The sequence below is a fragment of the Cupressus sempervirens genome, chromosome 1 (assembly GCF_028749045.1).
Source record: "Cupressus sempervirens isolate cs-2001-9-10 chromosome 1, ASM2874904v1, whole genome shotgun sequence".
Classification (NCBI taxonomy): Eukaryota; Viridiplantae; Streptophyta; class Pinopsida; order Cupressales; family Cupressaceae; genus Cupressus; species Cupressus sempervirens.
Genome location: NC_143118.1, coordinates 305429293 through 305573471, shown reverse-complemented (window position 1 = coordinate 305573471; position 144179 = coordinate 305429293).

Sequence of the window (144179 nt, the reverse complement as noted above, 5' to 3'; positions counted from 1 at the left end):
TGCCAACTTACAACACTTGTATGTGAGCAACCTTGAAAATATCTTGACCTCTTGGTGGTCTTCAAGATCATCTATCATTAATCATCTTAATTGTTCTTTGGAATTGCAAGTTGGACTTCAATTAGGAGATTGCAAGTTCAAACCTACAAAATCCTCCTAGTCTTCTTAATTTGGTAGTCTCTTAATAGAGACCATATTGGAAAAGTAAGAGACAAGTCGATTTTTTTTTATTCACACATTTTTTGTTAACAATTATCACCTTCGTAGTACACAAAAATTTGCTCATATCAAAGATGAGGTAACCCTCATTGTTACCTATTGGCATCTCTACAAAGGTTTTGTTTTCCTTCAACCATATATACCTTGGTTTTTGTTTGTGGCTACTTAATTCAGCCATATATATTTGATTGTGTGGGGTGTGTGGGGATTTGTGTTCTACCGCAATTATACATCTTTTGCTAGCTAGCTATAGTAGTGAAACTAAGTGATAAATATTCCCCAAGTAAAACCTATATACCTTAGTGCATGAGGTTGTGCACTACATCATACTTTTATACATGTGACATTATTACAATCAACAAAAAAGCTTCAATTTTTCATCAGCAACAGACTACAAAGTTATCGAAAAGCTAGGTTATTATTTTTAATGACGTTGAGAGGAAATTTAGAATTTAATAATAACTATTAAAAATAAATAAGTTAATTATTAAAATAACATAACATAATATATTGATATAATAATAATGAAATTACAAGTATTAAAAAAAAAAATTCCAATAGATAAATAATGAATAATAATAAGTAAGAACTAAGTACTTCATAATAGTCTAGCAATTCACACATTTTTGGTACATAGTTCTAAAATATTTTATCTAATAAATAATTAAACATAAATACTATATTAATGCGATCAGATTTCCACAATCCATTTTAGTTATGTTGATCAGTTTTCTGGATTAGATTGTGTGGAGATTTTTGTGGAGATTGGATTATGATGACAAAAATCTCCACACAATCTAATCCAGAAAACTGATCAACATAAATAAATACTATATTTATTTATTTATTTATTTTGATCATATATTTATATATCATTATTTTATCTTACCATTTATTATAATATAAACATGATCCTGTGTCCTCTTCCCTGGATGCAGAATTTCCTGTTGTGGCCTCTTCCCTGGTCTCAGGGATTTCTGGTGGCTCTAATGTTGCTGATTTTAAGTGGCAGAAGGTTGCGGGTTTGGTGGAGGATGGATGAACTGTAGTAAAAGGTAAAAAAATCAAGCCATCCACAACCTCTTTTGACATGGCATTACGTTCTGACAAGAAGGGATCTAAAGGCAAGGCATGATTTTGGTCTACTATTCTTTTTTGCCCCCAGGATTTTGGAATGTCATTTCTTTGTAGTGCATAATGGTTGGGGATTTCTTCCCCTCTTATCTTTGGGTTTTAGGAGCCTAGTCAAAACTTGTTTTGGTGGCTGTTGTTCTACCACTTTGGTCACCTTTTGTTTGGTGATCTGTTGTACTGGCCTTTTGTTTGGCCTTTGTCCTTTGGCTGGACTTTATCTGCTTATTTTTCAGCCTTTTGTTCTATTTCAAACTTGGGTATCAAGATCCCTGTAAAACTTGTTTATCTAATCAAAAACATGATCACAATATAAAAATATGAATATTTAAATATAAATAACAAACAAGTATAAAACATAGATTTATATAATTTTAAGTTTAAGAAGAGGAACGGTAAATCAATTATAAGAAAGATCGAATAAGAAATGAATAATTAATAGTCATGACTAATGGTCATGATCCTTTCTTGCATGGAATAATTAGTTTAGTTAATATCGAGGAGTAAAGGGAAGGGGGTATGGATGAAGTGGAGAAACGGATAAGGAAGAAAAAAAAAGATGGAAAATGGCTTATGAGGCATACATGATGGACAAAGGCAGAAATAGATTTGTCACTGTCAACGACACATACACAACACTCAAGAGCTACTATAGGAAGAAATATTGAATATGGACTGCAAAAGATTTTATAATAATTAAGAGATCGTCGATGGAAGGAGCATTAAAGTAGTAATGTCTGGCAAAGAGAATTCGTTATAAAAGACTACATCCAAGGCATCAGACTACTTACAAATATATGAACGTTATCAATGAAGGACATTGAAGATTATATGGTATTAAAAAGATAATGTTAGAATCAGGAAGGCTTGGGACAAAGGTAATTACAACCAGCAAGTAAGAAGGATGACACTTATGTATACTCAGCGTTGAAACTTGTAACAAGGTTACCACAAATAGAAAGGAAGATAGCATCAAGAACAGGAAACATTTGATTGGTTGCTTATCATTACTTCCACATTCAGCTTCCTAGTAAAGTCCAACTCAGCAAACAGGAGATCACAGTTTTAAGAGAGAATTATTAATCACTCTTTAAGTACGAACCAAGTGAAGAAGAATTGGCACCATCCAGGAACATATCATTATAGGTATTTAAAAGCTCATTTTTCAAGAGATCGTTAATGGAAGGAGCATTTAAGTAGTAACGTCTGGCAAAGAGAATTCATTATAAAAGACTACATCCAAGGCATTAGACTTCTTACATATATATGAACGTTATCAATGAAGGACATTGAAGGTTATATGGTACTAAAAATATTATTAGAATCAGGAAGGAAGCTTGGGACAAAGGTAATTACAACCAACAAGTAGGAAAGATGACACTTATAAGTTATGCATACTTGGCGTTGAAACTAGTAACAAGGTTACCACAAATAGAAAGGATGATAGCATCAAGAACAAGAAACATTTGATTGGTTGCTTATCATTATACTTCCACATTCAGCTTCCTAGTCAAGTCCAACTCAGCAAACATGAGATCACAGTTTTAAGAGAGAATTATTAATCACTCTATAAATACGAACCAAGTGAAGAAGAATTGGCACTAGCCAAGAACATATCATTATAGGTATTTAAAAGTTCATTTTTTAGGAGATTGTCGATGGGGCGCATTAAAGTAGTAATGTCTGGCAAAGAGAATTCATTATAAAAGACTACATCCAAGGCATCAGACTGCTTACATATATACAAATGTTATAAAAGGACATTGAAGATTATATGGTATTAAAAAGACTATTCGAATCAAGAAGGAAGCTTGGGACAAAGGTAATTACAACCAGCAAGTAGGAAGGACGACACTTATAAGTTATGCATGCTCAACATTGAAACTAGTAACAAGGTTACCACAAATAGAAAGAAAGATAGCATCAAGAACAGGAAACATTTGATTGGTTGCCTATCATTACTTCCACATTCAACTTCCTAGTCAAGTACAACTTACGAAATAGGAGATCACAGTTTTAGAGAGAATTATTAAGCACTCTATAAATATGAACCAAGTGAAGAAGAATTGGCGCCAGGCAAGGATATATCATTATAGATATTTAAAAGTTCATTTTTCAGGAGATCGTCGATGGAAGGAGCATTAAAGTAGTAATGTCTGGCAAAGAGAATTCATTATAAAAGACTACATCCAAGGCATCAGACTGCTTACATATATACGAACATTATCAATGAAGGACATTGAAGATTATATGGTATTAAAAAGACAGTGTTAGAATCAGGAAGGAAGCTTGGGAAAAAGGTAATTACAACCGGCTGTTATAATTCTTTAGAATAACTAAGAGAGGGGGTGAATCAGTTATTCAAGGTCCAATGCCACTTTTTCTCCAAATCCTTAATAGCACATAACTAAAACTATCATGCATGCAATTTGAACATTGAAACAACTATGAAAAGTAAACATGCATCACACTATAACACTAAGAATTTGATAACATAGAAACCCTCCAGGAATAAGAAGGTAAAACTAGAGTGGCGATGATACCCACAAAATAACTGTGCAATTGATTTCAACCACTTCTGATGGTCTACCATGTTAAAAGCCTGCCCTGTTAAAGGCTACAACACATTGTTAAATGTGACCTTGTTAGAGGATTTCACCATACTATTAGGAATGGGCCTGGTCAAAGGACTTTGGAACATTCACTTGGAATGTCACCCTGTTAAAGGATTTACAACATGTCTATTAAACCAACCTAAGTCCATAGGATTTATTCTAACTGTTAAAATTGCTAGAGAGTAACAATAATGGATTTTGATTTGATACAACTTACAACATATCTTGTAGATTACAGATCAATCTTCAGTTCAATCCTTTTGCTTGGCTTTTAATCACTGCAGCTCTATAAGCTTGTCATCTCAAGCTTCGTCACCTTGAGTCTTCTTACTCATCATACCAATGCAATCACATCTATGGTCACCTATTGAAGCAGAGTATTTGTGCTCTCTTCTACCTTAGCACCTTCTTCAGCACTTCATGCTTTTATGCTCGACCACCCACTCTATTTTTGCTTCGTGACCTTATGATTCCTTAAATAGAAATCTGGAATACCTTTCTCGCTCAATTCTCCCTCTCCAACTTTAGGGTTTTCAATAGATTAGGTAAGATACAATGTATCTATCCCATATCTTGCTCTTATCTAGAATCCAATTGTATTTGTCAAAAATGATTTACATAGTGTTCTGTGCCACCAGCTCATCATTCTTATCTTCTATCTGATTCAGAGAATTCTAGATAACTACCATGTCGGCTCAAATCTTGCAAATCTTCAATTTTCAAAATAATGCAGCAACTCGGCATTATTGTTTTACTGATGCTCGGCACCTGAAGAAATTCTGTGAAACTCGGCTCTTGAAATTCACTCGGCACTTCAATATCACTCGGTACTTATATCCTACTCGGCACTTGAAAACTTACTCAGCACCTATTTCTTGCTTGGCACCTGTTTCTTTTCTACTACTCGGCACTTGATCTTCACTCAGCACCTGAAGACTACTCGGCACCTGAAGATCACTTGGCACACACTAAGTTGAACTTTTCTCGACTTCAACTGAGAATCTGTTCGGCACTAACTAGCTTGCTCGGCTCTTGATCTTTGACATGTCTTGGTGTGTCCATCCTCTGTGTCTTAGAGTATGTCATCAATACACTATTTCATCAATGGCTTAGTTGTTCCTTATACTTCATTACAACATCATAACTTCAACCTTTCTCTAGGTACTCTAGTTACATCTTTTGATTGCCACCTCCTTGTCAATCAACTAACTTTTAGTATTTGGATCACTAAAGCAATTGTCATTCCTGCAAGTAGCAAGTTTGACATCAATGACAAAACAATGATTGAAAACATTCTTTACTAGTTCCATTACTCTTCATTCATGAGCTTTTCAATCATTTCCAACAATCTCCCTCTTTGGCATTGATGGCAAACCAAACTGATCACTTGATCAACTTAGTTACCACCAAAATCATATTCATTTTCTGCTACATTCTGCTTCCTTCTTAACTGTTGCATCCTTTATTACTGATCTTATATATCTCCATATATTTACCTTTAAGTTTCTCATAAACCTCCCTTTTTCATATATATCTCCCTCTTACTTTTTATTGATCAGTTTTCTGCATATATCTCCCTCTTCGACATAAATGCCAAAGATGTAGCATTTTTAACATGCGAAATATATGCTTTGCATCTCATGTTTTCTCCCTCTATCACCATGCTTGTGACTGATTTGGAGTTCCTGCTCCTGTTGTCATCCTCTACATCATTCTTCTGATATTTCAATGTTTTGTTCCTATTGATGCGAGGCAACTTTTTTGCTTTTAAACTGCTTTAGTTAGGGGCATTACCCCCAACTTGCCTCTAAGATATTCATAAGCATCCTTGAGCAATGGTTTGGTGAATATATCTGCAGTTTGTTCCTTTGTGTGAATGTACTCCATCTTCACTTGTTTGTCTTCTACCAATTCTCTGACATAGTGATACTTGATTGCAATATGCTTGGTTTTTGCATGCATTACTGGATTCTTGGATATGTTTATAGCACTTGTATTATCACAATACAATATCACAGGTTTGGTTACCTCTTCTTTCATTCCTTTCAATAAATGTGTGAGGCACACAATGTTTGTGCAATTGACTGCTACTACCACATATTTTGATTCTGCAGTGGACTAAGACGTGCATGTTTGCTTCTTGCTAGTCCAAGTAACCAGTGTTTTACCTAAAAAAAATCTCCCTCCACTTGTGCTTTTTCTGTCAACAATGTTGCCTCCCCAATCTACATCTGTGTATGCATTGAGCTCAAACTTTTCATTCTTTTTATAATATAGGCCAAAATCATCAGTTCCTTTGAGATATTATTTTTACTGCTATGAGATGATTCTCTTTAGGATTAGCAAAAAATCTAGCCACTATTCCAACTGCTAGTGCTATGTCTAGTCTACTATGTACAACATATTGTAGTTTTCCAATCATGGATCCGTACATTTTTTGATTAACTTCAGCTGATACATCATTTTTGGATAGCTTATGTCCTATTGCTGACTGGTTTGGAGTCTTCTAATCCAAACTTTTTAAGTATCTCTTTGATGTACTTTGATTGTGTCATAAATATGCCATGTTTTAGTTGATGTACTTGCAAACCAACAAAAAAATTGATTTCTCCAAACATAGACATCTCAAACTCATGTTTCATTTTGTCAACAAAACTTTTGCAAAGCACTTCCTTTCCTCCAAACACTATGTCATCCACAAAGATTTCAGATACAATAATATCCTTACCTTCTTCTGATTTGATGTCCATGTTACTGTTATCATCAGTTCTTTCAAATCCTATTTGCAATAGATACTTGTGAAGTCTCTCATACCATGCTCTAGGTGCTTGTTTCAAACCATAGAGTGCTTTATGTAGTTTACAAACCATATCCCTGTTGTTCTCATTAACAAATCCCTCTAGTTGTTCAATGTAGACTTCTTTTTCCAATATACCATTCAAAAAAGCAGACTTTACATCCATCTGATAGACTTTAAAACCTTTATATGCAGCATATACAAGTAAAGTTCTTACTCCTTCCATTCTCGCAACAGGGGCAAATGTTTCCCCATAGTCTAATCCTTCTTCTTGAGCATAACCCTTACATACCAGTCTAGCTTTGTTTCTAGTAATCTCACCATTTTCATCTAGCTTGTTTTTGAATACCCATTTGGTGTCAATCACATTCTTGTCAACTGGTCTGGGAACCAAACTCCAGGTTTTGTTCTTCTTTATTTGATCAATCTCTTCTTCCATAGCTTTATACCAATCATCGTCTTGCAATGCATCATACACTATCTTAGGTTCAAATTTTCTTAACAGACATGATTCATTTCTTAGTCTATTCCTTGTCATTGGTCTTGCATCTTTGTCTCCAATTATCTGTTCAGCAGGGTGATGCCTCTTCACATATTTGGACAATCTTGGTTTTGTCCTTGTTTCCATGTTTGATCTTTTAGATTCAGGATTACTATGCACTTCGTTGTCAGGTAGTTCTTCATCTCTGTCATGTGTACTGACTTCAGAGTCAGAATGAGCATTCCCTTCATTCTACAACTCAGCTTCTGAATGCAGCTCGACATTCACTGGTTGTGACTCGGCTGAGACTGAAACTTGCTATTGAATCTCAATTTGATTGGTAATATCCTCGTCAAAAGGCATTCCTTCATAACAATACACAAAGGTTCTGTAGTCATCCATTCTCTTTGGTTTTTCAACTTGGACATCTGCATGCTCATCAAAGTTTACATTTGCACTTTCCACAATTTTGTTAGTGTTAGTATTTAAACACTTATATGCTTTACTTCTAGTGGAGTAACCAAGGAATATGCCTTCATCACTTTTTGCATCAAATTTTCCATTTCTAGCATCTTTAAGGATAAAGCATTTGCAACCAAATACTTTGAAATGCTTTACATTCGATGAGTGACCATACCATAATTCAAAAGGTGTTGCATTAGTACCTTTCTTGACTTGTACTTGGTTCAGTGTATGAATAGCCACACTTACAACTTCTCTCCAATATTTTAGAGCAACAGCCTTTTCCATCATTAATGTTCTGGCACAATCAATCAAAGATCTATTTCTTCTCTCAGCAATTTTATTTTGTGGGGAAATTCTAGGAGCTGATGTTTGTCTCTTGATTCCTTTGTCATTGCAAAATATCTCAAATTCATTTGATGTGAATTCACCACCTCTGTCTGATCTCAGACATTTCAAACTCTTTCCTGTTTCTTTTTCAACTCTAGCCACATACCACTTAAACATTTGAAAAGCATCAAATTTTTTCTTTAAGAACATAACAGTCATCATCCTGGAATAGTCATCAACAAACAACATTATATATTTATCTCCTTTGTAGCTTTGTACTTCTATTGGATCACATAAGTCAGTATGGACTAACTCAAGTACTTCTTTAGATGTATAGTTTTTACTCTTGAAACTTGACTTGGTCATCTTTCCTAGTTGACATTGTTTGCACATGATATTTTCAAGCTTCTTCAGTTTAGGTAAATGTCTAACTTTCTTCATTTTACTGATATTGACCAGATTATCAAAGTTGACATGACATAGCCTTCTATGCCATAACAACACATCATCAAATTTTGCAACAAGACAAGAAGTATTTTACATATCAAGATAAAACAAATTACTTCGTGTTTGATCTCCTTTTCCTATCAATTTACCATCAGTATCATAGACTTTTGCAGTTTTATTTTCAAATTCTACTTTGCACCCTACATTGCCTAATTGTGAGACACCTAGCAAATTGTAGTTTAGTCCTTCAACATAATATGCATTATCACATGAAATTTTCTCTATAAGCTTAATGGAACCTTTTCCTTTGATTTGACATGGAGCATCATTACCAAATCTAACACTATTTCCATCATACTAAGTAAAGTTAACAAACTTACTTTTGTCTCATGTCATGTGATGTGAGCATCCGTTGTCTATGATCCATCTGTCATTCTTGTTCATACATGTTACCAATGTTGTATGCTCTTCTTCATCAAATTGGTCCTTCATGTCCACATAAACAACTTCATCATTATTTTCATCAGAATCTTCTTCAACAATATAGCACTTCTTGCCTTTGTTTTTGTAATCTCTCTTATCATCTTCTCTTCTATTTTTGTACTTGTTGCCTTCCTTGTATTCATTTTTCTGTGTACAACTTGCAGCAATATGTCCTACTTCATTGCAATTGAAACAAATGATAGGCAGCTTAGCTTTGAATTTTCCTTTGCCTCTGTGAAATCTTCTAGCTAGTAAAGCTTCCAATTGTTCCACATCTTCCTCATCAGTGCTACTGTCACTGGATTCATATTTCATCTTTCTTCCCTTCTTTGATTTCACCTGATCAGCATCTTTCAGTGATAGCTTGGCCTTGAAAGTAGATTCAACATTCTCAGGTCTATAGTTGTCAAAGTTAGATAACACAAATGCAGTGAGTCTACCCACTATACCTTCAAAACTTAGATTGTTTCCTAGCACACATCTTAGCTCTTGTATAGCTAATACTCTAATAGTATAGATAGGGAGCAAGGTTCTTAGGAACTTACTATTAATAGTATCATCATCTAATTGACCACTTAAGCATCTTATTGCACTTACCACTTCCTTTATTCTAGTGGCATACTGAACACCATTCTCACTTTCTTCTATTTTCATATCATCAAACTTTCCTTTGAGAATTTCTCTTTTTTCTCTTTGGACATTCTGATCTCCTCCATAAATGTCTGATATGGCTTTCCACATTTTGAATGCAATGTCACATCCTTTGATATCATCCAATTCAGCATAGTTCAGTGCAGAAGCAATTTACAGCAATATCTGATTGTGTTCCTGTTTGTTTTTCAAATCTTCTGCAGTAAGAGTACCAATTGGATCAACATGTTCAGTAGCAATTGAATTTTGGGCATAATCTCCTATGGATCCAAGATGTAGCTTCATCAAGCTTTTCCATGCAACAAAGTTGTCTTTGTTGAGTTTGAGAACTTCTCTCTTAGGCATTTTGATCTTTTTTGCTTCTAGTCCCTTTAAACTAAGTCAGCAGCAACGCTCTGATACCAATTGTTATAATTCTTTAGAATAGCTGAGAGGGGGGGTGAATGAATTATTCAAGGTCCAATGCCACTTTTTCTCCAAATCCTTAATAGCACATAACTAAAACTATCATGCATGCAATTTGAACATTGAAACAACTATGAAAAGTAAACATGCATCACACCGTAACACGAAGAATTTGATAACCTAGAAACCCTCCAGGAGTAAGAAGGTAAAATTAGAGTGGGGATGATACCCACAAAATAACTGCGCAATTGATTTCAACCACTTCTGATGGTCTGCCATGTTAAAAGCCTGCCCTATTAAAGGCTACAACACATTGTTAAATGTAACCTTGTTAGAAGATTTCACCATACTTTTAGGAATGTGCATGGTCAAAGGACTTTGGAACATTCACTTGGAATGTCACCATGTTAAAGGATTTACAACATGGCTATTAAACCAACCTAAGTCCATAGGATTTATTCTAACTATTACAATTGCTAGAGAGTAATAATAATGACTTTTGATCTGATACAACTTACAACATATGTTGCAGATTACAGATCACACTTCAGTTCAATCCTTTTGATTGGCTTTTAATCATTGCAGCTCTGTAAGCTTGTCATCTCAAGATTTTTCACCTTGAGTCTTCTTACTCATCATACCAATGCAATCACATCTATGGTCACCTATAGAAGCAGAGTATCTGTGCTCTCTTCCACCTTAACACCTTCTTCAACACTTCAGGTTTTATGCTCAACCACCCACTCTATTTTTGCTTCGTGACCTTATGATTCCTTAAATAGAAATCTGGAAAATACCTTTCTCGCTCGATTCTCCATCTCCAACTTTAGGATTTTCAATAGATTAGGTAAAATACAATGTATCTATCTCATATCTTACTCTTACCTAGAAACTTCATCTAGAATCCAATTGTATTTGTCAAAAATGATTTACATAGTGTTTTGTGCCACCAGCTCATCATTCTTATCTTCTATCTGATTCACAAAATTCTAGATAACTACCATGTCAGCTCAGATCCAAAAATTTGCTTGTCCTTAAGCAAATGCAAGGTCGGATGCTGCAAAATGTGTTCACCTTTCCCAAGTTGCGTTGTCCAACAACAAGTGTTTCCAGTGTACCAAGTATTCCCTCAAGGTACGGTTCCACAAAGTCTTCTCTCGTACATCAATGATCTTGGCGGGTTCTAACACGAGCTTCCCTTCTTCATTAAGTGGTGAAAGATCTATAGTTACTGTGATGTTCTGTCCCATGAATTTCGTCAGGCAAGAAACATGAAAGACGTTATGAATGTAGCTTCCTTCTAGAAGTTCCAGTTCATAGGAAACTTCACTGATGTGGTGAGCTTAACGATTGAAACCATAAAAATGTAGCTTTAATTTTTCTTTCCCTTTTGCCTTCAATGAGGACTGCCTATATGGCTGGAATTTGAGATAGACCAAGTCTCCCACTTCAAAATTCTCTCGATCTGATGCCTGTCGGCGTAGATCTTTTGTTGATTTTGCGCCCTTTGTAAGTTCTCTTTCAAGAATCTCAGGATACCTTGCCCTTCCTGAACCCAATCCCTCGCCCTTGGTGTACGGTTGTCACCTAGTACCATGTCGATAAATGAAAGGGGTTCATACTCGTATAGTGCTTTGAATGGTGTCATCACAATGGACATGTGATAAGTGGTATTGTAACAATTTTCTCCCAAATGCATCCATTGAACCCCTACTCGTTGTTGTGACGAAACGTAGTTCCGAAGATAGTCTTCTAGCCACTTGTCCACAATCTTTGTTTGTCTGTCCATCTAAGGGTGGTAGCTAGTACTTGGCAACAATCTTGTTCCTGCCAACCAAAACAATTCTGTCCAAAAAATACTGAGAAACCGACCATCACTATCACTAACAATGTTTTGGGGTAACCTGTGCAAATGAAAAACTTCTCTGAAAAATAAGTCAGCTACATGTGCAGCCTAGAAATCTAATGAGATGACAAAGAAGTGTGCATACTTCATCAATCTGTCAACCACCACAAAGATACAATCCTTCCTGTTTACCTTAGGAAGTCCGGTGATAAATTCAATAGAGATACTTTCCCACTTCTATTTTGGTATAGGCAAGGGTTGCAGTAACCCGACAGGTAAAGTATATTCGATTTGTTTTGCTGATAGTCTACACATTATTGTATGTACTACAATACATTTTCTTTAAGTCCCTTCCATGAAAACCTCTCCCTGAGCTATCTATAGGTTTTGAGAAACCATGGGTGTCCAAAAAAGAGTGAGGCGTGTATTTCCTTCAGGATTCTCTACTTTAGTTTGGATTCAGGCATTAAGTATACCTGATCCTTGTAGTAAATGACATCATCCACCACCTTGTATTGATCATCCTGAGTGTTGCCATCCATTAGTTTACATGCAAATGTGTTTTTGGAATATTCCACTAATAAGTGTGCTTTCTAGTCAACTAAAATCTGAGACAGTAAGTAGATAACGGGTTTTCTTAACAATGCATCAACAACCACATTGTTTTTTCCCTTCACATATTCAATGTCGAAATCAAAAGCCTAAATTATACTTACCCATTTTTGTTGTCTCTCATTCAAATCTCGTTGCTCCAAAAAATATCTTAAACTATTATGATCAATACAGATGACAAACTTGGCACCTACCACATACTATCAAAACTTCATCAATGTATGCACAATGGCCAACATCTCTGTCATAAATGGACTGTAAACGCTCAGCTTGTGTAAGCTTCTAACTTTCATAAGCTATAGTATGTCTATCTTGCATTAATATAGTGCCAATACCCTCTCCAAATGCGTCACACTATAGAATGAATGTTTGAGTAAAATCAGGTAAGGCAAGAACCGGGCAAGTGCTCACTGCTTCCTTTAACTTATCAAAAGAGTGTTGCACTCTTTCATTTCACTGGAAGGCTTGATTTTTGGGCGAATTTTGTGGAGGATTGATTTTTTTTCTTGCAAAGGGGCTGCGATTTTATATCAGATCTATTCATGGGCAGCGAGTTAGGGTTTTGAGACATGTATTAGCATCTAGGGTTTTCGCACCTCCATTGTGGATTGTTTTGGGCAGCATTTGATTCATTTTCAGATCTAATCCTTTGGCATCAATTCCAGTCTTCATAAGGCAGCAAAATCCATCACATTCGAGCACCTTCATTCTGGGCAATTTGCATGTGCATGTTAGGGTTTTATTGGCGGCAACTTCTAGGGCATTTTGGATAGAATTTGGATAGTGTTTTGGAGGTCTAATTTATATCATTTATGACACATTTGAGCGCCTGATTTGACAAGTTTTATTGCAGCATTTCATGCCCTAGCTGGGTCATAACCAAACTCTAGTAATTTTCATTGACATCTTCTACTATTGGCAACTTTTTTGAATGATATTGAAGGCATATTTGAGGACATTGTTTTGTGCCCTAGATCAAGTATTTCAATGGCAATTTCCAGAATTTGATCAAGTCTGATTTGGACAACATAAGGGCAGATTTTCACACATTTTGGTGCCCTAGACAAGGAGTTTTAATAAGCATTTTCAGTATTTGCATAAGGTGGACAGAATTCCAAGGTCTTATTTCACTTGCCATGACTTCACATTCTTCTTGCTTAGAGGACTAAATTTTCACATGCTAGACAAATTTCCAAAGGTGTTCTTTGTTGGTAGAAGGACAAACTTCATTCCGTGTTTGGAGGCTGCTCTAAGGGCAAGGTTGTCTCTCTCTTGTTCTTGCTTGGTTTTGTTCCTCTTCTCTTGCTTGTACTTCTCATCCACCACTTCATCATCCCATTGATAGGTTGGAGTTGGGAGATATAAGTGTAGTTTTCATGATAGGTCACTTGGAGAGGCAGAAATAAGCTAGACTACCCTAAGTATTGGAGAGGGAGTCATAAGTGTAGTCCATCCTAAGGTGCGAACAGGCAGAAATAAGTGGTAGTTCCACCCCTAGGTTAAAGATTGGAGATTGATAAGTGTAGTGATAGGACTTGGCAAGGCAGAAATAAGTTAGAATCCATCAATAGAAAAAAGGTTGGAGATCAATAAGGGTACTTCATATCACTTAGAACGAAGGGGTAGAAATAAGTGTTTAGGATGGTAGATGTTAGTGCAAGCAAGAACCCAAGAGGAACGTATACCAAAAAAGACAAAGAAGACATGATGTCAAAGACCGCCTTCTTCTCAAAATTGAAGCAAGTCTGTGACACCAACCGTGGCACTATAAACATGATACAGTTGAGAGACAAACGATGGATCAGGCTGCCAAGTTCCACTAGGATAATCAAGATGCCTATTTCACTCCTAAAATAGAATTGGGTACATGAAGACAAGAAGGGAGTCACCAAGGCATCAAGGTTCACCTAATCAGACTTCAAATTAGAGTATGGCGACCTCATTGTGCTGCTCAACTAAGTCATGGGCATCTCACAAGGTATGCAATTCAAGAATTGGATGTATTACTTTATTGATGAAATTGCCAATGGAAAGGGAAAATTTGATTGGGCTAGAATTATAAGTTAAAATCTAGAATTAAAACTTAGGGCAATGCAAAACTAGAAGCAATTCCACATGGGGTCCTAGCCCTTCTATTTGATTGTCAGCCGAAAAAGGTTGAAATGCGAGCTTTGATGAAGAATGAAATCGGGTGAAGCGTGAATTTGATTGAAGATTGAGATTCAAGAAACCTCTCAATTTCAAGAAAGCCGATTAGTAGAAGAGATTTGAAAATATTTGAGGCTAGGCAAGGCTTGGCTATTCGTGCAAGCTAGCTTGGTTGGATTCAAATGGGAAGGTTGGAAGACCTGGAAGGTTAAGGAAGGCAAGGATAATGGGGGAGGTTAAGTTCGATTTCAAGGTAGTGGCCAAGAGCAAGGCTCTCAAGTTACAAAGAAGTTCACATCCAGGGAAGCCATCGAGGCCAAGGCAAGATTACCCCAAGTGCATGAAGAACTCATCCTTTCAGGGTCAAGACATCAAGTACAAGCAAGTTCGAGTGGTGATGAGAAATTTTCTAAGGACAAGCTCAAGCGTCCAAGGCTTCACCTTATCTCAAAGATTGAATAAATTTATAAGATAAGGTTGATGAGGTGGAACTTTCATGTGCATGCAATCAAATCATGCCAAGTGTCCTATGTTCTCATTGGTTGAAAAATTATTGTAATTTTCTCATTGGCCCACAAAGTTGATGCCCTCACATAATTAGTTGAATAATGGTAACCCTAATTAGGGTTTGTAAGATATAATCTTGGCCCTTGATTTTGCCTCTTAATCTCGGCCATTCATTATAATTTGGAGCCTCTATATAAGGCCATTTTGCTCTCATTTGTAAGATAGTTATGTTGGAGAATTGTTGCCAAAATACTATCAAAATTATTCTCTATTCATTGTTGTGGCTTGCATGGTGGATATACATGATCATTTTGGTGTATTGCATGGTTCTTCTCATCTCTCAAATTAAAGTACGATTTCATTTCATGTTTTTAGAGTAGAAGTAGATGGCTAATTGTATGGTGATGTTAGTAAATGTTTGATAGGGACCTATATACTAGGCCACTAGCATCCTAGCGGCTTGTTAAGAAGCCTTGTGTGGTAATCTAGTCCAATCGCTTCTAAGTTCTACTTGCATATCATCTTTTTGCTTGTACTTCAAGTTGGGTTGGAAGATAGGTGTCAGTGTGAAAATCCTAAGAGTATCCCTTAGAATCATCGCACCAATGGAGGTAGCACCGCTGGCAAGCTTTCATTTGGTTAGATCCCAGTTCATTTCCTAATTTTTCCATCCATAGGAGTAGTAGTAGAGCAATAAGCATTTAGTGATAAGAGTAGTTGAAAGTGAAAGTGATCAAGGAGAAAAGAACAAGTCAAACAAGCGAAGTGCCACCAAGTTATCTCTGAATGAATAACGTAAGCCCACCTACGTGATTGACCAACAAATTGTGAAAATGGAAGAAGATGATTAGCATATGCAAATGAGACAATAGAATAAAACTTTAAGTGGATGTATCCCAGAGTATGAAGTGCATGCACAACTGAGAGTCATTTGTCATGGTATGTCACAAATGGGGAATATCGATAAATCTAGTTCAGTTTTAATTCCTCTGTTAATCCAAAAGCTGATTCATAAAAATGGCATCGGAGTGGGTTTGAACTCATCAGTTGGAGATCTTTTTCTTCCTATTTTAGAAATGTACAACACAACTGGCAAAGAATCTATGAATTATACAACATCAGATTTAAAATACATATGTTGCAACTGTTTTGACGAATGCATAAGATGAGGCCACATATTTAGTCTTGAAGAAATGAGAATTGAAAGATGCATCCAAATGATTAAAAATTGTGAGAGAAGTTATTGGGAAAATGCTGGAAGATGATGTGTATGCATAAATGAGACAAAAAAAAAGCCTTTAGTAGAGAGATCTAGCAAGCAAGAGCATGCACAACTAAAACATAATCATTCACAGAAAATATCAAAAAGGGGAAATCTACATAGACCTAGTACACTTTGAAATCCTCTGTGCTAATCTAGGGTAGTTATCATGGTTGATCCACAATAGATGGTGTTTAAGCAAGACACTCAAACTCATCAAATGGAGACTGTCTTCTTCCTGATTGAGAAACATATGGTGTGACTGGCAATGAATTTGTGGATAACTCTACGGAGACAAAGTGGCAGTTGGATCACCATGAAAAAATGAATGAGGAAAACAGGGGAATGAATGTGATGGGCATTCTCGGGATGTTGGTGTAGCATGCAACATTCAGTTGATGAACAATTTTAGTATTATGAACCTCTTTTCTATGAACTCAGAAACTGGATTTGGTGATGCAGCACACAGTCCATAGGTTGACAAACAATGGCAAACTTTTTGATGCGTAATGGGCTATGAGATTTGCTTTAATGCTTCTAAAGGTTTGAATTCAGATTAGTCATGGTCATCCTTCAAAAGACATAACACTAAGGGACAATCACCAGCCCTGTTGGAAACAAAAGATTCCAGCCTTATTAATCTTGTTATGATTCTAAATTACAAACTGGCATCTTAATTATCTTCCAATGTATTGAATGGGATTTTTTTGGCAATTATATGGGAATTTTGACCCTAAATATTTATGAGAGAAGAACATAATTTAAGAACAAAGTATAAATTATTGCAGTTAATAGTCTTTTGATCTGATAAATGGACTACTGAATGATATTTGGCAGGTCAGTTTTCAGTTATTCACAAGTCACATTATTATGGTTTATAAAATCTAAATGAAACACTCGTGCTAATAAAATGGAAATATTTAATGCATTTGAAGGGTTTTAGAAATAAGTACAAACAAAAGCATAAGCATATTATAATTAAATGAAAATCCCAATTGTACACGAGATATTCACAATGTGCATCACCTATTATATTGTTGTTTGGTAACATATATTCTTGGTTCCTACGAATATAATTTGATTTAATTCTAATAGCAGATAAACTTTACAAAATCAAATTATCCTAAAACCAACCTTTAATGTGGTTGCGATGCACTGTAGATTGGGAAGCTTGATAGATGTCAGAGGCACTCATACGTGGGACACAACATTCCTTCGCAAAAGATTGGCCTCAAGAAAGATATGAGTGATGAGGAGTACGCAAATCAACAATCCACTGAATTCTGCAACAAACAATCAATCTAATCTTGTTAGACTGCAATTCCCTTCTTCCTGAACTCAAAATCTGCATTGATTTCAAAAATGTCATTCAAAAGAAAACAAGAGCCAATGAAAAAGGCCTCACTCTAAATGGACGCCCATTTGAGTCCAAAATTACCAGGAAAACAACTATTCCTCTCTTTCTTTCGCCTAAGTTCAATCAAGTCAGAAAACTGCAAAATATAAGGAAAACAATAGTTAAGATTCACAGAATGGCGCATAAGCAAGATCTTTGTTACAGAAGAAATTCAAATTTTACTAGAAGGGTATATAGATGGTGTGCTTGTTACCTGTGTGTCGCCAGTCATCATCCTTCCCGCACATTGTTGGTATTCTGATGCAGGCGCGTGTAGTAATGATTTAAGCTCTCTATAAAAATCCTCCCTCGATTCCTTACAAACCCTACCACCCAGCTTCCCTTCCGAAAGAAATATATTAAAGGAATTAGAGTCTCGAATTGCTCGAAGAAATACTGAGGCTCTATCATTACAATTCTGACGTTCATCTTCTTTTTCTTCTTCCGAGGCTCTCTAGTTGGAATTCCCATCTTAGGGTCTCAAGTTCTGCATCTCTGACACATAAGCTATAATTAAAATCAGTAAAGGCAGAGGAAATCCAAACGAAGCCTCTCAATATGCAAACAAGCGACGAGAAAAAACCCAAGAAACTGTAAGCATGATCGCATTTCCGAAAAAGAAAATATGCTCACCATTTTATAGTGTGAAATCCCCATTTTGTAGCAATTTTCGAGACAAAGTCTCAAATGCCCTGTCAGAGATCTCCTCCAAGAATTTTCTGGTTTACAATCCATTATGCTATGAAGCTACTCTTTTCAATTCATGAAACACAGACGAGAGCTCCTCTGCCAAAAATATCGAAATTGGCCGAATGAAATAGAACTGCCGCTAAATTGCCTAAAAAAAATCATAAATAAAAGCTGAACTACTGTCATTTTCTATAGAGCCGTTGGACTCCGGCGAGAGCCGTTGGTCAAAATTTGAGGGAAAATAAGCATAGACATTTAATTAAAAAAACAGAAATTTTCTAATTAAAATGTATACATAAAAATATATTGAATTTATATAAAATTAGAAAATAAATAGGCCTTTTTTTTTCAAGTAATGCTGAAACTATTGATTTATTAATTAAAATGTAAGATTTCAATATGATGTTTAATTTAAGGCAAGAATTTACAACACAATCTTAACTTGTGAGCCTCTAATGTGGGAGGTCTTGGGTTCGAGTTCACTTAACCCATAAAAGTAATTAATCACAAGAAATAACAATAGCTAATCTAGGCTTAGCTCATTCTGATCAAAACAAATATATATATGATGTTTAATTTAAATAAATTTGTTAGAGCTAAATTTAAAGGGCTAATTAAATAAATTCAAATATAATTGTGGATAACATAATCTAATCTAACTTCATATTGATCCTAATAATTGGGAGGAGTATATTTAATCTTACAATCTAGTATGCATACCCATATGAAAATACTGGAAGAAAAATGGATGTGTGGATGTGATTTGTGGGATTCATTCAATCTCATGGGCAATACAAATTGATTAGGAAAAATATAATATGAGGATGTCAGAGTTGTACGGGCCTCAATATTTAACATTATTAGTAGCATGTGTTGGTAATATGGTTAGTTAGATATCTTTATGGTTGTCATTTATGGCAACATGTATTCAATATTTCATTTATGTATTTACAGTTCGAAAATTGTCTAAGTGCTAGACAGTTTGCAGCAGTAAAGAGAACAAATCTTAAGTGTACGGACAACTCGTTGAGAGTTGACTTATGCACAGTTAAGGAAAGATTCATGAATGTGCATGTGCAAGCATAAGTAAAGATCTTATATTGCACCATTAGTGGAAGTGATGCGAAAATAATGTGAAGTCATGAGATATTGTAATTGTGATGCGAACTACTATGCAAGCCTTATGTGATGTGAGATATAATGTTTGATCAGAGCAAGTGCAACTTACAGCAGGAAAGCAAGTATTGTATGTATACCTATCTTGTGAAGAACTGAATTGTATTATTGCATGTTAGGGAAATGGGCTCTTCTTGCATACATTGTATTTGTTCTACCAACTCCTAATAGGGTTGAGACTTCTAACAACGCCTAGTCTCCTAACAGGGACTCAAGACACTATATGTATTTCATAGACTCCTAACAAGGTCAATATCCTTAATAGGATCTTATTGTTTAGTGAATCATCTAGTGGGTATCATCCCCATCGGGGTTTTCCCTTGGCCAAGGTTTTCCTTGTTAACAAATAATGGTGTTATGAGCTATCTATGTGCATGGTTATATTTATTGTTCATCATTGTTGGTTTACTTTCATATGCAAGTTATAAAGTAAGTAACAATATTCAGTTGTGGGCAAAAGATTGTAGAATACTGATTAGCAATTGGTATCAGAGTATAATTACTTTGAAGAGGCTTAACAACTTAAGTAATATCCCAGTAAATATGGAGTAGTTGAAGAAGAATCTTAAAGAAGCTCTTAAGCAAATTGACCTTCTTACAAAAGAAAGAGACACCTTGAAAGATAGATACAAAGATGCTAAAGTGTGCATTGGCAAAGTGAAAGATGAGATTGATGATCTGAAATCTGGCAAGGAATCAATTGTGCAGACTAGTGACAATGATGAAGAAGGAGATCTTTAGAAGGAAAATGAAATCTTGAAACATGAACTGAAAATAGTTGAGCTTAAGTTAAATCTTAAGAAAAATGGTGGCATTATTGAACTAGGATTGAAAATTGAGAATGCAGATCTTAGATCTCAGTTAAGTCAAGTTATATATAAATTAGATACTATCAAGATTAAACATGCTAAGTTAGAGAAATACAACATTATTGTGAAAGGAGAATTGACACAAGTTAAACAACAATTAGAGAATCTTTATTCTAATAGTGAGATGATAGATCAGTAGATATTCCATCAAAGACCTTCTTATGACAAGACAGGACTTGGATATCTGATTAAAGTGAAATCAGCCAAGAAAGTTGAAATCAGGGGAGAACTAGATCCAGTTATTGAATCCCCTGAGGAATCTGATCTAAGTAAGGTAGAATCTAGCACATCTACAGAAGTATCAGAGGAAGTTGAGTTAATTTATTTGACAGTCAAACTTGATGAACTTAAGAAAACAAAACAAGTTGATAGGCCTAAGCAAGGTGAACCACCCGAGGAAGTAAGACATGAATTCAGGGGTAGATGCTTCATTTGTAATGAGGTTGGACATATGAAGAGAGATTGCACAAGTAAGTCTTTTAAACCCATTACTACTTTTTATTGTTATGATTGTCATGGTTATGAACATAAGGCAATAGAATATAAGAAACCTAAGTTTGATGGTAATAATGCAAATGTAGAATGTCTAGGAATACAAACCTTGCAGGTAATAAAAGAGGGAGATTATAGGACAGATCCAATAATGGAGAGACATCTAATGGAGAAAAGAACCATTTTGTGTGTTACAAGTGTAACAATCCCGGACACATTGCAAGGAATTGCAAAGCACCTAAGAATTAGAAAGGAACCAATCAAAGGAGGAATGCACATATATGTTAGTTATGCAATAACTTTGGACACACAACAAAATTCTATAGAATGGACAAAAGGAACCTTAACAGGAATCCTAATTGCAGAAGGAACAACAACAAAGATAATAGAAGGAATGAGAATGGAAGTAACAATAGTAAAAAAAAGTAGTTAAATACCATGTTGATGAGTTCAAGGAAGCATTTGTGAAAGCTTTTAATTGAAATATTTCACACATAGTATTGGAAGAATAGTACTTTGATGCATCTGATGGAAAGTTGAAGTCACAGATTGTTTGTGACTCATCATACTTGAATTGAGAAATTTTAGTAGAGACGGAGCATCAGTTGGTTAGAACTGATGTTAGAGAGCAAGTTAGAGGTTGTGCAGTTAACAAAAGGTAGAAGACATAGAAAGGAAGCTATGGTCGAGTGCACGAGTCTCAATGTGATCGCAGTAAGAGGAAATCATGAAAACAAGGTTACTGGTAGACAAAGACAGTATTTTGAATTTGTGGTAGATATGCATTTAATGTGCAGTATGATTTGAAATGATTTAAAGATTGTAAGAAAGATTTAGTGTACCATTTGTTCATGTGAAGTGTCTTGAGTGAATTGAAGAGCGATTTGATAGCGAATTGAAGTGCGAAGTAAAGTTTGAGAAGCCAAAAGTTGTAGAAGCCCTAAATCATGAATTTGAGGTATTTTATAGAACATTGAATCTAGTTTACTCCAGTATTTATAGATTACAAAACTATGGCTAGTAAGAGAGTGTATGATGTTAGTAATAGACCAAGGTATGAGTTCAAGAAACACCCTTTTGTTTCTTTATTGGATGATCTGTTAGGTGCATTTTTGTAAGTACTAAAAAATGTGTTGCACGTAGAAGATATCAAAAGTTACATACACTATAAGATTGAGAGCATTGGTGATGATGAAATTCACAAAGATTTAGGTGATATGTATAACAATCACTTATCCCTAAATCTAAGTATGCACACCTGGAGGAGTTGAATTTAGTGAAGTATATGTTCTATACAAAATTCAACAATCATGAATGGACCCGAATCATATTGAGTAGGGTACATGATGACATGTTCTGGTTAGGTGATGTGCCAATTGTCATTGACAATGACCTGATTCACAGGGTCACAGGATTAAGCAATGAAGGTTGTAATCCTATTAATGAGAAGAATGTTAGAAAAATGGTTGAGATGAGCCTAAAAATGAAGTTCAACAGAAGAAATATGAAGGTTGAACCTATTCAAAACAAAGGAGTTAAGTTGTTAACTAAAATATTAGGGTACAAGTTGAACCATGGATCAAGGGTTAACTATGTACCAACTAGATTCTTCATGTGACATATGTGATGGTTGTTAAAGGAAAGAAAATGAATTTGTGTGACATTATCAGATTGCAATTGTTGAACAACATTGCAAAGATCAAGAGAACGAAGAGCATAGTATTTAGATTTGAATCCCTATTGACTCACTTATTCTTCTATGTTACCAAGAAGTTTCTTGGAATGATCAATTGGGATAGCAGTGAGTGCGCAATGAAGTTAGTGACAATATGCTACAGATGAAAGCCTTAAAATGTCAAAGATAATGACGTAGACAAATTGATGAAGAGTTTCCAATCTGAGATGAAATTGAGTTATAGGATACCTCCTTCTATGGTGGAAAAGTATAAGGATGATTTATGCTTCATGGTGGAGACTGATAGCACTTGCATGGAAGCAATCATTCCTAGAGTGAAATTCATTGAGCCTATGGGTTATGAGATGAGCGCAAAGATGATTGAAGGGTATGCGTAGATCATACTCAAATCTAAACAAGATGCAGAATGTCCCAAATGGGGAACCTATAATGAGAGATCAAGAATAGTTTAGTCTGAACTATATAGTAAAGAGATCAAGAAAAGGGTTTAAAATGAGATAGATTCTATTCTCAAAGAATATGGCACGACAAGAGAGGAGTTTGATGAGATTAAAGGAATCGTGCTAGAGATGAAGGCTAGTGGTCAAATTGAAGTGTTGGCAACAACTCCCATTATTGTGGTAGGACCTTTAGAAGGAGTTAATGTGGCTCAACCTTGTGTGCAAGCTCCTATTGCACCTTATGCAATAGTTGTGCAAGTACAACCAGTAAGAGCTACCCATGAACAAACAACGAGACAACCAAAGGTGGAAGCACCTTTTGTGTAGAGGAATTCTGGTAGATTGGTGAAGGTTAAGAAAGAACCTATGCCACAAGAAAAGAAAAGGGTCAAGTAGAGTGCCAGTGGACCTAGAAAGAGGAGAAAGACCATGCAGATAAGTAGTTTTGAAAGTTTATAAGATGATGTTGAAGATAAACTTGTTAAACAAGATGTGCAGGAAGCCAAAATAGTCATAGGCAAGAAAGCATGAAAACCTAAGGTAGAAAATCTGAATATGCAGATTATTAATGATGATAATTTTGTTTAGTTGAATAAATTTTATAGTATGTACAATAATATGAATAGAAGACAATTAGAGAATGTTTTTATAAGAAATATGATTTTGAAGAACAAAATATTTGAGAGTATACAAAATAAGATTCCTAAAGACCTATGTAATAGGTTGGTAAATAGGAAGAAAAGAGTTCTAGAGGAAGATCTGAACATTAGGATCACATATATTAATAGGCTATGCAATGTTGGATCAAAAGAAGAATCAAATAAAGTTTTGAAGAGTATTGATCCCTTGCTAAGGAACAAAACAAGAGAAATTCTTATGATGAGAGCAATTATGAGGATGGTAGGCAAGAGACAGAGGAGGTTATAATAAAATATATGTCCTCAATACCTAAGGTGAGTGCGCAGACCAAAGTTGATAGTCTAGTATATGTGCAAACTAAAGAAGATGTAGAGGAGACACAATAGACACTTTCACCACCTCACATTGTTATGGGTATTGAATCTGTGCAAGTGGATAGTACACACATAACAATAGATGTCAAATCAAAGCCCTTTGCAGCATTTGGCCAGTCTATCATTTTCGACATCACTGTATATAGTAACTCAAATGATGAGGAAAATGAACAAAAGAGGAAAGAAGAAGAGGAAAAGATGAGAAAATTAGAAGAAGAAAAGGAAAGGAAAGAAGAAGAGGAGGAGAAAAAGAAAGCATAAGAGAAGAATAAGAAAGAAGAGGAAGAACAGAAGAAGAAAGAAGCAAATGAAAAGAGGAAGAGAGAAGAGTATGCAAGGAAAGAGGACGAGGAAAAGAAGAAAGTAGAGGAAAGAAAAGATATTGTACCTTCAATAGTATCAGCAGTTGGAACATCAACAACTATACCTATTGCTTTTGAAGATGACGATCAAAAAGAATTGATGGGAACCTTGAGCAAGTTGTTCGAGAAAAATAAATCTATTAATTCTTTGGAGAATACTCTTGCTAAATTCTTGGAGCGAATGCAAAAGACAGTTTCCTCAACTGTAGCAAATCTAGACTTAAAGGTTAAGGAAAAAGAGTTATCGAAGACCTTTGATAAGGAATTCACAACCTTAGCTGAAGTAGCAATAGCGCAAGCACATACACAACATGATGCATTACTATTTGACATAGTATGCACAAATGTTAGGAATGACATGAAAACCTTAGATCTATATATAAAGGAGCTAAGGAAGACCTTATTTGATGGTAAGAAGTTGTATGGACAGTGTGTAGTGTCTTATAATTACCTATCAAATTTTCATGCAAAGATCAAAGGCCATGAGTGAGCTTTAGACACTCACTACTAGAGTGCAACAACTAGAGGTCAGTATTGAAGATTCTAAAATTGAAATTGAGAAGATTCACAATGTTATCAAAGGCATTGAATCTAACAAGGACAAGATAATAAGGAGATTCTATATTCTCAGAGAATATTTGACACCCAAAGTTGTCATTTTGTAGAGGTAGTTGGAGGAATGTTTGGCAGCAAAGAAATCCTATGACAAATTTCCTATACTAACTTAAGTGTAGTTGAAGTGGCATCTTATGCACTTTATGCACACATCAGTATATTAGATATAGTCCAAGGCAACTAGAATAAGGACTTAGATAGGTTGAAGCTTGATTTAGCAGATTGTATATCCAAAATGACAAGTTGATGATCAACATGCAACAAGTTTTGCCATATATCTTTGACACCTTTGTCATTCATGTCAAAGGGGAGTAGTATGTAGAGAAAATTGTATAGATGTAAATGTATATGTAAGGGGGAGCTTATGTATGTATCAATGTAAAGGAGTGATAAGGAATGTATGATCCATCGAAACATGAATAAAATTGTTATGTTTTGAAGGCATTTTTTTGTAGTTACTTTACTTTTGTTTTTGCTATGTATTACATCATTTTGGGACTTAGCCAATTTTCTCAAATGTTTCCATCAATGCCAAATGGGGAGATTGTTGGCAATATGGTCAATTAGATATCTTGTTGGTTGTCATTAATGACAACATGTATTCAGTATTTCATTTATGTATTTAAAGTTAGAAAATTGTCTAAGTGTTAGATAGTTTGCAATAGTACAGAGAACAAATCTTAAGTGTATGGACAACTCGTTGAGAGTAAGCTTATGCATGGTTAAGGAAAGATTTGTGACACTATCATGATGATGTGGTTAAGTGCACAAATGTGCACAGACAATATGGCACAAGATATTATTTATATGCCAATGCAAGTATTTAATAGAGCGGAACATAACATATCAGTAAACAAAGTTGTACGACATGGGGAATTATTTTGGTTACAAAATAATTACTAAGTTATGCTGAGCTAACTTTCTGGATATTAATCCATAAGTTATTTTATATTATGTCAAGCATGTGAACACATGAAGTCCAATTGAGCAGAGTTTTGTGAATGTACAAGGTATAAGTAAAGATCTTATATTGCGCAGTTAGTGGGAGTGATGCAAAAATAATTCGTGAGATATTGTAATTGTGATGCGAACTACTATGCAAGTCTTATATGATGCGAGATTTGATGTTTGTTCAGAGCATGTGCGAGTTACAATAGGAAAGAAAGTATTGTATGTATACTTATCTTGTAAAGAACTGAATTTTATTAATGCATGTTAGGGTAGTGGGCTCTTCTTGCATACATTGTATTTTTTCTACCAACTCCTAATAGGGTTGAGGGTTCTAACAAGGACTTGAGACTCTATATGTATTTTATAGACTCCTAACAGGGTCAATATCCTTAATAGGATCCTATTGTTTAGTGAATCATCTAGTGGGTATCATCCCCACTAGGGTTTTCCCTAGTTAACAAACAATGGTGTTATGAGTTATCTATGTGCATGGTTATATTTACTGTTCAACATTGTTGGTTTACTTTCATATGCAAGTTATAAAGTAAGTAAAAATATTCAATTTTGGGCAAAAGATTGTAGAATACTAATTCACCCCCCTCTCAGTATTATCTATTTCTAGCAACATGGGCCTATACCAAGTGAGCATCATTAATTGGTCCTTTACAATATGAAAGCATGGCACAAATGATTGTTGTACTCATGGAGCATTAATGATAGAGAATCTCCACAATTCATGAATTTACACTATTATGCTTCTAGAAATGATTGAAAACTCACACACAACCATTTATAGAAGCATAACAATTTCATAAAGCATTGTATGACACCTTGAAAACTCACACACAATCATTTTTTCCCCTCGTGTTCTCTTTCTTTCATCCTAATGATGAAGAATGATTCAAATGTCGATGTAAAATAATACTTACATAGCAATGTATAAAATGGTTTATCAATAATGGATAAGACATATTGTCATGATAGGGAGTAATTGAAATGCTACTTGAGGGTTTTCTAGCCATATTAGACATGTGGTAGGTTTTTTCAAATTGAAGACAAAGTTGAACCATGGATATGAACACAATTTAATGATCAATCCAACCAATAGAGAATGTACAATAGGGAAAACGTGGGAGAGGCAAGGTTGGGGAATGAAAATAGTTTAGGGATTAGGGTTTGAAATGAATCACAAAGTGATAATGTGTCAACGTAGAGAGAACTTGATAGGAGATAGGAAGCAAAAATATGAAGAAATATGGGTAAGAGTATAAGTGTGATGGTATTAAGCTTCCTTGATAGAGTATTCCAAATAGAATATGGACTATAGGCCTTGAGGTTTGGGAAGTAACTAGTGAGAAGGCCCAAGATAAATTGTGAAGGAAGGATTGAGTCTTAGGTGGTACATGTTATCAAGGGCATTACTAAGGGAACACCAGCAGTAAAATTAAGATGAATGAGGTTTTAAGATCCTTAAAACTAATATATCAAGTCATGATTTCACCCAAGGGTCAAAACCTAGAGGGGAAGCAAATCAAAGAAAAGGGAAGAGGATTGGTGGGATCAAGAAATTGAGAAAGATAGTGATCTTGTAGCATACTGCCACTGTCTTGGATGTCTTCAATAACCAATGATCTAAAAGAACAATAATAGAGAGCAAGGAGAAGGGGAAGGAACCTAGAGCTTGAGCCTTAAGTTCTGATAAAGGCTCGTAGCTCAAAGAATAACAAAGAACCCAAATGAATATAACTCCCTAGATCTGACAACATTAATTTGATAGTTTAATTCCAATTTGAGAGAAAATGTCTTTGAAGTGAATCAATTTACCTAAAGAATAATAATTCACATACTATAATATGGTTGCAACTTCATAAACTTGTAGCTTGAAAGTAAACAATTATTTAGAGTGGTTTTAGTATCGATTACTAATATTTTGATCGAATATAAGGATTATTGGAGCCTTTGAGATCTTGAATACCATTACAAATACTATATACCTAGAAAATTACAAATTATGTAATCTTTATACTTTAGCGATGTAACTGTTGAGAAAATTGTTCCAATATAAGACAAAACAATGTTATTCAAATGTTGAAGGTTGACATAGAATAGATCTGCATAAATGACAAGAGTATAAATGTATAAAATAAAGATTTTGTGCAAATATTATATCAATAACATTCTTAGGATAATTGCTTCATGATCTAAGTTGGAGATATAAAAACATGCATCTTCTCATTTTAAGTCTGATTGATACTAACAAAGGTAAAATTTCAAATTGGTAACATAGACTTAGGTTATAATATTTTTAAAATGATTGCATAGATATATTCGATGATGTGTTGTAGAGAAGAAAGAGAGAACATTTGTAACACCCACTAGGAAACCCAAGAGAAATTAACCTATAATGTCACTAAGTTTGTTGAACATATTTTTAAGATTAAAACAAACAAGAGATAACATAGTAGAAGCAATAACTCATAAACATACATAAGCAATACAATAATAGTTACATCTCTCAAGGGTTCCATAACATTGAATCACACACATAAGTTTTATTAAGATTAAATCTAATAAGTTAAAAAAAAGTCCATGTCACAGCAAAACCATAGGTACAAAATCACATGAAATAATATACAAGTACATAAGATGCCACATGACATAACCAAAATGCATACTTATCCTCTACACATGTTGTGAGGTATGAAATGCTAAAAGAATATACATCATGATAAGATATAGAATCCCATAGGATTTTAAATAATCAAACTATAATATACCAAAATATGACCATAGAATTTAATCACAAGACAAGAAGAATAGAAAAATTGCACAAGGTACATCTAGCATCAACATCCAATTATTGGATCTCAACGGTATAATAAACACTACTGCCCGACCTCATGGAACCTAAATGACCCACTCCCACTATGTCAAGGAGATAATCCCAAGTCCCAGATGAATAACAATCCAAAAGTCATAACAAGAATCTAGGTCAAGGGATCCTAATAGCAATCTATCTCAAAGGTATCAAGTACACAAGTAACATCTAATCCCAGAGACAACGAAGACATGTAGAAAACCTAATATGCATGTGGGAAAGTGTCATCACATGAGTAAACTCTAAGGTTACCCAGGCAATCTCGCTGGACTTTGGCCCACTAGTGACTCTATGCGGCATCAATATCCTTTCTGACATACAAGGCATACTAATGAGGCAAGGTCATAACCAAACATCTTCTCTACTCTTGTACTAGCACTCGAGGCATGTGTGAAGTAATAGAATGACTCTTGTTAATTCATTTAAACCCCATTAATGAAATGTTATCACTTATTAATGCAACTTACAATTGGTTATCCAGGCAACCTCTTTAGGGCTTTGGCCTCCATTGCAAGCCACTTCCCAGCATACACATAGATAACCTACCCTACGCTCATAAAAAAAATATCTCGTAAAATTACATATTTACCTTAGTCTTGTACAAGAAACTAGAAAGCACCAATAGATAACTGATCAAAACCTCATAGGTTACACCAAGAAAGTCGTAATATTCACCTCAGTCCTATACAAGCACCTAGAAAGAACCAATAGATAACTAATCAAAAACCTCATTGGTTACACCAAGAAAATGACAATACATGAGCTTACAAAGAAGAACTTGATCTCATCGCAAAAATATGCGAATATAGCATCATAAAACCATCACTTCTGAAGCCTCTTGTAAACAATCCTATTTGGTTGAACTACTAGGTTTCCCCAAAAACCCCTCACAAGATAAAACATGCATTTTGAAATACATTTAAAACAAGTGCAATTATTTAGTCATTTAAAAAAAAATATAATTTCATAAATATTGATTTGCATCAAATTTAAGTTTTCATTTCATAATCGTTTCATAGTTAGATAAAGGTTATCAATCATGTAATATTATCATGTTATTAATGTAAATAATCTTAAATCATGAATGATTTAATTAATAACATAAATGTATATTATTAGATTAAATCTTAATATCAATTTCATTTTTAAAATATTAATTTGACTTATATTTAAGTCTAATATTAATATTTACTTTCCATTTAATTCATAATGCAACTCGAGATAACTCAAACTTGAAATTATAATTATAATTAAACTATTTACAATTTCTCTCATAATATTTAAATATTCATAATTAGTTGATTATATAGTTAACTCAATTATAACTCTTCTTAAAATATAGCTACGTCACAAATATATATTTATTAACTTTTAACTCCACTTGCATTAATACATATATAACAAGTTATAACCCACTCAGCGTTTTTAAAAAAGAATCAATATTAAAAACCCACTTATAAGAAAATAAGTAGTGTTTATTTATTTAATTTTTCAAATAAATAAATAACATTTTCTTTTAATAATTTTTTTAATTTTCAAAATTAATGATTAATCATAAAAAAAGTTTTTTAAAAAATAAATTCAAAAATTAAATTATATTTTTATAAAATAAAATAAAACATGCAAATAGTATTTTTGCATGTCTTTTCTCAAATCATGCAACCATTATATACTTAGTTTTCTATATTTAGTATATTTGTTTTCACTTGCATGTATAAGTTCAGCTACAACATGTTTTCCTCTCAAATAATCTTTTGCTCTTCCAATAAATTTTGCAATTAAATTATTTTAGATACAAGAAGAATATTTATCTTTATTTAGAAAATCCATGATACTCACATGACAAATTTAAAGTTCAAACCCTGGCTGTTCAATTTATTGTTTTCTTCCAATTTTCTATAATCAAATTTTTCTTATATTAAAAAGGATGGAGGTTTCTCAAGAGATTTACTAAAATGAATTCTACAGATTCATACCTCAATCTAATGCTACAATCTGACAAAAGATCAATGATTGCAAAAATTTTCATCTCCCATATCCTTTAGAAATATCCCATCTTTCAATCTTCGAAAATTGCTCCTCTACATTTATTATTATTAAATTAAATTAATATAATTACACCAAATTTTGTCTTTTAATTAAATCTTTAAATTTATTTTTCTATTTAATTAATTTTTCAATTAATCAAATATAATAAAATTTGATTTTTCTTTGTAAATTTTTTGTTTAATTAAATTATTTAATAATCTATTTGGTTGATTTAATCATATTAAAAAATCACAACATACCCACCAACTCAATAAGATAAAACTCGACTAAAAAGACAAAGTATGAATCAAACTCAAAGGTTAAAATCTTGAATTCACGTCACATTGATGAATTCATAAAGGTGAAGAACTTAGGTACTTGTCCTTTATTCTTGGACAATTAGGCTCTAGTTTAGGATTTAGACTTAAGAACTATCTCCCCTCTTTTACCATTGAGTTACTGCGATAGGGCACACTCATCCTGGCAATTTAGGAAAGTCGATGCCCGTTACTTGCAATCTACATAAAAATAAAACATGTACACATGCATATATATTTAAACTAAATAGATAATGGTGGGGAGTGGTGCATTGTGTAGATCTCAAGTAGCAGGTGACTACGACTCCCTCCCTCAACGAAATCAAATGCATCAAAAATAATGTAAAACATACATGTATACCATATACATGCAAGTATGGGATAAGTAATCATAAAACCATAAATAAATCATTCACATAATTGTCATTATGAAAGCAACTAAAATCACTATATGAAGTATACAAAACATCATCATCAAAAGAATAACCCATGAACATATCAAATATCCGATTATAAAGTAGCTCATCTAATATATAATCCAAACATGTAAATAGTATCAACCAAATTGGGTAACAAATTTCCACTAAATCAAATCACATAACCATGGAAGCCAGCCTAAAAGAATTTGACAATAGAACATAAAAACAAACTAGGGGTACGTACTACAATATTAACTGTAATGCCTCGTTCGAGAATCCAAAAGAAATAAATCTAATATGTTACAAAATTTACTAAACTATTTTTTAATTATAATAAGTTTAAACAACATCAAAGTAATAATAACACGAAAGCGATATATACATACACATCAAGTACACATAAGCAAATTACAAATATTGTTTCCAATCCTCAATGGTTCCTTCACATTGAGACACATTTTAAATTTTTTATTTTAATTAGTTTAAGTCTCAAGTACAAAGTCTCTTGATCATAAAAAATAACATATATATTATCACATAAGAAAATGCATAAGTACAACTAATAATAGAAAAGCACATCTAATGAATAATATCCACTAAACGTATCATAGGGTATGTGAAAATAGATACAAGTACATCAATACACAATACAATATCTTGTAGGATCTCAAAACACATGATACATAGAGGCCTCAAATGAATAGAAGTCTCCAAGATAATAATAAGAATGATAATGGTACAATTGTGTCAATGAGCATCCAACATCTGTCAATATGAGGGGGGACCCAAATGGTAAGAAGACACAACCTCCCAACTATGTGGGCACCTAATCAGGTTTCCACTCCTATCGTGCAAGAGAGATAATGTACGATCCACACAGACAATCAAATTGTAAAATAATCATAGGCAAAGAATCTTGATAGCAAAACCTATCTCAAGGGTAACACAAACTATGCAAGAAGAAAAGATAATCAAAATTGAAAGGATACTCATCCAAACCAACATCACATACCAAAATTAACAATTGATACCAATTACAAATCAAAAACCAAAACCAAAAGATACAACCACCTCCAAAAAAATGTCAAGTGTCATAAGCACAATAACCAACAAATAACAATTGGCATCAATAAAAGTAAGTCACCAATCATTAACTTGAAAAACAAAAACACCGCCAATGAATAACTGATCATTCATTAATAAAAGTCAACAATAAATGACATTCAATAAATGAGTAACAACTTATAATAATTACACCATCGAAAGTAATATCCAACAAGTACACTACTAGAGGCAAATATTAAAAAAACCATGAAGGAGACTCAGACTATATACTATGAAGTGTCATCACATGATCTAACTCTAAGGTTACCCTAGTAGTCTTTGAGGACCTTGACCCCCTAGTGATTACGGAACCAAAATACCCTCTCGTGAAGACAAGGAGACTAGTCATACCTCTCAAGGTATCATCTCATTCTCATCTTTAGTCTATACAAGCACTCAATGCATGAACGAGGAAAAATTCTCTAACTTATCTTTTAAATTTATCTTAAAGCATAGGGAAGGAAAATATTTTAATTACTATGTTATCACTTGTTACACAACTTACAATGAGTTACCTTGGCAACCACTTTGGGCCCCAACCCCCATTGCAAGCCACTCCCATAGGCATGCACTTAGACTACCTTCCTAAAACTCACAAACCACAACTATGTCCCATATCACAAAAGTAATATTGATCGAATTTGGTTCCTTAATAGGCAAACTGAAAATAACATTGGTTCTCAAAACCCAAATTCTCATAAATGCTCAATAGCATAAAGCTCATAAAACATAAATCTCAATTCAAATCATAAAGTTCATAATGACATTCAGTAAAAGAATCATAAAAAATATATAAAAAATGCCTATAGTGCATATCCCAACTTGCCAACTAAACAACCCACAACGAAAAACCATCACAAAAATAAACATCATAAGGTTATAAATAGAATATTAGAAAACACATAGTTGTCGGCCACATGATTTAATTTCATCAACTTCTCTCGTTTGGTTTGGGTCATAAGGACGTGTTTACAAACAAAGTAAGAATATACATGTTAATATAAATTGTTATGTTAATATACTTATTTAAATCAATAAGTATTTAAATGTCAAAAACTCTTTGTGCATATAAAATATCATGCAACATTATAATGTTTTAAATTTAAATAATCGTAAATCATGAATGATTTAATTAATAACATAAGCATATATTATTAGATTAAATATTAATATCAATTTCATTTCTAAAATATTAATTTGACTTATACTAAGTCCAATATTAATATTTACTTTTTCTTTAATTCATGATGCATCTAGAAATAACTCAAATTGAAATTATAATTTTAATTAACTTATTTATAGTTTCTCTCATAATATTAAATATTCATAACTAGAAGATTATATAATGAACTCCATTACAACTTCTCTTAAAATATAACTAAATCACAATTATATATTTATTAATTTCCCACTTGCATTAATAAATATAAAATTATTTATATGCAACTAATAGTTTAACTAAACTTAAAGATTTTTTAATACCAACATCCACTTTATAACTAAATGAGTAGTATTAATTAATTTTTAAAAATAATAAATAATAATAATATATTTTTATTAATATTTATTTTGATTTTTATAATTAATAAATAATTTCAAATTTTTTTTTGAAATAATAAATCCAAAAATTAATTTTCAAAATTAATAAATAATCAATAAAATATTAAAAAATTAAATATGAAAATTAAATTAAATTTTTATAAAATAAAAATAAACATGCAATCATTATTTCACATTCCTTTGATCTTTCAAATCATGCAACCATAATATACTTAGTTTTCTATTTTTAGTATATTTATTTTCACATGTATGCATCAATTTAGCTACAAGATGCTTTCCTCTCAATTAATCTTTTGCTTTTTACCAATAAATTTTACAATTAAATTATTTTAGATATAAGAGAATATTTATCTTTAATTAGAGAATTCATGATAATCACATGGTTCTAATGACAAATTCAAAGTTGAAACCACAATTGTTCAATTTTTTGTTTTCTTCCAATTTTGTATAATTGAATTTCCTTATATTAGAAAGAGGTTTTAAAAGAATACAATTATAATAATTTTCTACGATTTTTATACAGTCAAGTCATCTCAATTAATAAGTTTTTCTTTTTCAAAATCTACAACATAATTATTTCAAAAATTTAATACAGTAAATTAATAAGTATTATGCAAACTCCTAGGAAGACACAAAGTAGAAAGATTTATGAATAAAATTCTATAATGAATTTTCAAACCCTACCTCAAAATAACTGAGACAACCATGCATATCCAAACCCTTTGAAACTTTCAACAATTCTTTTGCTCCAATTCTAAATTTTGCTCCCCAAACCTATGTGTGTAGAAATGAGCTCGAATCTCTTAATAAAGAGTTTAACTCTACCTAGGGATTCCAATTTTCAAATATGCAAAAGCCTCTCCTTAAAATAAACTTTTATTATTTAATCCTTGCATGCACACTTAGTATTCTTTTATTTTCTTTTCCTCCACTTTATTAATTAGTGCAGGTGTTATTTAAAGCGTTATCTATTATTTAAATTAATAATAATAATTAATGCTCATTATTTAAATGCAACTCTAATTTAATTATTATTAATTAAATAATTATAATAAAATAATATTAAATCTTTAAATTTTTAATATTCTAATTCTTATTTTATCCAACTTCTTAAATTAAATCTTTTAAATTGAAGCATGTATTTAATTAATTTCTAATTAATTAAATACCATCATATTGTAATTTCTCTTTAACCAATTTTCTAAAATTAGACTTCTAAATTAAGTCCTTTAAATTAAAGCATACATTTAATCATTTTTTATTAATTAAATATTCAAATATTTTGATATTGTTTTAATCAAATGATATTTAATAATTCTCAATATTATATGATTAACCCAATAATTATAATTTAATCATTTACCAAATAAATCATACAGTCAAATCCACATAAAAGAAGCATTACCAAAACTGACCAAAACTCAAAAGTAAAGAACGCAGACAAATATAGACTCATGGGTTTAAAAAGAGTGGAAAGTCAGTTATGAGTCCTCCTTGCAAGGCAAGTATCTAGGATATGGCTAGGATTGGACCTGAACATTATCTCCTCATTCTTACCATAAATTAAAATTAAAAGGTGACTTTATATTTAATTAATTTAATTAAAAGTGAATAAATTTTAAAAAATAAATTAAAATAATCTTCTAGGAGAAATTAAATATTATTTTATTTCTTCTAGAAGGAGGTCCATCTATTGGAGAAAAAGAATAAATAGGGAGAGCATCCTCATTGTTGAGCATCGAATGTGTTGCCATTTACTCTACCCGATAACTTGTGGAGCCAAGGGTTTCTGCAATTGCTACATTGATCATTGTTAATGAACACTCCCATTAATTTGCATAACTGAGGTGGTGGAATATCTTTCGAAGGGTTGCAATTGTTGGAGAAGACAAATTAGTCTTTTCATTGTGCCAAATTGGTGGCCTAAGGCCAAATTTGTGGAGTGAGATTGAAGGAATAAGTTAGATATTGCTACAATATCACTGCTACAATGACGCTACTACAGTAACACTACTCCAGTGATTTTCTATAGTAACACTACTATAGTGACTCACTACAGTAAAATTCAAATTTTTGGAGCAATTCTAGGTTTGTATCTATTACATTTTGTATTGTTTGAGAGTAGATATTTAGGGCATTAGTAGGATTTTTAAAATATGTTGTAGACTAATTTATATCATAATTTTATTTCAGGAGTTGTCGAAGGGAATTAGAATATCATTAAATCATAGCATGCATTGCTTTTAGTCTCATTGTTGAAGATGCATATTTTCTCATTTGTAACCCATGTTTATATGTTCCAATAAAATACAAAAATATTTGCATTGCCATTGTTAGTCATCTCAAGTTTGCAAGCATATCTCTTTTAGTTTGGAATTTTGGAAAGAAATCAGAATTTAGATTTGCAATATATCCCTTGTGTGCAAAGTGTTTGATAGATTTCTCATGTTAGAAATTAGGAAATTAAAATCAGAATTGCAAGGGATGTTACAAATAGTTATTCATTTTTGTAGGTTCCAACCTTTAAGGAGGAAATGTAATTGCCACTAGATTATTGCAGGACTATTTCAAGGAAGACCAAATCCACAAAATAAGATAAGGAAACAAATGTAAGGACAACCACCACCTAAGGGATGGTTCCATAAATATAGTAGAATAAGTTTTGGGGACTCCATGAATCCAACAAAAGGAAGTCTTAAAGACATAACAATCTAGGATAATGGTCTATTTACTTCTCCAAACTAATTTGACTCTATTTTCTCCCTTGTGTCTATTTCTTGTTATAAAGAGTCAAAAGTGCAATAAGAACTCCCCATTTCTTTGGGAGTGTTTAGTTAGTTGTTAGATCCTAGATATGAATAAATAGCCATAGTTCCTTTTAGAAGAACAAGTAGGCTTATAGTGTATAGTTGTTTTCATTATAGTCACAAGCTGGTGCCATGTACTTTGCAATTTCATATCTAGATAGAGTCTAGGATTTTACATTTTAATGTTATGTTTGTAAAGCACTACATAAGGGGGGAACTTAAATGTTTTGCCTTTCTTTTATTTAAGCAATTAGATTCATTTTTATTACTTTCTATTATTTTATTTTATTTTGCTTGGTAAATGGCCTAAGCCTTGATTAATTTTATTGATAAAATAAAGATACAAATAATTCCCCCATTCTGGTGGGCACAGGTAGGAAAGAACAGGGAAAGAAAACCTCCTGTCTTGCCCGAGACCTCAGTCCTATATTATACATTAGTAAAAGGGGCATACCCCAGTGATTACATCAAAATGATATTCAGAGCAATACAAATGTCTTCCAAAGAGGTATCAGATTGGAGGGAAGATAATCACCATCTGTCTAAATCCACCAACATCAACAAATGTTATGGGTTAATGAAAGCTTAAAAACAAAATATAATATGGAGCCAAGGGAACCTTCACTAATGGTAAAATTCATGATGAAATTAATTAAGAATATTAATAAACTAAATCTATTATAATTTTTAATTAGTCTTTACAATAATTGATTAATCTGTCTTAAACATTATTTTATTGATATGCAGTTAATTTAATTATGTTAGAGATTGTGAAATGATGATGAAAGTACAAATGAGAAATGAAATTTGTTAATCTTCTAAAGATTAATTTTCCTGCGTAATTAAAAGAGGGTTATGTCACCAGTTAAGTTAATAAGCTAAAACCCAGGGGAGAGCAAACCGAAAATCCATCAATAATATCAAAAGAGTTTCTCCAAATCTCTCAAAAAACACTAATGCATGAATTACGATCGGATTGACATCCTATTAGCTTAATACTGTGAATAGAAGGAGGGATTCATTTAAAATTTATTTAAATTTAAACCATAGAAACAAAATGTGAGCACCATAACCACATACAAGAGGTTGAATTGTAGCTAAATACAATTTCTATTAATATATGATTATATGTACAATAACCACCATATCCCATCTAATATTGAAAAGATACATAAGTGAAAGGTGCTAAGAAATAGATTTTCTCGATATTATAACATGAACGACTTATCTACAGAGGCACCCTAATTTAAAACTGAGTTCTACAAGCCAAAATATGGTCATGATAGTATACAAAATGACCCAAGAGATTATTTAGTCATACTTTTTGAAAACCATTATGACTTATGACGCTTCATGCAGAGAGCTAGCCTTTGATCCTGGGGGAAATTCATGGGTAGACCTACCCCTGCTGGTTTTGTCATAGTTTGGAAGACAGAATTACACATCCTCCATGTTGTTGAAATCCACATTCGGATGGATATAGGCATCATATGCCCTCAGGTAGCCAGTTAGCCAGTCCTTTCTTGGGTCTTCAATAATGCCCCTCCATCTCAATAGGAAATTGATGCTCATCTCCATACATGGCCATTCATTGAAAAACTAGATATTATCCCTAATAACCATGCAAGGGCGTCTCGAGCTCCTTTCCAATTCCTGACTGTTGACCGTGAATTCCATGTATGCCTCTGGTAGAGGAATGCGGAGCTGAGCATCAATGTTTGTGACAGCAATTATTACTCTCTATTATTATTTTCCTTTTATCTCAGCATATTTTTTTCCTATAGTTGATAGAGTTGCAGAGTTGTTTGTTGTTTCTACAGGGTAAAAACACAAACTTGTGTCACCCTTTTGTAAAAGAAAAAACTAACAAAAGTATAACTATTCACCTTCAATGACATAAAATTGGTATTATTTTTTTGAATTTGAAAATGAAGTAAACTAATGAAATGTGTAGAAATGGATAAAGTTTAGGATTATAATTTTTAATAATTATTTGGAATAAGAATTGATACATTTTCCTAATTTTTATACATAATTTTTTAGTTGCTGAAAAATGCTGAAAATTAGGGGTCTAGTTCCTACCACAAAGTTATATGGAAATAAAATTATTTAACTTTGATCTCAGACTATGTTATAGATAACATACATAGCTAGAACATTCACAAATAAAAATTGGCTTTTGACCTATATTTTCTCTTTTATAATGATTCAAATTTCAACTCACCTAAAAATGATAGTTTTCATCTCCCACCACATTTTTTAAAACAAATCTATTCTAACTAGGACAAAAATTATATATTCTAGAAGAGGACTTTCTCCTCTAGAACATCATATAGTTTTTTAAAAAATTTGATATGATTTAATATTTTTCTCTTTGTCAAAATCGACATCTTTTCGAGTGTTAAAATACATGCTTGTAGAATTTTATAATTACTATATACTATATCTAATTAAAACACTATAAAATTTATATGAGAATGTTCTTGACTCTAAGCTTTATAAAATGGTGTTTATATGTTATGAAAAAAATGTCATAAAAAATAGTACGAGTTATTGAAACGTCATTTTTTTGAAATAAATTTATTTTTTTAGTAATTGGATACAAACTAGTATAAAACATGCATTTAATAGACATTTCCAATTGGAAAAGTGTGATACCATATATAAGTTAGCTAGAATGAATTTATTTAGATCATATGTTTTAACAAAATTGATTTTTAGATATAAATACTCAAATTCCATCACTCTGATAAGTTAGCCTGAAAGGTGACACAACTTTGTACTTTTACCCTGTAGCCACTAGGGGCAAAGTAGCTCATGTCCTCAAAATTGGGAATAAATTCTATTTTATTTAATAGGATTTAAGGTTATTTAATTTCCAACATTTCAATTCTAGTATGAAAACTTATATGCATAAAAGATGTGTTTAGTGCATAAACTATGCAAACCCATTTTAAGTGTAATGTGCCTACATTGACAATCAAATGATGTCCTATAAATATATATAATTTCCAGTTATGATGTCCAATCCCTAAGTAGAGTAATTTTTTTTCCAAGTTATTATCCTAATTTATGACACTACACTTCCTTGGAAATTTCTAATTCCTAGATGCTAATGGAAATGTTGTGCATCAATCACATTGTGACTATCAACTCTTACTAGTAAAGGTACTACTTGATATATGCTAATCAATATTGGTGTCCAAAGATAGTTGTTAGGATTTGACATTGTTCATTTTTATTTCATGCTTAATCCTCTATATGTGTTCATCTATGGCTTCTCCACTTATTCTCAATAGTATCATTCATCTGTCATGTATATCATTGTCATGCTTGTATTATGTTTCTCTATTCCTGCCATATCCATTATCAAGAAAATCTAATCAGATAGTTGACACAAACATGATGCTCTTTTCCTTATTATCTTAAATTGGAAGCATTTCAATTTAATTATGGCTTAGCACCCATTTAATGTAGTTTCATCATTCATTTTTATTTCACCCATTTCTTCACATTTCTTCTCATTTATCCTACATGAAATTATGGTAGGACCTAATAGATCCTCCTTGGTATTCCTATTTTATGGTGAAAAATAAAGGTAGGATCTATCCACTTGGGTCCTCCCTTGCCTTCCTCTAATCAGTCAAAATCTATTATTTGCACAGAAACTATTTTTTTCTCAAAAACTGTAACTAGTTTCCGAAGATGTGGACCTTTTGTGGGACCTTGAGAGAACCCAAGGGGTTTTTGGGCATGATTGGCAAGTATGTAGTGCATCTTTTCTCAATTAGGGACCTAGTGCATCCTTGCTATCCCAAGTAAGGATTGATTATGTCCCTACTTGGGACCTATTTTGGGTCCTCTTTTTGGGCCTCAAGTTTGAGTTAATTTGTGGTGCATAATTCAAGGTCTAGTTAGCTAACAGAAGAGATTTTACTCTAATCCATTTCTATATACATCTATTTTCTTCTTTTTGCATTAGTCAATATACTACATATATGATCCAAGAATCCATCTACAAGTAATCTCAAGTACTTGATTCTTCAAGTGTTCAAGCATCCAAGCTATATTCAAGTATATAGATAAGGAGATCCTTTTGCAAGCATGTGAGAGGAGATCTGTTGCATTCATACTTCTTCCATATTCTCACTCCTCTTTATCTAATTTAATTGGTAAAGTGAGCTCATTGCATTCAATTTGAGAAATCCTACCGTTGTAAGGTGAATTCATGTATTTACTTTACATATTTAGCATTTACATTATTTCAATTTCAATGTTAACTCCTAAACTAGGATTTGACCAAGGAAAACCCCCATCAACAAAAAAAAAAAAATTTATTCTAGGTTTTGGATCTCAAAAGGAAAAATAGGTTACAAATTTGGATACCCTTTTATTTTATACTTCATATTTCCAGAAACAATTCTATATTTAGAAATTTTCAAGTAGGGAAACACTATATCCTTGTTAAGTCAACCCTAATACCTAAAGTTGACCCTTATTGATAAAATCAAATCTTCTAGATAGCCAAAAAATTTATGGGATTTGTAAATCTTACATATTTGATTGTAGAATAGAGGATTCAACAATTTTGGAGGTCGTGTGCCATCTCATTTACAAGTTTATATTTTGTAAGGTGAGTTTTATTTCCTTCTTTGTTTCAATATACATTTACATTTTCTTATATTTCACTTCTATATTTGTAGATCTACCTTCATAAACCCCTCTCTTTATGGAGGTGAGGATGAATTAAGTCCAAGAAATTCACCCTTTTGCATAAGGTTATGAATTGACACTCTTTTGTGTGTTAATTGGGCCTACTTTAGAGGTGAATCTTTGTTTTCCCCTTCATTTGGTTAGGGTGGTTAATTACATTTCCCCTCTACACATATTTGGTGAACTTGACACACTTTCTCACCTTTGTTTGATTTTGGGGTTAGGTTTTTCTATCTTATATTGCTTTCTTTGTGAATCTAGATCTACTCTTGTTTGAATTAGTAGCATTTAGATCTTCTTACTCAGTTCTCTTCATGGATTTTTCAAAATTCAGTGTGTACTTTTCATGCTTTCTCTTTCCAATGTTCATTGAATCTTGAATATATTTACATGAAAATATGATTGGTTTGATCTACTCTATGTTTGCTTCTCTTTTATCATGTTGGAAAGGAATTTAAGCATTGACTCTGAGGATACATGAATTAAGGTGATCCTATATCTTATCCCACCTTTATGCATTCCACTTAAACTCATGAATCCTTCATTTCTATGGTATGCTTTATTGATAGAGATGCTCCTCATTGATACTATCACTATTTGGGATAATGATAATGTTTACTATTACCTTCCCCATGAAAAGGATAATATGAGGATTAATACCTTTTATTTTCAACATGACAACTTGATGTTTTTTCTTCTCCTAACATATATCCTGCTTCAATAATATTTTTGAGAAATAAAATGACATTGTAAATACTTTCATTAATGTTACCCAACCTTCATTTGATGGTCCTAGTCAAAAGGATTCATTAATGGAAATCCATTCTCCCTATTCTAAGGATTTCTAGGAAAAAGTGGATAATGAAGATCTCCTTAATTTTCTCCCTTCTAGTGATGATTCTATGGTGAAGCAAGATCTTTATCAAGTTAATATTTCTCAGCCTATCCTTGTTGTTAAAGGTTTCCCTTCATCAAATAGGCCTCTTCTCATTGTTAAAGGTTATCCTTAAATAACTATCAAGGGAACATATATTGATCTTTTAGATTATCATGCAGTGTCTCACAACTATCATACAAGGAATAATCCTCAACCTACTAATTTTCTTCTACCTTCTTAACCCATTCCTCCCCCCTTTACCTCATCTTTCTCAAAATATTGGGTTGGTTTATGATTTGGTATCATAAATACATTATACCCTCACAAAGATTTATCTTTAGGAACTTATTCAAACATCTCCTACATATCGTAAAGCCTTGAAAACAAATTTATCTTCTCTTCCAATTGCACCTCCTAATCAAGATAATATTGATTCCTTTCAACAATGTGTGATTAATACCCTTGTCACACCTCCAATTGTTTTTACTCATGATTATTTTGATGGTCCCAACTACAAATTAGTATACTGAGTGGGGGTGGGGTGAATTAGTATACTCACTAATTTAAACCTTTTTAAAAAAATTTGCACTTCACACATATTTACAGCTTAGTGTGAGCTACAACTCAACCAGTTAGCATTAAAAAAACATATCACATGAAAATAACAACACATAACACATTATTTATCTCATGGAAACCTGGCTAGGGTAAAACCATGGTGTGTGAGTCAATCTTCACAAATTTGCACTCTTTTGAAGTGTGCCTGGTCAAGTTCTTATCCCTATTAAAAGATTACAATAACATTGTAGTGTGCCACCCTATTAGGGGATTTTGATAAAACCTATTAAGATCTTTCCTTGTTAAGAGAATCTTGGTTAAAGGACTTTAGAACACAAGTTAATGTGTCACCCTGCTAGGGGATTTGTACAAAGAACCTGCTAAGGTCCACTCTCATCGGGATTTACTATTGTAAAGGTAAGAAAACAATAGGGAAGTGATCTAACAATTTAGCTACAAAACTTAGCTTGGTATAGATCTATGGTTGGCTCTCTTGATTGATCTGCAATTATGCTCTGCCTTCTCTTGGATTTGCACTTTTCACACTTTTATCACTGGTGTGTTCGAATCTTTTTGGCTCTTGCAAACAACATCCTTGTGTTGTTCTATCTTGGAAGCCTCTCCCAAGATTTCCTTAGTACACCATCTCTTTGAAGATGACCTCTCTTGTCACTCTTCTTCTCCTATTTGAGATTCCTCTTAGCTTGACTCTCTCTGGTTTGATGGCTAATCAATTGGCAATCTAACATTTTCTCCTTTTATTCCATCTTCTTTTATACTACCCTTTCAACTTCACTTAGAAGCCTCAAATTACAAATTCAAAAATTTAATTATCACCCTAATGCTAGCTTAGCTTCCCATTGTAGTAGTGTGCCCCTCCTGTCATATGTGGCATGTTTGTATAGGATTCATAGGTGTCATGTGCCTTCACTAATTTTCTCTTGTTAGGAAGAATTAAAATATAAATTCTTCTAGTTGTTCCTCAATATCTATTCCCCTCACCATTAAATGCAATTTAGAATGCACTCTTACCCTCTACATGACTAAGAAGTCACGAGTTCCTTGCTTGATGTTCACCATGATATACAGGTTGGATTGACTTGTTGATCTAATCATTAGTTTCTATCACTTAGCTTCTTGTTGCACATGGACACTTTGCTTAGCATCCTTTGTCTGAGTGGATCACATTTATCTTTGCCTTACTTGGTTTCCCATATATTCTCTGACTCAAACTTTCTTGTGTGAGTTAGAGTTGTACATTATTGTGTCTTAATGGTTGTTCTTTTCTACCGATATTGCTTCATTCATAATTGTTGTTTGCAATGACAACACCTTTAATGACAAAGTCTACCGATTAGTCTTCAACACTTAGGCCAATATATTTACCTCCTAAGAAAATTCAAGATTGTTATGACTCTCTTATGATCATTGTGTCTCTGAATACAAATACCAGATGTAGGACTTTAATTGATAATTATTCTAGTTTGGATGTCTTTAGATAGATATGTTAAAGGTTATGAACACTGATCATTCTACTATTCAACCAGATAACATTCCTATTCGAGGATTTGATAACATTTCTAAGATAACTTTAGGTATTATAACACTACCTGTGAAATTTGTTCGACTGATATTGGATACTCCTATACATGTTATGCTTGGACCCCTCAAATATAACCTTCTTTTAGGAATATCATGGTTGCACTGTATGCAAGTTATTCCTTCTCCTCTTCATTTTATAGTCAAGTTTTTAAATATTATTATTATGTATGCTCTGTTAGAGTAATAAGATATTTCCTTATTAATTAAATCATTTTGATTTAATTATTAAGTCACTTATTATCTCTAGTTTACTTAAGCTAAACTTTAGGCATATAATAATTAATTATTTTATGAATTATTATTATGCAACCTAGGATATTTACCTGTTAGGGCTTTGATCTCCTTTATAAGGATGATCTCTCTTTGTAATTAATTAATTCACTTTTGATAATAGAAATCTCTCTTTTTTCTCATCAAGAATGTCTCATCTATGGATCTGAGAATTCTAGCCTCCATAGCTTTTGCTTCTCTCTTTCTGTTTTAGGTGTTTGCATGCAAGTGATTCTTGAGAGCTGTAGAGTTGATCTTTCATCAACTTCAACATAGTATCAGAGCTTTAGATCTACATGCCCTTGTTTTGTTTATGAGAGGTCTAGCTTGGCTTCCAGATTTGTGCTTTTTCTTTTAGAGGGTTTCATATTTTAGAGTTATTTTGTATTGAATCAGAATGCCCAAAAACCCTTATTTTCATATAAAATTTGTCCAATTTGGACACAGTTGGAATTTGAGGCTAAAAATTTTTGCTCCCAAATTGTGCATGTTTCTTAAGGAGGAAATTTTCTAATTTTTTGCAAGCAAATCAAGCTTTTTTTTTAAAAAAAATCAGATTTTTGTTCCCCGAGGTGACAATTTCTTAAATTTTTGAGCACATTTCCCGAGGCATCAAATTTCTAATTTTTTACACATAAATCAAAAAAATTTTATTCACAAATTGTGATTTCTTGGCATGTTTTCGAAGGCAGTGATTTTTTGAATTTTGGCATGTAAAATATTTTTTGCACATTTCCCAAGGGTCGATTTTGTGATTTTTAGCACAAAAATTGGGGATTTTTTGCATGCAAATCAAGATTTTTGGGCATGCAAATCGAGACAATTTTGATATGGAACTGCATACTTCCTGAGGCAATTTTTGGTGTTGGTTGGCATGCTTTTTGAGACATTTGGTATGGATCTTGAGGTAGTATTTTTTTGCTTTTCTAATGCTTTTTTGACCTATGTATGGTTTTTTGACTATAACTTGCTCATCTAGACTCCATTTTTTGAAAATAAGATATCATTGGAAAGCTAATTTCGAGCCCATCATGATGATGTAGTTTATTTGGATTTTTAATGCTTTTTGGTGGCCTATTTTGGATGTCAAAGTTAGAATTTATATTTTTCACTCTAGGAGACATATCTTGAGACATTATGGTTTCCAAATTCTACTCCAGGCACATTCCATTCAATTTTTTGCTTTTTTGCACTCTAATGGATATCTTGGTTATTTTAGGTCCGAAGATCGATTTTGTTGTTTCAGATAATTTTTCATGGGTTGTAATATCTATTATATCAACCTTATGTCTCTTTTGATCTTTGTTGGCATCCTTTTGTAGTAGTTTTACAAATGCACTGAGTTAATGTGCCACTCTATTGCATTTTGGGATCTTGGATATCTTTGTGTTTTATTATACTCACACTACATTATAAAGTTCCTTAAGAGGTTTCATGTTGGCCATATTCGCCATCGTCCTTTGTCAAGTGAGTCTTCCTTCCATGACATTAACCTCATAATGTGTCTGTAATGCCCCACCCGAAGATCCTTGGAAACAAGGATGAAATACAAGCCAGAATTTTATTTTTTACAAGTATGAATGCACATGACAACATCATACAAGGATCACAAAGATCACAACAAAAGACTTCACCACAATCTCGACAACCAACAGATCTTTAAACGCCACTACCAACTGACACACGTGAACAAAAGCCAACAACCACCACAACAAGATGAGGGCTCAAGAAACGACCACTCATCAACAAAACACCAAGTTCGGGTAAAATGCAGAATCTTGAAATTTGGCTAAGTCTAAAATCTTGAAGCCCTAAAAATTGGCTAAGTCTGGATTTCTGGAGCCGTGAAATTTCCTAGAATCTTTAACTTATCTCTGAGAGGTTTGAAACCTATCTCAAAAGATTCGTCGCATATATTAAAATATATCTTAAGTATAAGAACTTTTACTTAAACAATATATTTTAAACCCCAAGAGACTGACTACAAAAACACACACAACGAAAATCAAAAAGCAACACCAAGGGATCAAGAACACCTAAGAGGGTACCCCGAACCATCCCTTAAAATTTTAGATCGGATCGAAAAGTGCCCGTTGCCCACCTGCGCATGTTTCATAAAAACTGTGTGACACTTTATCAGCACTATGTGATACTTTACCAGTGTTGTGCAACATTTCTCTAGAAGGAGGGTGACACAATTAGGGGTCAGACGATACTTCTCCAAAAGGTCTGTGATACTGGATGTGTATCGTATGACATTTCTTCTAAGGGAGTGCGATACTATAAAGTATCGCATGAGAAAACTCCAAGAGGCATGCAACACAAATAGGGTGTGCACGACAGAGTTAAAATGGGCATGCAACACTTTATTGTATCGCACCATGTTGACACATGGTTGCCCAGGAAAAGACAAAAAGACAACAAAGGAAGAACGTTAAGCCAAACAGAGTTAGAACCTCCACATCGGGGAGTACCAAAACCACAATTCGAGGAGCGAGCACTCAAGTGCATAAACAACAAGATGCCAAGGAGATACATCTATCCATCTAAAACTACAACAGAAAAGAATGGAAGGAACATCACAATGAACATAAGCAACATTGCAATGAACTGAACAAACAAACTAAGTACACGATTCCTCCCAACCGTCAATAACATCATAAGACCATCATGGATCCTAGCCATCCCCTGTGCGTAATATCCCAAGTCATCGATTGGATCATCAGTACTGTCGTAATAGAGACGTCACTACTAAACATGCAAATAACCAAAAGCATAAGGAAATCTAACATGCTAGTAGCAAATCATAAGATAATCCTATAGTAGATAACATCACCTATCACATGCTAAACATCAATAAGCAATAGATATGCTAGTACAACAATTCACATCATCTAATCATATGCTAAACATCATAATATGGAAATGCATCAAATAAACTAACATCATCTAAACATGATATCTAAGCATTCCAATGAAAGAATAAATCACAAGAAAGCATACTCCGAAACCTAAAGTACCAAATGAAAACATCCAGCAATGGTCACACTAGGACAAAAGATCGTCTCTGTACACCAATCCCTAGCAGTGGTGTAGGTGGCTACGCCTCCCAACCACGTGGAACTCGTAGATCCACACCCACCATACTGATGGAGATAAAGATCCAACCACAAACACACAAAAAAAATCCATGGCTAACACTCACGCCAGACAGTATGATGGCTGCAACTAAGAACCTAAGACAATGCAAGGAGTACAGGTCCTGGTCAGACACTCAAAAGGCTACTAAGTAGGGGTTGACATCATGGAGAGTCACTTGGCATCAAAAGACCCAAGCTCGGATCTGTGTAGCTAAACTCCCTCAATGGAAGGCCAATACATCATGTAGCTCAACTCCCTCAATGGAAGGCCAATACACAAAAGTACCATTTTATTATCTTAATTTTTATTACCATTCACACATTTTATTTAGTTATCACTTATATAGAGCTCCCTCTGCCAGCCTCCGGTGCTATGAACATCGAGTTGCAAGATAGAAACCCCCTCCATATGCTACCCTACCCTTACCATGCTCATCCTACGACAAGTGCCCGTGGGCATGCATACTCGCATCCCAACCCCCAATGATCAAAACTTCCAGAAAAGACATGGAAGGTTAAGACCCGCAAGTCCTCTGACAAACATACGTGCACTTACTTGTGTGTGGCGCACCACCATCATGAAGATCATAACATAAGGACAGGATGAGAACACAATACAAAGAAAACACCCAACTGAAAGCAACACAGGAAGGATGGATTCTACATGAATCCCAAAGCCAATAAAACCATACATCATAAAATCACTCAACCGGCCTCAATTCGAGAGTATGGATTCTACATGAATCCCAATGATGTAACAAGACCAAAAGTCATGAACTTACTCAGTCGGCCTCAATCCGAGAGTATGGATTCTACACGAATCTCAATGATGTAACAAGACCAAAAGTCATGAACTTACTCAACTGGCCTCAATCCGAGAGTATGGATTCTACACAAATCCTAGTATCCATGAACCAAAGCAAAGGTCCAAAAGAAACCATAACAATAGGTATAAAATCACTCAATTGAACACAACATTGGGAGTACAGATGAAACACACATCCCAATGCAACATAAAAGTACAGAAGTGGTCTGACTGATATCTAAATGGATCATCCAAGTCCACGACCCACATTGTGCCAAGAAAACTTGAGAAAATAGGGCAACACGCAAAATGAGGTAAACACACCAAAATTTAGAAAACTTCAAAATTAAAAACCCATTTGGCCTTTGGGTTCAAAAACCCCAAAAATCCAAAAATAAAAAGAATCAGACATTGTATGCAAAAACAGCCAGCATAACAGCCCAAAAACCCAAACCCTCATTTCAAAAAATAAGGAAATGTTCATACCCGCCCAACTAGGTAGAACTAGCATACAGAAACGGAGGGGAACACTAGTTCTCAGCCTCCAAACAAACAGCTACCAAAAACATAAGCAGAAATAGAGCAGAAACAATAAAATAGGAAAGCCCTACCTCACAGCCAAAAGGGCAAAACAGAAATTTGAACCATAAAATAAATATCTCGCAGAAGTAGCTAAAAATCGTAGCAATCCAAGGTTTCCCCGAGCTGGATCCAATGAGCCCAGCCTCATGACGATCCCACGCTCGTAGCTCCCACAATGAACAAAACAATAAATCCTCATGAAGAGGATTTTGGGTTTTACTCTCCAACTTGTTGAGATAATGGGTGTTGCACACATTGCATAATATTGTTATTTTATTATTTTATTTTATTATGTAATGTTGTTCCTAGATGGACATGCAACATGTAAAGATTTCCATGGAATATTCTTGATGAGTTGTATTGTAACATTGTGATAATATTTCATGTAATTATTTAATATTGGAGAAAAGAATTAAATGCCCAATATTAAATGTGGGGTCAGTGGGTTAGGTAGCACATGGTTTATGTAATACCACTTAGTGGTTTTGTGGGACTTGCTACTATATAAGCAGCCACAAGGGTAGTTGTTGTATAGAGAAAAAAAGAGTGACAAGGAGAAGACAAAAGACAAGAGTCGAGCAGGACAAGGCTTGACAGGTTAGCCAAGGGAGCATTTGTGAAGGTTGAAAGCATGGCATGGGATGTGTGGATTCATGCTTGTTCACATAGTTTGCTCGGTTGTGGCTATGGCCATGAAGGCTTCCATGGTTGTATGGCAATGGTATTTTTGCTGAATAATACAGGGTGATGGATGCTTTTGGAAGCTGGGTTTTTTCCCTCAATGAGGGTTTCTCAGGGTATATCTTGTGTCACAATTTTGTGGGTATGTTGTCTATTCTCTTGCATGTGGATTTTAATTTCGTGTTTATTTCAAATCTATTATGGGTTATGTGGAAACGGTTATATTCTTTGTTGCCAAGTTTCCTTACACAACTTTCTAATTCAAAAGTGAGAAGTGAGGAATTAAATTCCTTTTGGATACTTATTCAGTTTTCGAGTGAATAATTGATTAGGGCAAATAACCAGCCAACCTAGTTAAACCTCAAATTGACCCAAACGAAAATAGGCTATTCCTATAAATAGGAATTCATCTATGGAAAAACTGCCAGAAATTAAAATAAATCAATTAAAAAGCCTGCAAACCCAAAAATACAAAAATCTCCTTAACAACTTTTGCGACAATGCAAAACTCTAAATGCACAAACACGCTCACTAGTCTAATCACATAATGCAAATGAATTCAGGTTTAAAATGATTGAAAGGTTTAAATTAAACATTTAATTAAGGATATGTCGACCATATAAGGACGACATTGGTAAAATATGAAAGGCTGAATCACTAACTCCATGTGCCACTACTAGGGATATAAATCTTACACACTAAACAACACGATCAAGTGCAATTGCATATAGTAACATAGCTGAAGCAATAAATGCATTAAATCACCTAATTTAACCATTTATTTAATTATATTAAAATAATCTATTTACATCACTCACATTCGCATGAAGCATAACAATGCAGGAATGAAGTAAATAACCATAGCATTAAATCCATCACATAACATAATCAGAGGTATGTCCAAATACCAGATAACAAAATATCATCATAAAACACACTGTCATCTCAAAATGGCATCATCATGCAATATGATTAACTGAACAACATAGTAGTCTAATATCTATGATACTGAAATCAAAGTATAGCATCTGACCCTCGGGTCATCTCAAATGTAAATCATCACATAAGAACATATATCTCTCAGATCAAAATATAACAAGATAAATGCCCATAGCACATAACCAAATAATCCAACATGGACAATCCATTTAAATTACTTAAGCATTTGATATTGATTGTTTAAAGAATCAACAAAAAGGCACTTAAAACACTTAAGCAAACACAATCATAAACATGACTAACCACTGCTACAGGAACCTAGTCCAATGTAGCATGGTAATAGAACATAGTGCAATATCTACACACATCTCAGGGTAATCACGAAACAACCTCATGATACCACATCAATCCTAGTAACCACTGGCACAAACCTCAGTGAACCAAAAATCACATCATAATCTCATAGATCAGGCAAAAGGCATAATCAAAGCAACTAATAAAGAAACAAAAATCCAAACACCTCAACAGTGTAGACCACTCATGGTCACAATCATGATCCATCACAACAAAAGATCAACAAGGTTGCATCCATCAGGATGACTTATAGAAGTCAAATGGGAGAGGCACTATAGTGTTAATGACACATGCCATTATATGTGCTTGTACTTCTTTTGGACTCTCGATGTTCTTAGTTCTTCTTTCTATAGGAGACATTGCATTTAGTTTTAGTGTTCATGTCTTACCTCTCAACATTATTTGGGGTTATGTTGGTTCTATTGCTTTCTTGGTTCAATAGGGTGAGCTATATATTCAACATTTGATCCTATTTATTAGGCAATTGTGGTGGTTGGATACCTATGCATTTTGCTGAGATGGATCATTTACCATATAGAAATTCTTTCATTCCTATTTTTGGAGGTCACGTAGATATCTTCCATCTTCGATTGATCAACTCTTCAAACTTAGTCTTCTCTACCTGATCATGTCTATACATTGGAGGTTCATCAGATCAACATTTTGATAGTGTTTTTAGCTTCATGCTTCAACAATGTTCTTCATGATCATCTTTTGTTCCTATCTTCTAGGACATTCCCTAGTTTGGAGGCTTCTTCAGTCCTTCACTAGTTCTTTTCAGCATTATTTCCATCTCTTTTTGGAGTACGGTTTTTCCCATGTGGTTTTCTATATTTCTCCTCTCTTTGAATATTTCATTATGCTTGAGTACCTCATTAGGCCTTGTTGTTGGGAGCCAAATCTACTTTCAGTAGTAGTTTCTAGGTTTCTAGCTACTCCCTAAGTTTATCTTAAGGGGGGGTGTTAGAGCAATAAGATATTGCCTTATTAATTCAATCATTTGATTTAATTATTAAGTCACTTATTATCTCTAGTTTACTTAAGCTAAAGTTTAGACATATAATAATTAATTATTATTATGCAACCTAAGATATTTACCTATTAGGGCTTTGATCTCATTTACAAGGACAACCTTTCTTTGTAATTAATTAATTCACTTTTGAAAATAGAAATCTCTCTTTTTGCTAATCAAGAATGTCTCATCTATGGATTTGGGAATTCCGATCTCCATAACTTTTGCTTCTCTCTTTGTGTGACAAGCGTTTTCATTCAGGTGATTCTTGGGAGTTGTGGGGTTGATCTTTCATCAACTTCAACATGCTCTTTGTGCTAATGATGAACCTAATCCTTGTTTAAATATGGAATATGCTCAGTTTTTCCCTCCTACATAGGAAGTGAAGGTACCTAAAACTAAAGAAGCATCTTCTTCTTCCACTCTATCCAAAGATGATTTGGTTATATTAGATTTTAATCTAGATTTTATTGGTGAGTATAGAGTTAATGGCCTTTCATTCGTGAAAGATTTACAAAAAGTCTTTTCCACTAAATTTTTTGCCACTTCTAGTCATGATGAATATACCAAACTTAGTAATGAAAATTTTATGCCCTTAGGCAATGGGGGTCATAAGCATTCTTTTAACAACATTATCTATCATACATTAGGACATGTGAAAGAAAGTGATTCTTTATCAACTTCCTCTCATGTATCATCCTCTACTAATCAAGAAGTTATTTTTCTTAGGCTTCTTCATGCTAAGATGATTACTAGATCTAAATATAGAAAGAAACATAAAAACATATGAATATTTCATTTTTAATGTATCATCATTATCATGGTCACTCTACTAATTCTGTTATGTGGAGCCTAATCAAACTCAGAGATTATTTGTTTCCCCACATTATTTGGTGCAGTTTGCCCCATATATTTTTATGGGGGTTTGGTGGCAATGCCTCTTGCAAGGTATTGGATGACATGTTCTAGCTCTAATTTTGCAAGTGGCAAAAAACTTGGATAAAATGGCTTATATTTAGGGATTTTATATTGTATGATGAGACTGTAGCTTCTTGCAGCGATATTGAGATGTAAAGGATTGCAGATTGTAATTGTTGGATAATAAGAATATTGGATTTGTTGTTTAGTGTATGTAGCCCAAGGATTCGGCATGAGCCATGTTAAATATTTGTATCTTGTGTTCTCTTTTGTATGGTTTATTATTTTATAATATTGGTTGTATTTGCATGTAATTATTATTTTTGTTTCCTCGATCATATCAAGTGGTATTAGAGTGAGGTTTTTTCAATTATCATTCACAAGAAGTTCTCACGGTTGAGTGGGAGTCTCATGGTTGTATGAGAGTGATGGAAGGTGAGGGTAAGCTAAAAAATGAGAATTTTAATGGGCATAATTTTCTATTGTGGAAAATGAAAATGGAGGACTACCTTTTTCAAAAGGATTTATGGTGGTCATTGGAAGGAAAATAGAATAAGGACCCAAATATATTGGATGAAGGTTAGGGTATTTTGGACATGAAGGTAATTGGAAGTATTTATTTGTGCTTGACACAATTGGTGGAATTTAATATTATGAAAGCAAAGACAATGAAATAGTAGATGAAAACCTTAGCTAAGTTGTATGAAAATCCTTTTTCTTCAAACAAGGTATTTCTCACAAAACATTTGTTTAATATGAAGATGGTAGAAGGTGGATTCACTGTTGACCATTTAAATGAGTTTGACATAGTTATCATTTAATTATCTTATGTATATATAATTTTGATGATAAAATTAGGGCTAACTTGATTCTATGGTGTTTGCCAGAAAGATAGAGCGACTTGGTAATGGTTGTGAGTCACTTTATTTCTTATTCTAATTTTCTAAAATTTGATAATATTTATGGTGTTATTCTGAGTGAAGAAATTCATAGAAAAATATCAAGTGGATCTACATTAGGAAGTGTCTTGAATGTCCAAATTAGAGGCAAATCAAATTAGAGAGGAAACAATTCTAAAAATCATGGGAAATCAAGAGAAAAATCAAAGGGAAAGATGTCTCAATCTAGAGGACCAAGAGATTGTTGGTAATATGGGAAACAATGGCATAATATGAAAGATTGTTGGTCTCCAAAGAACAATGAAGGAGAAAAACAAGAAGGAAAAAAGGAGGCAGACATGGTAAGTAATAAATATGAAGAGGATGGTTTGCTTCTTTCTTTAAAAAATGTTGATGATTCATGGGTTTTAGATATAAATGATTCATTTGATTTCACTCCCAGAGAGGTTATTTTCTTGATTATGTCCAATGAGATTTTAGATTAGTTTCTTTGGGAGATAATGAACTCTATCGGATTGTTGGAAAGGAAAGAATTAAGATGAAGTTGCAAAATGGAAATCATTGGCTACTACAAGAGGTAAGACATGTTCCAAGGTTGAGTAAGAATTTCATTTCAACAGGTAAACTGCATGATGATGTTGCACGATTACTATTAATGATAAAAACTTGAAGTTTACAAAAGGTTCCTTAGTAGTAGAAAAAGGTGTGAAAGTAGGCACCTTATATCTTTGTACAAGTCATATGATTCTTGCTACTTTAATCATTTCATATAAAAATGGTTGTTCAGGAATAGTTGTTGTAGTTGAGCCAGAAGAACATCAAACAATTGTTGTAGATTCTAAAACAACATTATGGCACAATAGACATGGGTACATGAGTGAAAAATGTATGAAATTAGTCATTCAAAGAAAGTTTTACCTAGTCTCAAATGTGTCAATATGGATTTCTATGAAATTTTTGTTTATGGAAAACAAAAGAGAGTTAGTTGTTAGAGTAATAAAGTATTTACTTATTAATTAAATCATATTGATTTAATTATTAAGTCACTTATTAACTCTATTTTACTTAAGCTAAACTTTAGGCATATAATAATTAATTATTTTATTAATTATATCATGCAACCTAGGTTAGTTACCTATTAGGGTTTTGATCTCCTTTTATAAGGATTGATCTCTTTGTAATTTATTCATTCACTTTTGATAATAGCAATCTCTTTTTTTCTCATCAAGAATGTCTCATTTATAGATCTGGGAATTCCAGCCTCCATAGCTTTTGCTTCTCTCTTTATGTCACATATGTTTACATGTAAGTGGTTCTTAAGAGCTATGGGGTTGGTCTTTCATCAACTTCAACATGTTAGTAGAGCTCCAAATCTTCATGCCCCTATTCTATTTATAAGAAGTTTGGCTTGACTTTTAGATCTATGTTTTTTCTTTTAGAGGGTTTCATTTTTTAAATCTTTTTATATTGGATTTGGGGGGTCACTAATTTTCAGATCACTTTGAACCAAAACGGATATCATTGTTGAGCTCAGAGTGCCCAAAACCCCCTATTTCCATATAAAACTATCTAATTTGGACACAATTGAAATTTGAGTTTCATAGCTTTTGCTTCTATCTTTTTGTGATAGGTGTTTACATGTAGGTGATTCTTGGGAGCTATGAGGTTGATCTTTCATCAACTTCAACATTAGTTTTATGAAGACTTGAAAGGAAAAGAAGAATGAAAAATTAGAGCTTGTGCATATAGATGTATGGGGACCAACTCAAGTATCTTCCTTTGGTTCCTCTCATTATTATGTTACACTCATTGATGATGCAACTAGAAAAGTGTGAGTTTATTTCCTTAGACAAAAATTTGATGTATTTGTAGCTTTTAAGAATTGGAAATGCTTGGTTGAGAATGAGATTGCTAAAAGATTAAAATATCTTACATATGATAATTGTAGTTAGTATGACAACAAAGAGTTTGAAGATTATCTCTCCTCTAATGGTATTCATAGGTAAGAAATTGTTACAAGGACTCCACAAGACAATGGAGTGTTGAATGCAATGAATAGGACAATAATGGAGTATTTAAGGAGCATGAGGTTTCATGTTGGGCTTCTCTTAAACATGTGGCTAGGGGCTATTAATACTATTGTATATTTAACCAATAGAGGTCCCTCTACTACTTTAGATTGTGGTATTTTAGAGGAAACATAGATTGGTAAGAAGGTGAATTATGCTTTTAAAAAAACCTTTAGTTGTGAAGAATTTTAACATATAGATTCTAAAAATAGAACCAAGTTGGAAGTTAAATCTAAGAAATGTGTATTTATTGGATATGGTATTGATTAATTTGGTTATAGACTTTGGGATTTTAAAAATCATAAAATTATGAGAAGCAAGGATGTCATAATCAATGAGAAAGTGTTGTAAAAATATCTATTGTAATAGTATGAGAAGAAATAAAATGATTATGTAGTGTTGGATGATACTTAAATAGATGATGTTACAACAATCCCTCATGGCCTACAACAAAATAAACCACGATTATTGTTAGCCATTTCCCCCCCCATTCAACCCATCATAAATAACCAATCAAAGACATTTTGAGGAGAATCTTGCAAGGTAAGTTGTAGCAAAAAGTGAGGAGGAAATGAGGCTCCAGTCAACTCATTTTCAAACCAAGGAAGTAGAGGTAGCCTTTTCTCCAAAGTATGCTATCTTGAGCTTCAAGAATCCCCCTCCATTACAAGAGTACGTTGTTGTAACTTCTCCACTTCCCATGCAAAAAATATGGCCTCATGATCCTTCCATACCTATCACCATTTCACTCTTTGAGGGTGGACTAGTTGTATGGACTCCTGGTGGCCCAAACATGGAGTTTTGGGAGAATGAAATGAAGCAAGTAGAACTACAAAGGGAGGAGTTACAACCTTCTAAGGAGAACAAAGAGGTAGCAGTTGAGAAGAAGGAAGAGGATCCAATCCTCTCATGTGAGGAGCTTCCTTATTTTGTTGAGGAGGAAGAAGAAGACAACAAGGTTGTTCCTTTTGTTGAGGAACAAATCATGGCTTTTGAGCCTTTACCAAAAAATGAGGATATGCTGCAAGCTAAGCAAGGAGAAAATCATTTGTTGTAGCAGACAGTCCTCTACAATTATATTGTCCCCACTATTAGGTTAGTTTAGGGCCATTAATAGCTGCAAAGAATTGATAATAATTCTAATTAAATATCTTTAATAAATTGTCTAAATTGAAATAATTAAAATTTGTAATGAATGTTCCCCACCAAGCTATGCTTGGATCATTCCATGGCATTCCAAGTAAATTCCCTCCACCAAGTCATACTTGAATCACTCTTTGACACTCAAAATGAATGCCCTCCACCAATTTATACTTGGATCATTTACCGCCAAGTGCACTTGGATCATAAAATGACATTCATACAAATGTCCTCCACCAAACATAGTTTGGATCAAATATTTTCCATAAGAAATAATATTTATGCATTATAATGTATATTAACTCTATATGTCAATGAACATAATGTCATTCTCATAATTGTATATAAATGCAAATATATACAATTAATTACATACAATGATAATCACAAATTGATATCAACAACAATAATAAAACATATCTTTCTAAAATATGCCTTTACCTTTGACGGGGTCCACGTCTTCCCCAATACCATTGCCTTTATTACCTTTGGTTTTTTCAACCCTTGTTTTTTTTGCTACATGGATACTACATGAGTGGTAATTAGAATTTGTAGACCCTTCATTTATATGTTCATTTTTACTTCATATTTCATGAGCGTGTTTCTGTCCTTCTTCTATGTCATACTCCACACTTGCTAACTGGTCCATACTTGTCCTTGTGAAGTTTCTACAAATTTTGAAGTGAATCAAACTTAAATTGTACCTTTATAGGTTTGTTATAGATAATCTTCAATAAAAAATCTTGTTTGAATGAAATAATATAACTCTAGAAATGCTTATACTTCTTCTAATTCATCTTAGGGCAGTATTGATTAAGGAGTAGACTTCAATGTGTTTGTGTGTCCTTAAAATTAAATCACACCCACCTTTTATACCATGACCAAATGGCATGTCCCTCAAAGGGACATGATCCTCTAGGTCGGCCCACACTTCATTTATAGAAATTAGCACTCAAAGGAGATAACAAGTGAATCAACTAACATAACTAAATAGTTATAGTTAGTGCATAACAAGGTTATTTCCAAGTATCACCACTCATTCTATAGCCAAGTTTAATGTATTTAATGCCTTAGAATTGTATACAAGGAGAGAAGAGTAATGTGTAGTTTGCACACAAAGACTAGTATCAATATCGATGTTAGAAGTTTAATAGCTCTATGGTCGCAGAGTTATTTTATAAATTGACGATTCCTTTGTCCTTATGTTCCCATGTAAACCTTCCCATTCCCCTTCTCACCCATTTATCTACTTTAATTTATATGTTTATTTAATGGTTGGGGGTCGCATACCTTTGACTCCCAACTTTACATACTATTTATATAATATGAATACCATATATTAAGTATTATTATCATTATAGTTATTTATCATTATATTTCTATAATTATGATTATTTAAAGATGATGTTATAGTCATTTATCAAATTTGATCATTTACTCATATTTTCCTATTTTATATACAATTCAATATGATTCTCTATTGTGTTAATGTAAATTGTTAACATTATAATGATTAATTACTAATGATGGATTGAGTACATATATTATTAAAAATATATTTTTAGTTTTACATCAGTTATATGTCATTATGGGGTTATGACAATGATTTGGAGGATAGAAAAGAGAACCTCAAGGATAGATCTATCCTCGAGGAGGAACTTGTTGATGTGTATGAGGTTGCCCCTCAACCTATGCATATTATTATAGCTATGATGGAGGAGATCAATGATGAGGATGACCTCTTGGATGAGTTTGATGCTATCTGATCTTCCATAGATGTTGAGTCATCATCTCCTATATGTGAAGAGCATGTTCTATAGTAGTAACAAGTGGAGAGCCACACCATACTAGTAGCTCCCAAGGAGATGGCTCATGAATACAATGAAGACAAGGTGGAGATTTTTTCTTCATAAGAAGAGGAGGAGCCAGTTCCAAACTAGTTGGATGCTACCATTGTAGAGCACAACCTATTCAAGGTTAATTTTCCATACCCAAAGCCATCAAGAGGATGTCTCATAAGGCATCTAGCTCTGTAACAAATCAACAAGTTACCTCCGATCATGCTCATTTTAGAGCATGACGATGAAGATCACAAAGAGAAGCAAGTATATTTTTTCTCCATAACTTAATGCCTCAATGTTGGAAAGCTTTATTATCTTTAGCATTGGGAAGAAGGTGTTCAATGTAGCCATATGTTTGTCATGCTTGCTGCTATCTTCAGCTGCCCACATTCATGGAAGAAGAAATCAACTTGTGAGGATGGGAAACTACTTCAACAAACCATTCAATGAATTTGTTTTATTTTTTTCTTCTTGTAAATACTTGTACATATTAGAGTAGGTTTTCTAGTTTCCAAGAAGTGCATGTGCACAACATTTTGGAGCTGTCCTAAGCTTTCTAGAGTTCCCTGGAGCTGTTTCATTTTTTGCTAGTTGTAGATTTTTTGAAGTGTGGGTGGGATAACGTGTCAATTCTTGATAGTGACTCCATACCCAATGGATTTCTTAAGGCCACTGATATATGCTTAGCATACAAGAATTCCAGTTGAATCATTAGGAATGTTGACCATTTTTTCTCCCTATTTAGCCCATCATCAATAACTAATCAAAAGTATCTTCAATGGGCTATTTTATTTTCTATGGGTTAACATGCGATTTGGTTGGGTTGACATTTTGTGTTAACTTAGACTCTTCATGAACCAAGTTGGATTGATTTCTTCATTGATCTAGCTAGTTGAGTTTATTTTTTGACCAAGTGAGCTCGATCTCCTAATTTGTCGAGTTGTGGGTTAAAATGCATTTTCTTTCCAAGGTTATTCATTTTTGCCATTTCAGAGATTGACTTTGCTACTCTTTCCAAAATAGAAAAATACACTATTTTGGAAGACTTACCTTTTTTCTTCTATGAAATCGTGAAATAACATGTTGCCTCCTCCATCATGCATTTTGAAATGTGCTAACCAATAAATTCATGCCACATGGTAGATTATTCTTATGTTGGGTTTCTTTTGGTCAGATAGTTCTCATATTTTTTCATAGCTTCCTTTTTCTCTTGTGAAGATGCAATGGCTATTAGATCTAGACACATCTTTGGATATTTTGAGTGTATCTCAGCTGTCTGTTTGTTCTGAAGAAGACTTGCATCTACAGTTGGGTTTTAATCACTAGATAAGGAGATTTTTGTAACATCTGGGCTGTTCATTCCAAAATGGAGATCTACATTGACAACTCATCTTTTGAGGCTAATTTGATTCTTTTTCGTGTGGGTCAACTTTGCATTTTCATGGTGAGTTAACGTTGCATGTTATGCAATCTTGTATTTTTTGATAGTGGTGCAAATTCATTTGTTACAACCATGATATGCTACAAGGACTATTCTTTAATGATGAACGATATTCCTTGTCTTTATTTGCACGACACCTTTGCATTTCCATGCCTCTTTATTGATTGTTATGATCAAATCTCATGGGATTTGATTTCTTATGGTTGGGTGTATTTATTTTTATCTTCCTGTCACTTCACTACAACAAGTTGATTTCAATATCAAATTTTACTCTAATATTCATTTATCGCTCTCTGCAACTCAACTCCACTTTGGTTGGGGTTTGAACTTCATATTTTAGATCTGATTTAAGCTTGATCTATAAAGGTAAGTTGTAAATACTATTTTGGGTTCATCTATGTTCTTCTTGAGTTCATTACAGTAACATTATGCTTTGTATTTCTAATATTTTTCCTTCCATTAATAGAAAACATAGCTTCTAACTTATCTTGATAGTCTGATATATTATGTTTTATGCCTTGTATGGATTATTTCTTGTTTGCATATTATGTACAGTTTGCTGCTAAATATTGTCTTATGAACTGCTCCTTACAACATTTCATTGGTTTTACATTCATGCAAATCTTGAAAGATTATATTTGAGTCAAGATCTGTGTATTTAGGTGTTTTATTCATGTTTTGTGTAGTTGGAGGCAGAGTTGTAACCACTCGTTTCTATCTAGTGCATTAACCACCTTTCATTTCTGCAATTTCTTTCATGTTCTCCTGCTCCCCTTTCCCTCAAAGTGGTACTGTAGGTGCATCTTGATAGTAAGGAAGTTGGCCTTCTCTAGAGATTCATTCTCAAAGTGCAAGTCCCACACTTGGAGGTTTTTTCCATATTACACAAGGTCGCTTGAGGGTCATACCTCAAGCAAGGGTGCAAAATTTTGTGGCAACAATTACCATAAATCCCAATGAATTATACACATGCAACAAAGTTGAGTATACCTCTAGAAAGGCTTCTCTCTCTTTGTATTCTATTTTATTAAAAGATACAAGTGAACCAAAATGTTGTGATGAATTTGTGTAGGTGGATGCAAAGATTCAGTGAGAGTCTGCAATAAAAGAAGAAATTGACTCCTTGCTGAAAAATCAAAGTTGGGATTTATGTAAGTTTCCTGGAACTAAAAGGGATTTATTTGAATAAATGGGTTTATAGGCTGAAAGAAGAGGATAGAGGTAAGAAAATATTTGAATTTAGGTGAGATGTAAAAGGATTTGCTAAGAAAAGGAGCATTGATTTTGATGAGATGTTTTCTCTAGTTAAAATGACTTCTATTCATAATATTTTGAGTATTGTGGCTATTGAATATTTTTATTTGGAGTAGCTTTATGCTAAAACAACTCTTCTTCATGGTGATTTGGATGAAGAAATATATATGGAACAACCACAACACTTCAAGGTCAAAGGTAAGGAGAACTTAGTGTGTAGATTGAAGAAAATTTTATATGGCTTGAAGCAAGAACCTTAGAAATGGTATATTAAATTTGACAATTTTATGAGTAAGCATGGATACACTCGGTGGTATTCATACCACTGTATTTATTTTAAAAGGTTGGATGATGATAGATACATTATTTTATGTTTATAAGCTGATAATATTCTTGTAGATGGGTCTAACATGGATCACATTAAGGGATTGAAATAATAGTTAGCACATTCTTTTGCTATGAAGGATTTGGGAGTAGCAAAAAAAATAATTCGCATGAAAATTTGTAAAGATAGGAAAAATAGGAAATTAAATCTATCTTAGGCTAATTATATGTAGAAGGTGTTGCAATTTTTCTCTATGGAGAACGCTAAATTTTTCATCACACCTTTGTTTGGTCATTTGAAATTGACTAAGGAGCGTGTCCAAAGACACAAGAAGAGAAGGATAAAATGTCTAGGGTGAATTATGCCTCAATTGTAGAAAATTTTATGTATGCTATGGTATGTACTAGGCCAGATATTGCACATGTAGTGGGAGTCATTAGTAATTATATGAGTCATTTTGGGATTGAGTATTGAAACACAATCAAATGGATTCTCATATTTTTGAGAGGAACATCTAGTAAATGTTTACATTTTGGGGGATCTACTACTAATTTACAAGGATGTGTTGACTTAGATTTGGTAGGGAATCTAGATACCAGATGGAGTACTATAGGATAAGTATTTATTATTGGTGGGACAATGGTGAGTTAGATTTCTTGGTTACAGAAGGTGAATGCTTTATCCACTACAAAGTTAGAGTAGAGACTTTATTAAATATTAAATTGGAAGCACTTCAATTTAATGATGGTTTGAGACTTATTTAATGTGGTTTCATCATTCATTTTCATTTCTTCCCTTTCTTCTCATTTCTTCTCATTTCTCCTAGAGGGAATTAATGTAGGACCTAATGGATCCTCCTTGGTATTCCTGTTTCATGGTGTAAAAATTGAGGTAGGATCTATCCACTTGGGTCCTCCCTTGATTTCCTCTAATCACTCAAAATCTATTTTTCAAACCAAAATTTTCTTTTCTCAAAAATTGCACCTAATCTTTGAAGACCTAGACCTATTTCAAGACCCAAAGGGAACTATGGGGTTTATAGGCCAGGTTAGAAATGACATAATGCATCCCTACACAATTAGGGATGTAGTGTGTCCCTACTGGCCTAATTAAGGATGCAGTGCATCCCTACTTGGGACCTATTTGGGGTCCTCTTTTTAGGCCCCAAGTCTAGGTTAATCTTGGGTAAAAAATTCAAGGCCCAATCAAATAATGAAAGAGTTTATTCCAAGTCCTTTATAAGTCCATTTGTTTTCCTCATTTTGCATCAATAAATCTAATTCATACATGATCTGAGCATCCATCTATAAGAAAACTCAAGTACTCAAGTCTTCAAGCCTTCAAGTGTTCAAGCATCCAAGCTATCTTCATGTATATCTAAGGAGATTCTTTTGCAAGCCTCTTGACTTGATTTAATTGGTAAAGTGATGTCATTGAATTTGGTTTGGGAGATTCTACTATTGTAAGGTGAATTATTGCATTTACTTTACATTTCTAACATTTTCATAATTTCAATTTCAAAGTTGATTCCTAACCTTGGGTTTGACCAAGGAAAATCCCATATCAACAAGATAATACCACTTTTATTAAAAGTTATATATCTAGAAAGGAAAAATAGGTTGTGGATTTAGATACCCTTTTCTTCATACTTTGAAGATATAGAAATTGTTCTACATTTGGACACTATTAAGTAGGGACACACTATATCCCTATTAAGTTGACCATACTGCCTAAAGTCAACCCTTCTTGAGGAAGTCAACTCTACTAGATAGTTGAATAGTTTCCAAGTTTTGTATATCTCACAATTTTAGTTCTAGATCACAACATTCATGAGTTTTGGAGGTCATTTGCTAGCCTTTTTATAGGTTTGTATTTTGTAAGGCAAGTTTTGTTTCCTTCTTTATTTCAATAAATATTTCCATTTCCTTATATTTTAGCTTTATATTTGCATATCTACTTTTTGTCATGTGAACATGTAACTAACTTTATTGTTTCTCATTGTTTCTCACAATGGCTTAATTAGTGACCATGAAACATTTTGGATTATTGGTGTGACATCTCTAAATGTTTGTTGATTTCTATGTGAATCCCTTTGTGTTTGGTCTCCTTAAATAATATTTTTTATCTCATGATTAAATATTATGGTAATTAACAATAATTAGTAATAGCATTATCACTCCAAACATATTATTTTCCTTTTAACACATTATTTTCCTATATTTGTATCTTGAAATTATTGTTTATTTCCCTTTAACATTATATTATCATTTAATATTATTATTTTTTCTCTTATCTCTAATTAGTAAGATGGGTTCAAACCCTTATGGGATTGACATTTACACTCACTTTCTAATTAGAGACACTTGTTACTACACATGAAGAAAATTAGTTATAGATAAATTAGTGTATGTTGATCTTTTAGTTATTTATGTTTGTCTGGGGTGGATATATGAATTCTAACTCAACATTTCTTAGATCCTTTGGATTTGACTTGTTGTTATACTTTTAGGATGTAGGTAAGAGAAGAAGCAGGGATGCGAGGTAGTGATGATACTACACCCAACACCAATAAGCACCTATTAATCATTCAGACAATGACTAGCCCCTTTTCATATGTTTTATTTTGCTTTTAAATGTGTATATCCATCTCAAATTTAAATATATTTAATTCTTTATAGCTAGTTTCATAGCTTGTGTGGAGTATTTGTACAATACTTTGATGAATAAAATATCACATTTTTTAGATTAAGTAGGAAAATTGGTTTTATATTCTGCTCTTTTGTCTTTAAATGTAATGATTTTAATTTTCTAGTTGCATAAAATCAAATTTCTTGTATTTTACTATTAACTACATATAATATAAAAATACACCTTTTGATTGACATAACTATAGCCTTGCCTAAATTAAGTCAGGGGTAAGTTTAGGTAACAAGAAGAAAAGGTTATCCTTAGGTCTTGTATGAGAGAATCATTTGATATGCATTAGATTACTATTTTTCTTTTGAGATGTATAAAAACAAATGTATTATGTTTATGCTTAATACAAACAATTTTTTTCCTTACAACAATCTATTTGTTGTCACTTGAATATTAATGAATGAAGAGTAATCAGCTGGAAATGTACCTTTCTATGTAAGCATGTTCTTTTTTGGCAAAATTGAAATAGTGGTGAAATTTTTAGCAACATTTTTGCCACCTCTAATGGATGTCTACCTACTATACATGTAAAGTTCTAGCAGCTTTGAAACTCATGAAAACTATTTAGTTTTTTAAATCTAAATTCATATATTTTCTTAGTATGTAATGATGTAAAACAAAAAAACTCATTATCTATTATAGATATAGATGATTATCATTAACAATCTTTAAACTTGCATAGATGATCAACTTAAAAAGTAAACATAAGCATAATACAATAAAAATCATAACACCATTATTTGTTAGCTAGGTAAACCCCAACCAATTGAAAACCCTGATGGAGATGGTACCCAAAAAATGATCCACTAATCAAAAGTGTCTTGTGAAAGATATTGACCCTATTAGGAGTCTATTACATATGTATGGTGTATCTTTCCTTATTAGAGGACTAAGCTTTATTAGAAGCCTCAACCCTATCTTGGAGTTGTGACTACAATATGAAATACAAGTTGAGTCCACTGCCAAAACATGCATATACAAATATGCATGATATCTATAGAGATAGATGTAAAAACCTTTGATTGTTGTTGATATCTTCAATAATTGATCAATCCTTGCAGTTTCTCTTCACAAAATAATCATACAACTGCTATAGTCTACTTAGTACATCAAATTGATATCTATATTAGACATACAAAGTGAATATATAAACATCATATCATTACAATACAATGCCATACTTTGCTAAACAAAAAGAGAAGTCCTTTATACCAAATTCTTTAATCCAATCGACCTTGTGCTGCCTTAACATTAGAAAATCTTCAAGTTAAGTTTTGCCACCTATGGTTTAACATCTAGGATGTTGTCCCAACCTTGTTAAGTAACTATTTTGCAAGCAAAAATAATTTCTTAAGAAAAATACCAATACTCTATTGTTTACCCTATTCTATCCTATCAAACATATATCTGGATAATTGCCCATAACTCATCCAAATATCAACATCTCTTTATGAGGCCTTACATGTGTATACAATGGTGTCTACACTACTTTCCTCTAACCTCATTTAATTTTGTGTGCTTCTAGTGAAGCTCTTCAAAAAAAATAAGTTGCATGTACCATATATTCCTTTTTTATACTTAGTTAATTTTCTAAGTATACTTTCATGAGACTTAACCTTAAGTTTTTCCATCTCAAAATGAATGACATGTTTCCATAGATGAAAATCCTATGAACTATCCTTAGCCAAATTTCCAAAAATCTCCCCCTTTTGCATTGATGGAAATATATGAAAAAATATGGGTAAGTATGGCAAAATTTTCAAAAAACTATGAAGTGTTAACATGGTCATTACAAAAAATCAAAAAATGTGGATTATTTGACATTTACACCGTCATCAATGAATATTGTGCTCCCCATTAGATTATACTCTATCTAACTTATGACTTCCTCTTACATTACGTCCATTATGCATATATATAGTTTACTAACAATTTCATACTGATAATTTGTGTATTGTATTAATCCCTCTTTGACATCAATGACAAACGTGAGTCAAAATCTATTTACATGTCAAAACTGTGGTACCTTCTTCTGTCCTCAAATTGAATGATTTCCCAAATGATTCATGTAGTCAAAAAAGTTCTTCTTAAGGTTTTCAAATTCAGTTTCCTCAGTAAATTGATTCCCTTTAATGTTTTCTCTCTATCAGTCTACAACATACTCAACTCATCATGTGCCTTGCTAATCTTCTAATCACTTTTAGTAACCTTGGAATCATTCTTCTTGAAGTCTTCTACCATTTTTTGAAGCTCTTCCTCTTTTCTCTTAATGGATTTGTCAATGACATGGGTATGCTTGTGTGCTAAGAAACATTTACCATATAATCATTTCCCTTCTGAAATACATTTTCTCAATTCTTTGATACAAGAAATTATAACTGTTAAGTGATTACTAATATTTTCACATACCATCTTGAAGAGATTTGCATCATGTTTTGTTTGTGTTTTAACATTTATTGCATCCTCAAGAGTTGAAAAGTGTTGATCAAATTCCTCAATCACTTTCTCATATTTCTTCTCAATGAACTTCTTTGTGATCAGAATAGAAAATGGGATTGTGCTCTGTAATTTCTTAGATAACTTCTCTAAAAAAATTTGAGCATTCTTGCTCAACTTGCTCGACTTCTTTATTATCTTTGAAAGTGGAAATGTAGTTGGCTAAATATAATTTTCCATATCAATGTCATTAGTTATGAAACTAGGTTCATTACTGCTCATACTAGGTAAATAGAATCTCAAATAGTGATTGAGATGTGATAGGAGTACCTTTACTAGTTTCCTTTACTGGAGTCTACAAGATCTCTAATTGTTCATCTTGATTGTCCTTTTCTAATCGTTCCTCTATTCCTTAACATTGTTTAGCCTCAATCTAAGATGAATTCTTATCCATTTGTATTTATCCTCCTTTTATTTTTATTTATCCTTTATCTTCTCCCAATTTTATTTTCTTCTTATTTCGTTTGAGATGATAAATCAGTGATTGTGATTTTTTTTTGCTCATCCTCTTTTCTTTGTTCACACAAACTAGATTATGTGCTCTCAAAATTGGGTGCTAATGTTGATATACCTAGACATGGCCAAGACAAGGAAAGTCTCTTAGGTGTTTCCTCATTTTTTTGAATTCTTAGGTCTTGATGACCTTCTCTATCTTTCTCTTCTTGATGTCATTTCCTATATTTTTCTTCTTCCTCAACAATGGAGTAATTTGTAACATTGTCACTAACAAAATTTCCAACATAAAATTTTGATTGGTATTTAAAGGGGTCAACAATAGTGTCAATTATTATTTTAAATTCATCTATAGTCATGCTTCCATCTTGTTGATCAATTATGTTCAAAGTAGTAGTGTCTTCTTTTTATGTGTCTTTAGTTGTTGTGGTTTGCAAGATACTAGGTTCACTTAGTACTTGATGTACAATTGCTTATGTTTCAACTTTAACTTCATCATAGTGTCCTCCCATAATCAAAATTGGTCTTATATTCTTTAAAAGTGGCTCTAGCTTCTTAAGTATCTTGTCCATCTGCTCCTTATTTTTAATATCACCAAATTGATGAATAGTGACAGCTCTTACTTCTTATCTTCCTTAGTTGCTCTTTTTCTTGAGGTGTTTAATTAGTTGTACATATCTTTAGGTAAAGTGCCATGAAAATTGATAAGATATTGCTTGAATTTAATCATATAATTAATAGATCATATTTTAAGATTCCTCTTTTGGTTAACATTATAATTGTCATAATAGCTCTTTAATTGCTCTAAATTTCCATCATCCATAACCATTCGATTCATTATGCCAATATCTAGTTTTTAATTTCTATGTTTCTTGTTAGGCTCATATTTTTCTAGTCATCTTGATATCTACCCTCCCATCATAGGTTTATCTATGGGTGCATCCTTAGTTTTATCTTTATTCCTCTTCTTGCCTTTATAAATGATTTCAATCTTAGGTTTCTTCTTAGGGCTTGGACCTGTTGTCATTTATTTTACCCTCTTTGATCTTTTAGGTGATTCTACTTTCACTTTTTTTATTTTTGTCTTCAACATAACTTACATCTTTTCTATAGGTGAAATCCTTGAAGACCCCCTTGTTGGTGCTAAAGGTTTAGATTATACATGGGTTACTTTTACTTCCTCTTCTATTGATGACTACTTTGTTGTAACAATAGGTGTAACTAGTGCTCAAACTAATGATATTCTTGTTGTTGTAGGGGTGTTGGGAGTTGCATCGTTAACAAGTGGTTTAATGTAATGAAAAGAATATCAAATTGTCCACTAGCCTTCATTTCAACTACTATTTTCTTGGCTTCTTCAAGTTCGTTTCTTGTCATTCCAAAATCCTCAAGCATCTGATCAATTTTCTTATCCACTCTCCTCTTAACATCTTTGTTTTATAAATAATCTATTACCTTAGTGTACTTTTCTTCATAAGTCCCCCATCTAGGGAACTCTTTATCTTTATCTAATTTCATAATAGATTTTTCATAATTATCTAGCATTTTCTCTATCACTTCATAACCTACAGGTCTAATAAAATATTGAATAGCATCTACAACATCCGTACAAGTATAATGCATTTCTATTATAAAGAATCTCATCTTTTTAATTCTCAAGAATTGAATTAAGGGTTCTTACTCTTTTCTTCCTTTTAGTTTGAAAGAATTTCATCTTCTTAGAAATGTTCTTAGTAATTCTCTCTAGGATATTTCCTGAATTTATGAGTAATGTTCATTGTGCATTTATTTTAATTCCAATCATAAGAAGACATATCAGGAAATATCTTCATTAGATGAAAGAAAATATAGGTTATTAGTGATCCAAATCTAAATTCTATGTACTTATCCTTCTTTATCCTTTTGATATTGTCCAACAATTATTATTTCAAGATCCCACACATGTTCACTTTTACCTTCTCCATAGTCATTTTGTATGAAACATGAATCAATCTAGTTGATACTTCATTGTCCCTTGAGCTATAATTCATTTTGTATCCAACAATCTTTATAATTAACCTTACATCAATTTGTTTGATATTGTTTATCATTCCTCTACCATTCCAACATGATTTGGTGTTCTATTGTACTCATTTCTTCACATTCTTCTTATTCACTGGTACAATTCCCTCATTGCTTAATTTGGTCACTTGGTGACTTAGGTAATTTGTAATTATGATTGCTATGTCTCTAACCCAAAACATATTGTCATGAATTCAACTCAATATGATCCTAAGTGATTCTTCTTGATCAAATTCTTCATTGAATTTATATATTTTTATGTTCAATTATTCCAAATACTCAAACCCTTGCTTAAATTATTTTTTTAGAGTTTACTAATATATTCATGTATGTCATTATCTCCAATTAACTTAAATTTTCCATAAATATATGCATGCATATCTTCCTTATGCAAAACCCTATCTAGAATTTGAGAAAATGCTCCTGCCAGATGATCTCCCAAAGATATGAAAGGATATTTCTTGAATTGATACCTTGGTATTTCTATAACATCAAATAAAATTGGTCTTACCATTGCCACAATTTTAATTCAAATGCAAAGCAATTAACAACCTCATAGATTTGATTAAATATCTTTATCACAATTTAGAGCTTCTACAAAAAATATATTCAAATCACTTCCAAATGCTCCAAACATCATTTGAATCTTCTTGCCAAGTCTTTTCTCTCCTCAATCAATCACATAGTGATCAAATGACTTGATTTTACCCCTTAAATCCTCACAAAATTTGATCTTTATTAAATGTGTAAGAGAGTACATTCAAAAAGTTATTCTTCAATCCAATAAGCTCTAATTCTTCTATAACCTCACATAGGTGCATAACATTTTTTGTGATCTTAACCATAGCCTTAACACATCCATTATAAGATATCACTAACTTTTGAGGACTTAATTCAACCATTTAGGGGTCTGATGATTATCTGATACAATATCCCCTGCTAAAGCTTGTAAAAATTTATTGTTCAAGTTGATGCAAGGGGTTTAGTATTTGGTAATTTTCCCATCTTACTCTTAGATGTATCTTTTTTCTTTTCAACCCATACTTAAGTGTTTTTAGGTGTTCCTTCCCTAACAAATATTTTATGAATGCTTTCTACTTGCTTTCCTTTTACATTTCCATTCCTTCTTACATTATTTTTCATGTTTCCTCTAGGATTAGGTGTTCTCATGTTTTGTGATCTCATGTTAGGTGTTCTCATATTCTTGAAATTATTCATTCTAGAAAATCTTACTCTGTGAACCAAGTTTTTGGAAATATGACATGTCATAACTTTGTCTCCATATTTAGGTCCAAATTGATTAGTTCTTAATATGTAATCCCTAACAATATGTCCAATTTTTTTACACTTGTAACATACTACTCCATTTAGGATATTATTAATTTCTCCTAAACATTTACTAGCTATAGCGTTAGTTCTTTCATGCATACTATTATCAAATCTAGGTTTCCTACATTCACTAGATCCATGACCATAAATAAATAAATTATAACAGTAACTAGAAAAAGGTTTAATTTACCTACCTGTGCAGTCCTTCTTCATGTTTCCAAGGTGAAATTACATGCAAAAAATCTTCCATTTAATTGTTGGAATTATTTAGAATAAGTGGGGTGAATTAGTTATCCAATGTCCAAATGTAGAATTAAAACTTTTCACAACTTAGTGAACCCATATCCATAAAACATTTCCATCATGCATGCATCCATTAGATCATGCAATCACTTAAACTTGTAGGTTATTGTCAAATTAACTTTGTAGAAATGTAAGCATGAAACATAATAGATTCAATAACACATTTGACACATTATTTAATGTGGAAACCCAATTTGGGAAAAACCACCAGTAACATGCTACTCATTCTCACTCTTCTGAAGTGATGCCTTGTGAAAGGACAACCCTATTAAACGTTACAATGCACATTGTTAAATATTACCTGGTTAAAGGATTTCAATCACCCTACTAGGAGTGAGCCTTGTTATAGGACTTTAAATCATTCACTTTGAATATCACTCGGTTAAAGGATTTACAAATGACTATTAGGTCAACCTTAATCCAAAGGATTTACCTTAGACTGGCACAATGATTAGAAAGTAATAGTAAGAGTTGTTCTAACAACAACTTACCACACACTTGTAGATTACAAATCTTGGTTTCAGTTCTCCATTCTACTTGGCTTTCATACACTTTAGCTTTGATATCTTGTTCACCCTTCAAGCATCCATACCCTTAAGCCTTCTTTCTTTGCTTGCCAATGTAGTCTCTTCTCTTAGGTCACTGAATGAAGCAATATCCTAGACTCTTTGTCTTCCTTAGGTTCTCACACATGACAACCTTTGCTTTTGACCAACCATCTCTATAAATAGAAAAGTAAGATCTTTTGTTGTTCAACCTCCATCATCCATTTTAGGGTTAGGTTGGATTAGGTAGGATTTAATGAATCTACCCCTCATTTTATTTCATTATGTTCTAGAAACTTCTCCTTCAATCCTCTTTGAATTCACCTCAAGAAAAATATATCTTGAATTCTGTGCCACTAGCTCATCAACCTTATCTTCCTCATGATTCACACAATCCAAGAAATCAAAATTTTTCATCTCAGATTGATTAAATTCATGATCTTTCTCATAATGCTAACACTCGGCATTAACTTGCTTCTGATGCTTGACACATACTACGTTGCTCAACATCCACTATCAAAACAATTGGCATGAACTAAAGTTTATTTGTGCTCAACATCAACTAAACTTTACTTAGCTTACATCATATCACTACACTTACACTAAAATTGACTTTTCTCAACTCCAACTAATTTTTTGCATAGCTTACACTAGCTTTGCTTGGCACCTATTATGCAGATTTTTAAGTTTGGCAGACTCAATTTGTTTAACTTGTTCTTCTAAACTTAATTTGTGTAACCACCCTTTGTAACCTTAAGTAGATTATCAATGCACTATAATATCATTTTATTAACTAATCCTTATACTCCTTTTCTATATCATAACTCAACCTTTCCTCTAGGTTCTATTGTTACCTCATTTGATCAAATCCTCTTCATTAATCAAACAAATGATAGTACTTAAATCATCTAAGAAATTATCTTACCATAAAGTAGAAAGTTTGACATCAGTGAAAAAAAAATGGTTGAAACACATTACCATACTTGTATCAATCTATTTTCAACATTAATTAGTTCCTTATATCTTTAGGTTGTCCAAGTTGAATAGATGCTTCTTTTCTTAGATATACTTGTGGACTAGGTTGATGTTTCACAAGATCTTGTTCTTCAGTAACTTTAGATCCTTTAGATGATTCTCCTTCAACATATTCAATTCTTGTCTTGTCTCCAATAGGTATTTGTGCCATAATTTTCTCATCAACCTTTTCAATACTTCAATATAACTTCTCGAGATGTTGCTAGGTTTGTGTAAGTTCTCCTTTAAAAATAATGTTGTATTTCTCAAGTTTTACAAATTGTAACTTTGTAGTCTCAAATTCAAATTTCACCTTAGTAAGTTGCAATTTTAGATTTACATTCTCATATCTCAAATCTAATTGACTCTTCTTTTCATCTTCCATCATACTCATCTTCAAATTTGTAATTCCAAGATCATGTTTTAGAATTTGATTCTCTTTCTTAAGCTTTGAAGTTAATTCATAATCTGTAATATAATCATGCAACTCCTTCTTTGTCACTCTAGAGAACTCAATTTTGTTCTTTCAATTTCAAAATGAGATTTTGTGCATCCTTAAGCTTGAACTTATCCCTTTCATTAGTAACTATATCAAGTTCCTCAAGAGCTCCTTCAAGATTCTTTTGCAATTATTATGAATCCATAGTGATCTTGCTCAAGTAGTTAGGCCTTCCCCGAGTAATTGTTCTCTTATGCCAATTGTTAGAAATAGGGAATACTGAGAGGGGGATGAATCAATATTATCAACACTTTTTCCCAACTATGGATATCATTAACAATCTTTAAAATTGCATATATGATCAAACTAAATTTATTAAACATAAAAATAATAAAATGAAACTCAACACCATTATTTGTTAACTAGGGAAACCCTAGCCAAGGGAAAACCCCAGTGGGGATGGTACCCACAAAATGATCCATTAATCAAAAGTATCTTGTAAAATACTCTGACCCTATTAGTTGTCTATTACACATGTATAGTATATATATCCTTGGTAGAGGACTAGGCCTTGTTAGAAGCCTCAATCCTATTAGGAGTTGAGATTAAAATACAAAATACAAGATAAGCCCATTGCGGAAACATGCATATACAAATGTGTAAGTTATCTATATAAATAGATACAAAAACCTTTGGCTATTGTTGATATCTTCAATATCTAATCATTCATTGTAGTTCCTCTTCACAAAACAAACATACAAATTCTCTTTTCTACTTAGTACATAAAATTTACATCTATACTAGACATACAAAATTCCCATATAAGTATCATACCATTACAATACAATACAACACTTTTCTAAACAAAAGATAAGTCCTTTATACCAATAATTTTAATCTAGTCGGGCTTGTGTTTCCTTGCATGTTACCAAATCTTCAAGTTAGGTTCCACCACATGTGAGTTAACATCTAGGATGTCATCCCAACCTTTTAAAGTTTTATTTTGTAAGCCAAAATAATTCTATAACCAAAATACCAATACTTTTTTGTTTACCCTATTTTGTCATGTCAAACTTGTCTATGGTAAACTGCCCATAACTTATCCTAAACTCAACATTTCTTTCTGTGACCTTTCACATGTATACTATGGTGTATGTATTGCCTTCCTCTAAGCTTGCATAACTTCATGTGCTTCCAATGAATCTCTCCAAAGAAATTTTGCATGTACCCTATATTCCTACTTTATACTTAGTCAATTTTCTAAGTATACTTTCATCAATCTTAACCTTAAGTTATACCATCTCAAAATGAGTGATATGTTGCCATAGATTACAACCCTATCAACTACCCTTAGCCAAATTTCTAACAAAACCTAGGAACCTTTTGCTAGAACAATAATCAGGGAACACAAAGCTACTAACCTATAACACAACATTAGTTATTGAAAGTAAGAAACTAAACTAAGTTTATTTACAAAGATAGATCAATCCTTAAAGTAGAAATTTAGTTGTATCTTGTTGAATGAGATAGGTAGTACAAATCCATCCACTATTGATAGTTGAAAAGAATTATGTTCTTTTTATTTTTTAATGATGAATGATCCAATCTAGAAACCATCAAATTTAGAATATTTATGTGGCCTTTTTTTAGCTCATCCCACTTGAGTACTAGATCCCCAACTTTGAATGTTCTTGATCTTGTCTTTCTATCAAAGGTTCTTTTAGTAAATACAACTATTGGTATGACATAGTCTACATGGATTTATCCCTAGTTTCTTCCCTCTATTTGAGTTCAACATATCTTACTTGTGAAGTATCTCCTTCTTCAAATAAAACCGAGTTCCTAGCAAGGTCCAATGCTAGAAGCTCTACTCATGTTTCCAATCATACCTCTTTTCCATACACTAGCACATAAGGTGAAATTCCAATCACCTTATTAGAGGTTATATTATCTACCCATAAAATACTTTTAAAAGTAAAATTGATGCCCCTCTTATTATCTTTAAGTGTCCTCTTAATAACGTTAATATGGTTTTTATTTGTAGATTCTACCAGTCCATTACCCTTAGGATAACAATTGGAGCTTGTGTTTAGATAGATGGAATTCCTCAATGCCCATCCTCTCACCCTTAATCCCATAAAAGCTAACAAATTATCTGATATAATAGAGTTAGGATGAAAAAATTGTTTGACATTAAGGATAATTTTTCTATTAGTGACTCACACTTAGTCAATATATAATTGCTACCAAGCTTTAGAACCAATGTACAGTTTATGTTGAGTCTAGCAGTGGTTACCGAGTTGTTTAGAGCAAGTGATGGAGACTCTAGTGTTAATTGAGTTCCATAGTGTTAACAAAGTTCCATAGTGTTAACTAAGTTTCACAATGTTAACCATGTTCTCTAGTGTCTACTAAGAGACCAATTTTAGCGATGTGAATCTAGTGTTGATTGAGTTATGGAGTGTCAATTGAGTGATTTAGTATATGTCAAGTTTCATAGTGTTCACCAAGTCACACAATGTTGATCAAGTTCAAGCTAATTGGAAGTGATCAGTATGAAATGATCCTCTTCATCAATTGAGTGCCAGATAATTCTGAGTGTTGATAGTGGTTACCAAGTATGAGAACATCACCGAGTTTGTCTTCAGAACCTGGGTTATAGAAGTTGGGTTGACTTTGTGGATTTTGGTGAAACTTGTATCGTAGCCGACTCTAGTAAGTTGTAATTTAGATTGGTATATATGTAATGCATTGTATCATATCCAAATGAGAAGAACAAGCATATGATGAGTAGAAGTGCGAATTAAAGAAGGCTACAAGCAATATAAAGGACAAAAAAGTATTATCTATCACAATAACATGATCATTACAATTCAAGGAATCTCAACCAGCAGAGTTACCAATCAAAGATTAGCCATTGGTTCATCCTAACAAGTGCATCATTCAAATCATTTAATAGGGTACACTTAATAGTCTTTGATAAATCTCTTTACTGAGTGCATACTTTATTGTATGTTTTGTAAATCCTTTAATAAGGTGGACCTCATAGTCCTTATTATTCCTAATAGGGAAAATCATCAAAAGTGATCAATTGTAACCCTTAATTGGCCAACTTTATACTATAGTACTAAAGCTTGTGGGTATCATCCCCACCCCAATTTCACTTTCTATTTGGAAGATTTTTGGGTCACCATATCTTGTGTCAAATTGCTATGAATATTTATTTGGTTTCATTCTTTCATGCATGCAATTAGATCAAAATATTATATGAAGGATTAATTGGTGAAATAAGATTAAGTTTTATTGATTCTTGATTCACCCCTCTCCTCTCAATAACCTTGCCTATCTCACATTTCTAACAATTAGTATCAGAGCATTGTGGTTCTCACAAAATAAGATTAACAACTTGAGAAAAGATCAGAGGCAATGGAGGTATACAAGCTAGATAAGGCTATTTACAATAAAAAGGTTGGATCTTGAATTAGTCATTGGTCAACTAAAGAAAGCAAAGGAGCAACTCTCTCAATAATTGAAAAGAAGGAAAGATATTATAGTACAAATGAATAACAATATCTACACTAAATAAATAATTGAAGATATCTGTCCAGAAAGAAATTCAGATGAAGCTCATGAAGCAATCAAAGATTATGAAGCTATCAAATACCTATTAGAAAAGAATTCCAATCATCAAAAAGAAGTTAGAAATCTAAAAAGGGAACAAGAAATCCAGTGAGTAAGATTATGTGAATTCATGGAAGAAAAAGACAAAGCCAAAGAAGTGATAGAAGAAAAGAACAAAGAAATTCAACATCTATCCCTTCTACAAATAGACTTCATTGATCAACTCACTAATGCAAATGAAGAACACATGAATCTAAGGTCAAAAAATGAAAGACTACAGAATGATCTAAGCATTGAAAACCAAACCAATGAAAGAATGTTGAAATCACAAGAAAGCATGAATCCATTGAATGAGAAAAGTCCATACAAACACAAAGACAAAGATGGAATACAATACATATAATAAGGTGACTCATGAAAGCAAGAAGCTCAAAAGAATAAAAAGCCTACTTGAAATTATTGTGGTAAGATAGGTTATACATTAAACAAATATTGGAGTAATGGTAAAGAAAAATTCAATGGTAAGTGTTATAGTTGCAATAAGCAGGGTCATAGAGCAAGTGAATGCAAGGAGAAACCTAAGTTTGAAGGTAAATGTCACAATTGCAAGAAACAAGGATACAAATCTTCTAAATGCAAAACCAAGATATTGAATCTAATAGAACATATTGTGAAAGCAATATTTGGATGCGACTATAACACTTGGTTTAGATGCCACTATTGTGGTCAATTTGGGCACATTGGAGAAAACTGTATAAAACATCATATGAGGAAAAGAGACACCAATAAAAGATGCTTTATTTATATAGAACTTGGAGATCTTACAAAGAACTGTATAAACACAGGAAGGATTGAAGATGAAAGGAAATCCAAAGCTGAAAATATTAGAAAGTAAATGAAGTAGCAATGGATACCAAAATATTCTAAGAATTCAAGTTCAAGTCATGAAGAAGATGTCACTCAAGAGTTGGGTGACACAAGCATCTCAAATTGAATCCCTATGGGAATAACTAGAACTGAGACTTTGAAGCAGACATCTCTCATTAGTTCTAACCAATAAGAAGAAGAGATCCATATTAGCATTTAAGATGCACAAGGATCACCAAGTGGTCATGGAAATCTTAGACCTTACCAACCTAGGTCGGGCCGCAAGACCATATGGAGCAAGGTTGGGAAACACTAAAGTATTTTATATGGATACTGAGCGATAATGACTCTGCCAAGCTATGAATATCTATCGAGCATCAAAAGATGAATTGAGTGGAAGATAAGCTATCATTGAGTGAAAAAATGTACCAAGCATCAATGGTGATTGTAAAGAGGAAATTTATTAAAAGGAAGAAAGTGAATGCATTATTTCACCACAAATTTCTAAAGCTAGTTGAGAAGAGCAATTTCAAAGCTTAAGAATGATTTGAGTGTTGTTGTTGAAGAAATTTTGATTTTTTCAAAACCCTACCGAGCATGGTGTCTTCTAGCAGCAAAATAAAAAAGGGGTTTGAAATGTTGGTTCAAGGAGTCAATTACAAGGCACCAAACTTCAAATTGAGTCTGACAATTGTAGAAGCACTAGACCCAACTGGTGCACAATCAAAAATTCTGCCCAAGGTATTGCTCATACACAATATCTGTTCATATTATAATTTTTCTATCCAAGAGCTAGGCACTCATGAAATGAATGAAGCATTGAATGAGTTATGTGTGAATGGTGTTCTAAAACCCAAGCATTAACATTTGGAAGCTAAGGGCTTAACACATATTTCACATATGCCAATGAACTTTTAGTCAAAGTGGATAAGATTTATCCTGAGCTAAGTTCAGAATGGAAAGTTATGGTTAGACTAACTCATTCTAATCAAAAGGAAAGTGATTCATAGAATTATTGGTCTCCCAATGTTGGACAAAGCCAAAGTGACCAAAACCCTAAGTCGGGTGCAACTAGAAAAGAAAACTCTTACCAAGTGGGATGGCAAAGGAATGAAGATTAGCAATGTAACTATTATAGAACTAAAATTGGGCATCCATATCATTTCTCATAAAATGTACAGCTCCAGTCATCTCAACAGTGTGTCATGTGAAGCAATGGACCTGGATCTCAAAGTAGTGAAGAATAACATGTCTTTTGACCTTGTCAATTTTATATTGAATCGGTTCAATAAGAACATGGAAAGCATCAGAGGTTCCAAGAACAATCGATGCAAGTTTGGTTCACTCTTGACTTGTTTATTTTTATTTTTGCAAAAATACTTCCCTTCTAAAGAATTAGTTTTTTGGAGAAAAGATGTCCTTGTTTTATATCAAATAAATGAGTATATAGCAGAAATGGGTGAAAACTTTGATAGCATTATGGGCAACTAATTTGAAAAATTCAAAGAGAAGATGTAGAATATGTATAGGATACTTGTGAATCTTGTAGAAGACTACAAGGATTATATTTTTTTTATGGTAGATTGTGATAAAGTACATGTTCAGGTAGTTAGGCCTAGAATAGTATGGGTTAAGCCTCTGGAGTATGAGGTTAACATAGATGAGACCAGAGATATCACTGAGGCTTTGTTGAATGGGCCTATGGATCCTAAGGCACCATATTTTAGGACTTATGAAGAAGCCAAGACAAGAATAGAACTTGAAATTAAGCTTCCTCAAGTAGTTGTCAAAGGAAGAAAGAGGATAGGCAAATCTAAAGCAAGCAAGTTCTACCCTCTTGCTAATAGAAGGGAAAGGTGATGATGTGGAAGATGACAATATAGAGGATTAAGATGAGGAATCCAATTATGAGGAAGAAGAGCCTACAATAAAGAAAGGTAAGGTTATCATAACCAATCCTACTAAGTCATTCACTACTATATTCACAAGAAGGGCACCAAAATCTAGGAAGAAATTGAAACTAGGTGAGGAGGATGCCAAGAAAATTATTTTCAAAAGGCCCGCACCTACTTTTTAAGAAAAGTTAAAGGAATTGGAAGAAGGAACTAGCATGAAATGTTTCAAATTCCTCAAATATGAATCAAGGAATGCAAATGAGAAAAGACAGATTGAAGACACCATTATGACCAAATTGGGAAAATAGAAGTATTCTCTTGATGAGCTTACTTAGCAAATTCAAAATGAGATTATGCAAGCAATTAAGCCTAGATGTTAGCATGCAAAGAAAAATAAAAAAGACATCTTTGAATAGACTCTAAGGAAACTCATGTCAAGTCTCAGTGAAAAAGAGGTGAAAGAATCTTTGAAGAAAAATGAACAGAAGTTCACTCTCAAGATGAACACTTGCATGATACTTCTAAACAACACTGAATATGTTGTGAAGGTTTCTACATCAACATGGAAGAATATTTACAAGCTACATCAACCTAGTAATTTTATTGTTCATGTTAATGATAAAGATGATGATGGTGATGAGGAAAAGGATGTGGAAATAAAAGATGATGAGATAGATGATGTAAATATGGATGATGAGGACGAAGAACATGAAGCTACTAGAGGAAGTCTTCTAGAGATTCAAAGCATTGAAGAAACTAATGTAAAAAATATTGTAGCAGCAATAATGGCTTCATTTACTCATTCTCTGAGAAAAGCCTTAGTGCAATCTGGCTTTGAGAAAGCTTCTTACGAGTTGGTTGTGACTACTACTACACCACCATGCACACAACCAAGCTCATGACCTATTCAACTAGGTATTCCATTAACTAAAGTGGCCAACACTTCATTTATTGAGCAATAAGCACCTCCATCATCAAGTTTTATCATGTAGAAACAAGGTATTTCTACTATCAGTGCCATATCTACATTTGTTTCTAGCCCCTCTATTTCTACTATTGTTTCTATTCCACATAGAGCTAGTACAATAATAGTTGAGAACAAGTCTCAATCGAGTATTAAAGTTTCAAATAAGGATAAGGGTAAAGAAGAAGATATTTATCTAGATGAGGCTATATTTATCCTAAATTGGGATATCTCTACTCTAAATCTTGATCAAATGAACATCATGGGTGAATTATTGCAAAAGAGAGCTAAGTAACAGAAGCTTAGATGAGAAGAGAAAGGAAAACCAAGTGCTTGAAGATGTAAAGGACATATTTGTAGATACACTAAGTATTGAGGTTGATAGTACCCAAACTATTTTGGATCGGTTAGCAGAAGTTGTCTAGAAATTCAATGAAGACTTGAATGGATAGGATAAGTTGCTACAAAGAGAAGAAAGAAAATTTGAGAACAAGGTATTGGAACAAGTGGCACAGAAAATTGTAGTAAACCAAGAAGAATTATCTAATACTCTTACTTCATTGGAGATATCTATAAATAATGTCACTTCCTTATTTGTTAAGTTGCGTGACACATCTATCTTCACTCAAGACATCAAAAATAAACTATCAAAGATGGATGAAGACATTAAGGCAAGTGCACACTAGCTGTCACTTGACCCAAGCTATAATTCTACTCATTATTCAAAGATTAGACTTCTAAAAAATTTGCGAGAAAAATTATTGAAGAAAGAATCTAGGATCAGGGCCACACTTGCAAAAATCCAAGGCACGATTCTTCCAAACATGGATGAATTGTAGACACACATTGCACGTGCTAAGACACTCATCCATGAAAATAACTTTTCTATAGTTTATCACATGATGGAGTTATCAATAGAAGTTTAGATTGCATTGCATGCAAGCAAGGTGTTACAAGAAAATTGGGACAAGACAATGGCATTAATCTTGAAGGTATACTCTAAATTCTTGTCACATTTTGGTATTAACATATAATATACACCTTTGGCATTTATGTCAAAAATGGGGAGAAGCAAAGTATAGATGCATATATGTATAAGGAGGGAAATAATACATGTATGGGGGAGTAGTACTATAGGTATATGTATGGGAGAACAATATTGTATTGAATAGATAAGTAGAAAAAATCTTTTAAATTTTTTTTTTGAAAAATCTGAAAAACAAAGTATGTTATTGAGTTGTAGACATAAACTGGATATAAAAGAATGTTTTGAATTATAATTTTGAGTATTTAGTTGTTGAATGATAAGTGATTTTTTCACTAATGCCAAAGGGGGAGATTGTTTACATTAAGGTCAATTTGTCTATTAGTGACTCACACTTAGTCAATATATAGTTGCTATCGAGCTTCAAAACTTATGTACAATTTATGCCGAGTTCAGTAGTAGTTACTGAGTTGTTTAGTGCAAGTGGTGGAGACTCTGGTATTAACTGAGTTCCATAGTGTTAACTGAGTTTCATAGTGTTAACCATGTTCTCCAATGTCTACTAAGCTAGTAGTGTTAGTGATGTAAATCTAGTGTTGACTGAGCTATGGAGTGTCAATTGAGTGATTCAGTATATGCTAAGTTTTGCAATGTCCACCGAGTCACATAGTGTCAACCAAGTTCAAGCTACTTGGAAGTGATTAATATGAATTGAGCATCTACATCAAATGAGTTCCAGATGATGCTAAGTGTTGACATTGGTTGTCAAGTATCAGAACATCGTCGAGTTTGTCTTCAGAACCTGAGTTACAAAAATTTGGCCAACTTTGTGGATTTTGGTGAAACTTGTATTATAGCTGACTCTAGTAAGTTGTAATTTGGATTGTTATTTATGTAATGCATTGTATCATATCCAAATAAGAAGAATAAGCATATGATGAGTAGAAGTGAAAATTAAAGAAGGCTACAAGTAGTATAAGGGACAACAAAGTATTATCTATCACAATAAGGTGATCATTACAATTCAAGGAATCTCAATCAACAAATTAGAGTTGCAGATCACAGATCGGCCAGTGGTTCATCCTAACATGTTCATCAATCAAATCCTTTAATAGGGTAGGCTTAATAGCCTTTGATAAATCTCTTTACTGAGTTCATACTTTATTGGATGTTTTGTAAATCCTTTAACAAGGTGGACCTCATAGTCCTTATTTAATTGTAAGCCTTAACAGACCAACTTTATACTGTAGTACTAAAGCTTATGGGTATCATCTCCACCCCATTTTTACTTTCTATCTGGAAGGTTTTTGGGTCACCATATCTTGTGTCAAATTGCTATGAATGTTTATTTGGTTTCATTCTTTCATGCATGCAATTAGATGATAATATTATATGAAGGATTAATTGGTGAAATAAGATTAAGTTTTATTGGTTCCTGATTCACCCCTCCCCTCTCAATAACCTTGCCTACCTCATGTTTCCAACACAAATATACAAGTCAGATCTTAATAGAAGTTTAAAATAGAGAATTCATTAGTTTCCTTCAAGGCTTTACCTTTATCTAATCCATGAAGTAAGGTATGGTAGTAATTATTCACTTATCACCTACACCAGAAGGTGGATTAATTATTCCAATGAAGTACCTTTTTTCATGAATGGATGTTCTACTTGAATTGGTTGTAATTGTAATGGAACCAACTTCTCTTTGCCTAAAAATAAGGTGTTGAAGTTGATGAAAGATCAACCCTACAACTCCCAAGAATCACCTGCATGCAAACACTTATCACAGAAAGAGAGAAGCAAAAGCTATGGAGGTTGAAATTGCCAAATCCATAGATGAGACATTCTTGATGAGAAAAAAGATAGATTGCTATAATAAAAAATGAATTATCTTATAATTACAAAGAGAGATCATCCTTATAAAGGAGATTGAAACCCTAAAAAGGTCTAACCTAGGTTATGTAATAATAATTAATAAAAGAATATATTATTATATGCCTAAAGTTTAGCTTAAGTAGACTAGAGTTAATTAGAAAATATTTAATTACTCTAACACCTCCCCTTAACATAAACTTAGGGAGTAGCTAAAAACCTAGAAATTACTATTGAAAGTAGAAATGGGTCCCAATAACAAGGCTTGATGAGGTACCCAAGCACAACCAAATCTTTGAAAAGAGGAGAAATAGAGAAAACCACATGAGAAAAACCCTACTCCAAAAAGAGATGGAAACAATGTTGAAAAGAACTAGTGGAGGACTGAAGAAGTCTCCAAACTAGGGAATGGCCAGAAGATAGGAACACAAGATGATCATGTAGAATACCACTATAGCATGTAGAAGCTACAAAGCTCTGTCAAAAGTAATTGCTAATTTGAAGAACCTCCATTGAAATAGAATCTGACCAAGTGGAAAAGATTGTAATCTGCATCAAATCAGGAGGCACATAAAGACAAATAATTGAACTCAAAGATATAGATGGCATGAAACACTAATGCCTAAAGAGTTGATCAATTGAACCAAGGAAGCATGAGAAAAAATAGGAGAACCCCCCTAATGCAGACAAGGGTGAGGTGATAGGCAACTAGAAAAGTGGACCAAATGAACTGCATGTCAAGGAACCATGATCAATATGTACAAAAGAGTACATATGTGTGTACTAAGGTGATCAATCTCAAACACATCATGAGGTGAATTTCATGAAAGGGACATTCACTGGACAAAGGAAGATGGCAAACAAAGTCAAAATATCAACCCCCTAATGGCACTTTAATCATGAGTAGTGCATGTACAATAAGGCACAAGATATGATGAATCCCAAGAATACAATAATCTGCATGAGTGTCCTTAGATGAAACTATTTGAATAGAAGGTAAAACGAAACAAAAAAATAGAAATGAAAATACAGATGTAGTATGGTACTTTATCTTAGTGCATTTGCAAGAATGCATACAAATGATGTCTAAATAGACCAAAAGAGACATAAGACTAATACAATAGATAGTACTAGCCATGATGAATCATCTAAATCAACAAAATTGATCCCCAAACTTGAAACAACCAAGACTAAATAGAATATGGCTAGAGCAAAATCTAGAAAATCAACTAGCACCATTGGAAAGAGCTCAGAAATATCTTTCTAGTGATATAAAGAATTCCCAAATTGGAGATCAGATGCTCAAGATATGTCTCCTAGAGTGCAAAATTGTACCCCTAACTTTGACAATAGAAAAATCCATTAAAAAATAAAAATTGAAAACTAACTGTACTACGGTAATGAGCTTAGAACAAGCTTTTTGATGATATCTCATTTTTGGAAAATGAAGTCTGTATGCCCAAGATATGAGGAAAAATATGAAGGTAGGTCTAAATAAAGCCTGAGGAGGTGATAGGATATGTTGATGCAGTGTTGACATGGCACCAATGTCATCAAGTGACAAGCCCAAATTTGATAGGAAAATGGCCATTGAGCCAAAAAAAAATGACCCTTGTTGAAAAGAATGTAGCCACCAGAAACAAGATAGAGATGTCAAAAAATCAGTATCATCGGTAAAAGAGGTGGTACCAAAAGAAAATTTTGTTGGCCAACAAATCGCATGTGTTAAAAAATTTAAACACACCAAGCATGCTATGGAAAAGTAAACCACCAAAAAAAGGGTGAAACCACCATTTGCGGAGTAGGCAACCACAGTTTCCAAAGAGTCTACGAAATCCCAAAAAAGGTGCAAGTGTCCTTGAGTGGACCACATGGCCATGTGATACACATAGAAGACCAAAATAAATGGGTGTCAAGATAATGTGACATGGCCCACTTTTGGGGCTATGTACACCTCCAATCAGAAAAAAAATTCCTATTAAAAGCCCACCCTCCATCACCTTCCAAAATTAGCACAGAACTTGGAGTCTCCAACCCAAACAAAGGGGCATGAATCATGGCAAGATATTAGAGATGGGACCTAAAGAATTCCCTCTTGGAAGCCATAATAAAGCCCTTCTCTTCATAGAGGTCACCACTAATGTAGGGATCAAATCATGTGTCCAACAATTGTGCGATCTCCAACACATGCAATCTCCAACACGAGTCACAAATAATTAAATTCCACCCAAAAATAAAGACATCAAGAAACTCAAGAATGACACTAGGAAGGATGAACCTAGAAAAAAGAGGCACCAAAATGACCCAAGGCACGAGACTTGCCAAATATGACTATCAAAAGAAGTGGAGGTCAAATACGTATAGGGTGAGCCCTCTGATGGGTTGCAACCCCAAAAAAGCTTGTATTTGGATTTCTTCTTAGTAGAAGACTTCAATGCTAAGCTTGATTCAATGAACCTCCTAGCTTTGAACTGCTCATAAGCTTCCAACGTCTTTCACCCCATCTTAGAAGCCCTCTTTCCATTGGTTGTCCTTTTAGATTTCATGTGGCGAGGGGTAAAGAAATCCTTTGACAAATACTCAAACTTCTTGGAGGAGCAAGTGGGAAGCTCATATTCCTTCTCAGAATCTGATACAATGGGCATAGGGCAACCAATGGGAATGTGGATATCTTGAACCAACCTCTTAGGCTTGTAAACAACTGCATCTTTGTCACTTGAATAGTCTATAACATCTGGGTCATCACAAATCACTCTCACTTTTCTTTTTATGGTGGCCATTGGCCTCTCAAATATATCATTTGCTACTTGAGAATGTAAATATTGATGAAAAAAACCTTTGAATTCACCTTCACAAAATTTCCAGGTCCTCTTCTGCATAGTTTAGACAAGCAATATGCAATGGAGAGGCATCAAAAGCCAAAAGAGACCTTGGGATTCCTGATTGCAGAAAAAGAAGTGAGGCCACAATACCACCACCAAAAATAAATGATAACAAAAAATTTCTATCCAATCAAACAATGATCTAGAACCCTCCTCACTAAAACCAGAGAACTAAATGCCATATCCAAGTAAAAATTAACACAATTGATGGAGTTGAGATAATTGCCAAGGCACCATGCACCAATCAGAAGGAGCCCACCTCAAGCATGCCAAAAATTGCATGGGAGTTGAAAGCATAGTCAAAGAATTGCCAAAGGAAATTTTCTAGTCAACAAGAAATCATGCCCAAGGTAAAACACTAACAACTTCATAGATGAGACATTCTTGATGAGAAAAAAGATAGATTGATTTAATAAAAAATGAATTCTCTTATAATTAAAAAGAGAGATTATCCTTATAAAGGAGATCAAAACCCTAAGAAGGTCTAACCTAGGTTGCATATGAATAATTAATAAAAGAATTAATTATTATATGCCTAAAGTTTATCTTAAATAGACTAGAGTTAATTAGAAAATATCTTATTACTCTAACACAAGGCACACTTGACACACTTATTGACATAGCATGTACATCCTTGAATGGCCTCATCCAATAATAACCAACCCTCATAAATTTAAAAGTTCTTGTTCAATATGGATAGTAACCTCCTAAAGGTCCATCATAAAACTCATACAACACTTGATTAGTTTGTTCAAAATTAATGCACCTCAATAATACACCATTATGATATTTTGTAAACAATATATCATTTATTGGGGGAAAAGGAGTTAATTTCAATTAAAAATGCCTTTGTTTTCTCTATTAAGATGAAGTGGAAAATTCTTTGTCTTTAGAAAGTGTGTCATCTCCTCAAAACTATACCTTTGTTCATAATCATCTATTTCTTTGCTAAAGAAAGCATTAGGCTATTCAAGGCTCTCTACATTTGATTGTATTAAGATTACAAAGATAACATCGAAACTACTAAATGTGTATAAAATAAAATTCATGCTAAAATTAGGATTTATCAATATTGGAATTGATGCTAGTACTACTTTGATTTCTTGAAAACTATTTTTTGTTTCTTTGGTGTAGTTGAGAAAAGTATTCTTCTTCAGCATAGTTGTTAGAGGCTTCAAAATGTTATCTATATCAAGTGAAAAATATCTCACAAAGCTTATCCTTCCATTGAAACTTTACATCCCCTTCTTGTGATGTCGTAAGGGTAACTCCCATATAATTACAACTATTTTAGGGTCCATAGTAATCCCATGATTTAAAATGATTTATCCTAATAACTTTCCCTCGTGAACATAAATAGTCCATTTTTAGGATTTAAAGAGACACCAAACTCTCCACACCTTTCAAAAAGCTTATTAAGGTGATCAAGTCGATATGATGCTTTCTTTCAAAAAATAGTAATATCATGCATGCATACCAATACAATATTCCATACTTAGAATTCTTCAAAGATCCTTCATTCTAACTCTTCTAGATCACTTGACTTTACACACCCTTCAACATCTAAAACCTAAACCTAAATACCCCTATTGATACTTCCCAAAATAGCTTATAGAAGATTCTAGATCTTTACATAATAGAAGATTGACCTTAAAAATGGTCTACACACATTTCTAGACAATATCCTTACATTAAATTTATGACCCAAATTAAATATATAAGTAGACTCAAATTAAGCACCAATCATAGATAAAATCAGTCAAAGAAATAAATGAGCATCATCAAATATTAGGCTCACTCAAAATATGAAGGAATGTTTGGCCATCAAAGCACTCAGTCAATATTGAGAAATTTGGCCAACATTGAACAACTCAAAAATAATTGTAGCTTGACAACCATTAAAGCTCAACAATGACAATAACTTGGCACTTACTAGTTGAATGAACAAATATGAGTAGGATAGAAAGGCAACCCAGGATGCTCCTACATCAAACAATAGAGGTTGAAAGAAATATTCTTTTGAATAATTGAGATGTCACAACCTAAGCTGAATCTAACTCAGATTGAGAAATCTATGTAGCATCTTCAACTAGTCTATTCTTCCACTATACCAAATATTCATAGTAATATTTTCCTCTTGTTCTTTTACCAATTCTCTTATCCAATATTTTTTCAACCTCTTCAATCTACTTCTTAGGATAATCATTTGGTACAACAACTTCATCATCTAACTCATGATACTTATGCAAATTAGCAACATTGAAAATAGAAGATATATCCATGTCATTAGGCAAGTCAAATTCATAAGCATTACCACTGTTAAACTTCCTCAAAATCTTACAAGGACCAAACTTCTTCATTCTCATCTTACTATATGTTTCAACAAGAAATCTATCTTTCTTTGAATGAACCATTATCTCATCAACAACTTAAAAAACATGATGTCTCCTACACTTATGAACATTATCCTTATAATTATTTGGTTCCAACCTCAACTTCACTTCCTCATGCAAAGATTTCATAAAATCAACAAATACTCCCCCTTTAGCACATCTCTTCTCTTCTCCAACAACATCCCTCAAATTTGATACTGCTTTAGGTTGCATTCCAATAACAATCTAAAAAAGTGTTCTTCTAGTACTCCTATTCACATAATTATTATATGAAAACTCAACTTGTGCCAATTCCATTTTCCAATTACTTGTCTTATCTCCAACTAAATGTCTCAATAAATTACCAAGCTTATATTCACAACCTCTTTCTATCCATCTATCTATTTATAGAATGTAGAACTAAAATTCAACTCAGTATCCATCTTCTTCTACAAAGTCCTCCAAAAGTAACCAATGAATTTGTTGTCTCTATCAGAGATAATACTGCTTGGTAATCCATATAATCTAACAATATCTTTGAAGAAGATCTCAGCAACATGTACAACATCTGATGTCTTCTTACATGGTATGAAATATGCCATCTTAGAAAATCTATCCACAAGAACAAATCTGGAATCATACCCTCTTGTTGTCTTAGGTAATCCAAGAACAAAATCCATACTGATATCACTCCAAGGTTTCTCAAGAACATAAATAGGTGTATATAATCTAGTATTTTGACTTGCTCTTTTTCCAACTTGAAAAATTCTACAATTCCTTACAAACTTCTGAACATCCTTATATAGTTGTGGCTAATAATACTTACCCTTAAGAAAACTCAATGTCTTATCAATCCTAAAATGTCCAACCAATTGACCACAATATTTTTGCTTAATCAAATTAACTCTCATAGAACTTCTTGGTATATACCATTGAATTCCTTTGAATAGCATACCTTCTTGAATGAAATACACACCAAATTTATTCAGTTGACTTGATAGTTTTGGTGCTCTACACTCTCGCCATACCTTAGAAAACTCAAGGTCGGTATCATACAACTCATTCATCTCATCAAAACCAAGAACTTCAACCTTCATCTCAATCAAAAAAGAATGTCTTTTTCTCAATGCATCTGCAACTTAGTTAGGGACTCCACTATTATTCTTTATAACAAATGTGAAACTCTACAAATATTCAACCCACTTCATATGTCTCCGATTCAACTTATGCTGACTTCCCAAATACTATAAAGCTTTATAATTAGTATACAACACAAACTTTTTAGGAATCAAATAATGTTCCCACTTCTTCAAGGCTTGAACAATAGCATAGAACTCTTGATCATAAAGAGAATGCTTTGTTTTAGCATTATTCAACTTGTTACTAAGGAAAGCAATGGGTTTTCCTTCTTGACTTAACATAGCTTCTATTACACTACCACTTACATCACGTTCAACTTGAAAGACCTTATTCAAATTAGAAAAAGCCAATACAGGTAACTTAGCAACCTTTTGTTTCAAAGTCTTAAAACTCTTATCAGCTCTATGTGTCCACTTGAAATCTTCTTTATCTCCTCTCATAGCCTCTATCATAGCATTAAAAATAGAATTGAAATTCTTTATATACTGTTTGTAGAAACTAGCCAAACCATGAAATGATCTTACCTCATCCACATTCTCAGGTGTAGGTTATTCAAAAATTTATTTAATCTTCTCATGATCTATTCTCAAACCATCAACTAAAATCCCAAATCCCAAATATACAATCTCTTTTTGCATAAAGGAACACTTTTTCAAATTAATCAATATTTTCTCCTCTTTCAATCTTTACAATACTTTTCTAATATGCTCAAGATGCTCTTCCTTAATCTTACTGAATATCATAATATCATCCAAATAAAATGTCACAAACTTACCCAAAAATCTCTTTAGAACTTCATTCATCGACCTCATGAAAGGACTAGGTGCATTAGTCAATCCAAAAGTCATAACTAATCATTCATACAAACCATCTTTTTTTTGAAAGAAATCTTCCACTCATCACCTTCTCTAATTCTAATATTATGATAACCATTCTTCAAATCAATCTTGGTAATAGCTCTAGGATTGATACACATTCTCTATTCTCCATCCTTCTTAGCTGTCAATGCAATAGGTACATCACAAAGACTCAATCTTTCTCTGATCAAACCTTTCTACAATAACTCCTTCACTTGTTTGTTAAGTTTTTCATTCTTTGTAGATGTCAATCTATATGGTGCATTTTTTGGAAAACTAGCTCTAGGAATCAGATCCATACAATGACTTATACTTCTTACTGGTGGTAAACCATCAGATATATCTTCAACAAAAATCTCCTTGTATTCATTCAACAACCTTTCCATATCTACTAGCACTCAGCTAAAACTATTAGTTTCTGCCATCAATCAACTTCTACTATTTTTTTTTTCTTGACCATCACTATTTTATGTCACTTGACCATTACTACCACAATTCTATCATTTAGGAATTATAGGAAAATAAACGTGGTTCTTTTTCACCTCTTTCTCAAACTGCTTTTCACTAACCATGCAAATTCCCACAGTATGAAAAGTTATATCATCAGGAGACTCAATCTAAGGTATCGATGTATCCATAACTCCATTTATCCAAATATTATATTAATTCAATCTTCCATCATATAAAATAAATTTATCATATTTCCAAGGTCTACCCAATAGAATATGACAACAATCCATAAACATAATATTACACATAACTTCATCAAACTAGTATCCAATCTTAAATTTCACAGAACATTGCTCACTTACCAATATCTTATGCTCATCTGTGATCCATGAAATATGATAGGTTTTAGGATGCTTTAGCCTCTATAACTACAATTTTGTAACCAACTCCTCTGATGCCAAATTTTTTGAACTTCCACTATCAATGATCACTTTACAACATTTTCCAACTATCTTACATTTGGTCTTGAAACGACTTCTCCTATGAAAAAGTTCTCTATTCTTAATTTTCTTTCTACACAAAATTCTTCTCACGATCAAATTTTCTCCAGCCTTAGGTTCACTTTGAGTATGCACAGATTTACCTTGTATCACAATATTTATACTACCTTGTTCATTTTCTCTAGAGTACCTACACTCAAAGGATCTATTCCCTTCTTTACCATATCTAAAATAGTTACCACAAAAGCCACCTTTAGAATAATATTTACCTCTTCCTTGGTAAGAACTAGTACCTCATCATTCCACTCAGTCTTTTCATTATCCTATTTTTCCATTCACATTTTTTCTTATCTTGTACATAAGTGTCAATTCTTCCATCTTCTCCATATCTATCTCTACCTCTACCTCTCTAGAATCTACCACCTCTATCTCTTTATCAAGATCTCCTCAGCTTTCAAGGCATATGATATGCTTCTTCCACACTTTCCAATTTCACAAAACTTATCTCATCTTGAATTCTAGGTCTCAAGCCACTCAAGTACCTTTCAAATTTCTTAACCTCATCATCCACATGTCCAGATATGATATCCAATCTATGGAATTCCTTAGTATACTCCTTCATAGTCATGTCTTTTTGTCACAAATTTTGCATCTTTCTCAACAAGATAACTTGATAAGATCACTAGGAAGGAAATTCTGCTTCACCTTTTTCACCATTTTCAACTAGGTCTTAATCTTCTCTTTCCCTCTTCTAGATTGTCTTCACAACATCTAATCTGGCTACAATCTGTCTCAACATGTCCATAATAATAGTGTCATCATTTCCTCTACCTTGAACCATTTTGTCAAACAAGTTCTAGCAAAATCATAACCCTCTACAAGTTTAGGTCAAATCTATAGATCTTCCACCCTATAGCCAAATCCAACTTAGGGTTCTACATGATCCAATCTCCTCAAGGATGCACCTAAAGCTCTGATACCATCTGATGAAAGGAGGAGAATGAATAGCTAGGGCTAGAGGCACACCTAACTATCTAACATCCTCACTGAGGAAACACAACATAAGTAAACAACACAGAGAACACCACCAAGGAGAGAAGGAACAACAAATACTTTATTAATTCAACAGATTATCCACATACATACCCAATTGTGAGACCTTCTGAGTTATGACCAAAAAGATTTACAAAATTCCACACTTAGAATTCTTCACAGATCCTTCATTCTAATTCTTCTAGCTCCCTTGACTTCGTACGCCCTTCAGCATTTAAAACCTAAACCTAAACATCCTATTTATACTTGCCAAAATGGATTACAAAAGATTCTATATCTTTACATAATAGAAGGTTGACCTCAAAAATGGTATGCACACATCCCAAGACAAGATCCCTACATTAAATTCATGACCCAAATTAAATACATAAGTAAGCTCAAACTAAGAACCAATCACAAAAGAAACTTGGTTAAATAAAGAATCAAGCAACAAAAAGATCAAGTTTACTTAGCACACGAAGGAACAGTCGACCATCAAAGCACTTGGTCAATATTAAACAACTTGGCCAACATTGAATAACTTAGAAGCAATTGTAGCTCGACAACCACTAGAGCTCGACAATGATTGCAACTTGACACTTACTAGTAGAATGAACAAATATGAGTAGGATAGTAAGGAAACTTATGATGCTTCTCCATCAATAGTAGTGAGTCCTTTAGTTATACAAATTGTTTTAAATTGAAGGACCAAATCACCATTTTGATGTTTGATCTTGTCCTGATTAGAAGGTGCAAAAATGTCTTCTTCAAGTAGAAATTGTAGAATCAACTCATTGCTTTCAAACACTTATCAGTTTCTATTATTGTTAGAATTGATGGCCTGACTATAACCTTGATATATTTCTAATCACACTCTTTCTTGATGTTTTTTTGGAATATCAAATGGTGCTCCTATAATGGCTAATCTATCTACATGTTGATTTAATTTCTAGGGACAACAACTAGATTAAAATCATAAAATTCTACCATGTGCTTATAGGACTTTAAAGCATCATTTTAAACCATATTCAAACCTCTAACCTATTTAATTATTAAATTATTGTCACCATGAAATTTCAAGCACTTAATTTCTATTTTCATTGATCATTGTAACCCTCGAGTCAATCATTCATAATCAATTGTGTTATTACTATAAGAAACACCAAACCAAAAGGTTGCATAATATTTTTCACCTTTAGGAACAACCAACATGTCACCTCTACCAACTCCATGTTTTCTCATAAACACATAAAAGTACATATCACAAACCTCATTTTCCTTCTTACCATCCTCATCTACCTTTTTGATAATGTTTGGCATTACTAGACCAGCTTCTTCAAACATGTAATCTTTGAAGCTAATATTTAAAATAAGACTACTCTCATCATTTAGGGTTTTCTCTACTGATCATTTATCCAATAAGATGTCTAGAATCTCATCAATAAAGGTATGAGGCTTAGGGACAACAATATGTTCATCTTTATCAAGAATCACATAGTTCACATTGATTACACTGGGTATATATGGCTCAATGTGTTTTTTGTAAGTGTTTTAGATTTAATGGTTAAGTTGGTATCATAACTAGTTTAGGACAACATGTGAGACCAATCTGACAAAAGCTATCCTTGCATTATGGTTCTAAATTCTCTTTATAAACATAGGGGAAATAAAGGGGAAAGTCTTTCACATAGATATCTTGGAGTATGAAAAAATTAGGATAGATATCGAGTGACATATTTGCATTTTTAACAAGTTGGTTTTCCCTAAATGGCTAAAGAAATCGATGTGGACATAATGAAATCCATTTTTTTTTATGTTGTTCACAATGTTGTAAGCCATAGCCATATGCAACTTTTGTTGTATCTTTGAAACAATTAGATCTTTCTCCTTTTGAGGGTTCTCTTTAGTAGGTATGTTAGGAGGTCTCCTTAGAGTGGTTGAGATTGTTGTAGGTTGATGGGAAATGTGCTAAACTTGGAACTTACACTTAAACCTTAGAAAGAACCCTAGAAGGAACCCTTGCAATTACTTATGATTAGTTGGCTGACATCCCTACTCTACTTATCCATTTGCTAAGAAAAAATCTAAAAAATATTCCTCACTCCCTACTTTGCTTTCATTTGCATTAGGCCTTCATTCAACTTGATTTCTCTTCTGACCTTGGTGGGCTTGTGAGCATGTTGGGTGACCAAAACTGAGCCAATACTGACTTGGATGGCAACTTGAATCCATTCCAAGACTCTTCACTCTTACCAATTTCAAGATTTGATGTTGAACACCTAGTAGTCTTATTAGCCCTGAAGACGCTTAAAGTCGCCCAAAATGATATATTAATTTATTTAATATTTTCTTTGACATGATAATTGATTATTATTTATTAATTATATTTTTCATATTCTTCTACTTATTTAATTAAATTTATTTAATTAAATAGGTTCACTTACCTAATGTATTTAAATTTAATTTAAATGCATCCCCTCTATTATATTAAATTTATTTAATGCATAGTGCTCCATAAATCCCCTTTTAAATAAATCTTAATTTATTTAATTTCCCCCACTTTATTAAATTCTATGAATCCTGTGATTAAGTTAGATCTTATTTAATTTAATCCTAATCCCATCCTAAAACCTAGTCTACACTCATCACTCTCATCTTTATAAGCCTACCCATTAGTTAATCCCACTTAATTATCCTAAACACCTTTCTAAAAACCTTTTAGTCCCTAAGTGTTTGGTCACACATGTGTGAGAAACTCAAGATCCAAGAAAGCCTCCCTTTTATTATTTTATTCAAAAGTCTCTTACACTCTTACACACTTGTCCCCCTTTCCTTTCCCCAAGGTTGCTCACATGTGTGAGCAAACCTTGAGCCATCTCTATCATGAAAAGGCTTATGTTGACCTTTGCATGGCTTGTCTCCTTAGCCCATGTGTCTCCTTGTGGCACCTATGTGGATGCCGCATAGATTCCACCTCCCCAAGGCCTCTCTCAAGCCTATAAATAGAGCCCTTGTCTTAAGCATTTCTCATCTCCCTCATTTGCATTGTTATCATGCTAGTATAGTTCTAGAGCTCTTAAGTTGTTGTATGCATTTTTCTAACCTTTGGTAGTTGCTAGTTTATTTTCATTTGCATTTTTAACTAAGTTTATTTTCTTGCATCCATATTAACCATCCTTGAATGCTTTCAAGAATGGTTGCTTCCATAGCCATCTCTTGAAGTATTCTTTATCATTTAGCATAGTTTCATACTCATCATTACATATCATTCATCATTTTGGAATTCAAATAGTTGTATTTGGGAGAGCACATCCACTCCCTCACTATTGAGCACACCAACAAGGCCTCTTCTGGGCACCCTTATTAAGCTGCTCTGAGGTTGTATGAGGATTATTTCTCTTCAGTTATATTAAGTTGTAAATCTCAAGTGTAGGATTAGTTGTATTTGGATTTACTTTGAATCTTTGATGCACATGTGCAACTAACTTTTCTTGTTTACGTGTGCTCCTGGCAAGGTAGGTTTTCTTGTATACATTTTGGCACCCCTGGTGGGACCCACATCCCTTTTTCTATTCTCAAATTTGGTTGAAACTCAGAGCTTGTTGTAAAAAACCATGCACTATCATCTCCGTTAGGACGTAGTGTCATCTACATAGATGTTTCATCATCTGCACAGATCATCATCTCCACAGTTTTGTGTCTTCACCTATGATAGATTTCCAAAACCACTTTAAACTATAACTCATTTCTATTTTTTCATCTGCATTTATCTTTGACATCTCTACACTTAAGTTGTTGTCTCCATTATTTTCCCTTCTACCGTCTGCATTGTAGGCAACCAAATAACCTATCTTATTTGCAAATTGTCATCTCCAAAATTTTCCTATTATGTCATCTACATTGTGGGCAGCTGAAATCCAACAATATTTTCTAAACTATTGTCTCTAAAGTCTTTCGATTCTATCATTTGTGTTGTGGGTAGCCAAATACCTGCATTTTTTTTAAATAGTTGTCTCCACAATTTACCTATTAACTATCATCTACATTGTGGGTGGTTGAAAAGTCAATATTTTCAATTGATTGTCATCTATGATTATTTTGATGTCTTCAAATTTTGGCATCTACAATTCTCTTCTATCGTTTATGACTATGAATTGTAAGTAAAAGGTAAATCATACTGGTTTATGTTTTGTCATTTGTGATTCTATCATCTCTAATGTTTTTTCATCTTTGCCTACTGTCTGTCATCTTTGATTATTTTCAGATTGACTTATGTCTTGATGCCTAACTCACTAATCGCTTGACATACATGGATTAATAATATGATTTTATTGCAAGAGACAAACCTTGGAAGATTTTTTAGTGATTTTAATTACTTGAGGGATTTGTAGTGATTTTAATCACTTGTAAGATTTGGATGACAAATGAACTTGTATGGCTTAAACATTTGTCCTTGGAATGTATGTTGCAACTAATAGAAAAATCTAAACAAACTCTTGAATGCATTTAAAGTAACATTACACATACACTCTTGAATGCTTTAAAGGAATTTACACATATTTCATTGGGATGGATGTTCAAATACACTCTTGAATTCTTTAAGGAGTGAACAAGATTTTCATTGGAATGGATGTGTAGAGTAGCAAAAATGCAATCTTGAGTGCCTTAAGGAATTGACATGGTTTTTATTGGAATGAATGATTGGATATCAAATAAACTCTTGAATTCTTAAGGCTTAAAGAAGAATGCAATGAATTTTTTTGATTTGGGTTTAAAACATGCTCATACAATCTTGAATGCTTAAGGGACAAAGAAACTTGCTATGAATTATTGGACTTGGTGCTTAAAATGAATACACTCAATCTTGAATGACTTAAGGGAATTTGATCTATCTTTATCGATTTTCATATGTTGATGACAATTGATTTATTTTTGTTGATGAATCCTTGCTTTTTATTCTGTTGATGATGCTGTCAAGTTAGAAAGAACATGGTATGCTATAAACACGAGTGTATTCAAAAGTAGATAGAAAATTTAAAGCTTCATTGAAAAATAACAAGTGTCTTTTAAACCCCAATGCCACTTATGTATTCTCTCCTCTTGCGCCCTCAGGTGATCTTGAGTGCACAAGAAATAAGTGGTATTTTTTAAATTTTAGGAGGTCTGCTTGGGGATTTCATCAGCCCTTGGGATGACCTCAACTTCGATGTTTTGGTGGAGTATAAATATAAGGAGGTGAATCAAAAGACACCTCTCTTGGAAGTAAAATTTTGTCACTCTTGGCTAAGCCCCAAAGAACTTTATACCTTTGGGAAGTGAAGCTAGAGATTTGGGTTGTCGTCTCTTCCTAGATATGTGGCACTATTTTCTTTCATCTATAGATTTGGGCCTCACATACCTTGCATATATCAAGGATGCCCTCTAGTTGATCTTTGTACATCCTAGTTGTAGCCTTATTAGAATTTTTGATGTGTTTAGCGTGCTTGAGTGTTTAAACACTCAAAACCAATACCAAACATAAAATAGGTCTAAAATGAGTGAAATGGTGAGCTAGACATTCAGTGAGAAACATGGTTGTAAGTGGGTCCTCCTGGCCTATGGTTATTTTTATGAGTTCTCATACTTGGTCTAGCATTTGAAATTCATTGGATCTTTTAGTAACAACATTTTTGTAAAATTCTTGTACTTGGTCTTGTAATTGGGTTTGTTTTGTTCTTGCTATGTCTAAAAAAGTCAAACTTAAGAAGGTGAAGTTATCCAAACTGTTTTCCTACAAGGAAAGAAAAATCCTAGCACAAAATGATAAACAATTCCAATACACTATCAAAGACATCAAAAAGGAAGAGGATGAACATGATCGTTATGACAAAATCTTATACAATGCTAAACTTCAAAATTGGTTTGTTTTTCCTAGAGTAAACATAAGATTATTTTCCTAGTGAGAGAGGATTAAGCTATTCACACAGTGACCACATCACCTTCATTTTCCACAGTAATCCATTTTCAAAGCTTCTAGTCTTCCATTTACAAAATTTCCTCTAAAGAGATTGATCATTTGAACATTAATCCTTCAACCTAAGAACATCTTTGTTACAAAACATCCAAGATTACAACATTAGACCTTTATCCACAAGAAAACATTTATCATAGTTGCACTCACTCATTTGGGATCACAAGTCCATCTCCAAATATTGAGTAATCTCTTCAGTGTCCTATCATTTCTAAAGATCACTTGTCCATCCTTGGTAGGAGAAAGATACTTTTATCCTATATCACACTTGGTTTGCTAAATCAACAAGGTCTTTTGTTCATGTTTAGGTTGTTTTCCCTTTTATCATATAAGGTTCACTTGCTCTCTCACATCTTATACTTCTTTTGCAGTCTTCTACCCATTGATTTGGTCATAATTGTATGGTACAATCATGATCCAATAGACTCACATTTAACCCTATGTCTCATTTACCGGAATCACTAAGACAACAAGAGATGGAAAATCCTTTTCCTCCACAATTCCTCATTGAGGAACACATTTCTCCCTAGTATAAACTTGGTTATTTCTAGCTCAACACCCACATAGGAACCAAAGAATCCCTTTCAAAACACCACTATAGGGAGTAACACACAAGATGAGAACAAAGAATACCAAGATGAAGATCCCATTGAAAATAATCACATCCCTAGTGATGTTAAAACATTTCTTGTAGACCCATACAACTTAGAAATGATGGAAAAACGTATTAGGATGAACAAGATTGAGATCTTCCTAAACCTTGTTAGAGATGGTTTTAATTGTTGACATATCAGTCAAGTTTTTTATTAGTGACACACACTTATTTAGATTCTGTATAGCTACCAAGCTCTCTAAGTAGTTTATAGTATTTTCCATGAAATTTAGTAGCCACCAAGCTTCTACAATTGCTATCGAGTCCTTTGGACTAATTCTAGTGGTTACCAAGTAGATTCAGTTATTGTGAAGTTTAGTAGTTCAAACCAAGCAGTTCAGTGTATACCAAGTTTATCAGTGGTTACTGAGTCCGCAGCTCATGTGATGTGAAGCCTATGTTTACCAAGCTTTGTAGTATCTACCAAGCTCATAGTTCAGGTGATGCAAAGCCAATGTTAACCAAGCTACTTCATGGTAACCAAGTGATTAAGTGTTTACCAAGTTGCACAGTATCTACTGAGTCACTAGTGCAGACCAAGTTCAAGACTACTTAAGGGTGATCAATATGGATCAATCTTCTATGTCTACCAAGAGCATGACAATGCCAAGCAGTGACAGTGGATGCCGAGTATCAAAACCTCACCGAGTCAGTCTTAGAACCCAAGTATCTTCATGTGGGTTGACTTTGTAATATTTTTGTTAACTTGTGTCATGACCGACTTAGTAGTTTTGTAAATTGGATTGGTATATATATGTGATGTATTGTATCATATCCAAAATAGTTGAAGTGTAAGCGGGAATGAAAATGTGAATATGAAAGCATATGTATTGTGAATGCAGCAGATAAAGAATTGAAAAGGCCATATCAGTACAAGGAAAAATAGTGACAAATATATCATAGAAGGTTATTAGTGCACTAAGGAATCTCTATCAGTAAACTTAGTTGCATATTAGAGATCTAATACTTCATCCTAATGGGTGAACCAGTCAAAATCCTCTAACAAGGTAGACCTAACAACCTTTTCTAAATCTCTTTATCGAGTGCATACTTCATTGTATGTTTGTAAATCCTCTCACAGGGTGGACCTAGCAGTCCTATTTGCTCCTAACAGGGCAGAACATCAAAAGTAATCAATATAAGCCTTAACAGGCCAACCTTATGTTGCAATACAAAAGTATTTGGGTATCATCCCCACCCCAGTTTTAATTACTATTTGGAAGGTTTCTAGGTCACCAAATCTCTATGTTCAAGTGTTGTGGATACTATCATGTTTTCAATTTCTCATGCATGCTATTAGATTAGATGTGATGAACTAAGTGCTAATTGGTTTATTGGATTAAGAATTGAATTAGTAGAAGTTTTAGAAGTTGCGGATTCACCCCTCCCCTCTCAGTCACTCAGCATAGTTTTGAATATTTACAATAATTGGCATCAGAGCTTTTTGGTTTTCAAGAGAAAGTTTAATATCCTGAGAAAATATCAAGGACATGGAGATATTCAGACTTGACAAAGCCATTGACAATGAAAATATGGATCTGGAAATGACCATTGCCTAAATGAAGAAAGCTAAGGAGCAACTTTCCCAATCTCTAAAGAGAAGAAAGGAACTTTCAAATCAAATGAATGATCATCTCTACATTGAAGAAAGAATTAAAGACTTTCAACCTTCAAGTAGTTCAGATGAATCAAATGATGCAATCAAAGAACTTCTAGAAAAGAATGGTTCCCTACAAGAAGAAATAAGAAAGCTGAAAAGAGAACAAGAAATTTAGTTAGTAAGGTTATGTGAAGTCTTGGAACAAAAAAAAAAGATAAACGAAGAGATGAATGGAAGGAACAATGAGATTCATAACCAATCCCTTTAGCATGCAGACCTTATTGATCAGCTTTCCAATGCAAATGAGGAAATCACAAGCCAAAAGACAAATCAATGAAAGATTAAGGAATGATCTAAATTTTGAAAGACAAATCAATGAAAGAATAAAAAATGAGTTGAGATCTTAAAAAAAATCAACGAAAGATTGAGAAATGACCTAAACATTAAGAAGAAAATCAATAAAAGAATGATAAAATCTCAAGCAGACATGGATAAACTCAATGAGAAAAATGTTTATAGGAAAAAAGGAAAAATAGGAATTGGATACAAAAAAGAATGTGAATCATCCAAACAAGGTGCTCAAAGGAATCAAAGACCTACTTGCAATCACTGTGGTAAGATAGGTCATACATCAAACAAATGTTGGAGTAATAGAAAAGTAGAATTCCTAATGAATACAAAGAGAAACCAAAATTTGAAGGCAAGTGCCATAAATGTAGAAGCATGGACACATGGCATCAAAATGCAAAACAAAGACATTGAATCCTACTGAACAAATTGTGAAAGCAATATTTGGTTGGGATTACAATACCTAGTGTAGATGTCATTACTGTGGAGAATATGGACACATTGGTATGAATTGTATCAAACATTATATGAGGAAATGAGATACCACTATAAGATGTTTCATTTGTACAAAACTTGGTCATCTTGCCAAGGATTGTATGAATACTAGTACGATTGAAGATGAGAAGGAAAAAGATGATAACATTTGAAAGCAGATGAGATAGCAGTGGATTCCTAAATCTATTGAGGATATTGGTCTAAGCAATGATGGTCAAGTCACTCAAGAATTGGGTGACTCTACCATTTCTAATTAAGTTCTTAAGGAAGAACTTGAACTAGGCTATCAAAGAAGACATCAAAATCAGTTCCAATTAAAGGGTGACAAAGATCCAAATCTGTATGCAAGATACAAAGGGAACACTAAGAAAGAACTATATCAATCATTACCAAGTTACCTTCTCTATCGAGTAAGGTTGGGTCATAAACTCTATCAAGAAAGGTCAGGAGTAAGGAAAGCACATATGGTTACTGAGTCATGAAGACCTTGCCGAGTGATCAATATAGTGTAGTGGATGACAACTTGTCAAGCACAATGCTAACTCATCTACCACTATACTGAGTACTAAAGGAAAAAGTTTTAACAAAAGGCATACAAGAAAATTCATTTTTCACCATGCATTTTTGAATGATATTGTGAAGTGTTATTTTCTATGCAATCAAGAGACTTGAGTGAATTTCCTACAAAAGCTTTTGAAGTTTTCTCAAGATACCGAGTGAAAATGGCATCCAATAGTAGCAAAAAGGTCAAGAAAGGTTTTGACATGTTGGTTTGAGGTGTTGAATGGAAGGCACCATATTTCAAGCTCATGCCCATGGTTGCTAAAACCCTAGACCCCAGCGAAGCTTAATCTCAAATCCCTCCCAAGGTACTTCTTGTTAATGAAATTTGAACTCATTTTAAATGTGTAATTCAATAAATTGGTACTCTTAAGATGGATGATGCCCTAGCCCAGTTGTGTGTTGATGAAACCTTGAAACCCGAGCATCAAAATTTGGAATCAAAAGGATTAAATCATATTCCCCATGTGCCTTGAGAGTTTCAAATTAAGTGGATTAGGTATATCCTTAGCCAGGTGCACAGTGGACAATTATGGTTAGAACAACCAATATTGATAAGGAAAAAGATGATTCATTGAATCACTGGCCTTCCCATGCTCGCCAAAGCCAAAATGACCAAAACCTTAGGTCGAGTTGAATTGGAAAAGAAAACCCTAGCCGAGTGGGATGGCAGAGGCATGAAAATAAGCAGTGTCACAAATGCAAAATTGAAGTTTGGAATTCATGTTATAACTCATAAGATATATAGTTCAAGCCATCTTAACATCATATCATGTGAAGCTATGGATTTGGCATATAAAGTTGTGAAGAATAACTTATCTTATGACCTTGCCAAGTTATTACTGAAACAATTCAATAAGAATATGGAAAGTATTAGAACCTCCAAAAAATAACCTGTGCAAATTTGATTCTCTATTAACATGTTTATTCTTTTATGTGCAAAAGTTCTTCCCTTCCAAAAGCACTGTAGTATGGAGAAAAGATGTGCTAGTATTGTACCAAATAAATGAATACATTGTAGAAATGGTAGAAAACTATGGCAACATCATGGATAACTACTTCGATATGTTCAAGGATAAAATGAATAATAGGTTTAGGATACCTAAGAAGTTAGTTGAGGACTACAAGGATGATGTGTGCTTTATGGTTGATTGTTACAAGGTATACAACCAAGCAGTCAAGCCTAGAATTATGTGGGTCAAACCTCTTGGTTATGAGGTAAACATTGATGTAACCAAGGATATCATTGAAGCCCTTGTCAATGAACCTGTGGAACCCAAGGCCCCTTATTTTGGTACTTATGAAGAGGCTAAGGCAAGAATAGAGCTGGAAATAAAGCTCCCTCAAGCGGTTAACAAAGGAAAGAGGAGGATAGCCAAACTGAAATCTAGTGCACCTCTCATGTTAACCGAGGGTAAAGGTGAAGATGAAGAATAGGTAGAGGATGAATAATAATAAAAATAAAAATAAAAAGAAGAACCTTTGAATAAAAAAGGAAAGGTGATCATCACTAAGCCTACAAAGGCATCCATTGCAGTCTTCACAAGGAGGTCTCGAAAGAAAGGAAGTGACATCAAGTACTTAGTAGACCTCCTCCTACCTTTTAGGAAAATTTGAAGCAAATGGAAGGAGGAGCTGGAATAAAAAAATTTAAATCTTTGAAGTATGAGACAAGGATAGAGGTAGAGTAGAAACAAGTTGAATAACTAGTGTTGACTAAAATGGGAAAATGGAAATACTCACCAGACCAGATTGCCTCTTAGATTTCCAATGAACTATTAGAGAAAATAAAGCCAAGATGAGATTTTGCAATGAAAATAGAAAAACACATATATGTACAAACCTTGAGGTAGTTACTACCGAGCATAACAAATGCTAAGGTTAAAGAGTCTTCAAAGAAAAATGAAGAAAAATTGACTCTAAGATTTAATACCTGTTTAGTTTTGATTAAGGATATAGAGCATATAGTTAAGAATGCTGCTAACACTTGGAAGAATATTTATTTTCTACATAAACCAAGTGATTTCCCAATGGATGTAAAGGATGATGAAGAAGAAAAAGGTAAGGATGAAGAGGACAATGAAGGATCAACTCATTATGTTATAGTTTATTATGAAAAGTACAAGGAACAAGAAGCTGAAGAAAAGGAAGATGAAGAGGATCAAGGTGAAGAAGCTGCTAAGGAAGATAAGAAAGATGATGAGCAGATAGACCTAGTCAAGATAGCAACTGTAGTAATTGACTCACTTCCTCACTCAACAAGCAAACCTTTGACTACATCAAGTATGGAGACAACTTCAACAAGTTTGGTTGTGACCACTAAAGATACATCAAATGTCCAATCACTCTTTGCACCAACAAAACTCAACATATCATTAACATAAGTGATTTCCACTTTTTCCACTAACCTATAGGTTCCTTCTTCATCTACCAAGTTGAGTTCTTTATTCATCACCTCTCCAATTTTGGTCACTTCAGTCTTGAGTTCATCCATGGTAAGCCCTCCAGTTTTGTCTACTTCAGTTTTGGATTCCATAATTTTGACTTCATCAATTTTGGATTCTTCTAGCATCTCAGTAAGTATTCCACTAGTCAGTTCTATATCAATTTTTATTGCAAGCTTGAGTATATCCATTATTGTTTCCATTCTAGGTACTAAAGCAATAAGTGCAAGGACAGTTGAACCTAAGGTTCAACTAAGTACAATATTTTTGAAAGGAAAGGAGATAGAAGAAGATATAAACTTAGATGAGAAAATAGAAATTCCCAAATGGGATATCTACAATCTTTCTATAGATCAAATGCATATATTTGGTGATAGCAAAGATTGAGAGAGGAGCGAGACAAAATATAATATTATATATGATACCAAGAACATTTTGACTAAGGCTATTAGAATTGAGGTTGATTCTTCTCAACCGATTTTGTTTTAGCTTGATGAGGTAGTCCAAAAGTTTAATAAGGACACAGAAGGTCAACAAAAATTGGTTGAAAAGGCTGAAATGAAATTTAATAATAAAGTGTTGGAGTACATTTATCAGCAAATAACTATTCACCAAGTTGAGCTTTCAACAATTTTGGTCAATCTTGAGGTGTCCTGTTCAAATGTGTCATCACTTTTTGCAAAGCTATGTGATGTCATTGAGTATACCAAGGAACTTAAGGAGAAATTGTCCAAAATTGATACTAATCTTAAGGCAAGTTCTCAGTAGTTGCAACTTGACCCCAGTTCAAGTTCTACACATTTCAAGAAGATAATATTTTTGTCAGACTTGCAAGCAGAATTATTGAGAGAAGAAGCAAAGATCTACTCAATATTACTTGATATACAAAATATGATCCTTCCTGTCATAGATTCTATGTAGGAATAGATTGTATATTCAAAGACCCTACTCCATGATAATAACTTCTCTATTTCTGACCACATGGTTGAATTATCTATAGAAGTTCAAATTGCCATTCATACATGCAAGGTATTACAAGAAAATAGGGATAAAACTTTGGCAATTACCCTCAAGGTACACTCTAAATTCTTATCTCATTTTGGTTTCTCCTTGTAAATATGTTTAATAAATCTTTGGCATTACTGTCAAAAAGGGGGAGATGAGAATGAGATATGGGAGATGAGATATGGAAGAAAAGCTATAGGGGGAGATAGGTATATAAGAGAAAAGTTATTTGTACATAGTAGATCACATAGTATGGGGGAGAAATATGTTGTGGTGAAGATATACTGTATATACCTTACAAAGATCAATTTTGAAAAATCTCAAAATATACAATCCTAGTATCACATGGTGATGAATACAAGGTATTCAATTTTTGGGCTAATAAGTGTTTTTGTCACTAATTCCAAAGGGGGAGATTGTTGACATATTAGTCAAATTTGTTATTAGTGACACACACTTATTCAAATTCTGTACAACTACCAAGCTCTTTAAGTAGTTTACAATATTTTCCATGAAATTTAGTAGCCACCAAGCTTCTACAGTTGCTACCAAGTCCTTTGGACTAGTTCCAATGGCTATCAAAAAAATTTAGTTAGTGTGAAGTTTAGCAATTAAAACTGAGCAGTTCAATGTATACCAAGTTTATTAGTGGTTATCGAGTTCACAGTTCATGTGTTGTGAAGGCTATGTTTACCGAGCTTTGTAGTATCTACCAAGTTCATAGTTTAGGTGATGTGAAGCCAATGTTAACCAAGCTACTTCATGGTAACCAAGTGATTCAATGTTTACCAAGTTGTACAATATCTACCGAGTCACTAGTGTAGACCAAGTTCAAGACTACTTGAGGGTGATCAGTATCAACCAAGCTTCTACATCTACCAAGAGCATGACGATGTTAAGAAATGATAGTGGATACCGAGTATCAAAATCTCATCGAGTGTGTCTTCAGAACTCGAGTATCTTCATGTGGGCCAACTTTGTAATACTTTTGTTAACTTGTGTCATGAATAACTTAGTAATTTTGTAAATTGGATTGGTATACATAAATGTGATGTATTGTATCATATCCAAAATAGAGGAAGTGCAAGCAAGAATGAGAATGCGATTATGAAAGAATATGTATTATGAATGCAACAGATAAAGAATTTTAAAGGCCATATCAGTACAAGGAGTAGCAGTGACAAATCTATCACAGAAGGTGATCAATACACTAAGGAATCTCTATCAACAAACTTAGTTGTATATTTGAGATCTACTGCTTCATCCTAACAAGTGAACAAGTCAAAATCCTCTAACAAGGTAGACCTAAAAGTCTTTTCTAAATCTCTTTACTGAGTGCTTACTTCATTTTATGTTGGTAAATCTTCTCACAAGGTGGACCTAGCAGTCTTATTTGCTCCTAATAGGGTAGATCATCAGAAGTGATCAATGTAAGCCTTAACATGCCAACTTTATGCTGCAGTAATAAAGTTTGTGGGTATCATGCCCACCCCAATTTTACTTTCTATTTGGAAGGTTTTTGGGTCACCAAATCTCTATGTTCAATTTTTGTGGATACTATCATGTTTTCAATTTCTCATACATGCTATTAGGTCAGACATGATGAACTAAGTGCTAATTGGTTTATTGGATTAAGAATTTAATTGGTAGAAGTTTTAGAAGTTACTGATTTACCCCTCCCCTCTTAGTAACTTAGCATAGTCTTGAATATTTCCAACATTAATCTCCCTATGATTTTTTATAAGAGCACTTTGTTTAGACAAATTACAAAAGATGGTGCTCCTATATTACCAAATTCCACTGTGGCACAAACATCTGGCAAGGGAAAAGAACCTATAGTGAGAACTAGTTCCATACATACAACAATGACACAACCCACATTTCAATTAAGTGTGAAACACACTCAACAAATCATTAGTGCTATGCCAATACAACTACACATGCTAGTATTTCGCAGACAACCTTGACAGGTCCAGTTGTAGGATGCTTAAAAATTGGGCAAGTACCTATACAAAAAATGGACATCTTGACACAATCAATATACATCCTACTTACAAATGCCAACAAATATGATGAAAACATCTGTGCCAATCCCAACAACTATGTATCAATACATTGGCCAAAGTGGCACACCTCCACCTCCACCACCTCATAATCCTCCACCACCCTATACTTCATTTGGGAATTTATACAACTTTGGAGGTGGATTCATCAATTCCTAACCATCACAAATGCAACCAAACCAAGATCTAGCCCATAAGTTACATGAATTCCAAAGTCTGGTCCATGACATGTACAACAAAGGGGTGACAGATTTATCTTTTGAGGAAATTTTCCCTTTTCCATTTGACAAATCTATCAACATGATACCATTTCCATCAAACTTTAAGATTCCCAAATTTGAAAAATACATGGGAGAAACATGTCCCATCACACATCTCAAAGAGTTTTCTGGCTTATGTCAAGAAGTTTCCTATAGTGAGGATTACCTTAAGAGGCTCTTCACAAGAAGCCTTGGCAACCCTACACTTGAATGACTAATGAACTTTCCTAGAGGTTTCATCACCTCTTTCAATGACTTGAAAAGGAAATTCATAGCACAATATTCATACAACATTGAATATCATGCCTCATTGAGTGATTTGTTCAACATGAAACAATGAACTAATAAAACATTTGCTAATTTTCTACAATTGGTGACATCTTGCCAATTAAATGCCCTAAAAAATAGAAGATTCCCACCTTGTAGATATTTTTATCAAGAATTTGATCCCAAAGATGTATTTCCAAATGAAGATGCCTAGTCTTGAAGACTTTACCACATTAGTCAAGAAAAGCAAGAACATCGAAATTGGATTGTTAGAAAAAAATTCCATTAAACATTATAACTTGTCATCCTCAAACGATGAAATGAACAACAATAACAAACCAAAATTTTGGTCCAAAAAAAAGGTGTTACCCATGATGGTGTCATTGATGTCAAAAGTGTACAAAACCTTCAAGGTGGAAACAACAACAACAACTATCACAACTGAAACAACAACAATTCAAACCATGACAATCAGGATTAGAATAAAAAAAACCAACAATCTCACAATCAAACACAATTATTTCCTTGCAATAACAATAATAACAACTACAATCATTATTATAACCAAAATAGAAATTTCACTAGCTTTTGTAAACCCTTAGATGCCATATTCTAGAAGCCGATGGATCACCATTTGATGGTTTTTCCTAGCACATGGCCTTTTGATGAAAATCAACCTAAATCCAAGTGGTATAGGGAAAATAAATATTGCAAGTACTGCCACATCAAAGGACATGAAACTAATAAGTATATCAAACTCAAAATATTCATCCAAAATCTTGTTGATGATGGGGAAATTAAGGTTGAAGGAGGACCACCCTCTAAAATTGCTAAACTAAAGATATTTCAAAAATTGTTCCTTGACCACAATAATGACAATAACAACAATAGAAACAACAATACAAATAATGTCAACCGATCTTCCACATCTAATGCACTCTAATATGAATATTCTACTAACCACATATCAGGATTTGACTCCTTGTGTCATAAAATAGAATTAAAGTATATATGTGGTTTTGACTCCATATGTGGCCGCATTGAAGAAGTAGACATTCATGTAAATACCCTTGTCCTAGAAGCAACTGATTATGGTGCAACCACTCAGTGGGGAAGAATTACTTTGCAAGCTGTCACTTCTAATCCTTCTAATCCATCAGTTCCACATGTGTTTGCTGCACCATCCACTTTACAAAGACCCGCTTCTTGTTATGATTTCCTATCTTAGTTAGGGAAGACTCCAACATAAATAGTCATTCTTGATCTTCTCCCCACCTCACCTATCCACAAAGAAATTCTTAAGACTTCTCTTTTAGAGTCTTGTGTTCTTGAAAATATTAATGCATCCCAATTCATTGTCGTGATTGGAGATCTTGTTTCCAAACAACTCCTTGTTTTCACAAAACAAGATTTCCAAGGTCCTAATCACCACAAAAAATTTTCACTCCATATTAAAGTCCTTATAGAATGACATAAAATAAAATGAGTCCATATAGATAATGGATCTAGTTTAAACCTATGTACATTGAAGATGATTCACTTTTTGGGCCTCCTAGAAGATCTCCTAGACATCCATAAAAGGATATCCATTAAATAATATGATGAAAGAGAAATAGAATCAAAAGGGATTATCATGCTACCACTAAAGGATGGGCTGACTGTAATCAATACTAAATCCCATGTCCTAGATTTGGACTTATCATATAACATCTTGCTCGGTCGACCCTAGATACACATGTTGAAAGTGCTTCCATCTACATATCATCAATGCTTGAAATTTCCCCACCAGGGAAGAGAGGTTACGATTCCAAGTGATCCTTTTCCTTTTGCTTTTTGTAAGAGATTGGAAGGTGCCCAACAAATTTTTGTCCAATCAATGAGTTTGCTAAGATTATACCTAGATCTCTCACCATAATGGAAACACCTTCCACAACATTTTCAGAGTCATCCAATATTGATTCTAGTTCTTGTAAATGAAAAGAGAAGGTTGAAGATATCAAGTTCAATACTACAATGAACAAGGTTACCTAGGTAAAAGTACAAAGTTGTGTCACCATTTAGATTGACTTATCAGAATGACTAAATTTGAATATTTCTATCTAAAAGTCTTTTTTTTTTTAAACATATGATCTAGATAAATTCATTCTATCTAAGTTATATATGGTCTCACACTTTTCCAATTGGAAATGTCTATTAAATGCATGTTTTATACTAATTTGTATCCAATTACTAAAGAAATAAAATTATTTCAAAAAAGGGGCATTTCAAAAACTCTAACTATTTTTTATGATATTTTTTAACACTTGAAAATATTTTGGTTTTGAGAAAGAAAAAAATATTAGATCATATCAAAAAAAGCTAAAAATTATATGATGTTCTAGAGTAGAGAGTCCTCTTCTTGAATGTATAATTTTTCTCCTTGTTAGAATAAATTTGTTTTGAAAAATGTGGTGGGAGATGAAAACTATTGATTTAAGGTGAGTTGAGACTTCAATTCTCTTTATTTCAATCCTCATAAAAGAGAAAATATAGGTCGAAAGCTGATTTTTATTTTTGATTGTTCTAGATATATTTGTTATCGATAACATAGTCTGAGATCAAAGGGAAATAAGTTTATTTCCATATGGTTTTGTGGTGGGAACTAGACCCCTAATTTTTAGCATTTTTCAGCACCTAAAAAATTGTCTATAAAAATTAGGAAAATATATCAATTCTTATTCCAAATAATTATTAAAAAGTATAATCATAAACTCCATTTATTTCTACACAATCCATTAGTTTACTTAATTTCTAAATTCAAAATAATAATAAAAATTTTATATCATTGAAGGTGAACAATTATACTTTTGTTAGCCTTTTCCTTTACAAAAGGGTGACACAGGTTTGTGCTTTTACCCACCTTTGTCAATCGAGGAGTAGGAGAGTCAAAGTTTGAGAATGCATTGCGCATTGGAGAACTACCACTCTCACCCCGATCCTTTGGAAAACCTTCCCAAATACCTCCCTCTACAAATAAGGATACTATGCATGTTAATAAAACAACCTTTTAACATTGGGGTTTACTTAGTGATGAACACATGAAGTCTAATATTTTAGATTGGCTATATTTTGACTAAAAAGATGGTCCTATGGAATTCCCTAAAGATAAGTATGTCAAGGCTCCTCCCATCATTGAGAACATGGGATATCACGGCACTAACCTTAGATCTAAAGAATATGGAATCAAACAACCCCTTGAAGCTTCTAGCTATCCTAAAGGACAAGGTTTGGGCTCCATTAAACCCAAGGTGTCCTTTCCTGACAAATATTGTATGGTTGAACCTAATTCTGAGACTAAGGAGGATAAATTCTTTGAAATACCCTTCCAATACATTGAAGATGACCTAGATAACTATGTATGTGCCATCACCATATCCAACCTTTCATCCACCGACCTACCCCTCACTAACCCTGACATGATAGACTAGGACCTTGAAGATACATGACCAACTCTTGATATTTGTAACTTTGATGAAGCAATGATGGCTCTTTTTGGCCTCAAGAATCTCCAAGATTATGAGCATGAGATCCAATACAATTAGGAAGTCTACTTTGGTAGCCAAGTCAACTCTCTTACTCATAAAAGTAAAAAAAATATTAAAAAAATAAAAATAGAAGAAGCATCCTCTAGTGAAAACTCTTTTAGAGAACTTTTTGATGAAGAAAAAGACATAATAAAGGATGCATCTTCTAGTGAAAACCTTCCAGAGGCACCAGAAGAGGGAGAGATTAACTTACCATTCAGATCTCTACCGCCAAAAAATTCATCTATGTTGAATGAAGATACAATCCCAATTAACTTGGGCATGATAGATAATCGACAAATCACCTACATTGTTGCTACCCTAAGTCTCAAAGAAGAAAAAGTGATGACTAAGTTCCTACAAAAAGAAAAAATCAATTTCGCATGGGCATACAAAGACATGCCTAGTTTAGACACAGATTTAGTTATGCAACACCTAGTTGTGGATCCAAAGATTAAACTTGTTTAGCAAAAGTTGCGCAAGATGCATCCTAAGGTCACACTTTTGGTCAAAGTAGAACTGTAGAAAATGTTAGAGGTAAAATTCATCTGACCTATTAATTATCCTGAGTGGCTTTCCAACATTTTTCCTATAGGTAAAGCCTCTGGTGGCATTTGCATCTATTCATATTTTCGAGATTTGAATCTTGCATGTCCTAAGGATGATTTTCCACTTCCTAACATAGAAATTATAGTGGACTTGACTGTTGGACATGAAATTTTGTCTTTAATGGATGGTTTCCTTGCTTACAATCATATCAAAATTGTAGATGAAAATCAACACAAAATGACATTTACTACCCCATGGGGAACATTTTGTTTTTTTGTTTTGTTTTGTTTTTTTCTTTTTAAAGAGGGGTAAACACTTTGACCTGGAGCTATGAACCAATGAGGCCACAAATGAGGGACCTCATCCCCATGAGATTTGAACCTTGATGGCAAGGATAACAACACAACAACTTAACCATCACAACATGCCACTATTGGCAATGGGGAACATTTTGTTACCAAGTCATGCATTTTGGATTGAAGAATGTCAGTGCCACCTATCAATGCACAATGACCACAATCTTCCATGATCTTCTACATGTAATAACAAAGAACTATGTTGATGACATTCTAGGAAAATCTAAGACACGTGATTCCCACATTTCTATTCTTACCACCATATTTGAAAGGTTGGAGAAATACAAAGTTCACCTTAATCCTAAGAAGCATTTTTTTAGGGTCCAATTAGGAATATTTTTAGGTTACATAGTGTCAAGAAGAGACATTCAGGTAGACCCTTCCAAGGTAAAAGCCATCATGGAAATGCCTCCACCTACTACATTAGAACAACTCCATAGCTTTCAAGCAGTTACAGTTCATCAGATGGTTTATATCCCAGTTAGCAAATAAAGTTCATCTAGTCCAACATTTGCTTCAAAAAGACACCAAGTTTCAATGGGATTTCCTATATAAAAAAATAATTTGAATATGTCAAGATATATTTAGCTAATCCACTAGTGCTAGTTCCTCCAATTCTAGGATACCCATTGATTCTCTATATTTATACTACTATAGTTTCACTAGGTGCTCTTTTAGCACAATTGGACAACAACGGTAATAAACAAGCTATCTACTATATCAATTGAACATTAGTTGGCTATGAGTTGAACTACACTGCTATTGAGCAAGCTTGTTTGGTGTAGTCTTTTGCATACAAAAACTACACCATTACATGCTTAATCATACTACACACCTCATTGCTAAAATAGATCCCCTCAAGTATTTTCTATCAAAAGCTTCCCTCACTGGTTGTGCTACAAAATGGGTCCTGATTTTAAGTGAATTTGACATTGTCTATAAAGATCGCAAGGCCATAAAAGGACAAGTCATTACTGACCAAATTGTAGAAGCTCCTCTTCAAGGAGACCATCCTATCATAGAAAATTTTCTAGATGACACAATTATGACTGTTACCCCTAGTACACAATGGAAGCTTTACTTTGATGGTTCTTTCACACAAAAAGGATCAGGGGTATGAATTTTGTTTGTTACACCACAAGGAGACCTTATCCCTAAGTATCATAATATTGCATTCCCTACAAACAACATAACTAAGTATGAAGGATTAGTAACATGGATATGCCTAACTATTTGATGGAACAATAAAATCCTACTTGTCTTTGGAGACTCCCAATTGGTCATTAGACAAGTTATAAATGAATACTAAACAAATGATGAAAAGTTGTTGCCATATCATCGGATAGTAGAGAATCTTAAAAACCACTTCATTAAGATATTCTTTTAGTAGATACCAAGGACAAATAACAAAGTAACAGATGCCATGGCTACCATAGCATTAATGATCAACATGCTTGAATACAATCCTAAGTATGAGTTTCTTGTTAAGAATCTTTCTCTTCCTGCTTATGACCAACCTGAATTAGAGCTATTGTGTGAGATTGTCGATCCTAAGTCTCCATGGTACTCTAAAATTTTTTCCTACCTTTGTCACAAAATAATCCCCATAGCTCTTTCCACAAACCAAAGAAAAACCTTCATCCGCCACACTGCCCGATACACTATCTTAGATGATAGTCTTTTCCAAAAACACTTCAATGGAACCCTCCTCTGATGTCCTAATTCAGTTGAAGCTAGAATGGTGTTAGAAAAGGTTCACCAAGGAATTTTTGGTGCCCATTCTAGTGGCCTTATGTTAGCGAAAAAGATCCTCAAAATGGGTTATTATCGAGCTACCATGGAAGTTGATGCCTACCATTTTGTGAAATGATGTGTTCCTTGTTAGCAACATGGAAATTTGGTACATGCTCCCACCCAAGACCTCTAACCCACCATCACACCATGGCCATTTTCTTGCTGGAATTTTGATCTTGTTGGTTAAATATATCCAAATTCTACAAATGGCCACAAGTATATTATTATCGCCATTGAGTATTTCACAAAGTGGGTCAAGGCTATCCCTTTAACCTACACCATCGAAAAATAGGTTTTGAAGTTCATCTTCAACTACATCATCCATAATTTCAATATCCCTCAAGACATTATGACTGATAATGGGACTCCTTTCAAAAACTAGGAGGTCACCACATTGTGTAGGAAATTTAGAATCACCCAACATTTCTCCACAAAATGCTTCCCCCAAGGCAATGGCCAAGCTGAAGCTACTAATAAAACCATTTTAAAAATCCTAAAGAAAACTGTTGATGCATCTAGCCATGATTGGCACCTCTAAATTGCTCCTGCCTTTTGGGCCTATTGCTCATCCATCTGTACCCCCATAGAAGCCACTCCATTTTCCCTTGTTTATGGTTCTGAGGATGTATTACCCATCAAAATTGAGCTCCCTTCCCTTATAATCTCTCTCAAGAATCTAACATCCAAAGAATAATACTGAGTTGCTTGCTTGTAAGAGTTGCAACTCTTTGATGAGAGATGCTTCAATGCCCTAGACCACCTTTGTGTGTATCAAAATCACCTTCAAATCTAGTTTCACAAAAAGATTAGACCTCGAGAATTTAAGGTGGGTGACCTAGTTTTGCAGCATAACATGAGGAACCTCTAAAACTGTGAAAAGAAAGGAAAGTTTGAAGCTAATTGGCTTGGTCCATTTATCATTACAACCAACTATGGTTTTGGGGCATACAAGATTGCCACTTCAAAGGGAGATCCGCTCCTTGATCTTGTCAATATCCAGCATCTCAAGTGGTTCTATGCTTGAGCTCTGCAATTCTTGTACAATGTTGTTAAAGTTATGCAAAATCCCAAAAATTAGAAAATCCAAAAAAAATTGTAAAATGTTCCCGAAGAAAAGACTAAAAAGTGAAGAGTTCTTGAAAAAAGCTTGTTGTCAATAAGTTCCATTATCTATAAGGTTCATCTCACTTCACCATATTTCCTCCATTTCATCCCATCTTTGTGTAGAAGTCCTATTTTACTTGTGCTTTTCATACATCTAATAAAAGACCTCTTGTTTGTGAGGCATCCGTTCACTTTCATCTTTCAAAAGACCTCTAGTCTGCAAGGCACTTTCCTATTGAATGTTTTTCCTATTCCCATTATACTAAGCTTTTCCCCACAATAGTAACTGCAATAGAACTTAGACAAATCACCATTTGAGACCTAATGATTTGAGAAACTTGTTCTTTTCATAGCTATTTCTAATAAACACTAACAAAAATAGCTTAGACAAACAAACTTTCATAGGATGACTCCTTCCTGCACATGGCACTATAACCCTCACTCTTGGACTAGCATTGCTAGTAGGAACTATAGCTGAATAACTACTTGGTCATGAGATTTTTTTTGGTTTATTTCATCTTTGAGTGTTAGTAGTAGCCTTTTACAACATGCCTAGATCTTCCATATATTGGTATCACCTGAATGGTTCCTATTGACTACTAGTGTCATTTTCAATATGATTTTTTTTCATGGTTCTTTAGTACATTTATGTCAGTTATGAGTTATGGTTATGCATTGTTAACTAGGGGCAATGGGTTAGCACACTTTCCTCCAAGATCCCTACAAAGAATTTGGGTGTGCCTAGACCTCTCAAGTACATATATGAAATTTGTTCCATCATGACTATAAAAACTACATCTATTGTCCTAAAGTCTCTATTTTTGAGAGTCTACTCCATGCAAAGGAATCTTGTCATCTATGCTTCTATAGCATTGGGTGCATAAATTCTTTTGTCAAATCAAACTAGGGTGTGCTCTTCCACGTAAACACAACTAAATCCCTCAGTATCATATAGCTAGGATTCATATAGTATAGGGTTTCATTGCACTCTACTTGAGAAAAGGGTTCTCTTTATCCCCCCTCCTATGCTAGGCTACTTGATTCCTATGAGTTAACAAGTTTGACACAAGTCCATCATTTAGGTCTCATTCATTTTTACATTTTCATTTATACTTTGTACTTACATCATTTCATTTTTCATTTTTAGCTCATTCATGATAAGTATGTTATTGACATTTTCATTTAGGATACATTCATTTTTCATCTATTACATTCATTACGTATTACATTATGCATCTCATTCATTATTTATCATTAGGTCGTATTATTTGTTCATTACATTAATCCATTAGATATCACAATGATTACATTTAATGACATACAATCATGATGCATCTAACACAAAGCATATAGTAAATCCATACATGTGAAATAACAAAATGCATACATCTCATATATTGTCATAGGACCTGCATCATCCACACATTAGTCATCATATATGCATCATAGGAATTATTACATCACATCACACACATCTTGCATCACCAATGTCACTAACAACATCATAACATCATGCTTCACATATAGTACTCATAAAGCATCATAAACATCTATAAAATACCATCATGCATACACATTTAGGATCATCTCATCATCGCATCATATATATATATACATACACACACACACACACACACACACACACACACACACACACACACACACACACATATATATATATATCAAAAATAAGTGTCCATGTATAGTCCATATTAAAAAAGAATAATGTAGTACATCATGCATAATGCATCATCAAAAACTCGCTGCATCTACATAGACATCACTATGTCAAAACTAATCACTCTAGGGATCATGTGCTTGACTATGAGGGCCTTGCCATTCTTGTACCCCCTCCTCATGGAGGTTTGCCCTTTCCAACTAATGGCTTTGATATCTATCAACCACCTATGACCCATGAGCTGGATGCCTCCTAAAAATTTGGTTATCGCTACTCTACTAGCACAACCTCAAGATATAATATCCTATAATAGGTTTCCTCGTGCATGACTCATGCCTCATGGCAGCATGCAGTCAAGGCTTCCTGCATAACAATGATCATACCTTCACCCTGAACCATCTGCCTAGCGATGTCTCACTACCTACGATAGTCATGCATCGGATGTTGAAGATTCTCTCTATTTACTTAGAGAGAGGCCACATCCCATCATAGAGTGTCTTACTTTGCCAACTCCATTGCATCTGCATGCATTGTGAGATCACTAAACTCAACAACATCTACCCTCACCTATAGTGCTGCTAGGGCCTCCTATACACTATCTGCCTTGGCCCACTCTACCTATATCTCATCCTATAACCTAGAAATCTCTTCCTGTAAACTCATGGCTTAGGAAATCTCAACCACTACCTCCCCCTATAGACAAGAAATTTTTTTATAGAGGCTATCTTGCTCAGCCCTCACTGTATCTGCATCACCTTACTGAGGTGACCCCTATGGTACTTGTACCTCTAGCCCCTGTACCTATGAATTTGACTGTGGTCCCTACCCTGGTGGTGGCCCTACTAGTGCTAACACTCTCCACTGACAAACTCATCATCCTTATGGCCCCTACTGTGGTCCCTGCCCTAGTGGTAGCCTTTTTGTTGCCTCTCCCTCATCTCCCCCTCTAGCCCCATCTCCCCTACATTGTGCATGCTCTACTAGTGGAGGTGCTCTTGGCACTGTCAGTCTCAATGGTTGATGAGCTTCCCACCACTATGTATATGTTGGTGTCATACCTACATCTCCTTGGTCCTACCCATGTACCCAGGGTACTAGTTTCATGCCATGCCATGAAGCCCTAGCAGCGATTGAAAGAATTTTCATGGAAAAATTTAAAATGATAAATGAACATCCAAACTATGTAGAAAACTTCAAAAAACTTGTATCTAAATACTCAAGACAAAACTATACTTATTCAATCCAAAATATATACTTGATGCTACAAAAAATTATCTTTATGTGATAGATTTCAGAACAATGTCATACACCATAAGCAATTCTAACCATCTAACCTTGGAAATGGCTTGGGATGGTGTTAAATAGTTCTCCCCTAACTGGTCCAACTAATTCTTGGTGGGTGGCAACTTCCAAGACATGAGTTGCTTTTTTTTGCAAAAAGTTGTCACAAAGATGCAATGTTGTCTAGGTGTGATACAAAATGATTCCAAATGATATATTATGACTATTTTGACATATTTGAAACCAATCTAGACCTTTGACCCAAGTTTTGACTTGTTGACCAAGTTTGACTTCCTTGGCCACTTTTTGCACTTGCTTGGCAACTTTTGGCATTAGTGATCCCCAAACTCTAGATGATTAAGAAAATATTAAAACTACTTCCAAAAATACTTAAAACACATAATTTGTCTCTCAATAGCCCTTATTATACCCTTGACTCACTCCTCGGTCTTCAAACCAAAAGTGGCACTAGGATTGGAGTTCATCCTAGGGGTGCTTCTACACTATAGGTGTTGTCTCCTTAGTTACTAGTCCTTTACCTTTCTCTAATTCTTTCTCCATTTCTAGATCTATTTTCTTTTCTCTAGTTTAGAAGAAAATATTGGAACTATTTACACCACAAAACACCTCTCCTTGGTAATTAAGGAAAGAAGTCTCATGAGTGTATGCACCTTTTTTTTTTTCATCCATAACAACAAATATATTTGATTATGAACTTCTTGCATTTTGTACCATAAGTGCCTAATTAATTAGTTCATTTGAATAAGGAGCTTGATTTTGTTCTTGGTTATATGGATAACACCACTCATACTTTACTTCTTGGTTATTCTAAGCTGATATAATATCTTCAACTATATTAGCAACATTAAAAGGTATTGGATTATAGGGAAAAAATGTCCTTTGACTAATATATTACCTAGCACCTTGATAAGCACCCTAATATTGTTGTCTATTTTGTTGATACTATTGTCCTTGAACCTAGTATTATCAATTTACCCTTTGGTTGTGTTGTTAAAATGATTGTATAAGTCTATGATATTGGTTCTTGATATTATTCAATTCATTTTCCAAGATTTGTAATAAATTTTCTATCTTGTGTTAACTACTTTTGATTTCTTGCAACTCATGAGAAGGACCTACAATTGAATTTTCATTATTTACAATAGTAGATAATGTTGGTATTAACTATCAAAATTTTCACTCTATACTAAACTTAAAGAGTTCACCAATTCTTTCATAACATGGGAATAACTTCAATATGTGTCATAGTATTAAAGTGAGACCTCTAGTTTCTAGGTCGAATCTTATAAGACGCTTCACTAAAACTCACAAACTTTCAGAGTGAATGGGAAAGAAGGATGATAGAAAAGAAGTCTAAACCTATGGTGATGCACTTGAATTTCAAATCTATGATATTTAGAGAAACTTTAACCCCTGAAACATAAAATAATGCTTAAACTCATACAACTTGCCTTTACCATGGATGCACATAAGTATTTTTTAAAGGGCTAAATACCTATTTGTTTAGTAAAGGAAACAAAATTTTCATAATAGAGAACACATTGTATATGTTGGAGACAATCTAACCTAAACATTAAATTTATCCCAAAATAGGTAAAAAATAGTGAGACAAAAACTGAAAGGAATATGGGGCTTTTACTATTAATTTCATCAAATTACACCAATACACAATATATTTAGTCTTTTGGGTAATTTGGGAATTCAATTGTATTGCTCAGCCATAGGTATTTGTGTATATGGGTTATGGAAATGACAATAGTTTCTTTAAATCCTATTCATCAGTAATGTATACAAGTATGTATGGTTGGGCACTAAAACAAAATGCTAGAGATGACTTCTTATAGTTAACAAAAATTGAAACTTGAGACTCTTACTTAACATAAAAAACAAAATAGCTACTTGGGAAAATTGTGTTGAAACAACACCTTAGGGAAAACCAAAACAAACTCTAATCTAAGTTACTCTAACCAACATAGATACTATTCAAACAAAGCCATCTATATATTGAGAAAAATAATTGCCCCTCCTTTTAAGAGTAGAATGATAAACATTCATTTTGAAAACCAAAAGAGATAATGAAAAACTTACAAAAACTTGAGCATTCTCTAAAAGCACTTATTGTTTAATAGAAAAACTCATTTACTTGGTCAAGCTAGTTGAAAACACTATCAATATGAGATGGATCAATAAAATGTAATATTCCTATAGCTACATTGTTTAGTAAGAGATCAACATTGGGTACTCGTAGAGGTGATTCTTCTTTAGGGAACTCTATGCTTGCCAAATACCTAATAGGTAAACCTTTAGAATGAAAAAACTGCGAGCTTTTCTTTTTGATCGATGCCCTTTGATTAATTAATTTAGGTTGATGGTCTACAACTATAATGTCATTTAGCTTATCCAAAACAATTATTTCAGGTAGCTCTATTATTTTTCCATGTTGCTCACAAAATTTGATTCTTGAGGATGATTTTGCATCCAATTATGAGAAAAACTTTTCTAAATCATTCCAAAGTTGATACTCCTCCAAATCCTCTTAACTCTTTTGCATGATGGGTATATTGTGAGTAGTAAGATTGTTAGTATGAAAAGCTATAGGAATCTCCTGCAACATAAGAGGTGAACTTGCATCTAGTTCAACTTGAGCATCCCTTTGATCTTATGAACTCTAAAAACTTAGAACTTGCATAAGCTCACATGCTATATCATGTTGTTCAGAAACTAAGATTGGGGATAAACTAGACATGACGTCTTCTTCAACAAAATAAGGCAAAATTTCATATAAGTCAATATTCATTTCTCGATTTTGTGCAACAAAAATGTAAATTAGATTAGAGAATTTGGCTGTAACTTTAGACTGAGAACCCTTTTCCACTTCTTTATACAAAAACTTTTCAATGTGCATTTGATCAACTTCTTTATACTCCATGAATTTATCAGTTAAGAACTATATTTTGTCTTTGTGCTCTCGCATCTCATTCTTATGAAACTCTTCATCAGTTCTAAATTGCTTTAAAAAGTTTTCTTGGAAAGTTTCAACTTTAACAACAATGACTCTTATAAATTCTTTAAAATCTCTTCTTATGTGCTTCCATCTCTTCTGCAAGATTAACCTAATATAGTTTATGTTGTTCCACCAAATATTTCTTATAAAAAATATCTTAATGAGTCTACTGCTTATGTTTTTGAATGTGATCTTGATAGGAAAATTGCTCTTCAATGAAACTCATCTCATCTATAGGTTGATGACATGCATGATCATGTTGCTAGGATTTTTCAATAGGGATGGGTGGGTGGTAATCATATAGATCCTATTGGGTATGACAATAATGTGCACAAATAATATTTTGAAAAAAAACATTGAAACATCTTGATAAGGCTATAATGAAGAGGTATGAACAACATCTTCATGGAAAGGAGAATGATATTCCATATTTCTATGGTACAATGACATTTTAGAAATAATTTTGTAAGATGGAAATCTTAACATCTACCTGTACAACAAGAATACTTCCTGTAATTTGTACTTGTCCACCTAAAACCAGAGATTTTGCACTGGAGTTTCTAGATATGCTTAATGACAACCTCTAAAGGTTAGTAACCTACTATCAACACTTTAGAACAATAAGAATTTTGAAGTATTATGAACTTAGGTCCCACCAGGTATGTCAAAATTGTTAACTACCAAAATTTGAACTTGATACTCAACTAAAAGAGTTGATACATTCTAGAATAACATGGGAATCACTTCGACGCAAGACATGATATTGAAGTGAGACCTCCAATTTCTAGGTTGGTTCCTATAATTTGTTTCACTAAAACTCACAAAATTTCTAAGGGAAAGGGAAAGAAGAATGATGGAAAAGAAGTCCAAGACTATGGTGATGCACCTAAATTTTAAATCTATGATATTAAGAGAAACTTTAACACTTTAAACCCATAAAATAATTCTTAAACTCACACAAATTTCCTTTACCATGCATGCACATAAGCATTTTAAAGAAGGCACTACATTCTTATTTTCTCAGTAAAGGAAAAAAAAAATTTACAATACAGAACACATTGCATTTGTTAAACACAATCTACAACCTGAACATTATATTTATCTCATAAATAGGTAGAAAATAGTGAGACAAAAACTGAAAGGAAAATGTGACTTTCACAATCAATTTCATCAAATTGGACCAATACACAATTTTGTAAATAAAAAAAAGGTTATGAACACTATCCCAAAATAGTCTCCAAGGAAACTTATGTATAGATCATAATGAATAAATTATAAAAGAAATGTAGAAACATGCCCAAAGGATAGAGGAAAACCACCAAGAGAAAAAATTTGCATAACTAAGAACTCCCTTAAATGAGTTGTAAAAAATCATTAAGTACAATGCTCATTCCAACCTCCTAGGGTCAAATTCAAAGAATAGGGCCAAAAAATAGCACCTAAAACTCCTTCAAAAGACATGAGCTTGATGTCAAAGTCAAGCCATATCATACATCATCATGGAACTCTTTTTAAATTGCATTAACCAGCCTTAAACCAAGTCAAAACTAACTCTTAAATGAACTCAACCATTCCCTAGATTATCTCCACTTTTTTAAAAAAATGTCTAACTTATCCTACATACTAAGCTGTTTGATGAATGAGTATTTGACTTAGTCATGTGAATGCAAACATTTTACTATTCCTTCACACTTAAAATAATACTTATGTAAGTGTCTTATAAAAAAAACACTTAGAAAGTATCTTTACAAGTTTATATGTGTGCAATTTTTTTTTAAAAGGTTGAATTTATATATTTGATATGATTTAGTTTATATTAATAAAGTAATCATTTATTTGACTTAATAATATAATTTAAATAATATTAAATATATAAATAATAAAAACCCAATGCATGGGTGCTTACCAAAATAATGAAATAATTACATACAATTTATAATATCCAATGGGAATTTGATCTATGGATCAAACATGAAATAAATCAAACATAAATGCCAATATTTTTAAAGAAGATTCTAGGTCTTTGGAACCTTAAAACACTAGGTATTTGCTTCATTTTGACATTGTTTCATTTTGGAAAAAAAAAAAAACATTTGGCTCTAGTAGAAGTCACCATTAAAACCCTACTAGAGTTCAAATTTTCATTTTCCTAAGTGTATTTTTGGGACACTTGCAACTAACATGCTTGGTAAACAATTTGGGAAAAATAATGTTTACTAAAGGATAGTTTTGCATTTTATTGATTATTTGACTCCTCTCTTTGCTTTTCAAAACTCACATTCGATAGTTGTTTTCCTGTCTCATGTGCAAGTGATTCTCATGTAAAATCATTGATTTCCTCTTGAAGGGATTGAAAATGGCATGAATATTGTGTTAGATAACTGGGGGGTGAGGCGAGGCAGGGCGTGGGGAGGGGGGTTGAATTAGTTATATCTAGTTATCCCACATGCCTTTAAAATAATTCAATACCAATTCAAAATTCATAAAATTCCACAATAGTAACTTGGCAACCACATTCAACTTCTCAATTCAATCTTATGTCAAATTTACTTCAATTTTTTATCTCATTATTCCCTACTTATATCAAGTATCAAAGTAGTAACTTAGCTTATACTTGAGTTGCAACAATAAATAAATAGAATTTGCAACACATAAGCATTCACACATTTGACACAAATGTTTAACATGGAAACCTTGTAAAGGAAAAAACCACCTAGGAACCAACAACCCAAAGTTTTCACTCTTCTGAAGTGAGCTCTTCTAGGAGCCAACCTTGTTAAATGTTCACATGCACATTTTTTGTGTGACCTAGTTACAAGATTTTAACCAAAGTTAATTTAGATTGTATATCACTCCTTGTCATTACTAAAGAGTGGTCTACTCTAAAGGACTTACAAACATCACTAATTGATGTTACCATATAGGATTTCAAAGACTTTTTAGGTCCACTTAGTTAAGAAACTTTATTTGCTATAATGGTAAGAAAGTAACAATCAAATTATATGGTAGGTTTAGCACTACCTTTCTTGTTTATATCTCTATTTCAATTGGTTTCTTCCTTTTGATCTCTTTACTAGTTGATTCATACACTTTCACATTACTTTGTCCTTCTACTTGATATTTCTACTTATGTTATGCTTGATCTTTCTACTTATGTTATACTTGATTAACCTTGTTCTTTTTCCATCTTCTTGAACAAAAATTCTTGCACACTATCAACAATATCAACAAAAAATCAACAACAAAAAATAGTCTCAATCATCTCCTTAAATAGCTAACTTCCACCATTTGAGATCCTTCTAGATTTTGTTGCTTAATCAAAATCGTAGATCTCAAGTTCATTGAATTTATTCACTTGGAAAATAGAACTTCCTTGAAATTTGTGCACATATTCATCTTGCTTAAATCACCTTCATCGGATCTTTATTACATTTCTCTAGATATAGACCTTGTAACTAACTTTGACTTTATCCTTTGATCTTTTTGAACATTCTTAATTTTCATCAATAGTCAGCCTCAAATTAATCTTTTCTTTTGTTCTTCACTTGGTGAACATTGTAACTTTACTCAAAAAATACATGACTCGCGTAACACTACAATTACTTGGTTAACACTAAACTTTAAACTATTTTTTCTAGATGCTTAGTGATAACTTTAATCACTCAGTTAATACTACGTCTCTTCTTTTACCTAGTTTCTTAGTGTAACTTGTGTAGCTCAGTGAATACATGAACTTAAACACAACATTACATGACTGCAAAATAATCAAACAAATATTATACTGTCATAATCCAACTAATTCAAGTACCTATTTAATACCAACACTTATCAACTCATTCATCATCATACTTTCTTCAAATCCTCTTCATCAATCAAATGATATGGTACTCTATTGAATTAGTATAATGTCTAACCAACTAAGGCTTGACATTAATGACTACATAACAACTAATATGACTCTTTTAAATACAAAAACAACATTATTAGTTGGAGCTAATAATCTCCCCCTTTGGCATTGATGGAAGCACATAAAAATAATATTTTATATTACAAAAATATTACACAAGATAATCAAATGTATGCATTAACAACAATACAACTTTGCAACTCTTTGTCTTTATTTGGGATCTTTGCAATAGATTTTAGCATCAAGTTCACTTGATTTGTATCTTTAGCAACTTCATTTTTACACTTTCTCCCCCTTTTTGTATACTTATCTTTTCAACAAAATCCTTCTCTTTGGTTTTCATCTTCTCTGATTTTGTACATCTATCCCCTTAGGTAGCATCTTCAACTTTTGTATTCTCTCCCTTTAGTTTATCTCTCCCCCTTTGACAACAATGCCAAAGGTAAATATAAGTTCCAATGTAAAACTTATGAAACTTTGTATTAATACCTTATACCTTGCATGTACTATTTCAGTCAGTTTCATTACAATCACTTACACATATTCAAGAAATAATTCCTAAAGAGTGAACTATTGCATCAACTCCACAAAGATATATCTAATCGTCCATTAATTGATGCAACATGCATGTTTCCTTAATGAATCTTGTATAGGGGAAGGACCCCTAGCTTACAAGTTAGACAATCAAAAGAATCCTTAGGAAATGGCTTGGTAAACATGTCTAAAATGTCAACAATGATGCTATCCTTTTTAACACTATACTAGATCAATCTCTAAGGGGAATCTAATTCAACATTTAAAAGTTAATCTATCATATAACATACTAAAACTGTATTCTAGATATTATCATAACCTATTTTAATCTAATTCAAGGAATTGGATATTCGTCATTAAAACAATTACGATATATTACCTAGCAAAAATAATCCTCACACTAAAAATAACTTAATACAATATAAAATAAAACTTACCCCAATACTTCTATCTCAAACAATTTAACAAATAGATAAATAATCATTTTAATTTAAAATCTAACTATTAATACTAAGCATTCTTTACTAACCACTAAACATTATTTATCTTTTAACATATTCAAATACTAAAATTTAGAACTAAATATATTTTAATGACAAAACTCCAATCATTAAAACATCCTATAAAAAAAAAGATTAAACTTAATTAATTCCTAAAACAAACAAATCTATTTCAATTTTAATTAATTCTTTTGTCTTTAACTTACAACACATTTAAAACATACAAATCAATCATTATTTAAAACTTTAACTAATTAATAAAACAAATAACATAACTAACTAATTTCTAATATCTAACATATTCTATTTAACATTATCTAATTTAAAACATACAAAAATCTAATTTCAAAACACTAACTACCAACATTATCAAAAAAATAAACTTAACACTAACTAATACTAATCTTAACTACTAACTTAGCTAAATCTTAAAATTACTTACTAGTACTAACCATTTTAATTTTACACAATCAACTAATAATCTAACTACCTTAACTAGCATGCAACTATTCTTAACTACCCCTAAGCCTACCTTCCACTTGGCAAGTGGACCAACCACTTGCTTGGAAATTTCCCCAAGGTGCCCTCATGCTGATCCATGCAATTAGTACGCTACCCAAGGCATCATGACCTCCTTTTTCAACAAGGTACATTGGGTAAGTTTGGGGGGCAAAAGTTTTTATGTTTAAATTTTGCATAAATTAAAGGGTCTTCACACCACCCTCTTTCCATCGGCAACGGTTATCTAGCTAGTTCTTTAGACATGGCTGGATGCCCATCCCCACTCTTTTATAATTCTGTGCCATTTCGTGTTGTAAGTACATAAAACATTGATGTGATTGGTGACAAGTTACCCCTCCAACATGATCAATATTTGCAGCCGCTTTATAATGAAGTTGGGATTATTTACAGTGTTATACATATTGTAATTTTAAAAATATATATCCCATTAGTTCTTAGTTTAAATTAAAATAATTTTGAATAAATAAATTAAAATTAGTATTCAAAAATTATAATATTTTTAATAAAAGTATTCTTTTAACTTAAATTTTAAAATCATTATACTTGACTATTTGAAATATTTTTAAAAATAGAAATATTTAATAGATTAAAAAATTAGTTCTAGTGAATAAATATCATATACTTAAAAATGAAAAATATTATTCATGAAAAAAATAATCATATATTTTCAGATATATATATATATATATATATATATATATATATTTCAAAATTAATATTATGTGATTAAATATTAAATTAAAATTTCAATTTATTAAAATTAAATTTTAAACTTCAATTTTAATTTCATGTAGTTTCAAAAGAGTAATAGAGATATTTTATGAGCATAGTTTTAAAGTGAACTTTATTGTGTTGGTTCTAGTTCTTCAATTATAAAGTTCACTTTTAAAAATATGCTCATAAAATATCTCTATTACTCTTTTGAAAATGCATAAAATTAAAATTCAAGTTTAAAATTTAATTTTAATAAATTGAAGTTTTAATTTAATATTTAATCACATAATATTTATTTTGAAATATATATATATATATGAAAATGTATGATTATTTTTTCATGAATAATATTTTTCATTTTTTAGTATATGATATTTATTCACTAGAATTAATTTTTTAATCTATTAAATATTTTCATTTTAAAAAGTATTTCAAATAGCCAAGTATAATGATTTTAAAATTTAAGTTATAATAAGAATACTTTTATTAAAAATATTATAATTTTTTAATACTAATTTTAATTTATTTGTTCAAAATTATTTTAATTTAAACTAAGAACTAATGGGATATATATTTTAAAAATTACAATATTTATAATGTTGTAAATAATCCCAACTTCATTATAAAGCGACATAAAATATTGATCATGTTGGAGGGGTAACTTGTCACTGATCACATCAATGTTTTATGTACTTACAGTACGGAATGACACAAAATTATTAAAGAGTGGACATGTGCATACGTTGAATGGGCATCCAGCCATGTCTAAAGAACTAGCTGGATAGCCAATGCCCTTTCCATCACTTCCTTAGTGATGTGTTTCCCCAAGTCAACATGTCACTCTTCATGGGGATTGATGTGATGTGCCCACCTTTGGGAGAGGAGGAAGTAGGGTGATGTCACACCCATGTGGGAGTTTTCCAATAAAGTTTTCTTGGTGAAACATAGGATATGGTAGAATAGTAGATATTTTAGTAGATTTTTTAGATTTTTTTTTTAAAATTTAATTTTATGATATTAATTAATTTTAAGCAAGAGATTTTAAAAGAGGATCTAAACAGAATATTCCCTATTATTACAAAGGTTTTTTTCTTCCTCATACAAATTCCAAAGGACTTATTTGCTCTAAAGAGGTAAAAACTTTTTCCAAGTCTATTTTTTTTTGAGTTTAAATTTTTCTAAGTTATTCTTTTTTGAAATAAAGAGGGTAAAAACTTTATTAGAAATCAGAAAGCACTAATACAAAGAGAAGGATCTAAGGTCTCGAGAAAGAACAAAAGAATAGACCCAAATAGGGGCAATACAACCAAAACCATCATCTATCACCATTCTCCCCCCTATCCTCATCAATAATGCTCCCTAAGTCTAAATGAAGCTCTTGAGGAACCAACTCCCATTCCTCAGTTCTCCATCCATCAAGATGCTCTAAAGCCCATTTTGCCAGACAATCAGCAGCCCCGTTCCACTCCCTTGGAATATGTGCAAAATTCACCATGTCCATCAAAGAACTAATATGCAATTTTTTTTGTACAATCCTAGCCAATTGCCAATTAACATCAACTACTTGCTGTTCATTAATCAAGTTGATCAAAACTTGGGAGTCAGACTCACAAGCTAATTTTCTCCATCCTAAAGCATGAGCTTTCTCAAGAGTAGCAAGAATAGCCAAACCTTCCACCAAGTTAATAGACTGGATCCCATCATAAATTGAAAAGATAAAAATCACTGAGCCCATAGCATCTCTACTAATCCCACCAATACTAGCTAGATTCGAATTACCCCTTGAAGAACCATCAGTATTGATCTTTAAGATCCCCTGGGGGGCAGTTGCCATCTACCTACCCTATCAATTTTTTTCTTCTCATGACTCTGTCTCTTAGCCCTGGTTAAGACCAAAGAAGATCCCAAGATCCACAACTTCTCAACCAATTCTATATCTAGTTTCCCCAAAGGAAAGTCCACTTCGCACTTAGCCTCCACTATCTCTTGAATCATGCCCAGTAACCTCTGCAAAATTTGTTTTACTAGCCTCTATTCTCGACAAAAAATCCTTCGATTGCACTCCAGGCAAATCTGCCATAATAAGAAAAATGGCCCCACAAACCACACCTCTTGTAGAAAAGGAGCCATGGTAGGGGGGTGCCCCATCCTCTGCCAAAACTCAATCAAGGAGGAAGCGTGAGCACATGGAACTACCTAGACTCCCCACCAAAAATGCCAAAGTTGCAAAGAAAAGGGGCAATGGAAAAACAAGTGGGAAGAGTCCTCCTCATTAGCCCCACAGATAACACAGATAGAAGGTCCATGGGATCCTCTCTTTTGAATATTATCCCAAGTCAAACACTTATTCAAAGCCAGCATCCAAATAAAACAGTTGCATTTTGGCCATGATAGCTTGTTCCATTCCTTCTTCCATTACTGCACTTCAGGCAGGACTATCTTATGAGACACCAATCTGCTATATCCAGAGGCAACCGTGTAGGTCCCCTGAGGATTGGGAGACTAGGCAAGAACATCATCCTCCTGGAGAGAACAACATCTTCTACTGGAGAAAATATTTTGCAGCATAACACACTCCTCCTATAAATCAACAACTAGCCATTCATCTGGGGGCTTCCATTTAGCCATTTCCAACTGCCCACTAGGGAAAAAGGACTTAAAATCACTCACTTGAGACCATCCAGCATCCCAAAACCATTGACAAAGAACCACTAGGTTGGGGAACTGAGAAATGATTGGGGGATGACCATCCCAAGAGTTAGACCAGAGTTGGGCCTCTGCCCCATTTTTGCAAATCCAAAATAACCCATCCTTTATAAGCTTGGCCCCTTTCTTTAAAGTATCCCAAATTACAGAACCCTTCCCTCCAAGAGAATACCTGGAAATATCAAGATGAGGAATCCCTGAAAGATACTTCTAAGAAAGAACCAAAGCCTAGCCCTTATCCTGCTCAATACACCACCTCCTGTAAAGTTCAGTAGCCAATGCCTCACTAGTCAAAGCCGACTGCCTCAAACCTAGTCCCCTATAGTGTTTAGGACTGCACACCACTTCCCATCTAACCAAACTCCATTTGGAAGCCTCCAAGCAACCCATCCATAAAAATTGGCACATCATAGAATCTAGGTCTTTAAGAAATCCCATCGAAGCAATCTATAGCATGCATCTATAAATGGGCAAAGCCTGCACAACTGATTTAATCAACTAGACATGACCAACAAAGGATAACCAGTGGTGGGTCCAATGATTAATATTCACCCAAAATTTGTCCAAAATAGCTTGGCAGGACTCCTTGGGAAGCTTACTCATTGAGTTGAGAATGCCAAGATACTTCAATGGAAGATTCCCAATTTGAAACCTCAAAATGTGGGCAATCCTATGTTGAATAAAATCCAGAGTATTGAAGAAGTAGATGGAAGATTTTCCCTCATTAATCTATTGTCCTGAAGCAACTAGGTATACATCCAAGACCCTATGAAGATTAGAACCCTCCCTCATTGTAGCCAACCCCATCAAAGCAGTATCATCCACAAATTGTGAGTGAGTCTGCAGGGGTAAAGCTCCTCCCCACCTCCAAAAACTAGCCTCCACATTTTGTCTAATCCATCTCCCTGAACCCTCTGCCAATAGAGTAAAAAAATAAGGGGATAGTGGGTCTCCTTGATGTATCCCCCTTGAAGCCCCAAAGAGCTTTGAGTGGCTCCCATTGATTAGCACTGAGAAAGAGACTAAAGTAACACAACTCCAAATAAATTGAATCCACTCTTCTGCAAAGCCAAAAGCACTGAGAGCCTGCTATAGGAAGGACCACCTTACTCTATCATATGCCTTTGCCATGTCCAATTTGATAAACATTTCATTTTCTTTTGATTTGGCCATATAATGGATGACCTTAGTTTCAATAACAATCGCATCCAAAATTTTCTTGCCAACAACAAAACCACTCTGCTCCTCAGAGATCAAATCAGCAAGCCCCTTCTTTAACCTATCTGCGATAAGTTTGGAAATAATTTTGTAGATAATATTGCAAAGAGAGATGGGTCGAAATTGACTCAACCTATCAGCCCCCTCCTTCTTGGGAACAAGAGCAAGGAAGGTAGCATCTAGAGCCCTTAACATCTTCTTATTATGTTGAGACTCTTGAACCATGGCCAAGAGATCAAATTTAATGATATCGCAGAACTCTTGAAAAAACTCTACAGGGAAGCCATCCGGCCTTGGTGCCTTTCCTCTCTTCATGTTGAAAACAACCCTTTCAAGCTCCTCAAGCAAGATATCCCTCATGAGCTATAGATTCATATCTTCGGTCACAAGAGAGGGGATACAAGAAATAATTTTCTCTTCCTCAGGAGACCCCCCTTGCGAGTCCTCTCTAAAGAGGGATTCAAAGTACTGGACTGCCTGCCTAAACATTTTAGGAGAGGAAGAAAGAAGCTCTCCCCTATCATTCACCAATCTTGAGATAGAGTTACCATGTCTCTTGGCTTTCATAGAATTGAAGAAAAAAGTTGTATTTTTGTCCCCTTCCTAGAGCCACTCAATTCGTGCCTTCTATTTCCAGTACATTTCCTCTCGCAATTCCCATTCTTCTAGCGATTTGATAGCCCTAGCCTCATCCTGAAGCAATGCATTAGTTACCCCTTCCTCTCTTATCCTTCTAGTGATGCCATCCAAATTTTCCTGAGCCGCTACCTTTTCATGAAATAGATTCCCAAAGTGTAGATGATTCCATTTCTTGAGCTCAAATTTAACATGTTGAAGCAACTTGGCAAAAATGTACATTGAAGTGCCAAAGGTAGGTCTACCTTTCTTCCACCAAACTGAGACCAAATCATGCAAAGATGAGTCCCGAAGCCACATAAGTTGGAACCTAAAGGAAGGCTTCCAAAGCACTCGAGATGATTCTATAGCAAGTTTGATAGGCCAATGGTTCAATCCCCTCCAATCCAAAATCTTAGAGAAAGATGACCACATCCCTCCCATGTAGTAACAAGAAACCAGGAACTGATCTAACCTTTTTGCAATACAAAACTTATCGCTCCGCCGATTGTTCCAGGTGAACTGCCCATTGTTGAGTTTAATGTCCACAAGGTTCAAGAATTTGATATTGTCTGGAAGCAATAGTACAGAAGGATCCAATCTACCAATACCCCCTGCTTCTCAGCCAACTCACAGATAGCATTGAAATCTCTAGCCAAAATCCAAGGATGAAAGGGTAGCATGCTATGTATCAGCCTAATATGGGACCACAGGGTATGTTTTCCCTGGAGATTAGTAGGTGCATAAATATTGGAAAATCATATGACCTCTCCTGACCCTAGGCAAGTAGCAATCATGGATAGAGAGGATTTGGATGAAATCCACCAAAGAGGCTAGATTTTTCTAAGATTCCATAGGCAAGCCAAACCCCCAGAAGCACCATGGGCTCCAATGCATTGGAAATCCCCACTTCTCCATAACCTAGGCTTCAGACCTTGCATACTCTCCACAGATAACTTAGTTTCTTGTAGAAATAGAACATCAGGGCTTTGTTGTCTGACTAACTCATGAACAACTTTTTTTATGGGGCTACTATTCAAGTCCGGCACATTCCATGACAAAACTATCATTTCAAGGAGCATGAAAAAATAGAATCTAGGGGCTTAACTACCCCCGACTCCACCAAATTTTCACTACCTAATTTGATCTTTTCTACATCCTTTTTTTTGCCAGATTTAGCCAACTTCTGTACTCCATCCTTCTTAATATCTCTTTGCAAAATACCAAGTTTGGGAGGAGGCTTACTCTTCGTTGTTGAACTTGAGCCAATGTGTTGACCAGTAGCTGGAGAATTCATATATGCAGTTGAAACAATGGCCAAGGGTAGCTACACCTCTGAAGTCCCCTTTTGTTGATCAGGATCCAATTTCCTACATTTCTCCTCAAGGTGATCCATAATAGACTCAATAAAAGGATCATCTTGAGCTAAGTCCACAGGCCCATGATCCAAATCGATTAAACTCGGGTTCACCTCCTATTGGCTAAGCTCATCCAAAATCTGAAACCTATTAAAGGTATCATCTTGCCTTTTTTTTAAAGACCTCTGTTCCTATTTTGAGCCTTGACCAAAACAAAACCATTAGAAGCCCCTACCTCATCAAGAGCAATGCTCAACCTCTAGAGGCTTGCTCACAGGCTGTGACGAATGGGATTCTTGAGGTTGATATCTTGGGCATCTTCACTGCAAATGATCATATTCTCAACAAAGGCAAAAATGAAAAGGAAGAGTTTCATAATCCAATTGCTACACCCAAGAATAAGAACCTGCACACATCTCTATTGCATCTGGTAAAGGTCTATTAAGATTAATTTCAACACAAATGCAAGAAAAAGTCATTACCTTTTTACCCAAGGTCTACGATGAAGTCCCTATAGGTTTTCCAAGCATAGAGGCCAAAAGATGTAGCACATCCTCTCGACAACATTCAATCGAAAACCTTCATAAGTGAATCCATACTGGGACCTGATTAGGTAGCTCCTCTATGGGGTTGAAGCCTGCATGCCATGGCTTGATAAACAACCCTACCTTATTGTGGAAATAAGAACCTCCCTCAAACACCCTATTATGATCAACAATGCAATTAAAAGTAACCATGAAATAATTGTTTTCCAGCAACATTATCTCCATTTCTCCTTCCGGCTCCCAAGTTCTTCGAGCCCAAACCTCCAAAAATTGCAAGGAAATCCTCATTCCTAGAAACTTACAGTATAGTGAATGGTGCAAATAATATTCAACATCATCTGTGATCATTTCTACAAGGACAATTAATTTTGGCCTCTCCTTGCACCTCTCGAGACATCCATTGGTCTTCATAATCTTTGAGCCATTTGATAACCCCAAATCAACAGTCTTAGAATTCAAAGTGAATAGGTTATTGTCAAATGTCTTCATCCCATGGTTTGGAAGTTTAGGGCCTAAAGCTACCCAAAAATCCATGCGGGGGCTCTTCATTGCTGACTCCGCCTTGGCATCAACCATTGATATAAACCACCCAATGAAAGAAGGCAAACCTCCCCTCCCTTTACCCACACCCTTCCAACTTTGACTATAGCTACCACACCCCGTCTGCCACCACACAGACCAGACTAGGGCTGTGGGATAATTTGAATCACCCAACAGTGTCCACTTCTCATGAATGACATAGGCCAATAGACAAGTGTAAAGCTTCCTTCGCGCACAACATAGACTCCACCACCGGGATATTATTTTTTTCTAAAGTTGATTATAGCATCAGGTTTAACATATGTTTAAACAATGATGTAAGATTATTTTACTTTCTAATAATCACAAAAATACAATGAAGTCTCATTCATAACATCAAATTTTCTTAACATATTTTGAACCTAAATTGCATAACTTAATATATATCACCATGTTATCTAATTAACTTCAATCAAATAGATACAATTTCAAAACATAAGAATGTCGCAGGAAGGTGAAACATCATTTTATCCATTTTTTGATCTACGCATGCATATAATTGAATTAAGAGGAAAATCATATACAAGAATACTACTCATTTTTTTTATTGAACCACCTGATTCAAAGGCTCTATCGAGAAAGAACTAGGAAGACAACTTGCCATCATATCCATTTCCACACTAAGTTTAAAAATAACATTTTTACACAGGATTACTATCCTGAGGGAAAATCTTCTAACACATTTAAATCTCAATGACATTTCTAAATTTCCTTCTTGGCTCCACAATAGGGAAACCATTAGGAAGTCTACAACACATCAAGATGATCATGGAGAGAATGAAAACTAACTTGGAGACAACCAATCTTAACATGAAGACAATTTCAAACATTTTCTCCCATCCAAGTTTGCACAACAGGTTCGTCATTAAACCAGACTAGGGAGAAGGTGGATTTTTCTAATAGGAGACATCGGCAACAACACTATAATAGGTGCCCTTTTAGGTCTATAATCACAAGAACTTCTATTTGTCCATTTTCTAAATTCCAAAACTCAAAACATGGTTTGTGCTGATGAGTAGGGGCCCATAACACCCTACTCTCTCCCTCTCCTCATTCTAAGGAGAAACTCTACACTATTGGAGTCCAACTAAAGACCTCCTCTCATACATGGCCAATTCTACCCTATCTAAGGGTGAGTAATGCTAATACAACCCATATAATCCCTTTGAAAATCGAATAAAATACTAAGAAAAAATATTTAAGAAAAAACCCATTTCAATCCCTCCCAAACATATTCATCAAACACATGAATATACATATGTAAGAAAACTACTTAAGCATAAAACACAACATGAAGAAAATGAGTTTGAGGGATTCCTACCTTCACAAGTTAGGTTATGGCAACTGAACAATTTGAGATGAGCTTCCCTTCCTTCTCCTTCTCCTTTAATCCTAAATTGCTCTCTAAAACTAGAGGTTGGGTGAACACTCTTCCTCCCTCAAATTTGCTTATAAATAGGATATTAACTCAACCTCCTCCAAAATGCAATAACTCCCCCACTTGCCTAAAGGTTCTAGAGTCTTCTAACTCAACTTGTCATAAGGCTAACCTCAAGGTGGAGTTTAACTTATCCAAATCATGGTGAAACATTCAATTTTCGCGATAAAGCAAAAACGGGATATTTGGGTGACCATAAACGTCAATAAAAGGGGCTAGAGGGGTGGAAAATGCCCCCAACCCATACCTATACCCCTTAGGTACTTAGTTCTCATGATTTTTGACCTCAAAGACTATTTAGGGACCTATCAAAAAGTTTGAAAAATTGGACTTCTTAACAACCCTCAAAAATACAAATTAATCACTAATCTTGATTAGGGCAATTAATCTCAATTACTAACTGATTAGAAAAAAGGCAACTAACCTAGTCCAACTTAGATCTTTAGGTTACTTGGTTAACCCTAACTATCAAGCTGAAATGCACATACGAGTCACGAGTGTCAAGTGACACTATAAAATCACTGTTACAAAACATTAACACTTAATGCTTATAGAATGATACATTCATTCAATTCATGATACAAATAAAATATGAACAACGTGGTTTGCATCTTTGATTAGACTCAACCCTAGTTTTCACAAATAATACAAAGGATTCAGTTCTAATTCCCAGTTAGATTTCTCAGCTAATAAATCCTGCACACTCATTTCACACATCAGTAGCTCGAGAAAATCACATGCATATATTTTGAACTTATTTGGATAGTTACATAAATCAAAACATAAATCTTTCATTTAAATTACCCTTTCTAATTTCAGCACACACATTTAGTCATTAGTAATTACATAATCAATATAACATAACTTTATCCATTAATTCAGATTAAAATACTAGAATAATCATCATTAGGCATGCATATACCTAAACATCATAAACATCACCGATTAAGGAATACTGAACTATATGAATGCGTATAACCTAATAATCCTAGTACCATAATCAATGTCATCATTATTAGGTGAAAACAACTTGTATCATCATTAGTGAAATTTTAAAGTTTAAATAGTCGAGATAATTTAGTAGCTCTCGAATCACTAAGCATTAAAACATGGATGTATCAACTAAGCTCAATTTTCATTAGAGCATTCACAACATAAAACATTACTTCATATCCATTTCAATCTCCTATAACGGTTTTGTAATACCCTAAAATTGGCTTATTGCCATCTCAACCAATTCTGGTCTATTTCTGATCAATCCTAAAGTCCTATTCCATTAAGAAAATTCTTATTCTACTACTCGCTACTTGACTTAATTGTCAGATGCAGAAAACCCTAATCTGCATTCATCATGCTTTTTATTTAATTCCTATAGTATTTACTCATATTAGTCATGTTAAACCTATTGATTAATATTTAATTTAATTACTAAGTATTTATACTTTAATTAAATTAAATTATATCTTAAGGCTAATGTACTATAGAATTAAATTTATTTAATTTAATAAATATGCCTATCTTGATTAATTAAATGGGAAAGGTATTTCTAAGCAATTAAAGAAAATTATTTAATTAAATGGAGTACTTACTTCTAATTAATTAAACAAAGTTATTTAATTAAATGGGAAGCCATTCCTAATTAATTAAATGAAGTTATTTAATTAAATAAGAAAAGTGTCTCTAATTAATTAAAGGATTATTTAATTAAATAAAAAAGGTAATTATGAGAGCATATCTCATTTTATTAAATTAAATATCTCACCAAAATCTCTCTTCAGTTCAAAAAAGGAAATTTCTAGTTCACTATTGATAAAAAATGAGTTAAATGAGTTAACTCCTTTTTCTACTCAAATTAAATCAGTTAACTCCTTTTTTTTACTCAAATTAAACCAGTTAACTCCCTTTAATTTGGGAATCTTTCTTTATGACTGAACTTCACCTTTAATCCTGATCGTTGATTGAAATCAATCTCAACTGTTGATGGATTCCAGGAAAGTCTATTTAAGAGACCCTCATCTCTTCATTTTGGGGGAGGTTAAATGAGAATTTGCATCGAATTGCTACTGGATTGTGCATTCATTTGAGTTGTCTGGTTGCTTAACACCTCAAATCTAAGGATATCTAACAAGCAATTCCCTTTAGATAGAAGGCAACAGGTCGCCTTGCCAGATGATTTTCGGATGAACAATCCAATGTTCATTTCGAGATGAATCCGCATACAATGACTATGTTGAAGTGTGTGTGTTAGCATAGGCCGCATTTTCATGCATACATTTCTGGCGCCCACCATGGGGCTCAAAAATCAAATTTTTTAGCCTCTTTCTGTATTTTTTAAATCTTTTTTTGGTTCTCTATCTATACTATTCCGTATAGATTCGGGAATCTTCACATGAGACTGTTCATTTTTGCGCGAGGATCTAGAATCTTCGCGCGAAGATTCTTTCCATATCGTGTGAGAAAGTTCCTAGGCGTTCGAAACCTATTTCTTCCCGTGAGTAGAATATAATTTTGCACGAGTCGTAAAACTTCTTCGCGCAGATTGTTAGGAATTTTGCACGAGACTCTGCTGACAGACAATTTTTTGCATTGATTTTTGTGTTTTCTAGTTTTCCTACTAACTGCTCACAATTTCTAGTATTTTTGTGTTTTCTAATTTTTTTGGAACATCATAACAACAGTTTGCAGGACAATTGGAAAAGCGTGATAAAGTTGCTAAAAATAGGTAAAATCTACTAAGCGCATTGCGAGGATCACCAGGTAACCTTCCTTAGCTGATAACACTTCATTTGAATCTAAAACAAACATCTCTCATGTCGAGCTTGTGTGTGTTTCCTTCCATATTTTTATTTTACAACACATGCATAATTTGATACTAGGGTGTGATCTCCGTTAGTGTTCATTTAGCAAGCTTAGGTACTAGTGATAGATTTAGATAGCTATTTTGGGTTATTGGACTCACTAATTCTCCGGCCCCTTGTTCCACCCTGTGGTTGCAAGATCAACACCACGTTAAAAGGGAGGGGTCTACAGGACAGAAGCGTTAAAGGCTCCACTAGGCAACCCTTTTGTGCTTTCTAAAACTCACTAGTTTCTGAGTTGTGGACTCATTTTGGCTTATGTGAGGGGTTAAATGTTCCACATCCTTGGAATCAGCTCACATTAGTTAAAGTATTAAGTGTACCACCTTGTGCTTTTTGATTTCTTTTGGATAGATCTGCTTTCAAGAATTAACATCTGTACACACATAGTAATTAAGCCCCCATGAACACTATTCGTGGATCTTGAGGGAGTGGGTTCCTAGTGAAACTCCTCTCTAAGATGGATTCCTTGTAGGTGGGGAGGATACTTTGAGCATCTCACAGATAGATGAATCTTCAACTTGTTGATTAAGGCATCCTTTCTTCGGAGAGGTTGATAGATCACTGGGAGTTGATATCATAGATCTTTAAGAGATACTCTTAGTTTAGCGTGTCAAATTAATCTATCTTCTTTGATTGGGCTAAAAGTGAAAAGGTGTCAAAACCTAGAATCTGGAAGCTAAGTCCCCTTGTGGTAGACTATTGTGAGTCAGTCACCTTTAAAGAGGGTTAACCATAGCAGACAATCCCTCTTTAGGAAAAACTGTGTTGACGTAACCTCGAGTGGTAATAGCCATTTTTGACGTGTTAGTGACAACCGCTATATAAATTTCCTTGTGGAAGAAACCTCCACGGGTGTGGTTCATTGTGGGTTGTTAGATCTCCCTAGCAGCTCTTGAAGATTAAGTTCTCAAACTGTGTCAAAACCTTGGTGCATCGGGATTGGAGGTCACCCCTATGAGTCATAAAAGTTGCAGAGTCAAAACATTACTAAAAACCTTAGAGAGGCCAACTTTTATTTTCTAGGGATGTATGCATGATTGCAAAACCTTTTGAAAACATACACAAATAACTCTCCTAGCGATTAGCACAAACTAAGTCACTTGATTGTTCATGCGCAAGGTTGCTTTTGCCCTTGCTCATTGTTTTCAGACGTGCTTGAAATCACTTGCTTTCTATTCTACGTGCCTGTTTATCTACCTAGTTATTGAAACGATCAATTTTTTTTGTCAAAATTAGTTGCTGTTGTAAAACTGGTCTACCTTCTTGTGTGAAATCATTTTGGTCTTGCGTGAAATCATATACTTCTCGTACGAAATCATTTTCTTCTTGCACAAAATTAAATTGCTGTTATGAGTCTTCGTGCGACCCTAGAACTTCTTTGCACAAAATTAAACTGCTATCAGTAACCTTCGCATGAGACAGAAACTTCTTCACACAACCCATAAAGGTTTTTTGTGTGAGACTTTGTATCAACATTACCAATTTGGGTCTATTTTAGCTATCTGCGGCTTGCACGCTGTCCTTTTTTGTGTTTGTTTATCGCTCTCTATTTGCAAATAGTCCTAAAATATCGACACTTTGCTTAGCTGAAGAATTGTGTCTTACACCTTGACTAGTCTTGTCTCATAAGTAATTTTTTTAAGTCTTTGTCTTAATGCTTGTCATACTTTGTGTCGCAATGGTTATAATCTCTCACTGTTCTAGCCTTTAAATCAGACCATTTGTGCCTTAGTGAACAACATTCTTCCTATTATCTTGTCCTTTTTGAGACTCAGTCTTAGGGTAGTCCTTGTCCAAGTTCTAGCTTCTTGTCCTTGTCTATGACTGTAACAACCAGAAGCGGCAATGTGTTTTATCCCAATAATCTTAGATGTGGTTGTGCTAGGGGTCGTAATCACGGCAGAGGTAGCTTACCTTTCACTACGCAATCTGTATCTAGTTTGGCTAGCGAGGCATCCTCACGATCTTCCTCACCTGCCAGGTCATCTTGAGTTCAACAAACATTTTCCAATTTGTAACAAATTAGAAATCCTTTTTACCAAGAGGATACTGAGATAGGTAGAGGTCCTGCATTCCCAAACACGATGTATGATCCTTTATCTAGAGATCCTTTTGAAACACAAAACACTGAAACTGAACACGTTCTTATAATGACTAATCGTGAACCTGAACATGGTAGTCATAGTCGATATCAAGAACCACCTAGGGATGACAAAGAGAAAGAGAAAGAATATGACACTAATGAGGAATAGGAAGAGGTGGAAATCCTTCCTGAACACATAGCAAAATTTCAAAGAGACAAAAACTTTCAGAAGGTCATGGGAATCCTAATCAATGAAGAGAAAGAAAAATACTTTCTCAAACTTGCCCAAGAGGGAGCAAAGTTACCTTCTCATTTCAATGTAAAAACCATTGTCAAAATTGAAGAAGAAACTGAGACCTCCAAACTCCAAAAAAAATTAAAAATTATGCAAGACCAGTTGGCTCAGATGATGCATGAGAAGGAGAAACCCACAAAGACATACACATTGGACGCTCTTTGTTCATTTCCATTTGACAAAAGCATAAACATGCTGCCTTTCCCACAAGGTGTAGAACTACCCAAATATGACAAGTAATTTGGTACTACTGATCCCCAAGATCACTTGCGGGAATTTGGTACTTTGTCTATGGAGTTTATACACAATCAAACATACCTCATGTGTTTATTCCCTAGAAGCCTAGGTGGTCAAGCTTTGGAGTGGTTCTCACATTTACCTCCTGGTATCAAGACGTTTGACGAAATTGCCAATTCATTTGTTCAACAATATTCTCATAACATTCAACATCCTATAAATATTTGAGATGTATGCAACCTTAAACAGAAGGTTGGTGAGCCTTTTCTCACTTTCCTCCAATGGTGGAGACAACTATACACTAAGTATTCCCATAAAATCTTAGAAACGGAAAAGCTTGACATTTTCACTGATAACCTCTTACTTGATTTTGGGTATAGAGTCCAACTACAAGGTCCATGTACCTTGGAAGACATGATTACATAGGCTATCTGTATTGAATAATTTATGGTCAAGAAAGGTGAGCTCACTCTTCAGAGAGACACAAAACAAGGTTCCACTTCCAATAGGGATAAAACCAAACATGTCAACAAGAATTGAGAAATTGTACATGATGGGGTTGTTGACAATGTCACACCCAAACCTACTAAAGAAACATTTAATCTCACGGATTGCCTCAAAGCGGCCAAAAATGCTGAGAAGCCTCCCCCTGACAATAAGGCATTTGGGAATAAATTGAGAAACTCATGGACAACATGAACCAAGCGAGAGTATATGCCTTTGGGAGAACCTTTGGATGTGGTTTACAGAACATTGCTACAACACAAGCTTATCTCACCAATGGATAACCCTCGTCCCTATGACCCATAACCCCATCCACCATGGTGGAATGAGACCTCATTTTGTGAGTATCACCAAAACAAGGGACACAAAACCAACAACTGTATAAACTTGTGTCATTAATTCTAGGACATGATTGATGCTGGTGATCTTGTGGTAGATGGACGTAACAAAAACTCGGACCACAAGGCGTTCAAAGAGCCTTTCCTAGCTTATGAAAAAGGAGAGACTTCAAAACTAGAACCCTACAACAAGGTCAACTATACATATTCCAATGATGAAAATGTCATTCACATGGTTGAACTTGTAGATTCTGAATACTACGACATTATTACCATAAAGGGCAAGCAAGATAACGACAAACCCAAGACACCATTTGTCTTGACAGGCCCTACTTCCAATAACATGGATAATGCATCTTTGCAACACTGTGCTAACGCTGTTACTCGCTCTCATGCAAAGTTGGTGCTCAAAGGCCTTGCACCTCCTACTTCAAATCTTGAACAACACAAAGACAAAGCCCTTGTTGGTCCATTCAGTAAAGGTGCGAAACACACAATGAACATGACTGCAACTAGTTATAGTGTTCTTGATTAGTTGAAATGAACTAATGCTCAGATTTTCATCTTTGAGGCTCTTAAAATCTCGCCTGCTCACAGGAAAATTCTAGACAAAGCCCTCACTAAGGAAAATATTCCTCAAGATCTTGATCTTGAGCAATTTCAATCCATGGTAGGCCACCTGACCTCACCTCATCTTATGACCTTCTCCGAGGAGGATGACAACTCGCTGAATCACCCACACAATTAGCCTCTACACATTGAGGTTAT